The 144,179-nt window shown below is 42.5% G+C and overlaps 1 protein-coding gene, 1 long non-coding RNA gene and 1 pseudogene across 7 annotated transcripts; 1 reads left to right on the forward strand and 2 right to left on the reverse strand.

The window, feature by feature from the left end:
* Positions 1–408: 408 nt before the first annotated feature.
* On the reverse strand, positions 409–11,416 carry LOC140532513 (actin, cytoplasmic 2-like; annotated as a pseudogene).
* A 42-nt stretch (positions 11,417–11,458) lies between these two features.
* Positions 11,459–37,263, forward strand: MTURN (maturin, neural progenitor differentiation regulator homolog). Its single transcript, XM_072651050.1, has 3 exons — positions 11,459–12,146; positions 28,730–28,852; positions 37,010–37,263. Exons 1-3 carry the CDS (start codon positions 11,985–11,987, stop codon positions 37,118–37,120), a joined length of 396 nt encoding a protein of 131 aa, XP_072507151.1. The 5' UTR covers positions 11,459–11,984; the 3' UTR covers positions 37,121–37,263.
* A 4,941-nt stretch (positions 37,264–42,204) lies between these two features.
* LOC140532512 (uncharacterized) lies at positions 42,205–54,149 on the reverse strand. 6 transcript variants are annotated; one of them, XR_011976555.1, is made up of 4 exons: positions 52,379–54,149; positions 45,569–45,710; positions 44,115–44,172; positions 42,205–43,418 (listed from the first exon to the last, which is right to left on the reverse strand). It is a non-coding gene; the product is annotated as an uncharacterized lncRNA (long non-coding RNA). The 6 variants fall into 6 exon arrangements; XR_011976552.1 differs by having other exon boundaries at positions 42,205–44,172; positions 45,605–45,710; XR_011976551.1 differs by having other exon boundaries at positions 42,205–44,172.
* Positions 54,150–144,179: the final 90,030 nt, after the last annotated feature.

Consider the following 144,179-nt stretch of genomic DNA (forward strand, 5'->3'; position numbering starts at 1 on the left):
CAGACCACTGGACTAGGCTTTGAGGATGATACAGAGGCCTCGTAAGACTAGGCTCTGACACAGAATAGCTATAATGTTCATAGGGGATGTTTAGCCTTCTGGAGAGAATTACCTGTGATGATAGAATATAACCTTGAGTTCAGGAGCTGTTTCATTTTTGTCTTGGTATCCATGGGTCTCAGTACAGTGACTTAGACATAGTAGGTGCTTAATCACAATAGTATTCTTTGGGGTCATAATAAATATTTACTGAATGTTGAGTCAATGAAGAAATAAATGTGTTGTATCCCTCCCTATACAGAATTTAAATCCCTTAGAGGAGCAAAAACTCTTACCTTTTTTTAAATTTTTGAATTCTCAGCTCCTAGGATAGTTCCTAGTACACAGTAGGCACTTAATAAATTAATGTTAATTTGTTGACTGTATTTATTTTGTACTTATTATATACATGTCATCTCCCTACCCTTCAAATATAAGGAGAGCTTTGAGAGCAGGAATTGCTTCACTTTCTGTCTTCATAAACCTCGACCTGGCCCAGTGCCCGACATATCATGGCCATTTAATATGTCCTAGTTGATTCATTGGGAATTAATTGACTGATGATCTTGGCACCTGACAAGTACCTCAGGAGAGGCAGACCAAGGATTGAGGTGGTGTCTGGTGGAGAAGGTCATTCCCAATGGCAGGGATCAGGTGAGGATGACTCGCTGATGACTCAACATTTCCTACAGTATTTCTTTGATAATTGACGGTGACACATGAGAGATGTGTTTACACAGGAGTCCTGTGGGCAGAGCCAGAGGCCTGATGTCTAAGGACCGAAGCATCTCTTCAAGCTCTCCCCTGGGAGTCAGCTAGATCTGAATTCTCATTTTGGCCTCACTCACTTATAGAATCCATCCACTTAGGCAAAAAGAAGAGGAAATTTGAGGAAATGACCTGAATTCTTCAGGTTAAGGAAACAAAACTCAGCTCAAAAAAAAAAAAAGCTCTAGCCCTTCCTTGAGGAGGAATGGGTTTGAGAAGAGATTTGGCTGGTGATGCAGATTTCACATCCATCTTGATCGCTAGATCACTGTGGAAAGGACCACAAAGATCATCTAGTCCAACTCCTCACCCCCATCCATGTTTTATGATTAGGAAACTGAGGCCATAAAGGGAAATGATTTGCCCAACCAAAGTCACACAGCCAAGGAGTGACAGGGATGCAGTTAGCTAACTGCTCAGCCCTCACACCTCAGTTTATGGAGAGGGGCAGAGAAGTGTTCCGGGCTACCCCTCCCCATCGGTACTGGTTCCCCTGCTGAAGAGTTCTGTTCCTCCTTCTCAGGCTCATCTTTCTGAGATCACTGCCCATTATCTGTCCAAACTCTCTGGAAGGAATTGATTAAATAAACATAAAACAGGTAAGTCAATTAATTTCTCTAGACCTCAGTTTCTTCATCTGTAAAATGAGGGGGTCAGAATAGATGACCTAGAAGCTTATTCAAGCTCTAAATCAGTGATTTTTTTTCCTTTAACATGTACACTTTTATTTAAACTGGTCTTAAGGCAGTGTACAGGTAAAGCTCCTCCCCTCCCTCAAATACTGGCATCAAAACTTGCAGGGAGACTGTAAAGTCTTCATTCATATCTATGTTGAGGCCACGGAGGTAATTTAGGGGGCCACTTAATATGGCTGACAATTTTTAAAAAGGAATCAGTATTAAGGCAGAAGATACAAAAAGTTTTTTTTTTTTAAAGATTACATAATTTGCATGTGAAGCAATACTAGTACCTTCCCGGATGCTTGCAACTCTGTAACAATGCATTATACAATATATGGAACGACTATTTAAAAAAATGTACAATCAAAGTCCTGAAGACCCACTGTAGAACTTTGGGGATGTTTGCCTCCAACATACTTAGACTGCTCATCACCTTCACCATTCCAGTTTTTAAATCCTGAGTCAAGTGCCAAACAAAACAGAACAACAACAAAAAAAAAACCAAAACCAAATAAAGTCATATCAATCTCTTCTCTTTTTTGGAGCAATTATCATGTCACACCTTTCTGACAAAAATTAAAAACCCACGAACAGTCCACTTAGAAGCATTTGTGGTGAACAACGGAGGGCCCTGATTCATCATACTACTGATCACTGATCCACATCTGCTGGAAGGTGGAAAGAGACGCCAGGATGGAGCCTCCAATCCAGACAGAGTATTAGTGCTCAGGTGGGGCAATGATCTTGATTTTCATCATGCTGGGAGCTAGGGCTGTAATCTCCTTCTGCATCCTGTCAGCAATGCCTGGGTGGTAGATGGTGGTACCATAAGACAATGTGGTATTGGCATACAAATCCTTACAGATGTCAACATCACAGTTCATGATTGAGTTAAAGGTAGTTTCATGGATTCCACAGAATTCCATACCTAAGAAAGATGGTTGGAAGAGAGCTTCTGGGCATTGGAACCTCTCATTGCCCATGGTGATAACCTGACCATCAGGGAGCTCATAGCACTTTTACAGAGAAGAGCTAGAAGCAACAGTGGCCATCTCCTGCTCAAAGTCTAGGGCGACATAACACAGCTTCTTCTTGACATCACACACGATTTCCCTCTCAGTTCTGGTAGTGAAACTGTACCCTCTCTCAGTCAGGATCTTCATGAGGTAGTCCGTCAGATCATGGCCAGCCAGATCCAGACAGAGGATGCCATGGGGAAGGGCATAACCTTCATAGATGGGCACAGTGTGGGTCACACCATCACCGGAGTCCATCTCAATACCAGTGGTATGACCAGAGACATACAGGGACAGCATAGCCTGGATGGCAACATACATGGCCGGGGTGTTGATGGTCTCAAACATAATCTGAGTTCTCTTTTTCTCTGTTGGCTTTGAGGTGCTGGGGGGGCTTCTGAGAGCATCACAGGGTACTCTTCAGGGGCCAAGTGGAGCTCACTGTAGAAAGTATGATGCCTGATCTTCTCCATGTCTTCCCAGTTGGCGACAATACCATATTCAATGGAGTACTTCAGGGTCAGAATACCTGTCTTGCTCTAGGCCTCATCCCCCACATAGCTGTCTTTCTGGCCCATATCCACCATCACACCCTGATGTCTGGGGTGCCCAACAATGGAAAGAAAGATGGCAGAAGGGGCATTGTCTTCTCCAAAGCCAGCTTTGCACATTCCAGAACCACTATGAGAGCAGCAATATCATTGTCAATGGTGAACTTTGAAGGTGAACCCTTGAGAGAGAGGGGATGGAGTCACACCTGGAGGCAGGGGGGAGGCACGCTGGGTGGAAGAGCCCACAGCTCTAAATTGGTGATCTTAAGGAAGGTTTATAGTAGTATTGTTTCTCTTTCTAGATGGATGTTTTCCCTAGAGGAAATCCCAAATCCTACAGGGACAAGGGAATAGTTCTCTTGGGAAACCTCTCTAGAGAGGGACCTAACATCACTGGGTGCTACACCACCTTCCTTTATACCTCCGTCCTTCCCCCCACCAAAAGAAACAAAATAGGAGCAATTAAAAAAAAGAGGAAAAAGGTTAAGTGACAATTCTCGATGAATTCTGCATATGAGGCTCCCTTCTCGCCACTGCTGGTGTTCTCTAATAAAGGAAAGTAGTGACTATACAGTTGGATATAGGTAATGTACAAAATGCCTTTATCTTGGAAAAAAGGGACAAGAAGGGGCCTGATTGAGTAACGTTCCTGATAAAAATGTTTAAGTGGAAACAGCAACGACTTCCCTTTCCCAACTCCAAGTAGATGTTCCTTTTTATTTCTCCTCTGGTCTCTCTCCATCAGAGCCCATCCACCACATAGCTGCCAAAGTCATTTTCCTCTAAGCCTGAATCTGACTATGTCAATCGTCTGCTCAATAAACTCCATTGCTTCCTTTCCACCCTATGGGATCCAATTGGGATTTCTCTGTTGGATATTTCAAGCCCTTTCCACCTACATTTCTAGTCCTATGGTACATGACTCCCCTTCATACACTCAATGGCACAGCCAAACTGACCTGTTTGCTCTTAATCAGACAGGACATTCTCCATCCCATCTCTGAGTCTCTACACAGGCTGTTCCCAAAGCTTAGGTTGTGCTCCATCCTCCTCTGTCTCTTAGAAGCCTGATTCCTTCAGTTAAAGTGTGACTGTCTACATGAAATCTCTTCTGATCCTCCAAGCTGCTATTGATTCCCTCTTTCTCTCTCAATTACCTTGTCTCTATTTTGTAGATTTGTGAGTTTGGGGTAATAGATGGAAAGTTGGGTTTAGAGCCAGAAATATCTGAATTCAATCAAGCTCTGCCTCAGATGCCTGCTGATTGTGAGATCCTGGGTAAGTTCCTTCACCTCTCACTGCTTTGGGTGATTTTCTAAGACTAAGTAACAGAGAAGGCACCAACCTGCACTGCTGGAGGGAGTCCTCAGCCAGGACCAGTGCTCTTCCAGTTTTTGTCTGTTTCATTTTCAGGCTCTCTGAGTGGAGTCTAATGTAAATGTCAGGCTTAAACCGGGTTGCTCTTAGCAAATGCTTCCTCAGTGATAGGTGGTTAATTGATTAATTTCTTGTGATTATAAAATGAAAAGAAAACCTAGAGAAAATACTCTGATGAAAGAAGCAGACCTGTTTTTAACTGACTGAGGGAAGAGCAGTAATCAGAGGGAGATGGGGAAGGAAAAAGGACTTTCCCAGGTTGGATTCTCCCAGCCTCAGCAGCTTCAGGAAAGTCAGAAGACTCCAGACCTTCCTGAGGGAAGCAGCCCATGGGATGTGGCTACCAGGCTCCTTCCCGTGATCAGAGAATCTGGGTCAGTTCTGAATCCTTTTCATCTTCTTCCTGTCTTTTCGATGTACTCTCCTTTCCTTTCCCCATTCAAACTTTCACTGGGATGAAATGAACACTTTTCCATTAAGAAAACTGGGCTCCAACATGCAGGCTTTCAAAGTATTTCTGTTAGAGGCTCTTGAGGCCAAGTCCAAGGTCGTTTTACATGCATGCCATTCCTATTAGTCAACAAGAGTGCTGAAACATAACTGGTGAAAAAGTTTTCCCAGATCCTAGGATTTTACAGAATCACTGACTTGGCAGGACCTCAGCAACCAGCTAAGGTAGCTTGTACAAAGGGTCCCTTCCACAATGCTCCCCAAACTGGGCACCTGGCCCCAGCTTCAGGCTGACTGGTGCTGCTTCCTTCTGAGACAAACTGTTTCACTTTCGAAAAGTTCTAACTACTAAGAATTTTCCCCTTATACTCAATGAGCTGTGATCTCATCCATTCTGGAGTTCTGCAGTCTACAGATAGCAGTCCATCCATCCAGACTCTTATCCACATCCTCCTGAATTTCACAACAGGAGACCTACTTTTTCACCTTCCTAGTAATCCCATAATGGGCAAGCTCCCTCCCAGCAACATCTTGCAAAACTGTGATGCCCAGAATAGGTTTCTCCATGTAATTTGCCCAGAACAGAGGACCCCAGGATTGTCTTTTCTCTCATCTGGATACTATGATTCTCTAAATCTCAATGTTGCCATCATCTCCCTCCCCCAATCAAATGTAAGCTCTTTGAGAGGAGGAACGGTTTCACCCTGATTTTTGATTCTCCAACCCCTGGCACATAGCAGTAGGCATAAGAAATGTTTGTTGATTGATTAAAGCAGTGTCAGGCACTGTGCTAAGCACTGGGGATATAGGTACAAAAGAATAAAACAATCCTTATTTACAGTGAGCTTATAGTCTAATGAAGAGACAAATTCTTGTGACATATAGGTATATATAATATGTATTTATAGAGGTAATAGAAAGGATAAAAGAAGGGAGGGAAGAAAGAAAAGAAGGAAGAGAGGGAGGAAGAAATGAATGAAGAGGAGAAGGGATGAGGAAGAAATGAAGGAAGGAAGAAGGGAAGGGAGTATGAGGAATGGAAGGGATGGAGAAAGGGGGAGAGGGAAGAAAGGAAGAAGAGAAAGACTAAGGGAAGAGAGGGAGAAAAGGACAGAAGGAAGGAGAGAAGGAAATGTGTGTGTGAGAGAGAGAAAGCGAGAGAGAGGAAGAGAGAGAGAAAGGGGCAGGGGAAGAATCTGGTTCTATGAGAGGAAGGGGGATTAGCAAGTAAAAGGATTAAGAAAAGCTCCTCACAGAGAAGAGTGTCCAAGTGGCATCTTAAAGGAAGAAAGGGTTAGAGGTCGAGGTAAAGAGAGTGTATTCTAAGAATGGGAGCTGGCTAGCGTGAAGGCATAGCTACAGGAGTGTTTTGGGGTCCGCCAGGTTGTCTGCATAGCAAAGTGCAGAAAGTAACATCCATTGAGTTTGGAAAGATGGGTTGGGTTCAAGACTTACTGGGCTTTAAAAGCAAAGCAGAGGAGCTTGTGTTTTATTCTAAAGGAAATAAGAGAAGTCACAAGAGGGCATTGCACATTCAGATCTCTGGTTAAGGAAAACCACTTTTGCAGCAATCTGTAAAGAGTTGCTTGAGGCAGGGAGACAAATTGGGAGGTGTTTGCAATAATCTGGGTGAGAGGAGAGAAGTAAGGAAGACCTGAACTTAGGTGACAGCTAAATGCTCAGATGGACTCAGATGCTTGAGATGTTGGGAAAGCAGAAATGGCAAGATCTGGCCACTGAATGGCCATGTTGGAGTGAAGGAGACTGAGAAGTCAAGGCTAAGGCCAAGATTATCAACCTGAGGCACTGGAAAGGATAGTAAATCAGTGTAGATGACTTTTTTGCAGGGGGAGGGGAAGCACAACCATGAAGTATTATTACACTGGTCCCAAAACAACGCTTCTTAAACTGTGGGTTTAACCCGGGCCAAAAATTTGGCAACAGTAAAAGGTTTCTGAAAAAGAATCACAATTGGAAAAAGTTTAGTAAGTAAGCCCTGCTCTAAAATTACTGACCCAGTCTGGTCCTCTAAAAATTCCAGATCTTTTCTAGCTAGAAGAAATCACAGACATCATCCAATCCAACCATTCCATTTTACTGATGAGGAAACTGAGGCTCATCATTTGTTAAAGGTCCCATAGTGGCAAAGATGGGATTCAGACTTAGGTCTTCTGATTCCAAAATGCCTTGCTCTTTCCAGGACACTGTGCTGTAAATCGGAAAGTATTATCAGTTGAAGATCATCAGCTGAAATCAGCACCCAGTGAGCCATCCATTATGTCACAAGTACATTTGACTCCCTTGCCCCCCACCCCCATCTATATCTGCTGACTCCCTGTCCTAGCAAGCAGAGCAAAATCTAGGCAGCCCAAAGAATGATTCTTCCAGGGCAGGGAGCAATGTTTTTGTAGCCAGATTCCCATTTTTGATGTTCAGTTTGATGCTTTTAGTTAGAGAACATTCTCTTCTGACAAATATTTACACCCAAACCTTAACATACCTGAAACAGGTGACTTCCTCAGAGGGGCACTCCCTCTACAGACACAGATTATAAACCCCCAGGACCTTAATGGCTGATCTTCATGAATTGCTGTGCCTAAAAAAATGTCCCTATCTCTGGTGAGGGGCATATAGTAGTCTGGCTCCCCAAAATAGACATAGGCACTAGAAGGTACCCAAGGTCCTTCCATGGTGACAGGATTTCTACAGGTATAGAACATTGAAAACTTAGAGTCCGGAAGACTGAATCCCACCTCTGACACTTAATATCTGTGTGACTGGACATATCACTTATCCTCCCTAAACCTTAGTTTGCTTATCTGTAAAGTGGGGATGATGCCGTTGTTTGTCCTTCATTTTCAAAAAAGACCAACAGCATCACCCAGTGATATCTTGACTTTCCAGTGAATTGGATTTAAGAGAGGCAGAGTTTCACAAAGTTGTCAGCTTTACTCTCTCTTCTGAGTAACTGAAGTCCAGTGGCAGGACAAAGGTCAACCTGACTGGGATGCAATGGATGACCTAGGCATCTTCCATGTCTGATCAAACTCTAAGCTCTCCATAAGTGCCTGCTTCAGCCACCTTCATGGTCACTGGGACATATGGCTCTCATCCATCCATTCCATTGGGAAAATCTTCCCAGGCTTGAGGCATACTTTGCCCTAACTCACTAACAGGTTCCCATGGATTATCTTGAGATTGATCTCACAACTGTTCTTTTGCACTGGCTTTTCCCTCTACTTGGAATATACTTTCTCCTCATTTGCCTCTCAGAATCTCTGGTTTCCTCAAGTTCCATCTTCTTCATGGAAATTTCCTGATGCCCACCTGCTAGCGCCCTACAGTCCTTATTTTCCGTGTACCTACATGCATACCCTCGATAGAATGTGAGCACTTTGAGGGCAGGGATTAATTACTTCCCTTTAGTCTTTACATCCGCAGTACCTAGTCCAGTGTCTGGCACACAGCAGCATTTAATAAAGTCTTGCTGATTAACTGAAATGAGATGATGTATTAAAGAGCTTTGTAGACTTTAAAGCACTATTTAAGTGTCAGTTTTTACTGTTATTGCCTTGGTGATCCTAGCATCCCCTCTAAGAGGGGATATCTCTAGGAGGCGTCAGAATACGACCTTAGCACACAATTTTTGCTTATGAAATCAATTTTTTGGTCCACACCTATGATTTCATTAGTGTAGGAAAAGTCCCTTCCACCAATGTGAACCCACATCCTGCAACTCTTTTGAAAGAGAGCTGCCTGGGGTACTGAGAAGTCACTTGTCCAGTGTCACATGACCAGTATGCATATTAAAGGGAAAACGTGAACCCAGGTCAGGGTGGGGGACTGGAGGAGCCATGACAAAAGCAACTGACCAGTGGTTAATGGGAAACAGGAGATTGTGGTACAGAAAAAGGTGAAAGGGGTCCTTCCACTCGAGGAAGATTAGGATGTGCTTTAATGCAGGTCAGCAGGTGCCAGGATCCGCCACAAGCCCAGTGCCTTCCTCTCCCCAAACTCTTAATTCAGGGTTTTCTCCATTTGGAATTCAGTTTGAAAGTCAACAGAAAAATTTAATTTACTTTACTAAAATTTGCTTTGTAGCTAACTTGGCTGAACCCTATTTTAAAAAGCAAGAGATACTTAAAAGTTTTCCTGTAGATTACTGTTCTGCTGATTCAGTTTAATTCAAGAAGCATTTATTAAATGTCAACTCTTTTGCGGGAGGGATGGCAAAGAAAAAAACTGTCTCTCTTCTCAGGGAGTTTACTATTCTACTAGGCAGCTACAACAAGTTTCCAGTTCAATATAAATATACTTCTAAAGGTAGTAGGTGCAATGGAGAGCAATACAATTGAGGTGGGGGGTGTGGAAAGAAGAGGGGGTTGGGGATTCCAAGAGGTAGAAATCATAAGATCATAGATTTAGAGCTGAAAAGGAGCTTAGGGGCCATGAAGTCCAACCAAGTAACAACCCATGGTACAGGTAAAGAAACTAAGGCTGAGTGTGACTGCACAGAGTGATACAGCCAATAAGGCAAGATTTTCAGATCTTTGTAATTCCAAGCTCTGTACTCTATCTACTGAACCACCTAGGAGGGGGGAACTTTCTAAGTACAGGAGGGTAGCCTGTGCAGGCTCGGAGATTGCGTTCTGCATTGAAGCAGCAGCAAAGTGGGCCAATTTGGCTGGGATACAGAAGGCTACAATGAGGAGGTGTAATTTGCGATAAATGGGGAAAGATGGGCTGGAGCCAAGTTGTGAAGGCTCTAATGCCAAACTGAAGAGTTTCAACTTTTTCCTGGAGCAGAGAGAGCCCCAGGAGCTTTCTGAACAGAGAAGTGACACCATCAAAACCATGCTTTAGGAAAGTCACTTTGATGGCTCTATGGAGGAGAGGTGGGAGAGAAGAGAGACTTATAACAGAGACATCAATGAGGAGGCTGTTGAGGTAGTCCCCAGGGAAAGGTGATGAGAGCTTGAGGTTGTGTTGAACAGTTGATCAATGGGAAATTCGGTGAAGATCAAATTAACATGACTTGGCAACTTATTGAATATGTGGGGAGAAGTGAGGGGTCAAGCAGAATGCCAAGGTTACAAACCTGGCTGACCAGAAGGTACCTTGATCCCCTCAACAGAAGGAGGGAAAGGTAAGAAGACCTGGAGAAAAAGATGAGCTCTATTTGAGACCTTTGGAGAATATTCAGGTGGAGCTATCAAGTACAGTGGACAATTTCTTAAAGGCAAGAAATTTCGTTCTTCTCTGCAAGGTTATAATACCCAGGGCAATGCATGTCCTAAGTGGGCTTTCAATAAATAAACCCCTTGGAACTTTATTCCTGTTTTAAATTGTGTTCTGTGGCTTACAATGCTATTACTAAACTATACCTGGACAATAGGCAGCTTCTACTGTTTCCATGCTCTTTCTAAGAAGGATTCACTTCTATTTTCTCAAGTGAAGTATTTATTCTATGGCACTTCATCTCCGTAAAGGATCCTGGAACTTTCAAGTTGAAAGGGACCTTAGCAACTGCAGCCCAACCCACTGTCCTGATGAGGAAACTGAGGCCTAGAGAGGGAAAGAGTTGTTCAATTTTACACAGTTAGAGATAAAGCTAAGACTCTATGTGATCCAGGTATACTGAGTCTTCTTCCAGTGTTTTCCCCACTATATCAGTGTTGGGAAAGGATCCTGGTATATGAGAATTGTTTTAAATTAATCTGATATTCACTTCTTCTTGGACAGAGCTTTATTATAGAGAAAGAAAATGGAAAGTCGAAGAAAGGAAGGAAGGGAAGGAAGGAGAGAGAGAGCGAGCAAAGAAGTAATGTATTACAACGGAGAAACACTGGATTTGAAACCAGAGGACCTGGGTTCCAGTCCTGACTCTACTACTTACTACCTGTAGGGCCTTGGGTAAGCCACAGCTTCTCTGGGCCTCAGTTTCTTCATCTGTAAAATGAGGGAGTTGGACTCTGTCTTCTTTAATAGGGTTCCTTCCAAATCTCATCCTAAGATAAAAGAAGCTCCCACACAGGTGAGCACAAAGTTAATACTTAATAAATGTTGAATTGTTTAACTGAAATGAAGGAGGGTGGGGAGAGAGAGACAAAGAGAGACAGAGACAGACAGGCAGAGAGAGACAGAGAGAACGCTTATCTACCTGGGTCCTACTACGTGCCCATCAAGAAAACCCCAAAAGGAGTCACAAAGAGTAGGACACTGCGAAAAAAAGATTGAACCACCACAAAAATGACCTGCCCAAGGTACCTTTTTCCCTGTACCTTCTCTAAGGTTAAAAAAATATGCTTGTCCGTGAAAGGCTGTGATCTTTCTGGCTAGGTCCCCGGAAACATGACCCCTGCCTCCAAATCCAAGGCAGTCGGGCAGGTTCACTTCGCACAGGCGAGAGTAGTGTAGCTGCCTCCCAAAGGGCTCCCATTGTGACATCAGCGGTTCGAGGATCCGGACCCAAGTAGCCTTTTCCGAACGTTCCAAGTGCAACCGATTGGCTCCCCAGCATTATGACGTCACGGGCCGAGCAGGCTCCGCTCTCCGGAGGCGCGGCAGGAAGGTTTTGTTCGGTGACTAGGAGGAGCCGAGGGAGGCGATCGCGTCCAGTCCTCTCCTTGGAGCCAGTGCAGCGTCCGCCCCCGCTCCCCCTTACTCCAGCCAGCCGCTGGCCACGCTGCCCGCTCAGCCCAACTGTCCGCGGAGCGGGAGGGAGGAGGAAGAGGAGGGGGAGGAGGAGGAAGGGGAGGAGGGGCAGAGCCCGGCGCAGCCCGCCCCCAGCCAGCCCGCCGCCTGCTTTTTACCCACAACATGTAAACAGTCCCCGCTAAGAGTTCTCCAGGGAGCCGGAGCGGGCGAGTTGGTCGTTCCCGCAGGTCCGCGAGGAGCCCCCTGGTCCCGCGCATTCCCCGGGAGGGATCGCCGACGTGCGGAGGAGGGAGGCTGAGCCGAGCCGAGGGGAGCGCGGCGCTCGCGGAGGGCAGAGGCCGAGAGCAGCGCCCCGAGGGCCGAAGAGCTAGAGCGGGGCAGCCCAGGGGAGAGGAGCCAGCTAGCCGGGCCGTGGAGAGGGGGGCGAGGCGGAGGCTACCGACGGCATGGATTTCCAGCAGCTGGCTGACGTTGCGGACAAATGGTGCTCCAACACCCCCTTCGACCTCATCGCCACGGAGGAGACGGAGAGGAGGATGGATTTTTACGCCGACCCAGGGGTCTCCTTCTATGTGCTGTGTCCGGACAACGGCTGCGGGGACAATTTTGTAAGTGCCTGGGGAGGGAGGTGCCTCTGGCGCGGACTCTTGGCTAGGAAGGGCAGGATGGACGGGCCGAAGGTGTGGGCGGGTGGGAGTAAAGGGGGACTTCCCCTTTGCCCTGCGCCTCAGCCCGCCTGGAGGGGCTTGGTGGAGGGGGGTCTGGGCTGCCGCCCTCGGGAGGGGCTGCCGACTTGCAGGGGGGCGGACCCAGTGGCCTGAGCGCACTTGGGGAGGATCCCGGGTGGCGCCGCTCTTCGGTTCAGATCCTACGGGCCGGCCTAGCCCCGATTCGGGGAGAGTTGCGCAGGGGCCCGGGAGAGCCAGCCCAGGGGTTGGGGTGAGAGCATCCCGTGGGGCCATCTCTGGCCCGAGGCCCCGCCCAGGCGGGTGCCGGGTCCTAGGCTTGCAGCTAGCTGTCACTCCCCGCCCCTTGTCTGGATTACCCCTCTACAGCCCTCTGCTCCGGCCGACAGCAGGCTCCCTCTCCGTCCCCTCCCCTCTCGCACACTGCACAACTCCTCGGCTTTCCCCAACCCAGGTGAAACACGCTCTCCCCCCCGCCAACACCCCATGGCGATACCCTGCTCCTGGAAATGGGCACAAAGCCGCGGTTCCCTGGGCCGTGCCTGGGCTCCGGGACCTTCTGCGGAATCTCCACCCTGATCCTAAAAACGGACTCACATTGACACACACCACACAACACACACACACCCACAGCAACATACACACAAGCTCACAGAAGAGCTTGGGCGCGCCTATACTAAAGCACCCGCCTTGCTTCCGTGTTCTAAGCGGCTAGCGGATTGTGTGTGTATGTGTGAGTGTGTGTGAGTGTGTGTGGACGGATAACTGACTGGGAGGGTGGGGTCTGCAGCCTTTTCGGCCACAGTCTTTGGGGGCTGGAGCGAGGAATTGGAAACGTGCTCCCTAGCCACAGAATCCTTGGGAAGTCTCCAGTTACCAGGGCCCGGAACCCACTCTCTTGCCCCTCCCCTACTGGGGAGGAGTCCAGGGAGATCTTGGCACCCCCTGCGTTCAGATGGACTAGGGCCTGGAGCTGCAGGAGCCGCCCCACTCCCTCAAGCCCTTCTTCCTTCACTCCTGCTCGGGATGGGGAAGGGGGTAGGAGGATCAGATTGGAGGGGGTCAGCCTGGAGGGAGGGATGCCCCACCATGCTGGGCTTGCCCAGTGGAGGCAAAGAGAGGATCCCCTTCAGGCAATGACTCCTGAACACGAGAAACCTAAACGGCCCCCAAAGTCAAATGGCAGCTGCTCCGGCTGCTCTGTGGTCCTGGAAGCTTAGAGCTGGCAGTGCTACCTTCCTAGGGAAGACACTCTAAAGGGGGAAGTGGGATTTGGAGGAGCCCAAGTCCAGGTTCAGCCCAGCCTTAGACCTTCTGGTGGGTCTGAGACTAAACTCTCCTGGACCTGGGCTTCAGACCCTATACTCTCCTCTCCCCATCCCCAACTATGATCTCAGACAGCCCATAAATTCAACCCGACTAATCTCCTCCCCCCTTTAACTGTCTTCCTCCACACCCTAGCCACTGTGTTCAAGGCTGCCTCCAGGAAGCCTTCCTGACTCCTTGCTAAAATTGACTTTTCCCTCCAGGTTCTTCCAACACTTGGACAATTCCTGCGAACTTGCCATGGCCTTCCTTGTATCACCATTGTGTATCAGGATTTCCACCTCCCCACTCCCATTAGAGTAAGCCTTAATGAGCACGGATTGCTCTCTGCCTTCCTGAACATAATATACCTTAAACCTAGAGTCAGTTGTGTGATGCAGTGTATAGAGCACTGGGCCTGGAATCAGGAATCCTTCTGAGTTCAAATCTAGCTTCAGACACTTACTAGCTGTGTGACTCTGGTCAAATCACTTATCTCTGTCTGCCTCAGTTTCCTCATCTGTAAAATGAGCTGGAGAAGGAAATGGCAAACCTTTCCAGTATCTCTGCCAAGAAAACCCCAAATGGGGTCACAGAGAGTCCCACAGACTGAGCAGCAACATTATACCTCATTTGTGCTATTGAATTGAATGAATGTAAGTGATAAGAAATGGGAATTGTCTTCTCTTGTGAGGGAAGTGAGGGTTGGCATGGTGAATGGGACTGAGCAGAATCCCAAGCTAGTCTCTGACACATGCAAATGGAGCGATCATGAACAGTCACCTCCTCTCTCCCCTTTTCAGTCTATGTAATAAAGATGGAAGGGACCTCAGACACAATCCAGTCCAACCCCTTCGTTTTACAGATAGGAAAACTGAGGCTCAGAGGAGATGAGATGACTTCCTCAGAGTCATATGGACATAAGTGTCTGAGGCAGGATTCAACGTTGGGTCTTCTGAGTCCCCCCCACCTCCTCAATACACTACACCACATAGGCATGGGAAACCATCTACACCCATCTGTATTTTTCAATTGGTGTGTCCTTGATTATTGTAAAGAATACTTAGGAATTTTATAGTATTTTGTAAAGAAGACTGCACTGGAAGTCCACAAAGTGATGGATGTGGAGTCTAAAAGATCTGGGTTCAAATTCTGCCCTGATACTATCTATGTGTTCATGGGCAAGTTTCATCTTTTGGGGTCTCCTTTTCCTCATCTAGAAAATGAAGGCACCTCTGACATATACTGACTACATGACCCTGTGCTTACCCTTAGTTAAGTTAATTCATGCCTCAATTAGGTACCTCGGTAGTCTTGTCTCAGACTGCACTATAAGCTTCTCTGGGGAGAGGACGTTAATCTGCTCAAATGAAATAGATAAGTAAAAGAAACATTTGTTAAAGCTTACCATATGTTAATCTAAGTTGTGGAGATACAAATACAAAATCAAAGAGGGTGCCTGCTTTCTGAAAGTTTACATTCTAATGAAGGAAACCATGTATCTAAGGAAGTAGTAGCCAGGGAGAGGTACTTTTTTGAAGGGAAGTTTTTTGGAATGTTTAGTGGACCTTGAGGGAAAAAAGTGCCACATCCTATCCAGGGACAGTGGCAGAGTTGATATGATCATAGGTCACATTTCCAGAATGCTATCTCAGAAATCTTAGGAAGATCATTGCTGACAAGTAATTAGGGATAGCTTTCTGGAAGTGACCACTTAACTCAATTCAACAAATCTTTATTAAGCATCTGCTGTATGCCAGGCACTTTCTACAAAAAATAAGAAATTGCCCTCGAAAGAGCAGGAGTCATAGGATATGTGGAGCCAAAGAGAATCAACCATCATGATCTTTCTAATGGCACTGGTAATAGAAAGTTGATTATTATTCCTGAGCAAGACATTTAAAATGTGGGGGTTGAGGTAGGGAGTCATCATGGGTGATAGCAGGTAAAATAGCAAGATTCCCTTCGAGGCCTGAATTTCCTGCTGGATAGACTTGAATCCACATCTCCTTAGAGCTAGTCAGTGTCTTCTTCCTAGTCCAGAGGATGCCAGATTTAAAGTTGGAAAGGACTTTATGAACCATCCCACCTCACCTCATTTACAGATGAAACCAAAGAGAGAAAATAACTCAGTCAAGTTCAACTAGGTAATAAGTAACAGTCATGATTTGAACCCATATCATCTGACTTCAAATCCATTGATTATTCTGTGATACCACATTACCTCCAAGGACCCTACTCTTGTCATATTACCTTTCTAGGATAGTTCCCAAAGTTAATAATTTCCAGGACCTTTTATGCTTGCTTAGTGCGCCCCCCTTTCTGTCTCTCTCCTTTTGTCCTTCTGATTGATTTATATGTGTATATACATACATATATATATACAGATAATATTTTTATATTAATACATATAATTACATATATAATTATATGTATTAATATATAATAATTATATATAATTACAATATATAAATACATGTATAATCATTTATATGCATGTATTTATATGTAAATTATAAATATATTTATGTGTATATGTGTATATATATGTATATATATTCTTATACAGAGCTAGGTGGTACAGTGGATAGAGATCTGGACCTGGAATTAGGAAGACCTGAGTTCAAATCGTGCCTCAGACGTTTACTAGCTGTGTGACTCTGGGCAAGTCACTGAACCTCTGTTTGCCTCAGTTTTCCCATTTGTAAAATGAGGATAATAATGAAACTCACCTCTCAGGGTTGTTTTGAGAATAAAATCAGGTAATATTTGTAAAGTACGTTGCCAACATTAAAGTTCTACATAATTGTTGCTACTATGAATGTTATATATTGGCATGTGCTGAAGGTATGCACTTAGCAAATTCACTTCATAATTACCATAATTTGTAATAATAAACAAAAGTAACATTTTGTGGGACTAGTTTTGAATGTTCTTTCCTGTGTGCTAAGCTATAAAGTGTTTTTGTTTCTGCCCTGACAATTTAACGATTCAGATAATGAAAGAAAGTGGAAAAGGTTGTCATTTGATAGGCTAGAATGTTGTCTAAGCTGCTTCTGCAGGGTGCATTCAACAAGAACATGACTGTTTTCTTCATTAGGTTTTCTTGTAACTCACTGTCAAGTCGTCCCTTTACTCTTCTGTCTGTAGTACAAGGGGTTAAATTGAGAAGATACAGAGAAATTTTGAGAAAACTTGTTTCAGTGCAATCAGTTAAACAACAACAGAAAAAATTTTTAAAAATGGAAGCTTGTCTTGGAATAGCTGGAATTGGTGGGACAGTGGACTGGAAGGTCCTTGAAGGCTGGGACTGAACTGTTTGGTGTTTCTTTGTAGTCTCAGTTCTGTGCTGTGGCCTGGCCTAGCATATAGCAAGCACTTAATATATGCTTTTTGACTGACTGACTGATTGACAGAAGTGTCCCTGAGTATTCAGTAGAAACTGCTCCAAGACTAACCAAAAATCAAATGTGTGGGGACTTCCTCCTGGTTTCTTTTTAGTTGAACTATATAAGCTCTTCTGTTGGGCTAATCTGGACATTCCCTTCTCCCTCCAATCCTTGTCCCATCCCCCCAACTTTCCAGCTCTCCTTTATAGATTGGCTTCCTTCCCTCTTAGAATACAAGCTTGTTGAAGATAGAGATTGTCCTTCTTTCTACTTGTGTGTGTATACCCAGTGCATAGCACAGTTCTTGGCACATAGTAAACACTCATTAAATGCTCTTTCTATCTATGCATCTGTTTGTTGGTCAGGCATTTTTCAGTCATGTTCAACCCATGGTAACCCTGTTTGGGGTTTTCTTGGCCAAGATACTGGAGTAATTCGCCATTTTCTTCTCCAGTTCATTTTATAAATGAAGAAACTGAGGCAAATTAGGGTTAAGTGACTTGCCCAGGGTCACACAGCTAGAGAATATCTGAGGCCAGATGTAAACTTGGGAAAATTAGTCTTCCAGACTCCAAGTCCAGCACTTTTCATCTCCAAGCTGCCCATATCCATCCATCCATTCATCCTTCTATTATCTATTATATCTGTTCATCTATCTGACCATCTGTCCACTCATCCATCCCTTTTATCTGTTTAAACCCATCCTCTCCTCTATGTTAATAAAGATGTATTTGCTATAAAATTGAATAAGAATAAATGCAAAGTCTTACATTTGGGCTTTAAAAATTCAACTTCATAAGTATAAGATAGCCAGACAGAATTCCCACAGAAAAGATCTGCCAAATATGGAAACAAAGAAAGTTAATATGGCCTTAGACTGCATTAAAAAGAGCATGGTATCTAGGATTGGGCAGGTGATAGATCTGCTCTCACTTACCCTGGTCCAAGCACACCTGGAGTGCTGTGCTCAGTTCTGGGTACATTTTAAGAAAGGACATTGATACAGTGGACGGCCTCCAGAAGAAGTAAGTGGCCTGAACATTATAGCCATAGGAGGATCAGGCAAAGGAACTTGGGGCATTTAGCCTGGAGAGCAGAAGAATTTAGGGGAGACTTGATAGCTCTCTTTTTGAAGCACCGTCTCCCACAATACAGACTAGACTTATTCTGCTTGACTTTGGAAGGTAGAACTAGGAGCTATAAGTGGAAGATGCAGAGAAAAAAAAATCTGGGCTTGATATCAAGAAGAGCTTTTGACCAATGCCAAAGTGGACTGAACATCCTGGAAGGAAGTGGCTGTTCCTCGTTGGGGGTGGGATCTGGATGATGACTCTTTGTAAAGCGTGTTATGGGAGGGATTCTCATTAATGCATGAAATTGGCCCTTCCAGCTCCTAAAGTCCTTAATTTGAATGAGTGAGTGAATACATGTCAGCCCCTGGCTTCTGTTCATCATTTGTCCCTCCTTGGGTTACCTCCCCTTGGCTTGAACCCTTCCAGGATTCATTCTTTGGCACCTAGTCTGTGCAGAGTTCCAGTGATAGTGGCTGGTCCACCTTCCCCTCTGGAGACATCATTCTGGTACAAGGAGAGATGAGTTTACTACAGGAACCAGCAGAAGGGTGGCCAATGGGCACCCTGACTGACGTGTCTGCCAGTTTCCCTTTCCTGCCAACCCTGAGCTACCGAGGGTTCTATTAGACTCCAGACCAGTGGAAGTGACTCCTTTAACCCCAGAGCACTACTTGACTTGAGCCTTGAGCTCATCCTGGGACTTTAACAGTGTAGGAGAGAAAAAGTGGGTAGGCCATGTATTGTACATGTTATAGAACCTTCTCTCTATAGCCATCCCAGAAGGTGTAAGAACTGATATGTTTGTTTCATTTTATCCTTAAGGAACACTGAAATACAGAAAGGGTTGATACAGACCATTTGCATTCTATTTAAGGAAAAATGTAGGGATATAGGAAGTGTAGGGATGTTAAAGGAAATGATGGGAACAGAGGTACGCATGGCTTTTACCATCATATCATTTGTGGTCTAGGAGTAAAGGATATTAGCGTAAATAGAACGAGAAGACAATCTGGCCACATGGCAGGAGTGAGGGGTGACAGGTAATGGGTGGATCCAAATAGATCCACCAGTACCCAACATGACTCCAGCTCATTGGGTAGACCTACACATGAATTTTGGGGAGGCATTTTGCAGGATACGTAGGCATGGATGGATTACAACCTTCATCATTGGAAGGAGCATCCTTGAATTGATGAGATAACATTCATTTGAATGTGATCCAGGGCATTTGCCTACCTTTTTGGTCAGTGGTGAAGAGTAAAGGTAATCTATTCAAATGACATTTAAACACGAGGATACTACTAGATGTCCCATTGCTCATAAGGAAATTAGGAAAAGGAAGAAATATAAGTATGAATGTTTTATTTGGCCCCTGAGGGCAAACTCAGAGCTATCTAGGGAAAGTTGCAAAAATGCAACTAGGCCAATGATGTCAGGAGATACAAACTCTCTGAGAGCAGAGCAGTCTTGGGAGATCATGAGATTCCTTTCACTGAATGTCTTCAAGCCAAGGCTTCTTGGTGTGTATGAGGTGGAGGAGATTCTTACATGTTCAGGCCTGTTGGACTTGAGGGGTCTCTTCTGATCTCCAGAGATCCTATGCATTTACCATAATTGTGGGATGCTTTCAATGATGTGGGTCGAGGGCAAGCAGGACTGATGTACTTTGAATTCAGCCCCAGAAAGGGAGGCCTGAAAGTTTACTGTTGCTGAGAACCAAGGTGAAATTTAGCTACTTGCTCTTCAGTTGGGCATACTTAATGGGCACACTGGGCCTTAGTTTCTTTATGGGTAAAATGATCAGGTTGATTCTCTAAAGATCCTTCCAATTCCAGTGGTTATCTCTACTTATTAAGCGCTATGTGCCAAACACTGTTTGGTGATCCTGAGATAAATCTATGGCAAGAAGCCCTTATGCTTTGTGGTTAACTAGGTCAGGGTTGTTAATGGGAGAGGAGCAAATACGGAAGTCCTTAACCTGGGGTTCTGTCTCCCAGTGACAGGGGCTCCATAGTCAGTCCCTTATAGGGTGGAAGTGGTGACAGGTTTCTCTTTGACACTCACCACAAGTTGGATCTGGTCCCAGAACACAGAGGCTCTCTGCCTTCTGGATCTCTGATCATTAGCCAGCACCAAAGATTCTACCTCAAGGGTGGAAGAGATGCAATAACCCTTCTCTCTGCACCATGGGAAAGGCAGGAGTCCCTGTAAATAGACAGCATGGCTCACTGTGGCAAGCAAGGGATGAAATAGTCTGGCCTGAGTCCCACCAACATGGAATTTCCATAACCACACCAAGTGCCACTCATCTTGGCTTTACAGCCATCATGAGATGATGAGTGAGGGGAGCTGAGGTCAAGGGAGAAAAAGAATGACTAAAATAACTGAATTTGTGTCTGTGTCTGTGTCTGTGTGTGTGTGTGTGTGTGTGTGTGAGAGAGAGAGAGAGAGAGAGAGAGAGAGAGAGAAATGGGGACAGAGGGAAGAAGGGAAAGAGAAGAGAGGGGAGAGAGGAAGAAGGGAGGAGAGGGAGGGAGAGTGGGAGAGACAGAGAGAGAGAAAGGGGAAGAGAGGGAAGAAGGAAAAGAGGAGAGAGGAGAGAGGAACAAGGGAGGGGAAGAGGAGAGAGAGATTTATTGATTTGGAGGTCATATTTATTTGTTGTAAATAGAGAATGTTTGTTAGACCTGTTCTAATCCTGTTCTACTAAATTCTGTTACAATCCTGTTACAACTCCCCCAAAAAACATGTTTTAAAAAATATTTTAATAACTCCATTTCAGTATAATTGGTTTCCTTTGTAATCTTGTGGATTTCATTTGATGCACTTTAAAACTCAGTTGTGAGAAGGATTCCACAGGTCTCATCAGCCTGGCAAAGGCATCTATGACCAAAAAAAAAAAAAAATGTTAAGAATCTCTGGGCAAAAGAAGGAAGAAATAACCACTGTCCAAGGAACTGTTTTCAAATCCTGCCTCCCTCTCTTACTGCCTGTGTGTCTCTTAACCTCTCTTGGCCTTAGTTGTAAAGTGAGGGGCTTGGACAGGAAGCTGATGGGGGCCCTTCCAGCTCTGAAAAGATGATTGGGGTGGGGGGGGCAGGGCAGGAATGTGGAACTGAAAAAACATGAACTCGAAAGAAACAAATCAATAAAGATGGGATCCTGGCTCTGGCATTTCAGGAAGCACAGGCAAACAACACATGAATGCAGGGGCCATGAAAGAACACTGAGTTTAGAGTTAGGAGCTCTAGGTTCAGGTTCTTCTTCTTTGACCCTGGAAAAGTCATTTTCCTTCTGGGCCTCGGTTTCCTCATCTTACAGAATATAAATAACATCTGGTAGGTATATAATAAATACTAATTGGTTAAAATGATGTGGTTGGCTTTATGGCTCGTTAATGCCTCCAAGGCATAGCCTGGTTATGTTTAATTCCAGCTATGTTCATTGCAACTTTTTTTCAGTCATTTTTCAGTCATGTCTCACTCTTTATAGCCCTATATTGGGTTTTCTTGGTGGAGATACTAGAGTGGTTCATCATTTCCTTCTCCAACTCATTTTACACATGAGGAAACTGAGGCCAACAGGGTGGAATGACTTGCCCAGGGTCACACAGCTAGTATCAGATTTGAACTCTGGAAGATGAGTCTTCCTGACTCCAGGTCTAGTGCTCTATTCAGTCTCTGTTCTTTGCAACAGAAGGTGTTTAATAAATGCTTCTTGGATTGGCCAAGGTCACTTTCATCTCTAAGTCAAGGAAAGAGCATGGCACAGTGGAAGGAGCCCTGGACTGGGGGTCTGAATCCCTAGTCTTTCGTTTATTACCCTTTACCCTGAGTGTGGTATTTTGCATCCTTTGCCCCTTCCGTCCAATGAGGAGATTGGACCAGATGACTCCAAAGTTAGCTCTCTTTCCTTGTTGTCTTTGAATCCCTAACACCTGGCACACAGTAGGTTCATTAATAAATGTTTGCTGATTGACTGATGATCCTAGAATCCCAAAGCCTCCATAAATACATGTGACTGACTAAAAATATTGCCCGAGCTGGTCTAGTGGAGAATGTTGTTTTCTGGAACTTTCTGCCACTGGGAAATTCCCATCTGTTTGTCTGCCTATCTGGTTGTCCGCGTGGGAGTGAGTTCCCCCAGTGGGAGTGGGTTCTGTTGCATCAGCTTTTCATTGCATGAACTAGATGTGAAACTGTGGTATTGTGGACACAGAGCTGGGGAAGGCTTTCCCGGCTATTTGGAGGGAGTACGTTTCCCCCCATGTTCTTCTGGAAGTCTGTGAGCAGGGCCATTCGTTTATTTAATTTCTAGAGCGCCGTCTTCTCTGGGGGAGGACCCTGTTTGTGGAGCAGCCTGTAATTCTTCATCAGCATTCCTGGTGACAGGTGGCAGGTGGCATTATTTTCTTTCCTTCCTGGCAGAGGCCAGTCTCAGCCCCTGTCAGACTTCAGTGGGATGTGAGGTTTGGAGGAAGGCATTGAATCCCATCTCTGGCACTAACTGTGGGAGGACCTTGGGTCATCAGACAAGCCCCCACAAGCATTTCATGTATGCCTACTCTGTGCCAGGCACTGGACTACAACATAAGAAGCATATGTTCTGGTGGAAGAAGACAGACACATATATAATTATATACAAAATAAATATGAAAATGAATGTAGAAAGATATTTACAAAGCAGTTAAAAATGAGGTGATTTGGGAGAGAAGATGCCAGCATTTGGGAAGGGCTGCATGACTAAATTTTCTGTGCCTCAGTTTCTGTTTTGTAAAATAAGGGAGTTAGATTAGATGTCCTCCAAGCCCCTTCTAGCCCTGGTTCTGTGGTCTTAGAAACATCAGCCAATCTATCCATTCAGCCCTAGCCTTGCTACACACTGCTTAAGATACCTATTTATTGCCTTCCGCCACTTATTTTTCTGTGTTACCAACAAATAATTTGCAAACTTCTTTTTCTCATGTGTCAGACCTGAGCCACTGCTAATTGATGCAAGATTTGGAACTTTGCTCATCAGCAGAGAAAAATGCATTTCAAACAGATCTGGAAAGTAGATACTTGAGCTTATGGAAATGGACAATGGAGTGAGTCAGTGTTAGGCAGGTCTCAGCCTCACCAGAGCCTCATTAGACAAGAGTATGGATGTGAGGAGTCATCCAGCTGCTGCACCCCTGGGCAGAGTGGGCTCATTCTTTGAAATGTGCAAGAATGAATTCCCTCCATTGGATAGATTTCAAAATAGGCCGACACGGAAACCATTTATTTGTTTAGTCATTTCAGTTGTGTCTGACTGTTCATGACTCCCTTTGGGGTTTTCTTAGTAAGTGATACTGGAGTGGTTTGCCATTTCCTTCTTCAGTTCATTTTGCAGATGAGGAAACTGAGACAAACAGGGTTAAGTGACTTGTCCAGGGTCACACAGATAGTGGTAAGTATCTGAGGTTAGATTTGAATTTATGAAGATGAGTCTTCTGATTCCAAAGCCAGTGCTCTCTCTACTGTGCCAGATGACACTGATAATTATACAATAATTATGTTTCAGTAGGAACAACTCTGGGTTAGTAATCAGAAGACAAGTTCAAATCCCAGCTTTTAGCGCTTACTACCTGTGTGACTTTGGGCCAGTCACTTACTGCCTGGTTTCCTCATCAGTGAAAAGAGGATTGTGTAGGACTTAGCTTCAAGCCCTTTCTGTGCCACTGACTCCCTGTGTGACCTCAGGCAAGTTCCTTCCTTTCCTGCCCTCAGTTTCCTTATCTGTCAAGTGAAGGAGGTTGTTCTTAGCTCCTTCAGCCTCTACGTCATCTTGGATCCCAGGTCCGGCCTCCTACTGGCTTATGGCATCCTTATCTCTAAAATGAGGAGGTTCATATTCCTTATCTCTCAAATGAGATGATCCCTTTTGTCTCAAAAAGCGATGGTTTCCGGGAATACTTTCTCCACTCCCAATTTTTAAAAATGTTACAAGTTATCTTTAATTAGAACATCTAACTCTAAGGTATATGCTGTTTTGGTCTAGCAATATAGTGACTCAAAGGAAAGAGGAAGATACTTTCAAAACTGGATGCATGGCTTCATGCATGTAGGAAACTCCCAGTGAAGAAGCACCTTCCGTGGATACAGATTAGCAGCTGTTGCAACTTAGAGTCATAAAAGTTCAGTAAAAGTTGTGTGACTCACCCAGGAGCACAGAGTCAGGAGTCAGAAGCAGAACTGGAGTGAACTAAGGTCTGAAACACTACTAAGCAATAACAAACAACAACAGGTCTTCCCAGTCCTCCACAACCTGCCCTCAACTTACCTTTCCAGCCTTGTTATGTGTATTTCCCTTCCTACATTCTGTGATCCATCCAGAACCTTTTGCTGTGTGAATACAAAACTGTATCTCTAGTTTCTGTGCCTTTTCATGGGCTGTGCCCTATGCCTGGAATGCCCTCCCTCCTCATTTCTGCCTCTTAGCATACTTCATGATCATTCCACTCAAGGGCCACATTCTACGTGAAACCTTTCCACTGCTAATGCCTTTTCCAGCCTCCCTCCATTATCATGTAAAATTTGCATATACTTACATATTCATGTGGCCTCTCCAGATGAAAGGTAATCTTATGGGGGACAGGGACTGTATTCTCTTTCTTTGTGTTCCCAGCACCAGTGCCCGACATATAGTAAGTTCTTAAAAAATGCTTGTTGATTGATTGGTCATTTACTACTCTCTCACATTGATGAAGCATAGTAGTGTAATAAAGTTGATAAAAATAACAAAAATAGCGCATTTGAAAGGTTTGCAAACCACTTCCCATATTTTATCTCATTTGATCTTCTTAATAACCCTGTGAGGGAAGTGCTTTTATCTCCATCTGAAAGATGGGAAAACTGAGACTCAGTGAGGTCCCACAGATGGCATCTAGTGCCAGATGGAAAGCCAAACACTCCCATCTCTAGGTCCAGTACTCCGGCCATTACTGTATGTTTGTTGTTCAGTTGTTTTCAGTTGAGTTCAACTGTCTCTGACCCCATCTGGGGTTTTCTTGGCAGAGATATTGAAGTGGTTTGCCATCTCCTACTCCAGCTCATTTTACAGGTGAGGAAACTGAGGCCAACAGAGTGAAGTGACTTGCCCAGGGTCACACAACTAGTAAGTGTCTGAGGCCAGATTTGAACTCAGGAAGATGAGTCTTCCTGACTCCAGGCCCAGTGCTCTTATCTACTGTATCACCTCGCTGCCTTTTATCCTATATTGCTTTGTATAAATAGTTGGGGTAGAGAAGTGGAATTGGATATATATTTTCAGCCAGTGTGGGGATTTGTTCTTCATGACTATACTTATTTATTACAAAGAAAGGCATTGGGGGGAGGAGGGGTGGCAGGTTCCTGGAGATATATAGTGATACCAAAAAAAAAAAAAAGTGAAAAACAGAAAGAAAAGATCTTTAATCAGTCACTTAAAGTAAAATCCACAGAAGAGAATTAGAGACAGGGCTATTTTGGAACTGGCACGTTAAAATTTCAGTATCCTTGTAAAAGCCATATGTAACGGAGATGTATGGTTTCACACATAGTCCTCTTTTTCTCTTTGTATAGGAAAATGGAAAGCAGGCAATAACAACAAGCATTTATTAAGCTCCGTCTGTTTGCCAAACCCTGTGTTAAAAGTGGATGCAAATAGAAGTAAAAAGGCAGTCATTGCCTGCCCTCGTGCAGCTTCTGTTCTAATGGGGGGGGAGCACACCTAAAAGGAGAGGGGGCAGGGGTGAAGGCTGGAGAGAGAGGGGAGCACAGTGGGGAGCATAGCCAGGAGGCAGATGGAGCACGGCTGACCTGGACCAACCTTCCAGATGGAGACTCTCCTGGAAGGGACTCACGAGAGGGAGGAGGGCTTCATTACTGCTTTTTGTCAACTTCGCATAAAGGGGGCCTTTTTAAAAAAAAAAAAAAGTCCCTGTAAGAGGAGAGCTCCCTGACATCTCTGGTCAGTTCGGGCCATCTCCTTTGGATCTCCCAAGGCCCTTTGCTTTTTGGGCTCTCCAGCCATTCTTTCCATAATCTCTGTAACAGCCACCTTTGCTGGGGTCTTCTGGAGTCTCTTAGATGCTGGAGCCTCGATCTGGCGCCTACACTTCTCGCTGATGTGCATCTCCTCTCAAACTACGTAGACAGTAGGCACTTAATCATTGTTTCCTAAGCATATATTGGAGTACTTGTTGGTGCCCAGCATTGAGTGCTCTTTACCTGTGTCAGGGAGCAATTCCAGCTCCCTGAGAAGTCCTTCCTTGTATATCTGGGAGAGAAATGACTTGGGCACTAGCCCAAGTCTCGATAACAGATGCATTTCAAAAGCCTTTTTCCTTTCCTTATATTACCCTTGCTTGGGGCAGTAAGTAAGGGTATCCCCATTCCCATTTTGCAAATGAGAAAAATGAGACTCCGGGAGGAAGTAACTTGCCCAAGGGCAAATAGGTTATTATTATGCAGGGGTGAGACTTGAACTCAGGCCTTCCTAACTCCCAATCCACCACTCTGGAGTCCCAGCCCAGTCTTCTTTCCAATACAAGGCAAAATTATCCTTTATAACGTCCAAGCTCTCCCCTTTTTCACTGGCACCAAAGACACATGGCTCAAGAATGTCATGTACAAGGGGGATGAAATGTGTTGTCTTTGGGCCCAAGGGGCTCAGGGAGGCAGAACCAGGAGGAGGGAAAGAGGCTACAAGGAAGTGAATTGAGGCTTAGCAGCTCTAAGATGTTCATGGCCTTAAGAGCCATCCCACAGGGCATGGGCCGCTCCACATGGTGGACTTGGTTTCCTCTCTTTGGAGTCATTTAAGCAAAGGCTAGTTGGATGCTTATTGAGCCTTCAGGAGGAAGAGGGTTCTTCTGGGGGATGACTTGGGCAAGACAGTCTCTGAAGTCCCTTCTGCCTCTGAGGTTCCTGATGCTCTGACTCCAAGCCCAGAGCTCTTACCAAGCACACTGAAGCCTGTGTGGCTTCATGATGCCGCATCCCATCCTAATAACAGAAGGAAAGAATGCTTGTTGCTTGGGACACACATACACACACACACACACACACACACACACACACACACACACACACACACACACACACACACACACACACACACACACACCCTTCCTCCCATCCCCACCCCAGGCTGATCAGTTTCCTCAGACCTTTCCTAAAAGCAGTTCTTGGCCCTAACCCAATGTCCTGCCCATAATCTTGGGCGCGGGCTGATGCCCCTCCCTGGTGCAGATATGAAGACCAGGGTTTCTGAATTTAGAAAGGTCCAGCCCTTTCCAGGGGCATACTCTAGATGCTTGAACACATAGAGGAAGGCTTGCCTTGTACTTAAAAAATGTGCTGAAATGGATAGCCTCATATGGAAAAGACTGTGCTGTCCTTAAAAAATATGCCAGTACTGACAGCCTTAGCGCATACCACTTGGTGCTAGAGAGAAAGGTACTGAAGTGGATGTGTGGGGGCATGGGTGGGGAAGAACAGGACCTATGGGGCAGGGGACAATTCCAAGTTTCAAATCCTGACTGAGACACGTGTGGCCGGGGCAGGCCAACTTAACCCCACTGAGCCTTTGCCTTCACCTGTGTGTGAACAGGGAAGATAGCTTCACTCTCAGCATCCCCAGGGAGCTGTGAGAAAAGCACTTTATAAAACTCTAAAAGCTCCAGGAATGTGGAGGAGGAGGAGAGGAAGGGGGAGGAGGAGGTTACTATTATTAATTCTAGATTACTATCCCACTTCTGACCTTGTCCTATTTGTGTTAATTGAGGCAAGTCACTGTAACTCCCTGGGCCTCAGTTTCCCTTTCTGTAAAACAAGGATGTTTGAGATAGACATAAACTGGAGCTGGAAGTGACCTTGGAGGCCATCCAACCTACCCCCCATTTCACAGATGGGAAAACTGAGGTCACTAAAGTAGTGGGTAGCTTAGTAGGAATTCCAGCTCTGACCCCCAGTGGAGCACTCTTTCTAAGGCATGAGCAGGGGAAAATGACATATCTTCCTCCCCCTCCTCCTTTCCCCCCAAGTATTTTTTTTTTAAAGTAAAGACCAACCAGCCTGAATGCCTTTGCTTAGGAATGGAAAAGCATTGATTAGGTGTTTACTCTGTGCCAAAGTGCTCAAGGTGCAAATTGAAAATCGAGCTAGTCCCTATTTCCTAAGAGCTCATCTTCTGATTAGGGGAGCCACCACTCATCTAATAACAGGATAAGATCATTTTTGTTTAAGTGGATCTTTGCCCTTCTCCCTCACCCCATTAGCTCCACAGAGCTACAATGAGGAAAGACCAGGTTAGGGGCTGGAGTGTCTCCAGTGATCCAGGAGCTGATTCTTCCAGACCCTCAACGTCTTTATAGCCCACCCTTCCTGACACCAGGACCACAGGCTTGAGCAACGTGAGGGAACTGAAGAAGGGTGCTTACAACTCAGAACCTGCTGCCAGTTAGCAAATTTGATCCAAGTGATACAGAGCTTCAGAGACAGAGCCTATTGGCTAAAATCGGGTTTGAGGATTATCCCAGGATCATCCTCTCTAAAATGGTTTCTCTGTTCAGTAGCTGTGCCCTTGCATCCTATACTCTGCTGTGATATAGAAGCCTGCTTTCAGCTAGGAGAATTTTTAAGGAAGAAAGAAAAGCAGGTGACTTTCTGTCCCAGTCAGTCTAATGACGAGTGTATATTTGTCTTTTTTTTTTCTTCCTCCGGTGGGGGCTCAGCACGTCTGGAGCGAGAGTGAAGACTGTTTACCTTTCCTGCAGCTGGCGCAGGATTACATCTCCTCTTGTGGCAAGAAGACCCTCCATGAAGTGTTGGAAAAAGTCTTCAAGTCTTTCAGACCTGTAGGTGCTCACTTGGCTTCCCAAAGAAGGGCTCTTTGATAAGCATGTTGGGAATCCGGGGAGGGTGTGGGGAGAGCAGGAGGAAGCCAAGCTGACTAATTAGTATTGTTCTGTTGGCTTTCTGGCTTAAAGATAGCACTGGGTGTTATGGAAGACTGAGTTTATTGGGGGTGGAAAATAATTCTTCTGAAACAGCTGGTTGTTGAAATGAGAGTGATTATTTCAAGTACTATGTTCGTTGAGTCAGGAATCCCAATTATGGGGTGGGGGGAAATGGATCCTTTGGTGGATGATTAGTTAACTATTTTTTGGACTCAGTATATCTAAGACTTTAATATTTACTGAGCTCTGGTCCTTTTTATTGCACCCTGGATTTGGGACCGAGTTCTTCCTGAAGTCTGAATAAAAGTAGCTTTGTATGTTTAGGAGAGAGATTTCCTTCCACTTAGAATCTGTTCCCTACACCCTTCTTTTCTTAATCCAATTTCCCAACGCCCAACAGGATTCTGAGAGGTGATACTCCTCTCCCTCCCCTCATCACCACCAGTTTTGTTTAGGTGTTTGTCACAGACACACAGATTCAATGGAGCTTCTTCAGGTTTCGCAGGTCTGTCTGTGAAGTGGAAACATTAATGACTCTCCTGTCTGGCATGATGGCTGTCACTGTAAGATTTCTGCAGTCTGGAGACCCTCAGATGAGCCCCTCCTTCCCTCCTCTCTCAGTCTGACTCTGGTGACAGGAATGTCCAGAGGGTTCGTGCACATGATGCATTTAAAGGGCTCTGAGCCTCTGAGAGTGAGGACATGCCCCAGATTGGATGACTAGGAGTGTTATAAACGTGAATAAAGGAGGATTGTCTGAGTTCTGTGGGTGAAGCTTTCAGCCTCTCCATCTGAAACATTGTCCATCTTCCAAATTATGCTCTTTCTAATAACTTTCATTCCTTTCCTGTTTCTCTGCCTCCTTCCCTTCTCATTCCTTCCTCCCCTCTGTTCTTTCTTCATTCCCCCCTCCCCTCCTTTTCTCTCTTTCTTCTCCTTTTCCTTCCTTCCCTTTCTCTGGGATAGTTTTTGATGTAACAAACTGATAAACACCTAGATATATTCTCATTTTTAAAATAATACCTGTCAATACCTTTTGTTTTTATATCATAGTAATGTCTGTCTATACCATCCCTCCCCTCCCTGATACACATACCAGAATTGAAACAAGTGAAAACAACTAGTGTCTGACAATGTATGCGATGTATTCTGTCCCTGTAGCCCCCCAGCCTTCTGCTAGCGGGAGGAAAGAATGTTGCATTATGTCTTCTCTGGTGCTGCTTCCAGTGACTCCAATCCTCCCAAGTTTGCCTTCCTTGGAGTATTCTTTTACTTTCTTTTGTAGCCACATATCTCTCTTTGTCCTGATTCTGCTTACTTCATTCGAGGTCATTTGGGGCCCAGCACGTGTTCAGCCTCACCCTCTCTATGCTGGGCACTGGGCACTGTTCAAGGCCTGGGGAGATAGAAACAAAGTGTGAACCAACCCCTGATCCCTAGGAGCTTTCAGCCCACTCATCAAGTCAAAGATAATGATGGCATTTCCTTTCACAAAGTAGATATCTTATTGAACATGAAGAAAATTAATTGATACTTGGGCAAAGACGTACTTTCAAGGCAATGAGTGAGGGAAAGCTTTCACCTACAGTTTTTGTGATACGCTGCTTCAGAGAATTCATACCGGACAAATACCTTTTGAACGATGGATGTAGAGAATCCTTTATCTGCCTTAAACAACTTACTAAACTTACTAAGTCTCCCAGTGCACCCTGGGTCATCTCCAGTTATCCTGATGAATATCTGGTCACTGGATTCAGATGATTCTGGAGGAGAAGTGAGGCTGGTGACCTGCACAGCCCTCCCTCACTCCAAACAAAGTCAAGTGCAAGTCATGTCATCATTTCTCTGATGGCATGGTCTTCTTTGGCAATGAAGGACGAACACAAAAAAAGTTTGAGAGACATGAGCAAACCCCACAAGGTTGCCAGGAGAGTAAAATATAGCATCCTTTGCCTTCAAATTTTGGGAAATTTGATCAATTCATACAGCTGTTTGGGGGGGAGGGGGAGTTCAAGGAAAAGTGACTTTACACGTTCCAGCACTGTGTTCAGCATTGACTTGGAAGTGTCTGTTCCCTGCCCCACCTCCCTTTGCTCATTCCTCCCCTATGTGTTCCCTCCTGGGAGTTATGTTAGATTTGCATGTTTCCATCCTGAAAAGAAACTTATTGTCAAAAAAGGAATGCTTGAGCTGGACTTGGGGTTCATCAGTCAGGCATGTGCTCTGTGTGTGTGTGTGTTTGTGTGTCCCTCTGAACAGAGAAACTTTCCACCCCAAAGTTTTTCTTGCTTTCCCTTTCTTTCCTGCCTTCCTCTGCTCCAGCCAAATGGGAAAGATTGATGCTGGAGGAAATTAGAGTACCCAGGACTGAAAAGAAAGCTGGCTGGGACTCTGATCAAAAGGGAATAAACTTAACTTCCTGATTTTCTGAATCCAATCTGTGTTCTGCCTAGACCTTCCACTAGTTATTTTTGCACCTGGGACATGAGAGGCCTGGGAAATGGATGGCACAGGAAGGGGTGATGGGCTCACCTGGGGTGTGACTACACATGGGTGGGTGAGAATGCAAGGCATACTGGGATACCATGAGTAAGCTGCTAAAGGGGAAGGAAGTCAGCCCTGGGATAAGGCCACAGCCTCTGCCGCCCTATGAGTGGGGCCAGGCAGGGGGGAAAACATGCTTCAAGTAGTCAGAGACTGCCCTCCTCAGTGAGGATGACTCTCGGTCTTCTCCCTCTGTGGACCATCATCTGAAAGCATGCCTTTAAAGGCCTCTTCTTCAGTGCTAAACGAAGCAAGATCAATGAACTCAGACCCTCTCAGGTAGCCCCCCAGTGAGGTTTTCTCATGGGCAGCTGTATTACAGAGGAACTTTGTATGGCTGACAACAAGGGCAGTTTTTGTTCCAACTCCAAATCTCTGATTCTGTGATCCTGTAATTTAAGAACAGAGAGGGGAATCTCCAGTGGAGATATAGATATCTGTTCTTAAGAGTGCCAGGATCTAAGAAGATCTTAACTGGCTAGAACAATGAACTGAATTGATTAAGACAGAAACAAAGAGGGGTAAATATGCAGTCCTATATTGGGTTAAACCATGAATGGCCTAAGTACAGACTAGAAAAGAGTTTGTGTAGAAAAAGACCTGGAAGTTTAGTGGACCACAGCTAAGAAATGCTATCATGACCTTAGGCTAGACTGTAAGAGTCTTGGTATCCAGAACAAGGGAGGGGATCCTGTCATGGTGCTGTTCCTCTATAGCTACAATGTTGCATTCAGTTTGAGGCACTGCATTTTTGGAAGGACATGGATAGGTTGGCCCATATCCAGAGGAACAAACTCGAGATTACCAAGAGACCTTGAAGGAACTGCAGATATTTAACCTGGAGAAAGGCGAAAGCAAGGGTGTGGGGCAGGGGGACAAGAGCATAACTTGAAGTCTTCTAAGTGGAAGAGGGAGCAAGGGGCAGCCAAGAACTGAGTTTAGATTCTAACGCTTAGATCTGTCTCAGAGTTGGGCAGGGATGCCCGGGGAGGTGGTGAAGCCTCCCTATTGCAGATCTCCATGACTATTTGTTGGATGCTTTGTAGAGAAAGATTCTTGTTCAAGACAGAAACTGAGGCCTAGAGAAATAAAATGACAGCTCAGTTTGGGAAACATTTACTAAATGTGACTAAATGCCAGGCAGCTGTTATTGTTACTATTACAGCAAAACCTCCAAAATGAAACAGTTCCTGCCCTCAAGTTGCTTACTGGGGGAAGACGACATATACACAATGTATATTCAGAGTAAATACAAAGTAACCATTTTGTTTCCAGGCTGCTGCTTGACTTGTTTTATTCTGCACAGAGGTGAGTGCGGCCCCCTTCATTCATGTGTACACATTCTTTCGATTCTTTTTTTTTAAGGCATTCATTGATTAAGTTGTTATCTTTATTCATCAAGGAAAAAAAACTTGAAACTGAACCAAATACTACCTTAGAAATGTGACACAGAATGCCATTTAAAAATGTTAAAGTCTCGTATAAATGTTGGCTATTGTTGTAATGTGCTTGGGGTTTAGATTGTGCCTTGGCCTGTGTCCTGAATGTGTGTGCCTAGGCCTCTGGATAGTTTTCTCACTGTTACTTTTAATATCATTTTTATCCTGTTAGGCGGCACAGTGAACAGAGCGTTGAGCCTGGAGCTAGGAAGGTCTGAATTCAAATCCAGTCTCAGACGTATTAGCTGTGTGATCCTGGGCAAATCACTTAATTTTCATCTGCCTCAGTTTTGTCATCTGTAAAATAGAGATAATAATAGCACCTGCTTCCAGGGTTGCTGAGGATCAAATGAGATAATAAATAAGTGTAAAGTGCTGAGCACGATGCCTGGCAAGTAGTAAGCATTATGTAATGTTATCATTATCCTCATAGTCAGGGTGTAGCTTGCTTTGCTTCTGTTGTCTTTGTTCTGAGTTACTCCATGTGACTCCTCTAGTATTTCTTTGTGTTCTTCATAGTCAAGAGTTTCTTCTGGGGCACTTCCGTACTCCTATCAGCTCCTCCTTTCTCAGTGTGGAGAAACTCTTTGTTTTACAGATGAGGAAACTTGCCTCACAGAAACTCTACAAAGTAGGTGTCTTGAAACTGAGGCCTGAAGAGGGATAGGGGCTTGCTAACACTCACATGGGCAGTTACAGAGGCAGCCTGGGGGCACCTCCACTTCCAAAGAAGGCGTCTGACTCAGTGCTGGAGGTGACCTCGGTGCAGCCTAGTCCTAATAACATGAACAGAAACTCTGTTTCTGAATCACTTTCTTCTATCTAGTTGAATGGAAGGAATGCAGGACCTTAGTGTGAATCATTACCTGAGGGACCTTGGGCAGATCATCCTTAGTTTCCTCATGTCAAAGGAGCTGGGGATGGCGTCCTTCAGGACAGCCTCCAAGGCTCCTCCCAGCTCTTGATCTGGGATCCTTCCTGTAAGTTATTTTCCTTCTTTGATTGTCAGTTTCCTTACCTGCCAAATGAGGAATAATCTGTGCAAAAGCTTGTGGGAAATAGAATGGGGGATGGGAGATGGGAGAAAGGATGGGGGATGGGAGGTGGGAGATAGAGTGGAGGGGGGGGTGGGAGAAAGGATGGGGATTGGGAGGTGAGAGAGAGGATGGGGAATGGGTTGGGAGTGAGAATGCCACCTGTGGGAAATAGCAAGGTGGCCAGTCGACTGGAATGTAGAATATAAGTAATCAGCCTATAAAGATGGATTGAAACCCCAGAAGGATAAGAGAGAGGAGAGACTCGAGGTAGGGAGGCCACTGGAAAGCTGTCTGAGTAAGTCGTGCTAAAGACCTGACCTAGGGAGGTACATTTGTAAGTGGAGAAAAGGGACTGGATACAGAGGAAGTGTTAGAGACTGACTTGATCAGATCTTCAGCTTCTGGTTAGATATAGGGAACCAGGGAGAGAAGAGTCAATGGAGGTATTCTTGGAGTAGGCTTTCTAAGACAAAGTCATACCGACAGGACCTGATACTTCTCAGTCTTCTGGGAGCCTGTGATCTTCCCTTCCCCCAAATCACCAAGGGCTCTGTGATCTCACTGACATGAGCACTGATACAGATTGCAGCCCATTCATACCAGTCAGCCCATCCTCCATCATTCCTACTGGACAAGAAATAGATCATAAGGAAGGGAAAGTAGAACCCTCTCCTCATTTTAGTGGGGTGTTTGGCAGCACAGCAAATGTGCTGAGTTATGTCGATGACAGCTTATGTCAATTGCATGAGTTAATGCATCCCATTTTGGGATTTTGGGGGGTTTTGTTGTGGTGGGAAGGTCAGGCCTTTTATTCACAAGCTGTTTAATTCTGATTAGTAGATATTTGTCTCAGTCGTGCTGGGTAACCAGGCAGAAGTTCATAGAGACTCAGAGAGTAACCCAAAGATGATGTGTTTACGTTATTCATTCCCGCTTCCTCTACTTAAAAGGAAAACCTATCCCCCACTGCAATAACTTTAATTCCTAGATGTCCGTGGATGGAATTTCCAAACCTACCATGGAAGACAGGGATGCTCATGAATAGACCAAACCCTTGTGTTGGAATTTTACCCCTAAGAGATGTACTCTAGTGTTAACGAGTTAACACCCTTTGGCTTCCTCTCTCTGTGCCATTACTGGGGCTAACATTTCTTTTTTCTCTTTGGTGACAGTAGTTGTATCATATCAAACCGGAAAGAAAAAGAGAGTTGCTGCTGCTCTCATGACCTTGGCAGTCTCAATCACAGGATCGCCAATGATGCCCAGTGGAGCACTCTGTCTTGGCTTTATGCTAATAGCTACCAAGGCAGGCCAGATCAGAGTTGCAAAGTATTAAGTCTTTGAAAGTGCATCTGTCTTACTTTCTTGAGCATGGAGTCATACTGTCTTCTCTTTAGGAGGAGAGACAGTAAATAGCACCAAGGATGCCATTTTCTCCTGAATGCCTTGAGAAAGTGTTGGTGCTCACATCTGACTTCACAAATCACTGCTTGGCATTGACTGGCTCTAGTCTTGGAGGCCCTGCTTGCTGCTGGTTATTTGTAAATCAGAAACCTGGGACAGCTACCATTAACTTATTCCCAGTCCAAGTTTGTTTGATTCCCATTCAAATAGCCTTCCTTTCACTTCAAGATCAAAGGAGATAAACAAAAAAATCTGGCCTTGAAGACAGCTGTGTTTACTAATACAATTCAGCAGGTCTTTATTAAGCCTTTAATGCAGGGCACTGCACTAGGCACAAGATGGAACTAGTTGTAACTAGGGTGGGGTAAATGGGATTTTGTCCCAGGGTGTCAAATTTAGAGGGTACTGACTGTACTAGTAGTTGTTTAGCAACTGGAAACAACAGAGCATAGCACTTAGCCTGCAGAGTAAATTAAAACAGAAAGCCACATCACAACATGACTAAGATGGAAATATGTTTTGCATGATTACACATGTATAATCTGTATCAAATTGCTTACTATCTCAGGGAGAAGAGAGGGAAGGGAGAGAATTTGAAACTCAAAATTTAAAAAACACAAATGTTGAAAATTTTTTTACATGCAATTGGAAAAAATAAAATATTCTTTAAAAAAAACAAGAAGCTACCAGATGGCAGGTGGGAGGGGTGAAGTCCTCCTTTATTCCTCTCTCCTCCCCCCTCACCTTCCCTAGCAGTGACTTCCTGCTGGCTTTCTAGGGTCCCCTAGGCATGGCAATGTCCTACTCCCTTCACTCCCCTCTCCTCCTTCTATCCCAAGCTGGTCAGCTGAGGGTTTTAGGCTACTTACCCTGAATGCAAAGAAAGGGCCCCTGTGTTCAAGATGCTATGTTGAATTGAGCACAGATGCAGAGAAACAGAATAATGTATTTCGTTGGTGGAGTTGGTGGATTTTAGACAGCACATTCCCTTCTTGATATGAGCAGCCAATGGATACCATTCATCATTTTGTAGACTTTACATGGAATCAGTTAAATGTCTGTGTTGCTACATCATATTTTAACATTTAAAATCTAAGTAATCTATAGGCCCCAGAGTTAAGGCTTCTATCTTCCGGCCACTATCCCCTAGAAAGACTGACATGCCAAATATATTAGAAAACAGGACCATCAGGTCACAGATACAAAGATGGAGAGGCCATCTAGCCCCCTTTTGCAGAGAAAGACACTGAGGGCAGAGGAGTTCCATCAGTTGCCCGTGATCATACAGTTAACATGTCATTGCCTAGATTTGAACCTAGGGACTTGTGAGCTCCAGTGGAAACCGCCAATGGGCTTTATCAAAGGTCTTTTTTGGGAGGGGGGCGGAGCAAGGCAATCAGGGTTAAGTGACTTGTCCAGCTAGTAAGTGTCAAGTGTCTGAGGCCGGATTTGAATTCAGATCTTCCTGACTCCAGGGTCAGTACTCCACCCACTGCCCCTTCACAGGGCCATCTGAATGAATTCTGTGCCCTGTTGTTTGATTAGGACCAGTGCTTTTTCATAGGCTTCCTTCCTGAAGTCCACTGGCATCTCACTCACTGATGCTTCTTCTGCCCTTTCTTTCTGAACAGTTGCTGGGGCTCCCCGATGTAGATGATGACGCATTCGAGGAGTACAGCGCCGATGTGGAAGAGGAGGAGGCCGAGGCTGACCACCAACAGATGGGCGTCAGTCAGCAGTAAACTTTGGAGGGTTGTGAGCAGGACAGATGTTAACTTCCTGGTGCCAGGTGGGGTCATGGGTCCTGTGTTTGCCTTTTGCATTCACTCATCACCACAGGAGGTCTGACTCCCGGCATCCAAATTAAAATGAAATAGAATTTTAACCACCATGAAATATCTGTGATAAGCTTTGCTACGGGGTGACCTGACTTCCCCAGCCCCTGCCCCATCTGCAGCTCCCAGCAGGCATCTAGGGGGCGTCTTGGTTGCCTTGTGCCATTTGGAATCTAGAATCTGTTTTCGTAGCCAGCTTCATTTTCTCTTTTGTTCACGGTAAATGATTCGCATCCGCTGACTTGAATGTCCAGTTTGAGGAATGTATCAGATCTGGATCTGGCCAAGGGAGAGCCATGTGGGAGGTAAAAGTCACCTACATTTTTTCATTGATTTTATGACCTTTTAACTACTAGTTAGAGATCCTGCTTCTCTACATAGTTTGTTAAATGCAAAAGAACAGCTTTAAAAAACAAGAACGGGAATTCCTCAGATTGGTTTAGGAGGAGTATGAGATAAATACAAACCTCTGATAAAGATTTTTTTAAAATTTCACTTCAACATTTATTAAGCACCTACTGTATGTGAGTCCTGTTATCCAAATATTTTTAAATGACACCATCCCTGCCCTCAGGGAACTCAGTTTCCATTAGGAGGTTGGCTGAAGTGTATTAGACATTCTTAACCTAGACAAATCATTACAGCATATTAGATGACTTTGAAAACTTCTGAAGTCTAAATGACAAGGATCATGTCATGGATCTAGAACCCTCAAAGAGTTGTTTGCAGTGACTAAACCAGGGTCACACAGATATGAGAGGCCACATTTAAACCTCGGTCTCTTTTATTCAAGGGTCAGAGATCTAAAAGGAATATTAGTCCAATGCCCTCATTTTACAAATGAGGAAACTGAGGCATAGAGCAGCATAGTGACTTACCTAAGGTCACACAAGTGGTAAGTAGCAGAACTGGAATCTGAACCCTCTGCCTCTAAATCCCTTGTTCTTTCTACTGCACCAGGCTGCCAGGTCTAGGACTTGGTCACCTCCTTCCACGCTGCCTCTGAAATCCAAAGCCACTTTGTAATAGAAAGATGAAAAAAATCAATGAGCTACATTGGGTGATTTTGTAAAAGTGTCTCTAAGATATCATGCAAGAGATGAAACTTTCAACTTCTTGCTTTTCTGGTGAGTTGACAACTTGTTAATATCCTGATGTCATTCAGAATTCAAGTGCCATGTCAGCCTTGAAGCCATACATTTGTAAGGGGAGTCAACTCAACCACAATCAGAATTTTTAAAAAATATCTGATGGAATCTTTCATTACTTTCCCTATCTGCCTTTTAGTCTTCAAAGAAAATAAGGAGGAAAGAATCCCATTCTGTAATCTACTACACTTTTAAAGAATCAAATGCTTCTAAGTGTCTGATTTGAGCTAATTTTTGACGTGATGTGAAAAGTCTCAGTCCTTTCATACAGGATTAGGCTCACTAAAAGTTGGTGATTAAAGCAACAGAACCACATCGATAACTCCCAGAAGCACCCACTGCCTCACTTATCATTCATTCCACAAACATTTGGGGAGAACATTTTGGGCAGCAGGATCCATTCAGGGTGTGTTTTCTTAGCCCCTCCCCTTGGTTGGCACTTTGGATGACTTGGGACAGGGAATGCTTCCATAGCTCAATATGGGGTTACAGATCAGTTTCAAGGGTGGGAGAATGCTTGAGCATGCATGGGTTGGTGAGTCAGTATGGCCACACATTTGGCATTCCAAAGGCCTCCAAAATATATTTGCCATGTGGCCAAAGTGTTGAATTAAAAATATATATATATGTACATATATACACATATACATGTGTATATGTATAAGCTTCTATGCTTATTGGGTTTTGCATAATCTTTTAGGACGTAGGCACAAACCTGATAGCTCCAATTTTTTTGGGTGAGAATGTAAGAAGATGGATTAATAGTAGGAGATCATTGACTGCTTATCATATAACACTTTACAAGAGACATAGGTATTTCATTTTCTCAAATCAAATGCAGTTTTTGTGGTTTCCATCACTACTTTGGTACCCAACTTTTTATTTTCTCTCTATTAAAATAGATTATAGTCCTAAGAAAAGCCAAGTTTTCTTCCTAGTAACTTATTTAAAGAAAGAAACGACTTAATATATTCCAGTAGCATCCAGTGGAGTTATGATATATGCTGCCCTTTACTGCTTTCTCCAAAGATGAGCTGCAAAGCATGGGTATGGTTAAAAAGCCACTCAGAGCTGTAAATTGTAGAGATATAACTAACTTCCTGTCCTGCCATGATTCATTTACACACAGTAGGACCATGAGAATGAGCTCCTTCCATAAGGCTTCTGAAGCTCATATGCTCAAAACATGGTGACCTGGCATTACCCACTCCATTTCAAGGTAAACTGGAATTTTATCTGTTGAAGATTAAACCACAAATTTACATGTATATTAACTTGGAATGGACATTAATATGGAATGGATTTTATCAAAAAGTGGGGTAGACTTTGATCAAATACATTTCTGTATTATTATGTTCATACTCTTTATAAAATGAATTGAAAGAAACAACTCTAGCCTATTGCTCAAGATTCCATTCTCTGTGTCTTGCTTCAGGGGTATGGATTGAAATTGCTTCATGTTATACCTCATGACATCACCCCAAAAGATGTTAGTCAGTTGGTCAATTAGCAAACATTTATCAGTGCCTATTATGTGTCAGGCGCTGTGTTAGATACTGGGGTTACAAAGACAAAGAAAGGAACACCCTTGCCTTCAAGGAGCTTATATTCTAACGAGGAGACGTACATATATAAGTATATACAAAATGTATACATATGTTTAAGATAATTTGTCTTGATAATCAAGATGGTTCCCCAAGAACTTTTAGTTCTTGGATTATAGAGTCCCCCATGCAGACTAAGAGCTAAGTTGGTCTTGGAGGGCTTTCTGGAGCACAAAGTTTTACCTGAAACTGTTGAAATGGTTGTGGAAATGGAGACATGACAGGGAAAGTCAGTGGGCCTTCAATGAATGTTCAAACGTAGACTTATTTATTGCCTACAAGGCAAACATAAGGTTTGACCCTAGAGTATTATTATACCTAGTCTGGAGAATTATAAGGGCCTAGAGTTGAGTTGTTTTTGTCTAGTCGTGTCCAACTCTTCATGACCCCATGTGGGGTTTTCTTGGCAAAGATCCTGGAGTGGTTTGCTGCTTTCTTCTCTAGTTCATTTTACAGGTGAGGAAACTGAGGCAAACAGGGTGAAGTACCTTGCCCAGGGTCACACAGCTACTAAGTGTCTGAGGCTGGATTTGAACTCAGAAGGATGAATCTGGTTCCAAGTCCAGCACTCTGTGCCATCTAACTGCAATAGAGTTGAGTGAAACTAATTCAAGAAAAGTACTTTGACTCTTCTTCTACTTTGCTCTTGCTCTCTGTTACTTGTTTTATTTTGTTGTTGGTTATTGGAATCTCTCTCCGATGTTCCATCATGGCATAAGGGGAACCTGGCTTTTGGGAAGCTACACCAGCAGATCATCAGTCCTGGCAGGACCTGCCAGACTGGACCAGCTTCAAGCTTAGGCCACAGGAGGAATGATGGGTCTGTTGTCCAAGCACTTGCCTAGAGAAGGAATCGTAGCCATGGTTGGCCATAAGGTGGGGGGTACTTCTGGTCACAGTCATTCTCAAAGACCATCTCAGTACCAAATTACATGATGTTTGTGGGCTGTTGAAACCAAAGATCCCCGATTTGCTGTGTGTGTGTATTTGTGTGTATATGTGTGTTTGTGTATGTGTGAGGAAGGGAGAGAGACAGAACCAGAAACAGAGATAGGGACAGAGAGAGAGATGTGGTGTGATGCAATGGATCAGACCTCTCCTTGGAACCAAGAACTGGGTTGAATCCCAAATTTGCTACATGCTGGCTGAGACCCTGGGCAGCTCTACAAGACTGTAAGGGGCCAATTTACATTGGTAGAGGGAGTTTCCTCACCTGGGAGTTGCCAACACTAATGAACCACAAATCATAGATCAGAGTCCCGGTTCTCACATATTGGTATATATATTACATATAAATAATAATAATAGCTAACATTTATATACTGCCTACTGTGTACTAGGTACTATGCTAAGCACTTTACAAATATTACCTCCTATGATCCTTAACCCGGGGAGGTAGATGCTCTTATTCTATTTTATGTTTGAGGAAGTGGAAGCAAACCAAGGTGAAGTGATTTGCTCTGAGTCATATAGCCAGATGTCTGAGATTAGATTCGAACTCTGGTCTTAGGGACTCCAAGCTTGCCTTTTATCCATATATATATGTGTGTGTGTGTGTGTGTGTGTGTGTGTGTGTGTGTGTGTGTGTGTGTATACATATATATATAGACACATCTCTCTCTCTCTCTCTCTCTCTCTCTCTCTCTCTCTCTCTCTCTCTCTCTCTCTCTCTATATATATATATATATATATATATATATATATATATATATATATATATATATATATATATATATATAAAACCGTTGTAGAATCCAAAGAACCAATGGGTTGAAATATATATGCCATGTTGCATATAGTCTATAAATTAATCACTGTGCTATGTGACCAAGGCAGCTGATGGCACAGTGGTTAGAGCGCCAGACCTGGACTCAGGAAGATCGCAACCTCAGATGCCAGCTACGTGACCCTGGGAAAGTCACTTCACCCTGTTTGCCTCTGTTTTCTCATCTGTAAAATAAGTTGGAGAAGGAAATGGCAATTCATTCTAGTATCTTTGCCCAGGAAACCCCAAAGGGGTCATGAAGAGGTAGACATGATTGAAATGACTCAACGACAACTGATCAAAAATTTCCTTACTGATAAGTTGGGTCTCCCCAGAGTTTTTAGGCTCCCTGTGTCTGTGTGGCTGGTTCTGTTCAGTAAACAAAGCAGCTCAGAGGTATGCTGGATAGCACTGTCTGGCCTTGGAGTCAGGAGGACCTGGGTTCATGTCCTGTTTCAGATACTTAACTAGCTGTGGTACCCTGGACAAATTCCTCGTTCTGTAAAATGGGGATAATAATTGGACTCATCTCACAGGGTTGTTGTGGAGAGCAAATGAGATGTACAGGTAGTGATTCACAGACCTTGAAGTGTTATATGAGTGCTAGCAATGATTATTCATCACAGGTTTGGGGCAATCTGAAATCTAGGACATTCTATAAAAATCCAATCTCACTGCAACCCAAAGAATAGGACCCAGAGAAGTTGGAGTGTTGGCCCAAAGTCGCTTGATGGTGGCCTCCATTTCACAAGTAGAACATAAGATTCTTACATTGGAGAGTTTAGGTGGGAAAATGTCAGACCCTCCTGGTCTTTGACTGCCTTCAGTATGAAGTTGGCACCACAACAGCATTTTCTTGGGAATCCTAGGAAAAGAAAAGCTTAACAAAGATTCATTTTCCTGAGTAAGTGAGTAAGAGGATGAATGAATGGACATTTATGATGCACTTGCTGTATACTAAGACACTGTGCTAAGCCCAAGGATACAAATGCAAAAAAACAAAACAAAGCAAAAAAACCCCACAACAATGGGTTAGTCCCTACCTTTGAAGAATTAATAGTTTAATAGGCGAAGACTACATATAGGGGAGTGGTTTTGGTCTGGGAAGTCACAGGGATGGGAAGTAGAATCAGGGCAATCCATTGACCTGTCCTTTCCAGGAATGGGGGTGTCGTTTGAATGACTATTTCAAGACTAAGAGGTAGAAAACTGTGCATATTGTGGGGTAAGGGTGGGGAGCAGGGCTTTGGATAAAGCAGTATAGCAGGAATTCCATGACTGGGATGTGGTGTGGTTAGGGCTGGGACCAGACAGATATGCTGAATTGTCCCCAATCAGGAGAGCCCAGATGGAGAGTTTGGGGGAAGACAACTGGCATAGAGGAAGGATTCCAGACTTGGCGTCAGGAAGGCCTGGCTTCATATTCCAACCCAGACCCATAAAAGTGTGTGATGGGATATGCCACTTAACCTCTGTGCCTCTGGCGTCTCTCTCAGACTTAGCTAGTAATTCTAGATGGGTTGTGATCTGCTTGGAGGATAGGATTCTCAAGGACTTCTCCCATCCATGATGAGATAGAAGGATTTCCCCATACCTAAGACTTGTTGTCCTCTAATTTACCTACCTGTGACAGGCTCCTTGTAATGGGTTGGGATTTAATGTTGGTGCCCTCCATGTAATTTTGGTAGCTGTGAGGAAGAGGGATGGAGATATTCTTTGGATACTGAGAGAATGCATGAAGTGGGGGAGGGGTGGGGAAGACCTGGAAGCAGTTGTAGGTTTGAACATGCTATTTTTTAGAATCTAGAATAGAGGGAAGCCTTTGGATGCTGACTTTATTGGTTCCCAGTTTCCACAAAAGGGATGCTGAATGCAGAAGCAGCAGCCCTCTGCTACAGAGAGTGTGTGGAAATCCTCCATCCTCCAGCTACAGGCTGAGCTATTCTTTCTGAAAATCTGGTGGTGACCTCTTCCTCAAAAAAATACAGTTGCCTGCCAGGGGAACTTTTTGAGGAATGGCCTACTGAATGTTAATAACCCTTAGGCTTACCTCTAACATCTGTCTAGGCGCAGGTCAACCAAACCCCACTTTAGTCTTGTCAGTGACTAGAAGAGAGACCAGGCACATCCCTATTGACTTGTGGTCAAACACTAGTGGCAGAGGGGATGCTGGGACCTATAGACACCTCCCACTTGGTTCAGTTAAAAAGATGCCTTTGGGATACTGTTGACTTCCAGGATGGAGGGTTATTGCTGTGTGCTCATGATCTGCTCTTTAGAGAGGGATCTCAAATGACTAAAAATCTTAAACCAAAACCAGCAGAAAACAAGTCAATCCTTGGTACAGGGTATGGCATGAAGATTAAAGTTTTCTTAGTTTTTACCTGGAATTATTCTGAAGCAGGCCAGCCTGTTGGGTTATGTCCATCACAAAGGCCATACCTAAAATAAAGGGATGAGGAGAGGGACCAGACCTGGGATTTCGTTGGTAGAAGGACCTCAACCAGTTCAGCTGGCTACTATCACTGCCATGTAGTGACTCAGAGAGGTGGCTGCCCTCTGAAGGTAAAACTGCCAAGGAAGCCAGAACTAGATTTAAATGAAACTGGGAAATATTTAACAATACAAGAATAGACACACAATACAATACACAGTACAAAAGATAGAATACAGAAATACAATGCAACATAGATAATGTTAATGTGGGGTTTTCTAAGTCAATATGTGGCAACGGGGATCCATTTCTATTAGAGTTTGAATCCACTGGCCTAGAAATCTGAAAGGTAAGTGACTTGGCCGGGATCAAGGAGCTAGTATGGGTTCCAGGTCACCTTGGCTTCTATGATATATCATCGGTGGTCCAAGGTAAAACCTGTTTTTGTGACATGCTTATTGTGACTAATTGTTAGATGATGTGTTAAGCCTCCTACACTTTTGTTTTAATTTAGGCTGTGATGCTATTCCAGCGTTATAAATCATAAGTAAAATGCACCCATCAGAAATGATGCAGGCAGTGCGGACCAGACGTGGACCAGGAGTGCTATTCATTCAGTTCAGGTGTGCTCTTGAGTTTGCCAAAACTGGATGAAGCGCTGCCATCTATTCTTTTAAAAACAAACAAAAACCCCTTCAGACCCCCCCAAAAACACATTTTTCCACGTGTTTTTAGATTTCCATTTCTGCCACGACATTCTCTTAGCAAGATGGGCAAAAACTCTTGAATGACTTTCTACTTTCATCTTTTAGAAGAAAAAAATTCCATCCATCTTTAAGATCTAGAGAATCTAGAAACCTTTGTTAGCCAGTCTTAATTTATGCATGCAACATTTACCAGCCCTGGGAGAAACGGAAGTAAGAAAGCCACTTCTTGCTCAGGCAACACCATGTTTCCCATATGCCACGTTTGTTTTCTTTGCCTTTTCTTTCTTTTCTTTTTTAAATTTGCTCTTTCAGGAATTTGTCTCTTGTCATCTTTATAAAGCTTTGAAATGGGTTTGCGCAAAGCATCCCCCTTTGTTATAGGCATTAACAACTGTAGTCTGCCTCTGGGCCCTGGTCCAGACCTTTCCTGCTCCCCTGTCTACACTCCTCACTGGAAACAGGAGGATTATATCCAACCCTGTCACCACTGACCCCACAGCTTCCTATTAAAGAGCCTACCAAACTTTGCTGGCTAATGGATTTCTCTTTCCCCTCCCTAGTACTTGGTGCTTATTTTGTTTTATTGTTTATAATTAAAAATTATTTTACTAATAAGAAGAAGGAATACCATGGGTCAGAGTCCTCAAAGTATCCTTTCCCTGAGGGCTGATAAGTTGTTTTTTTTTCAAAAGCTAACCTTGGTATCAGGCTAACGGTTCTCATAAGACAGTACCATGATCCTTTTTTGTCGTTTTCCATTCTATGGCTTCAGGAATCCATTGCAGCCAAGACGATAGGGTCCTTTGCCTGTGTCACTTTTCCTCCCAGTTGTTGTAATTCTGCCAATTAATTGAGAACTAAGCTGATTCACACTAAAGCAGAGCTTTTAATTTGGAAATTATTGCTCATCGTTTGGCTAATGACATTGTTTTTTCCTCCAAATCAAAGTGGCTTCATAGACTATGGCCAAGCGAAGCTTGGTATCTGTGTGGTGAGATATTCGGGGTGTGCACTTTATCCCTTTAGCAGAGCTGAGTGGTGTGGTGGAGAAACACTTGGTTTGGGCTCAGAGAGAGCCCTCATTTCAATCCTGTCTCTGATGGGAACTGGCTGTACAGACAAGTCACTTTACAGACAAGTCACTTAACCTCTTCTGGAAAAGGTGACCAACAGGACCTGAAGGACTTCTCTCACTGTGTGGTTTGGAGGATCAAATGAGATGAATAGAACCCGCATTTAAGCCTTAATGCATTTTATAAGCATCAGTATTAGCATAATTATCAACTAGTTGATTTTCTACCTTTGTCTACAAAGATGGTGCTAAAATCATCTGGGCCTCTGTATATAAGCGTTCCCAGATGTGTTGCTTCCTCACCTGAGTTCCACATGGAAGTGGAGTCACCACAGAATGACAGAAGTTGATTTGAAAGGGACCTCAGAGGCCGTGAAATCTGACTTGTACATGAAAGGAATCATCACTATAGCTTTGTGTGTGCCTCTTCGTATGGGAAGGTGGCTTTTAAAAGTAATATTGTAGGTTCCCCAGAAAAGCCACCCCAGCTCTGAGGCCCTTGCGGGGCAATACCTATTCAAAATCATAGCTCATGAGTCTCCACCAATATGTTTACTTTTACCAGTCAGCCAAAGGACACATTAATTTAAAGCAAAAAGGATGTCTTCAAAGCATAGCATGCAAGTGACAAGAACAGATCTGTCTCTGCACATATGGGGCTACCACTGGGGTGAGGGCGGTAGGTTGAAGCCCTCAAGGAGAAGCCTGTGAAGGGCCATGTGCCAGAAACTTGTGTGACTAGGGCACACATCATGAATTCATTCTATTGGCTATGCTTACTAGCTGTGTGACCCTGGGCAAGTCACTTCACCGTGTTTGCCTCCATTTCCTCATCTGTAAAATGAGAGAAGAAGAAATGGCAGAACACTCCGTATCTTTGCCAAGAATGCCCCAGATGGCATCAGGAAGAATTAGACTTGACCGAAAATGACTAAACAACAAAAACAAGTATTTCTGATTGAGATCCTGTGTCACAAAATCTAGTTTGGGAACAGGGCCACCACCACCACCACCACCGCCATAAAAGATCATGAGAATTATGTGGAGGCTGAGCTTTGTTCTCAAAATACTCCTTGGTTAGTGCATAAGTGAATTGAGGTAGTGGACTGAGAACTAAGTGCCCTCTACCCCTGATCATATTTGTGCTTTTGTTATGGATAGCTGTCAGCAATCAAAAATCTGACTCCTCTGTTCTGTTTTGGCTGGTGTAAGACCTCACCATTGCCCTACATTAAAAAGACCCTACACTATGTGCCAAGCCTTTTTTGGAGGAGTGGGCAATCAGGGCAGAAAATGGCTCCTTGTCTCCAAACATAAGGAGTGATGTTGGAAATTCCCATATTTTACCACATTAGGCTCTATGAGTTCTGACTGGAAAATTCCTCCTTATCTTTGGGTATTGGAGCTGGTAGAGTTTGACTGGGAAACAGAGATCCCTGAAAGAAACTGGCATGCAGGATAATGACAGGATGATTTGGGATTTTTCTAAGCCAAAATAGATCTTCCCTCCATTCCCCACTCCCTTAGAAATTAGTGGAAAGGCCCCTCCTGATACCTCAAAGGATTGTACATTTAGAGCTGGACGGGTCCTGAGAGTCCAATTATCCTATCCTACAGATGTGTAAATTGAGCCTTGTGCAGGATCACCTAGGCGCCAAGTGTCTGGAGCAGAATGTGAGCCCAGGGCTATCCCTGAGGCACTGTTTCTTTTCAGTAACCAAGAAAGATAGAACAAAATTGGAAAAACCGTTGTGGTTTTCTTGTTTAGAGATCTAACTTCAGGTCTCAAGCTCTGAGCACATCTGACTTAGTGTGCTCTTATTTTGTGTACTGTTTATAAGGGGCAGTAGCATAGGGGATAGAGTGCTGGTCTTGAGTCTTGAAGACCCACATTCAAATCCCACCTTTGAAACTTGATAGCTTGGGTGACTCTGGATAGGTGACAACCTCCCTGAGCCTGTTTCTTCATCTGTGAAATAAGGTGGACTTCATGGCCTGGAAGTTCCCTCCCAGCTCCAAATCTTTGATCACAGGCTCTCTTTAACATGGTAAGGTCCTTTCAGGCCAAAGTAAGGGCACCTCCAGGCTTTCTTTTTTTTTTGGTGCTCAAGCTGCAAAGGTAGCTTGCTCAAGGTCTTACAGAATATAAGTAGTTAAGCCAAAATTTGAACCCAGGCCCTTGTACCCCAGAGTCTTTGTCTTTCCCCATGATATCATTCTGACCTCCCAGGGGAGCACTTATTGTTTATCTACCTGTCACTATCATTTCTTTCTCCTGAAAGAAGAAATAAAATTGATAGAAATTAGTAGACAACTGAAGCCCAAGGGAATACTTCATGTAAGAAAACCTTTCATTAGAATCACTAAACTTAGAGGAAGAAGAAACCTCCGAGCTTAGCGAGGCCATACTTCTCAGAAAACTAAGGCCCTGAGAGTGACTTGGCCAAGGTCTTGCTGCTGGACTTGAGAGCCAGAAGGGACCTCAGAATGTCACTCAGGCATTTTACAAGTGAGGAAACTGAGGCCCTGGGAGGGAAATAAATTTACCCAACATCATATGTTGCAGAGCCCAGATTCAGCTCATGTCTCTGGACCCTAGATCTAATGCTCTTTCCATCATGACATGAACAGAGAAATGTTTCTATTGATTTTACAACTTCTAAATGGTGGCCCAAGGCTTTCCCCCATAGAAAGTAAACACAGCCGCTGCAGCCTAGTCTCCAGGGTGATTTTTCACTGGTGGCCTCTAGAGGTCAGCACAACATAAGGAATGGAAGTGCGTCCTTCAGGTGAATCGCATTCCCTTCAGGTTAGCCAGACCTGCCCATTTCGGGTTTTTTCGCAAGGTTTCATCCAAGAGCTGCCCAACAGCGTCTCAAAAGTGGCCTCATGATAACAGGCGTAAGAAGGAAAGACTGGAGGAGAATCGCAAGGCAGGAAGTTGAGCTAGACCTGGGAAGCTCTTGATATTTAAAGACTACAGTCTTAGACTTCACTCTCAGAACCTCAGTCTCTTCATCTATAAAGTGAAAGGGAAAGCCTTCAGAGGTTCCTTCCAGCTTGAGACTAAGGGATCATGTACCCAAAGGATGTTTGCTTTGCTTTTCTCCTTAAAGACTGTCAGCTACAACTACTCCTCCCCCTTCTTCGCCCCCACCTCCACGTTGTATCTCTCTACAGGGACGGCTACTCAGTGGGCAGTCAAAATCATTAATTGACTGGGCAATCATAAAATCTAATCTGTTCAAATATAATGGAAATAAATGTGAAGTCCCATACCTGGGTTCAAAAGTCAACTGTATAGGAACATGAGAGACACAGACGAAACTTCATATTGGAAAGGATCCAGAGATGTTACTGCACTTAATGTAAAAAGTTTAACATAGCAGCCAAGAAAGCAAATGTAATCCTAGGTTACTTTAATGGAACCATGAATTCCAAATGAGGGCAATAAGGATGCCCAAAGATGGAAGTGGGCAGCTAGGTGGCACAGTGACTTCACATCTGGCCTCAGACACTGACTAGCTATATGACCCTGGGCAAGTCACTTCACCCTGTTTGCCTCAGTTTCCTCATCTGTCAAATGAACTGGAGAAGGAAATGTACATCCCTCCAGTATCTTTGCCAAGAAAACTCTAAATGGGGTCATGAAGACTTGGACATGACTGAAAAACAATAAACAAGTGATGTAAGCATCTTAAGTTTTTGCTTCTTAGTGCTAAAATGTAGAGCGCCCTGGCAATGTATTTATATTCCAATAGGAGGAAAAAATTTAGCTTATCACCTAATTAGCAAGAATAAGGAGTTAGAATGAAGCCAACTTGTGGATGACACTTCTCCCAACCCTAACCCCAAACACCAAGAAATATTCCCCAGCTTTCTTACCTCTCCTCTCTAACAACTGACCTCAAGAATATTTTTTTAAAAAATCAATAGTATCAGTGCCTTAAATTATTTCCCCATGCCCTTTAAAATTCAAATCATAATATTCTTAAAAGATCAATGTAAATGATTATGGAAGGATATAAGCAAGATTCTTATAGGGATGTTATTGGAGGCGATACCTCATCCACATGGATGAGATTCCATTACATTGTTAAAAGAAATATGAATTATGGTATAGAGTTTTAAAAAAACACAAAGCAAGGCATTCTTTAAACTGAAAAAAACAAGTTGGAATAGTACAAACAACTTCGTCATCAATTTAACAAATAAATGTGTGCTTGTACATGTATGTAAAATTCAAGGTATTGAGACCAATAAGCATTTATTAAGCACCTACTATTAAGACAAGACTGTGCCTTTTACGTATCTTTCTACTCTGTACTTTATAAGCTCTCCAAACTTCAAGGCAGCTTTGGGGATTCCCTAGCGCTTGGGAAAATTGGTTCTTCTAGATCTTTCTCTTGGTCAACTTGTAGATTGTTCTTTAAGAATTATGGAACCTTCACTGACTGCACAAATGATCTTAGGAGTTGTCTGGGGAGAGACTCAGCCCAGGTTTTAAGAGGATCCTTCTGGAGTGTCCCCATGTTTCAAGATGAAGACCATCCCTGAGTACTAAAATAAGATTTAGACCTTAGAGGTCACTGTAGTGAGTTTGACCCACTCACTTTATGGGCAGGAACAGTGCCCAAGGCAGGACACGAAGCAGAGTATGCTTGAACCTAATTCCTCTAATTCCTTAAGACTTTCTTTTTTTCTAATTTAAAATGTTTATTTATTTATTTTCAGTTTTCAACATTCATTTCCACAAAATTTTGGGTTCCAAATTTTCTCCCCATCTCTCCCCTCTCACACCTTGTAATGCCTTGCATTCTGATTACCCTTTCTCTTCTATCACACCGCTCCCTTTTCTTACTCCCATCTTCTCTCCTTTCTTGTAGGTCAAAATAGATTTCTGTACCCCATTACCTGTATTTCTTATTTCCCAGATGTATGCAAAAACGTTTCTCAACCTTCGTTCCTAAAACTTTGAGTTCCAACTTCTCTCTCTCCCTCCCCACCCATCCCCACTGAGAAGGCAAACAATTCAATATAGGCTGTATAAGTGTAGCTATGCAAAAGACTTCCCTAACAGTCATGTTGTGTAAGACTAACCATATTTCCCTCCATCCTATCCTGCCCCCCATTTATTCTATTCTCTCTCTTCTGACCTTGTCCCTAAGACTTTCTTTTAAAAAAAAAATGGGCAGATTGGTGGTGGTGGTGGTGATGATGGGGGCAATCAGAGTGCTTGGTGTTTTGGGGTGGGGGAGGGGAGAAATGGGGAGAAAACTTGGAACCCAAAATTTTGTGAAAATGAATGTTAAAAGTTAAATAAAGAAATTTTAAAAACTAAAAAAATAAAAAGAACTATAGAAATGGCCAAAAAAAAAATGGAAATTTCTTAGTCTCCACTTTGGAACAAATGAGGCGTTTTCACAAGTTCCCAGGGCAGCCTGAGGGTTTTAGAGGGAGTTTCATGGAGGCTGCTCTCCTGGAAAGAGTGTTGAAGTGAGGTAAAGATAGTTCCTACTTGTTCTAGACAGCAAAGTACACCCCTATGGATGGAATGAGAGGGAATGGAAAGGACTTCAGGGAAAATAAACTGACAGGAACTTCCCAGCCCTGCTGAATTTATTATTCTTATCAAGGAAAAGATACTGAATAAGAGAGAAAAAAAATGATACGGAGACAGAGAAACACAGACATAGAAACATAGAGAGACACAGAGTCCAGGAAAAGAATAGAAAATGACACTTGGTTTTAAAGATGAAGAAGTTGATACAGAGGGGAAGTGACTTGCCCAAGGTCACACAGCTAGATAAGTAGCAGAACTGAAATGTGACTCAGAATTTAGGGCCCTTTCCACAATACCAAGCTACACAGCTCAGATCCAAATATGCAACAGGCAAGTAATTTCGCCTGTCTGGGCCTCATTTTCCCCATCTGTAAAATAAAGACTGAACTAGATAAATAAAAATGGCAGAAGTCTATAAAGGTCAGCCTTCACACAGAAAGACTTATCCATAATATACAGGTCACTTCAAAATCCAAGAAGGCAGGAGTGTAGGAATTTGTGTGGGCATGTATGGGTGTGTATGTTTAAATGGAAACTTGGATTCTTTTCGATAAGCATCTCCCAGCCATGGCCCAGAGCTCACACTGGAGAACTCCATTCTGAAGAAAGTCCAGCCATGTGTGGCTGGCTGGCCATGCACCATTTCTTTATCTGAGGGCCATACACATGGGGCATTTTCCTTCTCCACTTTGCCTGAAGCCAAATCAGCCAGATCTGCTGGACCCACGGAGACGATAAGGGATAGGCTTTTTTTAGACCTGCCTGACTTCTGTCCTGGGATATTGCAAAGCTATGGGAGGAACTGGGCTGACAGGTTTGCTGAATTACTGAGTGGCTACTAACTCAATGAAAGTCTTTGACTATGGACTCACCTGACCCAGTGCTTGGATCCAATGACTCCCAGTGTCTGTGTGGCCACATGCTCTCTTCCTCCTTGCTGAGTGCTTCTCTGAGGCTGCTTAATCAGACTTTCTGTCCCCAGGAAGATGACTCAGTGGCTGCTGGCTTATTCACCCAAGGCTTAGGGGTCACTGTGGAAGGTTCCAAGTGTAGAGCAGACTTTTACTTCCAAATTTGCAGAGTACAGTAAGAGAAATGTATTGGAAGGAAGGCCAAGGGGATTGCTGAAGCACCAGCTAGGTCAGCTGCCCTCCCCACTAGGCCTTGGGGAGCCCCAGAGCCTGAGAATAGGGACCCAACACTTCGGCTTCCTCCCAGGTGCCCTCACTGCCACCAACTCCAGAATCACCGTGGCCTGTCTTCCTATATGACGTAGTGGAAAATATGCTGCACTTGGACCTGAATTGGAATTCTGCACCAGACCTTGGCTATGTGACTACGTATAAGTCATTCAACTACTCCAAGCCTGTTTCTTCATATAAAATGGGTATTGCCTAACACATGGGAGTAACGTAAATGACCTTTTAGAAGTGCCTTGAAAGCCTTAAGATGCCACAGGAATAGCAATTATTATTATAGTTATCATCATTATTGGAGGGAGCTAGGTGGCTTAATGGATAGAGTGCTAAGCCTGGAGTCAGGGAGACCTGAATTCAAATCTGGCCTCAGAGACTCACCAGCTGTGTGACCCTGGGCAAGTCACTTAACCTCTGTTTGTCTTAATCCACTGGAGAAGGAAATGGCCAACCATTCTAGTATCTGTGCCAAGAAAACCTCACATGGGGTCACAAAGACTTGGACGTGACCCAACAACAATTTCTTGTTGCCATGAATTGGACTTTCCTCCCAAATATTCTCAATGACCTATCTTTATTCAAGGCAAAGTCCTAGGGAACTAGAGGACCTTGGTTCAGATTGTCACAGGGCAGTATCAGTGGATAGAATGTTGTATTTGGAATCAGGAAGACCTGTCTTTAATCATGCCTCAGACACTCACTAGCTGTGTCTCAGTTTCCTCATTATTAAATGAAAAGTTCAGATTAAATGGTCTCTGACTCCCAACTCTAGGTCTGTGATCCCTAAAGGGTCCTTCCAACCCTAAATCCAGTGAACGCACAAGTATCCACTGTGCAGATTGTCTCATCCTTCCAGTCTTCCTCCCATAGGTCATCATGGCATGGCTTTTAATGAAAATTAGAAATGTGCCAAGAGACTGAAAATGCATCTATGGTCTGAGAATCACCCTAATTGGACTTAGAGAGACTCCTCTCCAAAATGCTGACTGCCAGGGAATGATGATTTTGACTAGGAAGCCATTTGTCAGTGGGTGGAGGGGAAGCCATCTTTATCAGTGGAAGGATTCCATGGCAATGGAATGCTGAATCTTTGAGATTAAGAAAGAAAGTGGTTTGGGAGCCAGCTACAGTTGTGCCTGAACAAGTCACAAGGCCCCCAGTGCTCCAAGACAACTCTCTCAGACCATAAATTCCAGAGCAGATGCCAGTCTGCACTGGGAGAAGGGTCCTTATCAATGAAGTCAGAGGTCTAATTCAAAAAGGGAAAGAAGAAAGAAATGAATTGCCTTCCCTGCGCCCAGCACATATCCAGACCACCTTCCAGCTGTCCCTTGGATCCCTTGCTCCTTGTCAGGGATCTCTTTAGGTAAAAGAAGATTTATGGTGGGGTTGGTCTAAAACATATTTGAGAAGCTCAATCTGTTGGGGAAAGAGACCCAGAAGATGCTTGAGTGTGTATGTGTGTGTGTGTATGTGTGACTTCATAATCAGCTGGTTTGGAATTGCCACACCCTTTCTCTGCTCCATTACTAGGGCAGGTGACTGGAAGCACCCATTTCATGGATATCTAGTTACAAATGGTGTTGGTGGCTCCTCTCTTCATCTTTTCCCTCATGGAATTCTTGGAGTATTCATCATACAACTTCCCAAATGTCCTGAGGATGCTGTGGCACATGAGGTTTGAGGGGACTTCTAGTTCTGTAGTGTAGTGTAGCTAGGAAGGCAGATATGCACTGGGGAGTGAGGGGAAAGGAGAAAATGGAAAGAATCTCAGATCAGGAGCTTCTTTTATTCCCTTTTCTTCTCCCTCCCTCCCATGCCCATAGGCAATAATATGGAGGTCTGTCCGTGGTGCTGCTCTGTGTGTGTGTGTGTGTGTGTGTGTGTGTGTCTCCTCTCTCCTTTTGTGACTTTATTCATTCCCATGGCTCTCTCTCACTTCCCATAATCTTCCCCATTTGCCTAGAGTACATATCTATCCAAATATCCTATGGGCACCTAAATCTCAAGAATTACACTCTTGCGGCCTCTGTTTTCTCATCTGCAAAAAAAAAAAAAAAAAAAGTGAGAAGGCTTGGACTCTATGAGGCCATATGGTCCAAGGAAAAGAGCCCAAGACCTGTAGTTAAAGAATCTGAGCTCACCTTACCTCTCCTACTTACTACCTGTGTGACCTCTGACAAGGGATTCTGGACTCTTGTTTTCTCACCCATAAAAAAATTGATGAGACTATATTAGGCCGTAAGGTATATCAGAAAGGACACTAGACAGAGTCAAAGATCCTGAGTTCAAATCCTGGACTCATTGCATGTGTAACCTTGAAAAAATGATTTCCTCTCCCTATGCCTCACGTTCTTTATCTGAAAAATTAGAAAATTGGACTAGATGACCTCCATGTACATTTTAGTCTTGCCCCAAATAGCCATAAATATTACATATTATCTCAAGCATCTCACCCATAGAATGAGCATTTCATTGCTTAAAAGTTATGGTGTGAATAAACTATCCTTTTTCACTGGATGAGGCTTTCATTTGTGGTCAATCAATAAGCATTTATGAAGTTCCTACTGTGTGCCAGGCATTGTACTAGGTACTGGGGATACACAGATAAAAACTGAGGCAGCCCCTGCTCACAGGGAGATCTCATTCCAAGGTTGCGATAAAATGTCTGCTATTTCTTGGTGCATTCTATGCCTTCATGAAAGGATCCTGGACTTCTTTTCTTTTTTTAAAAAATAGCATTTTATTTTTTTTGTGCTACATGTAAAGACAATTTTTAACATTCATTTAAATTAAATTTTGAATTCCAAATTTTTCTCCCTCCCCTCCCCCTTTTCTAAAACGGTAAGCAATTTGATCTAGGTTATATATGTGCAATCATGTAAAACACATTTCCATATTAGTCATGTTGTGAAAAAAGAAACAGACCAAAAAAGAAAAAACACAAAAAAATAAAGAAAGCCAAAATGGTATGCTTCAATCTGCATTCATCATTCCTTTCTCTGGGTGTGGATAGCATGAACTTAATTTTCTACATGCAGTTATCTTGTACTAATCCCAGAATTAAAACCTTACAGTTATTTAAGCCATACCTGTACGCAATCAGACACAAGAGCAACCACTTGTTAGCAAAGGCTGGAAGACATAAGAAGCATAGATACAACATCTCCTTCTTTGCATGTAATTAGGATTCCCATCTTGTCCATTAGTGAGGCAGAACCTTGAACAAGCTGAGGGTGGGGATGCTAAAATCACCAGACAGGGTATCTGTGGACTCTCTAGGGCTTTGTGAAAGCTTCTTCCCCTGGTGCTCTGTCCATCTGTTCAGGGAGCTGGAGGAATATCTTCTCTGGCTGCCATGTTTGTTACCATCTGAGCTTCTTCTACTCTACTCCCTGACCTCTGGGGAGAGCTGCTCAAAAGGGCCAGCTTGGACTCTTCTGTTACAGGACCCCCTACTGCCATCCCTCCTGACCTTCTTTTCCCAAGTCAGTGAGGGGAAACTCCTGATTAGGGAAGAGGTAGAGGCAGGTTTGTTGATGAAGGCAGACCTGAGGCAGTTCAGATGGGGAAGGGGGATTGCCAGGCCTTAAGACATGAGGTCCTGTGACAGGAGGGGCCATAAGACACTGCCCCTTCTCAGGGAAGGGAGACAAATATCAAGCTACTTTGGACAAGTCACTTAACCTTTTAAACCTCAGTTTCTTCATCTGTAAAATGAAGGATTGAGCTCAATGGACCCAGGTTCCCTTGCACTTCTAAAGGGATGATCTATGAGCCTAGTACTGAGTACATAGTGTATGCCTGTTGGGCTGAAGGGAGTGCCCTGTTAGTGGAAGTGAACCATTCAATTCAAAAAGTATTTATAAAGTACCTACTATGTGGCAGATATTGTACTAGGCACTGGGGAGAGGGACTGGATTTGTGATGTCACTGAGAGAGGGAACTCGCAGATGAGGAAACGCCCTCTACCAATGGAGGTTGACACCTTGCCTGTAACTTAACATTTTAGTGTGCTGAGAAATGGTCTATTCAGGGTCACATAGCCAGTGTGTCAGAGGCTAGTCTCAGCTTCCTCACCTGTAAAATGGTTCAGATGGGTATTGGCCCTCCTTTCCAGCTCTAGACCTAAGATCCTGATTCTGTTATTCCTGTTGCTTAAAGGTGGTCACAAACTCTCTCTCTGCTCTGCTTCTGGCCATGGCCAACTCTCATACCATTTCTACTATCGCCATCATCAGCACCATAGAGGGGACAAATGGGTGAGTGAGTGTGGATGGTAGAATTGTTGGACACAAACTCATCTCCACTACTGGGAAAATAACACCCTTAGTGCACACACCTTCCTGAAAAGGAAAGGAAGAAGCCTTGTTGGGTTGGCTGGCACCACTCTCAAATCCACCCCCATGTGCCAGTTTCCATAAAACTGGAACCAACTCCCCTATGCTTAGCACACCCAGGAAAGCCTATTCCGGGGGAAGTTTTTTAAACCTAGCTTTCAGAGGAGCTGGGGGAGGGCCCCTGCCAGAGGGAGCCTGAAGCCCTGATGAGGGGCTGCTATTGCTTGGGATTCTGGTCAGGACTGGCAGCAAGGTGGGGCTGCCTGTCACTAAGCCCAAGGGGACTGAGGAAGAGCCTACAGACTTGAAACTCAAGCTGCAGGAAAAGACAATGCTCTCAATTTATTGTTTTTGGGTGAGAAAAAAAGGCCCTTTTGTCTTTTTTCAATAGCATGCTTTCCACTTTACTCTCAGTGAGTGCCACACAGTGTGTGGGGAAGCTGGGAAGAACTAAATCAGTGAAGGATAGAAGGGACAGCTGCTTAGCCTTTACCTTCAGCCCTTTTCTAACTGCATTGGGAGAAGGGAGATCTTTCCCTGGGATGGTCCTATCAATCAATCAACTAGGATTGACTAAGTGCCTACTGTGTATTAGACACTGCACAAAATGCCAGGGATACAAAGAAAAATGAAATGTTTCTTGCCCTCAAGAAGATCACCTATCAGTGGAAAAATATAAACAAAATTTTAACTAAATACAAGGTAATTTCAGGGGGAAATCAGGAGGAGAGATGGCCAAATGGTTACTTAATTATTATCTTCAAATAAAGACAGAGTTTTCATGAAGAAGTTACCAACCCCACTGCCTTCTTATTTAAAGTGAACCCAATAAGAGGACATAGAATTCAATGAGACCCACAAGAAATCTGAATTGGCCATTAGGAAGTATTTCTTGATCATTGGGTGATAAAACATGAATTGGGATGCCCTCCAGAGGGCTTCCATGAGATGCTTTCTCAAGTCACTTAACCTGTATTTGCCTCAATTTCCTCAACTGTAAAATGGGGATAATAATAGCAGGGTTTTTAGGAACATCAAATAAGATCATATTTGTAAAGTGTCAAGTGCCTGGCACATAGCTGGTACCATATAAACACTAATTTCCTCCTCCTGTCACCTGAAGACATAGAAGTCTCATCCTGAAATTATTTTACCTGGGAAAGAGAAGCTTTTCAAACCTTGTTCTGCCAGGAGGCAGACCCACAAGGAAGTAATCCTGAGGTAAGGGACTGGTCATTAGGTGTAGGCCAAATAAGCATACTTTGGGTAGGGGTGGAGGTGAGCTCAGGATGTTGTTACAGCTAAAAAATGCCTTTGGAGGAGGTCAGTTGGTTATTGACCTCAGGTTGGGCCTCCTTAATGGGATCTTTTTTGTGGGATCACAACAGATAGTAACACCTGGAATCACTCTCATACCTGCACATGGGCACCCTGGATAAGCTGCTCTAGGTTTAAAGTACTTTGTCAATTCACATCCTCTCAATACTAGAGTTCATGAGCCCCCACCAATGTGTTTACCCTTGCCAGTCAGAGGGCATAATTAGTTCAAAGCAAAGAACTAGTGGAAGAGCTCAAAAAAGGAGCTTTCAAATCAGATAAGAGAAGTAGAAGAAAAACTGGTAAAAGAAATGAGAGCAATGCAAGGGAATTATGAAAAAAAGAGTCAACAGCTTGGAAAAAGAAAACAACTGCTTAAAAGATAGAATCAGGCAAATGCAAAACAGGGTACAAAAATCCACTGAAGAAAACAACTCCCTAAAAAGTACAACTGGACAAATAGAAAAGACAGTGCAAATTGAGGAAAACAACTTAAAAGTTAGAACTGGACAAGTGAAAGCTAATGACACTATGAAACATCAAGAATGAATCCAACAAATTAAAAGAATGAAAAGAATTCACAAAAAAATTTACGTTTTCTTTTAAATATAAAATGCCTCATGAGAAAAACAACTGACCTGGAAAATGGCAATGTCAGAATCATCGAATTACCTGAAAGCCATAATCAGAAGGAGGGCCTGGACAGCATCTTTCAAGAAATTGTCAAAGAAAAGTACAATGATGTCCTGGCACCAGAGGGCAAAACCGGAATTAAAAGAATCCACTATTCACCTCAGGAAAGAGATCCCCAAATAAAAACTCCAAGGAACATGATAGCCAAATTTCAGAACTATCAGGTCAAGGAAAAAATACTACAGGTGAAAAAGAAACAATTCAAATATTAGGGAGCCACAATCAGGATTACACAGAGTTTAGCAGCTGCAACATTACAAGATTAAAGGTCATAGAACATGATTCCTGGAAGGCAAAGGTGCTAGGACTAAAACCAAGAAGTACTTACCCAATGAAATTAAGCATGATACATCAAAAGAAAAAATGATCATGCAATGAAATAAAAGGATTTCAAACTTTCATAAGGAGAAGACCAGAATTAAACCAAAAATTTGATCTTCATTATAAGGACCCAAGAAAAGCATAAGCAGATAAAAAGGGAAAATAGAATAGAATGGATTCAACAGAGCTAAACTGTATACATCTATACATGGGGAGATGATATTTGTAATTCTTAAAAATTGTACCACTAACAGTACAGCTAGAAGGAATATACATAGGCAGAGGGTACAGGTATAAGGTGAATTTGAGGGAGTGACATAAAAAAATAATTAAGAAATGAGAAAGAGAAGCATACTGGGTGCAGAAGGAAGAGAGAGATAGAATGGGGTAAATTATTTCACATGAAGAGGCATGAAAGACCTATTACAATGGAGGGGAACATGGAAGGATGGGCAATAGGCATCACTTAAATAAAAACCTTTTCCATAAACATGGGACATATACCACAAATACATACACCATCAGTGAGGAGATTGGGACACTCCTATACCTCTGAGACATATCATGTAAGGAACATTTATGGTCAGAACACATGCTTCTAAGGGCAACCCATACCTCCCATACTTTGGAGCTGCCACCTACACATTTCATAGGAACAGAGATTTCCAGTAGGGACCTTAGAGAGCATTTAGTTCAAGTCCCTCATTCTGCAAGTAAGAAAACTGAGATCCTATCAACAGGTAGAATTATTTGCTAATGGTCATATAGCTAGTTAGTGGCAGAGACAGATGTAGCACCTGGGACTAGACTATCTGACCAGTGCTCTTTCCCATCACATTGCCCCTTGATGATCATGCTCAGTCATTATGCAGCTGGTTTTCTATCTGACCTCTGGGATGAATTTTAACACTGTAGGAGCTGTTGTCTCACTATGGAGAAATCCTGAATATGCCTTCTATTATCATGAAAAGTTCTACCAACAGGCGCTTCCAGACACACAACTAGGATGGGCCCCTGCCAGACACTGGAGGGCATTGTTCCAAGCGCTGTCCCTGCCCCCTTTCCAAAGCACCCCTATTGTTCTTACACAAACAATGCTTGTCCAGTCCTGACATGATGTCAGAATCACTTTGCTGCAGCTGCTGGCAGCTTTCTCCCTCTTTAATGCTGAAATCAGTCCATTAGTCAGTTTAAAAATTCAGTGAATGCCCAAGAGGCATTCTATGGTTCTATGAATTAATTTTGCCTAAAGACAAAAATTGCCTTGCTCCAATTTGCTTAATTAGGAGGTGAGAAGCAGAGAGGGAGATCTGAATGCTGGATGACAGTCAGGATCCACAAGGATCTTGACAGGTCCTAGGGAACTGAGCTGAATCTGTAAGATAAACCTTATCAGAAACAAATGTAAAGCCTTACATTTGAGTTTAAGAAATCAATTTCTCAAATACAAGATGGGACTAGTGTGGCGATGTGCCTCTTTTTCTGAAAGAAATCATCTCAAAGATTCCACTTGAACTGCTTGGCCCCAGATGGAAATACCAGGAGCAATGGGTAGGGGACCCAGAGCCAAATCTGACCCCTCTAGAAGGGCCCCCCATGGATGGCATAGGCTGCCACAGGAAGCAGTGGGTTCTCCCTTCTTGGAAGTCTCCAAGCAGAGTCTGAATGGCCAATTGTTAAGTGTGTTCTAGTGAGGGTGGTGGAATAGATGGCAGTGGAGGTCCCTTCCATCTCTAAATTCTGTGGGGAAGACCTCAGGCCTTGGACCATCTGTTCTATTTGACCTAACTCTCCACTGTGAGGAAGAAACAAAATCTAGTGTGTAGCAGAGGCAGTCTGGTGTTTCCCTTGATCCCTTCCAATTCAATAGAATCCAACAAGCATTTAGTAAGCTCTGAGTATATTCAAGGCTCTATACTAGGCACTGGGTATGCAAAGGCTAAAGTAGTCAAGAGTTCCTGCCTTAGAAGCTTCCATTCTACTGGGAATGAGTAGGATCCACCGTGTGAGCAGGTAAATATCCACAAAATGATCTGAAGAAAGAAAGACTGCTGACCACTGGGGGAATGCAGAAGGGCCATCCCCTCCCTCTGCCCCCTGTACCCCAGCTGCATCTTAGGGACCCTGTGGAGGGCGAGGATGGGATGGACAGGACAGAACCATGGCAATCTGGTCATACCACTCATTCTTCCTGTACTAGCCCGTCCTCAATTACCTCCCCAGGCAAGTGCCCCAGAAACATGGACCCAGAAGAGGTTGTGTGATGAAGCAGAAAGACCCTTGGACTTGGAATCTGAGCATCAGAGCTTGAGTCCCAGACTTGCTTCCTGTGTGACCCTCTCTTCTCTGGGCCTCAGTTTACTCATCTGTAAAATCAATCAACAAACATTTATTCAGTGCGTACTGTGAGCTTATCATGAGGCCAGGTCCTAAAAACAAAGCCACCATTGCCCTCAAAGTGATTGCATTTTATCAGTGGAGACACACACATACATGTACATGCATGTTACATGTGTAGGTTTAGGTTACGTTTATATATGTCACGTGTGTTATGTGTTACGTTTACGTGTGTGTGTAAAACAATGAGGGAGTTGGACTATATAATCTTAAGAGGCTACTTCTAGTTCTAACACATATGACCTACCATGGCACTATGCAGTGATAACTGGATTCCCAAAGAGCCTGGGAGAGAGCTACGGAAGCTATTACTATGTCCATTTTGTAAACAGAGGAAACCGAGGCTTGCCCATGGTCATGTACCTAGTACATGACTGAGGTAGCATTTAAGTCCAGTCTTATTCTTTGCCTTTGCTACCCAACTAGGAGTCAAGAAGGGACAGATGTCCTGGAGTCACCATTCAAAAGTCACCAAGCTCTCCCAACTCCCAAAAGAATGGGTTGAATATGATCTGTTAACAGTCCAGCTGAGAGAAAAGACAGAGCTTGACCCATCCCCAATCCACTCCCTCAGCCAGTTATGAGGTTGCCACTTTCAATTGTCTAGTATCCACAGTGGAATGACCTCTGGCCACAGCCTTCTCTGGGACCTTGGGAACCCACCATGCTATGGTCAGCTTAGCAAACAGCCCTGAACAGCCCTCTTTCCAAACAAGGCAAACACAACTGAACTTGGGGGCCACGATGCCGCTGAACCCCAAGTGGAAAGAACTCTCTCCCATTGAGTGCATTCTGACACTGTCTGCTCTTCTGCCCCTGTCCCTGTTTGGGACAGGGGCTCATAAAGGTGTCCAGAGCTGTCACTCAGCAACCTGTTTTCCCCGCTCATGCCCCGAGAGGCCAGGAGCATTGTTCCCATCATTCTCCACATCTTTCCACCATCTCTCTGAGTGAAAGTTTTGCAGAGACCCCTGAGGTGAACCTTGAATGATAAAGAAGTATTCTACACTCTGAGCGTGTGGGATAACCTTGGATAAACGTGCAGTGGCCAGAAACAGACTGGCTGCAGAAAACATGTCTTTTTCAGGAACTGCCAGGAGTCCAGGGGACTGGAATGCAAAGTGTATAAAAGGAAACAAGGTGAAATTAAGCTATTTTAGCTTGAACCAAAGTGTGAAGGGCTTTGGATTCCAAGCAACAGAACTTTCCTTGTGTCCTAAAGGCAATGGGGAGTCTCAGAGTTTTTGCTTGGGAAAATAGTGTGGTCCTTTGTCTTTGGAGTGACTTTTAGCAACAGTTGGACTCTAGGGGCAGGAAGAGATTAGAGGCAGGGACACAAATAGGAGGCTTTTAGAGCAGTGCAGATGAGAGATAACAGAAGTCAGAACTAGGGTAGGGGCCATATGAGTGGAGTGATACATGTATACATACATACATATATACATACATATATATGTGTGTGTATGTGTATATATATAAACATACATATACATGTATATGCCAATGTCTCTATACATTAATGTATTAGAGATTCTTTAATTAATCCATTTATTCAATTAATAATATTGATTAATTTCAAATTATAGCAGACATGGCTGCAAAGTTTGGAATCGTTCCTCCACCACTTTAAAAACACCTGCTCTACCCTTGCATCTCGCCCAATTATTGCTAAGCTTCTTGAATGATGCACCCTGGTTTTCTTGTGAAAACGTTCTTCCTATCTCTAGCCTGTGCTGCCCTCTGCCCTAATAATAACACAGTATGTATAGCAAGTTGGAAAATGAAGTGATGGCTCCTGGCATCTTTCTCTACAATAGAGTGTGACCTTTTTCTTATTTATTCCCTCTACAAGTCATCCTGAAAGAAGGCACTGCTGGTCTCGGGAGTCAAGGGGTACAACAAATAGAGGAATGAATTTTTTTGAAAATAGACTTGAAAGTAAGGGCTTGGCTGCAATCTCAAAGCAAGGAAAAGAGGAAAGTCACACAGAGGCCCAAGAGAGATGTCTGGTTTTTTATTGGGTGTGTTAGGGCAATATCTTTTTTGTTTGTTTCCCTAAAAATCTGTTAGCATGTATTTAGTAATGCAGAAAGTGTCTCTCAGTTCCTCAAAGCTCATTTACCACAGGCTGCCTCTGTTCTAGACATACTCATCCTTCTCTAGACTCCTCCATTTCTGGGAACTCCCTTGCCCCGTGCTGGGGGTGCCAAAAGACCCAGGAATTCCCCATTCTAAACTAGAAGTAACAGGATCTTGATATAATCTAGGCAGTCTCAAGGGAGATTTTCCTTCTGGAGAATCCAGAAAACCTCTCTAAAAGAGACTTCTCTGAAGATCTCTCTTCAAGAGACTTCTCCTGGACATCTCTACTTCCTGGAGAAGCTCCTGCAAGAGGCTCTCCCTTTAGGTTGACATCAATTTATTAATCAGTTCATTAACCAATGGAGCTGTGAATTGGTCTAGTCATTCTGGAACGCTGTTTGGAACTATGCTCCCACAAGTTACTAAACTGTGTCTGTCCTTTCTCCCGGCAAGATTATTACTAGGCGTGTGCCTCCAGTGAGAACAAATAGAGGACCCATATGTACAAAAATATAACAGCTTTTTTTGAGGATGTAAAGAAAGGGGAATGATCAGAAAATGATGATCTATAAATATAATGGAATACTACTGTGTTGTAAGAAGTCAGGAGTACCATCTCGGGGAGGGAGGGAGTAGAGAGGGGGAGAAAATCTAAGACTTATGGACGTGATTGTAGAAAACTGAAAACAAAGAAATTAATATTAATAAAAAAGAAGTCATGAAGAGAAACTTGGGGAGACTTGTATGCAAAGTGAGGTGAGCAGAACCAGGAAAACAATTTATTCTATAATCATATCATAAAGACAAACAGCTTTGAAAGATTCAGGAACTCTGATCATCCCAATAACCAGCCATGATTCCAAAGGACTAATGAAAAAGAATGGTACTCCCCTCCTGAAGGAGAGGTGATGGATGGCCTCTGTATGAGGAATCAGACATGACTTTGTGGACATAGCTTAACTAGGCATGTTTGTTACAAAAGTTGGCTTTCTTTTTCTCTTTTCCCTTCAAGATGGAGAGATGGGAAGCAGAAAAAAAATTTTTCATTCATTGAAAAAGTAAGGTTGAATTTTAGTAATTCATTAATCAGCAGTTTCTTTGTGGAACTAGAAGTAAAACCAATAGTCTTAGAAACATGACATTGCATGGTCTCTTTTACCAGATTTAGAGACAGTATTAACCAAATCCCACAAGTGCAGAACAAGCTTTCCCTGGTGACCATTGACTCAAGGTTGAGCTTCAATGTAGCCCTTTTTCAAAAAATGCAGCCACTCAACAAAGTAATTTAATGTGTACAATAGGTACTATACCAAGGCCTGGGAGAGATGAAAATATAGGCAAGCCAAAATTAGGCTTCCAGGGACTCCCATTCTAAGAGTCCTCAGTCAGATATATATGGAAAAAGCCAAGGAGCTTTATGAAGGTTCTTGGGAGTCTTGGGAGTCTCTGCACTGTGAGAGTATCCCAATTAACTTTGGAATCACAGAATTTCAATTAGGGAGGGACCAACAGTTAAGGCAAGTAGGTGTTCCAGTGCATAGAGAGCTGGACCTGGAATTAGGAAGACTTGAGTTCAAATCTAGTCTCAGTTACTTACTAAGAAGGTTACTTAGCCTCTGTTTGCCTGTGAAAGGGGGATAACAAGAGCACCTACCTCTGGTGTAAATGGGAGCTATTATTATTATTTTCATTACCTATCAGGCCAGCTGGCCCAAACTCTACCATGTATCTGACAGATGTTCCTCCAGTCTTGGCTTGGAGATTTCTAGTAAACTAGAACTCACTATCGTCCAAAACCAGCTGTTTGTTTTTGGTTTTGCCTTTTTAAAGGCAAACTCCTGGAAAGGCTAAGTCCCAAATTGAAGAGAGGGAGAACAGCCATGAGACACCCAGTCCCAATTCTTGAATTATACAAATATTGAGCAAGCATTTATTAAGCACCTACTGTGTGCCAGGCACTGTGACTACAAAGAAAGGCAAAAACACAGACCCTGCTCTCCAGGTGAGACAATACCCAACAACTTTGTATAAACAAGATATGTGCAGCATGAATTGGAGACAATTGTCTCCCATTGAGAGGCTGGGGTTGGGAAAGCTGGAAGAGACCTTGGAGATTCATGTATGGATGTTTTGGGATGGAGTCTGGTTCTGAATCTCACCTCTACTATTGTGAGTGAAACTTCATGAGCTGTACATGAAGAAAAAAAGTTACACTCTCCAGTTTAGTGTAGTGCATAGCATTGGGAATACCTGGGTTCCTATCCTGCCTCAGAGTAATGACTGGCTGGGTGATCTTGAGCAGGTAACAACTGCCCCAACCCTCTTTTCCTCATCTGTCAAATGGGGCTAATGATAACATATGTAGTAACCACCTTGCAGGAGGCTCAGATTTCGAGGCTCAGGTGAAATAATGGATGTACAGCACTGGGCAAACCTCAGACTAAAATATATAGGTCAGTTATTATGGTTACCATTGCTGACGTCATTGATAATAACACCAATACTTGTATTCAGTTACAGAAAAGCCATCTTCTGATCTTTCCCAAAGGGTAGCCAGGTGAGCCAGTGGATAGAGCGCTGTGCCTGGACTCAGGAAGATCTGAGTTCAAATCTGACCTCAAACACTTACTAGCTGTGTGACCCTGGGAAGTTTGCCTCTGTTTCCTTATCTGTTAAATGAGCTGGAGAAGAAATGGCAAACCACTCTAGCATCTCTGCCAAGAAAGCCCCAAATGGGGCCCAACAAAGAGTTGAACACAATTGAACCAAAGTCTTTCCCAACCCCTCTTAATTCTAGCCTCTTCCCTCTGGTAATTATTTCTATTTATTCTGTATATAGCTCATTTGTACATATTTCTTTGTTTATTAACCCATTGGATTATGAGCTTCTTGAGGGCAGGGACTGTCTTTTGCTTCTCTTGTATCCCTGGCACTTAATAGATGCCTGGAACATAGTAGGTGCTTGTTAGCTATTTATCAGTTGCTTGAATCATCTTACCTCCCTTTACATTAAAGATAAAAGTATTCTTCCACAACAGCTTCTTCCAAGACTGTTTCTCTCTGACCTCCGTCAGAAAAAGATGAGAAGAGTGAGGTGATAAGAGGAGCAGTCATAATGGCTGAATATTTTCGAGAACAGGAACTCTGTGGTTGGAGGATTTGGTGGGAAGGGGAAGAAGAAGTTTTCTTCGAAGCCTCAGCTCTTAACACAATGCTTGGCACACAGTGGGTGCTTACTAAATGCTTGTTGATGGACTAATAAAACCACTTTTACAGACTTGGAAAGTCCAAGTTGCCTTACCCCCCTGGAGGCTAACTTTTGATGATAGGGTCTCTGTGGAAGCTGGGTTTTCCAAGCAAAGGAAATGACAAATTATGAGATTACTTTTCTCATTTGACGCCTCTTAAAAGTTGTCCTTTGGCCAGACACTGATGTGGTTTGTACCCAAGAGGGAAATTGTAATCATAAAATAAAGAGCTTTTCTCGTAAAGAAAAGCAGCTGGAGATGAGGCACTGGAGACAAGATCGCTGAGATGTGGGGGAGGGATAGAGGAGAAGCTGAGAGTTCATAGTTCTAGGTTTTTCTGCTCCAAGGCTCCGGAGGTAATCAGGGGAAAGTCCAGAGAACCTCTCTGGTATTTTGGATCCAATCTCTCCAGCTTTCTCTCTATGCTTTTCTGAAAACATCTAGAAACTTCTAGATCACATGAGAGAAATGGCCAAGCCAGCTTTTGTAACCAGCTAACATCAAATGTCTCCTTCTCTGTGATGGGGGAGATGAGACACCATTCAGATATGTCCAAATGAGACTCCAGTCACCTTCTGATAAAAGTCATCACCCTTGGCCAGCCTCATCTCAAGTTTAGAGCCAAACTCTTTGATTTAGGGACAGGTTAGTGACCCTCTAGAGTGCCTAGAGTCAGGAAGACCTGAGTTCAAATCCAGCCTCAGACACTTCCTAACTGTATGACCCTGGGCAAGTCACTTCACCCTATTTGCCTCAGTTTCCTCATCTGTCAAATGAGTTGGAGAAGGAAATGGCAAAACACTCCAGCATCTTTGCCAACACAACCCCAAATAGGGTTATGAAATGTCAGACACTACTGAACAACAACATTGATGAAGAAAAGGTATCAAGCAGTCCAATTCCCTCATTTTGCAAAGAAACAATCAGAGGTTCAGAGAGGCTGTGACTTACCCAAGGTCACACAGCTAGTGTTAGAGGTAGGTTTGGAACTCAGGTCCTGTGACTCCAAGTCCAACATTCTTGCTTCCTCTCAGGTCTGGAGGTATGTACAGCTGTATAGCTGCCAGCATGATCTAGTGGGAAAAACACTGGATTTGAAATCAGAAGAACTACATTCTGTCGCTTACTCCTAGAAGTCACTAGGACCTAGTCAAGTCACTTGGCCACCAAATAGGATGGGCCTTACCTTCCTGATTTATAAGATGAAGGGGTTGGTTTCTAAAGCCCTGGCCAGCTCTAGATTCAGGCTCCTGGGACCTATGAGGAGGAACAGATGGTTGATGATGTCGGATGTGCCAAATCCAAAGGTTCACCTCTCCTAAATACCCCCATTGACTTGTTTTCTTCTCTCTGCTCTGGACTGAAGACTGAGGCATTCTTGACATTCTAGTGACATCTTTCCCTTGTTGGGCCTAACCCCAAGGCCCTGACTCTGTTGTCTCATGTAGCCTCCCTTTCTGTCAATTAAAATAGACTTACTACTTTAAGCATTGGAGGCCTCCTTTTAAGCAGTGGAGTTGAGCATGTCAATCGTTTTGGGCATCATTGTCACCATGTTCCATGGGGATGTGGACACTGAGGCCCAGAGAGGGTCACATAGCTGATCAGTGTCCAGGCCAAGGTGTGACCCTCCACTACAAGGCCTTCGATGGACTTTCCCAGTGCTCTGATGTTTACAAATAGACCTGATGAATGTCAACTTTAGGGGCTGCATTCTATCCCTTTCGCACCATTTGTGAATAATCCTTCCTTACATAGCAAAAGAAAACAGCTTTTATTTCAAGTCCCCATTCTGGAAGGAGGGAGGGCAGATAAGTGGAACTAGACACAGAAACCACGAGTCTGATGGAGCTTTAAGGCTGGCAGGATCCCAGCTTCCCCCATCTGTGGTGTCCTCAAGCCCCCCTGGACAGCTCTGGCCTGCCTTGGTCGGCAAGGGTCTATTCGGGGAATGAGGCTATGAAACAGAAGCACAGGGATCTTCCGTCTGCCAGTGACAGCTGAGCACAGGCATTACTCTCCCATTCTGTCTCCCTTTGTCTCACTGTCTCTTCTTTCTTCCTACTTCTTTCCTTCCCTCCTTCCTTTTTCCTTTCCTCCCTTCTTCCCTTCCTTTCTTCCTTCTTTCCCTTCTTTCTCTTGGCCTTTCACATTCTCTCCCTCCCCTTCTCTTCCCCCACTACCCCCCCCCCCCAAGCTTCCTACAGTGACAGGCTTCCCAGAGCTTTGTTGTCTTGGCAGCGACAGTGACAGCAGCAGGCATCCCTTAGTTTGACTGTCTGTTCCTCAGGCTGCTGTCTGCTTAGACTTCACTCCCAACCCACCACCTTCCTCCCCAGAATTGGCAGCTTTACTCATTTAACCAGCATTTCCATAGCTATCTGAGTACTTTCCCCACAGAAACCACAAGAGAGGAAGGAGCAGCAGAATCTCCATTTTACAGATGACTAAATTGAGGCTCAGAGAAGTGATATCACACAACGAGATGAATCAGCCACAGTAATACATTTCATATTTTATTGCAGGTGGGTATAAGAAACTAAGTGGGCATTTGAGGGGAGTGTTATGGAGACCACAGATGACAATGCAAAGGCCATCACATGATACCGAAAAAGGTAGAAACTCAGAAATACATAAACTATATGGGTAGTATTGCATAATACAGCCCATGACCAAATACTTAGCCCAAATTTTACAATAGGGTATTGTAAACACCCCATAAGAGAAAAGCAAATTCAGAACCAAAAATTCTATGCAGATTTTTTCAGATCTCAGGGGCATGACACCCCTAATCCCCCACAATTTGGAAGGAATACCTATACGTTGTGCCTTAAGGTCCGCAAAACACATTCATATGGGCAGGTTGGAGCCCCAAAAGGTGACTGACTACTGCTCCCCTAAGAGGAGAACCCCAAGGAGCTGAGTTCCTATAACTCATAAACTTTCACTCAGTGAGCTCCTCCAATGCCAATGAGCCAGTTGATATCCATTAGCTTTTAATAAGTGATATTTAGTAAAAAGGTATAGCAAGGATGGGGCTCACTCTGCCATTTGCATACACTAAATCCTTGTGGAGAGCAGCTCCAACTTCAAGTAACTCGTCCAAAAAAAGCCCAGTTAGCATTCGAACCCAGATGTCCTTATTTCCAAGAATCTTGAGGATGTAATCAGAAAAGAAGGGAAGTGAATGAATGAATGAAAATGCATCGATTAAACACTCACATTATGCCAAACACTAATCGGAGCACTGGGAAAACAACAAAAAGAGAGTCCTTGCCCTCAGGGGTCTTTCTAATGTTAATTAGAATTAATTCCAATAAAGGGAAATAATTGAAATAATAATGACAACTAATATTTATGTAGCCCTTTAAAGTTGATTCAAGACCAGTAACTATTTTAGAAGGCAGGTACTCCAAGAGATACTGCATCCACTAGGAAGCAAAGCCACACACTCACCAGGTGCGGACACTGAGAGATAGCTGGCCTGGATCTGGAGCAGTTTCTGGGAGAGTGTCATCTCACAGCAGAGAAGACAACCGGATATGGGATCAGCAAAGGAGCAGATCCTGGAAACTTAGACAAGTGGCCTGCCTGCCAGAGTGGCTACATAAGGCTAAATAAAGATATGAGGAGTTGTGAGCTACCTTTGTCACACATGTATTGCTTCCTGCCTGTTGGATTCCATGTGTGCCTCCCTGTATCTAAGCTGAAGTCCATGCTTCCTATAGAAACTATGAGTATTTGTGGGAGAATGTACCCCAAGTTTATAGCTGGGATGTGTTTAGCAAATATGGTTCTTCCCTCACCATCTTAGTAAATGGTTTTTCTAAGAGCTAATTGAGTATACTAGCTGATTGTTAATGGGAAGTTCACTGCTGAGGGCTCATGAGCTATAGTAGTCCAAGTAGCCACCTACAGAGTTACCCTGAGGGTCAAATGTAGTAGCCAATCCCTGGGGATTCAGCCTGTGAGGATGAGTGCAAGTTGGGATAGTACCCCAAAAGGGATACTACTCTGTTACACTGTTAAGGTAACATCTTAAAATGCCTGCATTTATGCACACAGTATTAATTTAGTTCATCAAATTTGTTAGCCAATAAACTCAAGAGTCCCTGAGACAATGGGGCACCGGACAGTGCTTAGGGTATAGCAAATAAATGCTTGTTGAACGAGTGATTGAAGGATTGGCAAGAGAAGGAGTCCAGAAAGAAGGCTGCCAAGAACATTTGTAGAGACAATTTTATAGCAGCAAAAACCTGGAAAAATAAGTGGTATCCATTGTTTGGAGAATGGCTGATCAAAACTATGGTGTATAAATGCACAATGAGAAATGATGAATTTGAAGAATTCAGAGAAACATGGAAAGATCTGTAGAAAAACAATCCTGAGAAACATCCAGACTGAAGTGGATATGGTTACCGGTGGAATTCGGAGGACTAGATTCCGTTCTACTCTGTGGGATAGAGAAGTGGTGGACTACAGGTACATAGTGTGCCATACACTATCAAACATGGTGTGTTGGTTTGGGTTTTTTGTTTGTTTTGCTTAACTGTTTTTGGTTACATGGGGGGGGGGCAGGCGGAGGGAGAAATTGAGACATGACAGCCTTGTCTTTAAAAGGCAGCTATAATATTTTTAAAGCTCACAAAAAGTGTGGGGTACAGTGTCAGGGAGGACAAACTTTATTCATTAAACAATCTGGCTTAGAATCAGACTTCAATGATAGAGCACTGGCCCTGAAGTCAGGAGGACCTGAGTTCTAATCCAGCCTCAGACATGTACTAGCTGTGTGACTGTGGGCAAGTCACTTAACCCTGATTGCCTAAAGAAAAGAAAAGAAAAAAAAAGAAAAGAAAAGAAAAGAAAAGAAAAGAAAAGAAAGAAAGATAAATAGAAAAGAAAAAAGAGAAAGTATTATAAGAAAAAAAGAATTGGCCCTCACGATTCAAGAAACTCAGCTATCTTAGCATCTCTCTCATCAACCTCAAGTCCAGATTTCCTTCTTAAAGGTCTCTTACACTGTAAATCCTAGTGACTTGAACTCTATCTATTTAGCCTACATCTAACAGGATCAAGGAAGCCTAGGTCTTCAGCTATTTTCTTGTGCTTTGATTTAAGAAAGAATCTATCTGGCTTTTGATGGCCTTGTGACTTACACATAGATTGAAGTTTTCAAATTGTTCTGCCTCTGTGATCTGATTCATTACTCCTCATCTAATGAGCCAAAGTAGCTGATACGTGGATGTGGTATCTTCTTGAATGATACAATGATTGGATCCGAAATATTCCCCTCCAGGCTATGCTCCTGACTTTCAACACTATGCCTCAGCCCTAGTCTTATCTGGGTCCTTCTCACCCTGGAATGTTACCTGTCTTCCACATCTGCTTCTTTCTCCCACTGGTGAGTTCCTTCTAGTGCATTTTAGGGAGAGACCTGGGCTGGCCAAATTTGGTTCTGCTATCACCTGTGCTTCTGACTGAATGGATTTCAATAGTACACCCCCACGCATGTGCTCCCAACCATCTCTACTTTCCCCTTTCCAGCTCCTTTTGGTGTGATTTTTCTCCTATTAGAAGGTGGGATCCTCGGGGACAGGGACTGGCTTTCTTTTTGGTTGTATTTGTATCACCAATGTGTAGCATGAGCTTGGCACATAGTGAACACTTAGTAAGTGAATGTGTTGCCTTCCTGCCTACCTCTGATTTACTGGAACTGGGAACAACATAGATGTGTCTTCTGTAGTTCAGCCCATCTCAACTTCAATTCAGAGAAGGAGGAATGTGATCCTGGAAATCGAATGGACTGCGTGGAACTTTTCTGATGCAACAGAATTTCCCCTGAAGTCCTTGGTTTCAAGTTGATGAAAAACCTGTGTATTAATGCTCCCTGAGTTGGGGAAAATCCAGGCTAAACCTAAATCCTGGAATCATAGCTACATAGAGAACCTTAGGCTAGAATGTTAGAGCTGGGGAAACAGAAACAGTGTGATCCAACCCATTTAACAGATGAAGAGACTGAAGGTCAGAGAAACCAAAGATGTTCCCCAAGGTCACATGCCTAGTTTGACAGAGCTGAAACTGGACTCCAAGTTGCCCTGATTCCAGGCCAATTTTCTTTCCATTATATTTTGTGAAACTCCCACATATGGTTACAGGCATTCTAATAGTATTAGGTATGTAAAGATATGTGCACATATATATTTATATGGAAACGTATATATTTACTTGATATTTATTATATACACATATACACATATACCCATATATACATATAGTCTGTACAAATGTAGGTAGGAATCATATACAAAGGACAGCAGGAAGGCCAATTTGGCTAGACCATAGAGTACGTGAGATAGAGAAGGATATGATAAAACTGGGAAAGAAGTTTGGAACCTAGTCATAAAAGCCTGTAAATACCAAACAGAAGAGTTGCATTGATCCTTGGGATACGAGGAAAACACTAGAGTCTATTGAGCAGGGCATTGACCTGGTTACATCCATGCTTTAGGAATATTGCATAGGTAGGTGAGTTGAGGATGGATTGGTGAGGAAAGATGATTCTATTGCATTAGTTCAGATTAGTGATGATGAAGCCAAACAAGCGTAGTCAAGAGAAACTGAGGTAGACCAGAGATATTTTAGAGGTAGCATCCCCAAGAGTTGGCAACTTATTAGATATGTTGGATGAATGAGAGTCAAGGAGGACTCCAAGATAGAAACTTGGGTGACTAGGCAGTGGGGCCTCGATAGAATGATCAATTATCAAATGTTTATTGAAAGAATGAAAGTCACTTCTGGCCCTCTGTTTCCTCATTTGTAAAACAAAGGGCCAAAGGACCTTGCAACCTATCTTTTAGGTCCTTTTCAGCTCTAAACATTATGAATCCATGAACCTTTAACAGGATGGAACAAAGGAGGAAAAATGTGGTAAGAAATGCTCGAATGATGAGACAGAGAGAATGTCAGGAGAAGCTAAAGAAAACTCCCCAGCTGTCTCTTTCGATTCCTCCCTGTTCAGTCTGCAGAGCTGTGAGCAAAAGAGGAACACCGAAGTTGAAGCTTTCAAAGTAAAAATTCCACCTCGGGTGCAAACATATGGGCCATTTAATCTACATGAGTGACAACAGCCAGAATCTTCCCCTATTTTGGCTCCCAGGGAGGGCTTGGTGCCCAGGCTGCAAAACTTACTGTCATTTAGGACAAAAAGGAGAAATGGACAGATCTCTTCTGAAGGAGAGAGAGAAGCCACAGAAATATCACAGAAGTCAGTCATATTCTCTTCTGTTGGTTGACATCTAATCCAGCCCATTGTCTCTGAAAGACACCCGCCAATGAGCTCTCTCTTGTGTGGGCACCACCAGGGGGAAAGTGTCTGGCAGTGGGAAAGTGGACAGAGGGAGGGATCCCCTTAGAAAAGACATGGACCTTTCTTCTGTCAAAAAGGGCCAAAGATAACCCAGTCCCTTCACTTTACCAGCACATTTTGCTTTGCTTACTTTACAGGTCCAGTGAGAAAAGATTCCCCAACTCAGCTTCCATTCTATCATCCTGTTTTGGAGTAGTCATGGAGAGACTCCAAGTCAGGAGACCTCAGGTTCAAAGTGAAATGAACAGAAGCAGAACAGGGTACCCAGGAACAGCGACGTTGTATGATGATCAGCTGTGAATGGCTTAGCTCCTCTGAGCAGTGCAGCGATCCAAGTCAAGGATGGACTGATGATGAAAAATGCTCTCCATCTCCAGAGAAAGAACTGATGGAGTCTAAATGTAGATCAAAGCAGATTAATTTTTACTTCATTTTTTCATGTTTTTTTTCTTTTGGTCTATCTTCTTTCGCAACACGAATAATATGGAAATAAGTTTTGCATGATTGGACACGTATAACCTACATAAAATTTCTTACCATCTCAGGGAGGGAGGGATGGAAGAGAGTGAGAGAGAAAATGTAGATCTCAAAAATTGTTTTAAATGAATGTTTAAAAATGTCTTTACATGTCATTGGGAGGAAATAGAATATTTTTTAAAAAGGAGACCTTGTGTTTGAATCCACTTTAGCTGTGCGACCCAGAGGAAGTCACTGAACCTCAGTTCCTCATCTGAAAAATGGGAGGGTGACATTTTCACTGTTTATCTCCCAAGATTGTTATGAGGAAAGCATCCTCAGGGTAGGACCAGTCATGGGATGGTCTGAGGGAGACAGAAAGCTTGTTCCAGGTCAAAAGTTGCAACCAGAGGTAAGGACAGACAAGGGAAGAATCAGGGAGGGGAGTCATGCCCTGTGGATGATTCTGTTAGAAGCCTTATACTTTTCTGGCCTAGATCCTTTCTCTTTGGGGCATGATACTGTCATTCATTCTACAGGAAAGGGCCAGTGGCACACAGGGCACAGCTACTCTCTACTTTATATTAAAGGTGAGGCAAAAAATTAAGAATTCATGAGGCATAAACAAGGTGTGTTTTTTCCTCAAAATATCAGCAATATCAGTCAATAAACATTTATTAAAAGTTTGCTGTGTGCCAGAAGTGGTCCTTATACTTGTGACTCTACTGAACATATTTGAGGCTTAATAAATGCTTGTTGACTTGTCTCCACATCGTGCTAAGCACCAGCAGTACAAGGCAAAGCAAAAGCACAGTCTTTCCCCTCAAGAAGCCTGAATTCTAATGGGAGACACATTACACAAAATCTATGTATATGCAAATATATCCAGCCAGTAAGGTGGAGGTGGATAGAGTCCTAGCTAGACTTGAAGTCAGGAAATCTGAGTTCAAATCTAGATTCAGATACTGATCAGCTGGGCAAGACACTTCACCTCTGTTTGCCACAATCTCTTCAGCTGTAAAATAGGGATAATAATAGCACTTACCTCCAGGAACTATTGTGAGGATAAAATGAAATGAAGTTTGTAAAGTGCTTTACAAATCTGAAAGTGCTGTACAAACACTAGTTATTAATAATAATAATATTATACAGTAAAAATGAAAGAGAACCTCAGAAGGAAATCTCAAGCAATTAGGGAGGGAGGGGAAGCAGGGGAATAAGAAAGGCTTCCAGAAGGTGGTCTGGAAGGAGGCAGAGGAGAGGAGGGAGGGGAGGGCATGCAGAGTGGGGGGGGGGGGCAGCCAGGGAAAATGCCAGGAGATGGAAAATGGGCTGGCATGGGTGAGGAGCAGGAGACAGGACAGTGTCACTGGATCAGGAGTGTGCGGAGGGGAGTGATGACATGGAAGAAGGCTGGAAAGCTAGAAGAGGCCAGGCTACGATGACTTTTAAAAGCCAGAGGATTTCACATTTGATCCAGACAGTAATAGGGAGTGTGTGTTGAATAGAAAAGTGACTTGGTCAGACCTGACACTTAGGAAAGTCACTTTGGAGACTGAGCAGGGAGGATTGATTAGAAGAGGAGAGACCTGAGATGGGGAGACAAAGGACAAGGCTATTATTGCAATAGCCCAGGCAACAGTTGAGGAGAACCTGAATTAAGGTGCTGACTGTGTGAATAGAAAGAAGTCAGTCAACAAATAGGCATAAGCACCTGTTATGTGCCAGGCAATTTTGGAATGCTTGACTAATATAAATAATGTCACAGATTAAATTTCATTGCTACAGACAGTGATAACCACAAGATTCGATGTGGTCAAACAAGGCAGTGTGGTGTGCTGTATAGAGCACTAGATCTGAAATCAAGAAGATCAGAGTTCGAATCCCATTTGTGTCCCTTACAGTGAAAGTCCAGGAAAGTAGGCCTTTCTAGGCCTTGGTTTCCTCATCCATAAGATGGGACTGGGCTAGGGAGGGGGGAGTTGGACTATGTGACTCCTGAGATTCTTTTCACCTCTAAATCTGTGGGGAAAGAAAGAAGAGTGCCAGTATTTCTAATTTCCAATTTTTTCAAGCAATATTTGGTGTTTCATAAATCCACTGTAGGAAAAAAATGCTGCTTGAGGGCAGGAGAGACTGTTTTCCTTTTTGCTCCTGGTGCCTAGAGCAGTGACTGATGCCTTTATTGTTTGTCTTTTTTATTCATTATCATGGCAGAAAAGGTAGAAGAGGGATCACGGAGAACAGGTGATATAGCAATTAGTGGAACCCAACAAGCCGGGGAATATTTCTCAGATCTTGACTGATTGAGGAAAAACATAAAGTCAACCAGCATTTATTAAGCACCTACTATGTGCCTAGGTAAAAATAAAAACAGTCCCTACCCTTAAGAAGCTCACAATCTAACTTCCCAACACCCTGAGCTCCTCAACGTAGTAATAGTGAGAATCAATGCCAAAGAAACACACACAAAACGAAAGGAGGAGAAGGTACGTCTACACTTCATTTCCAAGACAGCAGAAAGCTATCCTATTGGTAGCTTTGGCAACTTAATTAAGATGCCTGTGAGGGATGATCCGGTTAATGAGGCTGGCACATTTTCCATTTCTTTTGGCTCTACCCAAGATAAAGACATGAATGATGTTTGTTCAGTAATACTAAGATATGTCACAGACACTGTGAGAAAATGTCTGTTATCTACAGTGAGTTTTAAGTCAAGTCTGAAGAAAGGATGTTCCAGATTGCTGCAAATAAGAGGATCCTGATGTAGACCTGAAAAGGACCTCTGAGGCCTTCTACCCCAACATTCTAATTTTACAGATGAAGAAAATGAGGCCCAGAGAGGCTAAAAGACTTTATCAATCTTCAGCTGGAAAGAATCTCAGAAGCCATCAGGTCCAAAAATTTTCCTTTTTTAGTTGAAGAAATTGAGGTTAAGTTTCCAAGTCTGAAACTCACCTTTCCCAAAGTCATGAGAGAGTATGAAGATTTAAAGTATTAGGATTGAAAGTAATTTTGTGGGAAACTCAATGGGCATGAGTGTGACTGAATATGACAGAGTAGCATGGGAAGAATTATATGAACTGATGCAAAATAGAAGATGTCTCTCCCAGCTCTAAGAGTAGGAAAAGGGAGCAGAACCAAGAAAAGAATCTATGTGATAACCCTGACAATGAGAATGGAAACAATAAGAACAAAACAACTGAAATTGGATACTCTGAAATGATAATGACCAAGAGAAATGAGAAGGTCCTTCCCTGTTCTTCTTTTCCAAGGTAGGAGACTTGGGGAGTGAGTTGCTACATACTGTTTTGCTACATTTACTAGTTTTATTGAACTGGGTTTTTCCTTTTTTGTAAGGGGACAACATTCTGGGGAGGGGAGAAGGGAGCGATATATTGGGAATTGTAGGTGATGTAAAAACAAAAGATACCAACAAAAGTGCATCTTTAAAAAAAGAAAAAAATAGGTGGAAGAGTTCAGCTGTTTAGTTTGTATCCCTTAATGAAATAACTTGAATCCCCAGATATTGAATTGGAAAGGTCTTTAGAATTTATCTAGTTCCATTTTTTCTTTTACAAATGAAGAAACTGATGTCTGGAGGGGTCAAGTGACTTGTTCCAAAACATACAGTGAGTTGCTGACAAAACCTAGATGAAAGAGAGGCAGAACCAAGATGGCGGGGTAGAAAGACGTACATACACTAGCTCTTCTTCCACAGCCCATAAAATACCTGTAAAGAAAGACTCTCAAAAAATTCTAGAGCAGCAGAAGCCACAGAACAATAGAGTGAATGAGATTTCCAGCCCAGGGTGACCTGAAAGGCTGACAGGAAAGGTCTGTAGTCACAGGGCACAGAGCAGAGCCCAACCCAGCCTTGGCCTCAAAGAATGGGCGCTTGGAGGAGGACCCAAGTAGGCCTTGAGGGAAGAATCCCCAGCAGCAGTAGCCATTTGCAGATCCCTCAATCCACAGATGCCAAAGGTCAGTGAGAGGGTTTTTTTAGCTGTCCCAGAAGGGATCAGGTCTTCCCATAGCTCCAGCCTCAGGTAGCAGCAGAGGCCACATCAGGCTGCAGCAGCTCCCACAGTAGGCCACATCAATTGTTGGATTATAAGATCCCTGGGGGAACTGAGCAGCTGATTCTTACCTCAGCTCTGTGTGGCAGCCCTGCCCCTGCCTAAAGCCCATGGGGGAATTGAGTAGCTTATCTGAATCTCAGCCTTTGGTAGCTTGGTGGAACTGGAGGCCAGGTGATTGTGGAGAGGAATCTTCTACTCACAGATTCTATGCACAAAAGGTTCTTGTTGCTCTCAGACCAGTGTACACACTTGTTTGTGCCACCTTGGAGAAACTGAGATCTTACAGATCCCCAGCATATACCCTACTCTTGACAAAGGACCCAAAAGTCAAGTAACTGGTGGGGAAAATGCTCAAAAAAGGGAAAGAAATAAGACTGTAGAAGGTCACTTTCTTGGTGAGCAAATACCTTCTCCCATCCTTTCAGATGAGGAAAAACAATGCTTACTATCAGGGAAAGACATAAAAGTCAAGGCTTCTATATCCCACACAATCAAAGTAAATATACCATGAGCTCAGGCCATGGAAGAGGTCAAAAAGGATTTTGAAAATCAAGTAAGAGAGGTGGAGGAAAAACTGGGAAGAGAAATGAGAGAGATGAAAGAAAAGCATGAAAATCAGGTCAACACCTTGCTAAAGGAGACCTAAAAAAATGCTGAAGAAAATAACACCTTGAAAAATAGGCTAACTCAGTTGGCAAAAGAGGTTCAAAAAGCCAATGAGGAGAAGAATGCTTTCAAAAGCAGAATTAAACAAATGGAAAAGGAGATTCAAAAGCTCACTGAATAAAATTGTTCTTTCAAAATTAGAATGGAACAGATGGAGGCTAATGACTTTATGAGAAACCAAGAAATCGCAAAACAAAACCAAAAAAATGAAAAAATGGAAGATAATGTGAACTATCTCTTTGGAAAAACAACTGACCTGGAAAACAGATCCAGGAGAGACAATTTAAAAATTATGGGACTACCTGAAAGCCATGATCAAAAAAAGAGCCTAGACATCATCTTTCATGAAATTATCAAGGAAAACTGCCCTGAGATTCTAGAACCAGAGGGCAAAATAAGTATTCAAGGAATCCACCGATCACCACCTGAAAGAGATCCAAAAAGAGAAACTCCTAGGAACATTGTGGCCAAATTCCAGAGTTCCCTGGTCAAGGAGAAAATATTGCAAGCAGCTAGAAAGAAACAATTCAAGTATTGTGGGAATACAATCAGGATAACACAAGATCTAGCAGCTTCTACATTAAGGGATCAAAGGGCATGGAATATCATATTCCAGAAGTCAAAGGAACTAGGACTAAAACCAAGAATCACCTACCCAGCAAAACTGAGTACAATACTTCAGGGGGAAAAAAATGATCTTTCAATGAAATAGAGGACTTTCAAGCATTCTTGATGAAAAGACCAGAGCTGAAAAGAAAATTTGACTTTCAAACACAAGGATGAAGAGAAGCATGAAAAGGAAAACAGCAAAGAGAAGTGATAAAGGACTTACTAAAGTTGAACTGTTTACATTCCTACATGGAAAGACAATATTTGTAACTCTTGAAACTTTTCAGTATCTGGGTAGTGGGTGGGATTACACACACACACACACACACACACACACACACACACACAGCACAGCACAGAGTGAATTGAATAGGATGGGATCATATCTTTAAAAAAATAAAATTAAGCGGTGAGAGAGAAATATACTGGGAGGAGAAAGGGAGAAATGGAATGGGCAAATTATCTCTCATAAAAGAGGCAAGCAAAAGACTTTTTAGTGGAGGGAAAAAGAGGGGAGGTGAGAGAAAAACATGAAGTTTACTCTCATTACATTCCACTAAAGGAAGGAATAAAATGCATACTCATTTTGGTATGAAAACCTATCTTACAATACAGGAAAGTGGGGGAGAAGGGGATAAACAGGGTGGGGGGGATGATGGAAGAGAGAGCAGTGGAAGGAGGGAGCAATTTGAAGTCAACACTCTTGGGGAGGGACAGGATCAAAAGAGAGAATAGAAGCAATGGGGGGCAGGATAGGATGGAGGAAAATATAGTTAGTCTTACACAACATGACTATTATGGAAGTCATTTGCAAAACTACACAGACATGACCTGTATTGAATTGCTTGCCCTCCAAAGGGAATGGGTGGGGAGGGAGGGATGAAGAGAAGTTGGAACTCAAAGTTATAGGAACAACTGTCGAGTACTGTTCTTGCTACTAGGAAATTAGAAATACAGGTAAAGGGGTATAGAAAGTTATCTGGCCCTACAGGAAAAAAGAGAAGTTGGAGACAAGGGAAGGGAGGGATGATAGAAGAGAGGGCAGATTGGTGATAGGGGCAATTAGAATGCTCGGTGTTTGGGGGTGGGGGGAGGGGACATATGGGGAGAAAAATTGAAACTCAAAATTTTGTGGAAATGAATGTTAAAAGTTAAACAAATAAATTTTAAAAAAAGATAAAAGCTTTCTTTGCATCTATTTACACGATCATGTGATTTTTGTTGTTTGTCATTAATACATTCTATTATGTGTATAGTCTGTTAATATTAAACAAACTGCATTCATTCCTGGTGTAAATCCATCATTCTTAGAAGCAAACTATGACACTAGTATTTTAAACCATGTTGCTGTAGCCTCTTTGCCAATATTTTATTCAATATACTTGCATCAATATCCATTAGAGATATTGGTGTATAGTTTTCCCCCTCTCCTTCACCTTCCACTGGTTTAAGTATCAGGATCATATTTGTCTCATAGAAGAAATTTGATGGGCTCTCTTCTTTATCCATTTTTGCAACAATTTATGTAATGTTAGAATTATTTTTCTTTGAATATTTGATAAAATTCACTTGAAGATACATCTGATTCTGTTTTCTTCCTTTGGAGAATTTTGTTGTGATTTTTCCAATTTATTTTCCTGAGGTTAGGTTATTTAAAATTTGTATTTCTTATTCTGTTAATCTGAGTATTTTATATTTTTACAAATAGTTATCCATTTTACTTAAATGTATTTACCTGACATAAAATTGTGCAAAATAATTTTGATTTCTTGTTTTTCTTTTTCATTTATTGTGAATTCTCCTCTTTCATTTTTTTTATATCAACAATTTGGTTTCCCTCTTTTCAAAATCAAATTATTAGTTTTTCTTTATAAACCAACCTCTACTTTTGCTTGCCAATTCAGTAGTCTTCCATTTTTAATTTTAATTGTTTCTTTTTTATTTACAGAATTCATATTTTTATGTTTAATTGAAGTTTTCCAATTTGTTACTTTTCTAGGGTTTTTTTTTGTTTGCTTCATACATAATTCATCAATCTATTCTATCTTCCTCTTGTTGATTAAAATGTGTAAAGATGTAAAGTTCTGCCCAAGATCTGCTTTGGCTGTGTCCCAACAATTTTGATATGCTGTCTAATTCTTGTTACATTCTTTAATGAAATGATCTATCACTTCTATAATTTGTTCTTTGGCCCACTAGTCTTTTAGGGTTAATGTAGTTAGACTCTATTTTAATTTGAAATCACCTGCCAATCATCTGCCACTGACAAGACAGGCAAGCGAGCCTAGCTGAATCATTGAGACATCCTGATAGAAACACTTTTTCTTCCTCCCTCCCTCTCTTCCTCTCTCCCTTCCTTCCTTCCTTCCTCTCTCTTTCTCTTTTTTCTTTCTTCCTTTCTCTCTCTCTTTCTCTTTCTTTTTTCTTTCTTTCTGTCCCTTCTTTATGACCCACCTTCTGACATTAAAGTTTATTTGGCTTAGAACTATTTTTTTCTTGAATCTTCCCTTTTTCTCAAATTTCCCCTCCACTTTTGCCCGCCCATGTGTGTGTGTGAACTTCTAAACTGTAGTTCTCAGAGCTGCACACAATATTCCAGGTAAGGTCAGATAAGGGCAAATCACCTCCTCATTCCAGGAAGCTATGCCCTCTTAACGCAGCCCAGGTTACCTCAGTTTTTTTGACTGCTGACTCAAATTGAGCTTGCACACCATTGAAATCCCAAAATCTTATTCGGAAAAATTGCTTCCAAACCATGTACTACCTCTACCTTCCCTCATTTTGTACTTGTGAAATTGACTTTTTAGATCCAACCGTAATTCTTTACATTTATTCCTATAAAACTTCATCTTATTAGTTTCAGTCCAATGCTAATATCTATAAAGACCTTTTGGAATTCTGAATCTCTGACAAAATGTTAGTTATCCCTTCTGGCTCTATGTTATCTACTAATTTGATAAGTATTCCATCAACGTCTTTGTCCAAGTGTTTGATATAAATGTCCAATATCACAGGACCAAGTACAGATCCCTGGAAAATTCCAGTAGAGACCTCTTGCCATAATAATACAATCATGAACAGCTGTTCTTGGAATGGATTGATTCCAAATACACCTAACTGTTTTATTATCTAACCCAGAGGTGTCAAATACTCAACCTGGTTAGACCAGATTAAAATTTCTTTGGGAAATATATAATAAACCAAAAAAAAATTAAATAGAACATAAATAATGTTAATGTGCTATTTTCTAAGTCAATATGTGGCCCATCGGGATCTTCACGTAAGATTAAATGGCCTCTGTTTGTATTTGAATTTGACACCACTAATCTAACCCACATCTACCTACATTTTCCCAAAAATAATAATAATAATACGAGATCCCCAACTGATCAATAGACAAAGGAAATGAGCAGGCATGTCTCAAAGAAAGACATACAAATGACTGATTGTAATGTGAAAAAAAGTCCCAAAGCATTAATAATTAGAGTAATACCAATTAAAACAACATTGAGACTTGACCTCCCATCTATCATATTGACAAAGCTGACAAGAAAGGAAAATGACCATTGTTAAGGGGATGTGAGAGAACACTGATGCACTGTGGGTGGAGCTGTGGGTTGGTACAGTCATCACACAAAGCAATTTAAATCTGTTCCTCAAAAGTCACTTCATGGTGCTTAAACCTTGATCTAGCAATGCCTCTACTAGGTCTATATCTCAAAGAGATCAGAAAAAGGTGGGGAAGACCACTATGTTTTATACGTATATAAATATATAATAGACATACACACATACATATATACATACATACATACACATTCTTTTCATGGTTGCAAAGAACTGGAAAGTAACGGAGTGATCTAAGTTAGGGAATAGCTGAACAGATTATGGCATATGGATATAATATAATATTATTATATGATAATAAATTATGAAAGGGACCAGCTAGGATTCTAGAGGACTAACAATGACCTGTTACCCACCTCCTGTCAGAGAAGCAGTGGGCTCAAGACGCCCGATGGGATAGCCATTTTTGGACCCAGTCAATGAGGAAATTGGTTTTACTTTACTATGCACGTTTGTTGCATGAGTTTTCTTTTTCTTTTTTCAGGGAGGGGGAGATAAAAGGAAGAGAAAATGCCTGTTAAAGTGAAAAATAATCATTTGAAAATGAATGGTATGAGACTTTTTTTCACATGCTTTGCTAAAATCTAGATAAACTCTTGTCTACAGCATGCCTCTGAGCTTGGAATAAGGAAATGAAATCAGTCTGGCATGACCCACCGTGATGATGCCAGGTTGGCTCATCTCTTTAGTGATCTGTTCTAGAATTTTTCCAGGAATTGAAGTCAAGTTCATTAGCCTCTCTATTCCCTTCTCCCCCTCCTTATTTCTTTTTTATTTTTTTGGAGAATCAAAATAATATTTTTCCTTCTCTAGCTCTGCAGTACCTTTCCTGTCTTTCACAATTCAGATGTCACTGACATGAGGACAGCCATGGCCTCAGTCAGCTCTTTTCAGCACATAGGAATGTAGATCATCTGATTTTCTAAAAGCAGAGATGTGCTTTTACTGGTTTCTTACTTATCTTGGTTATCTACTCTCTGTTAACTATTTTTGTTCTATCATCCCCAGTGCAAAGGTTGCTCTCTTTGGTACAGAAATCAGAATCAAATGAAGAATCCATTGCCTTCTCTCTGCCGTAAGTTACAACACTCAAATTCACTCTGTCCCTTCTTTGATCCTCCTCTTTCCTCCAACTCAGCTTTCAAAATTGACCTCTTGTTTCCCTTGCCCCTCTCCAAGACCTCAGGTCATTCTAAGTTCTACCTCTCTTGATGCATCCATTGTTAGTTCCACTGCTCTCATCTTTTTAAGATTCTAAGTTGACTACTGAGCCTTATGCATATACATCACTCTCTTCAGATGACTTTTGGTTTTCTTTGTCACTGGAGCTGCATGCTTTTGTGTCTACAGAATTTCATTCTTAAGATATGACGTTGTATAGATGTGGCTCACAGGTGACTTGGGTAGCTTTCTCTGGATTCTGGTCTACCTCCTTTCAAAGTAGACTATGAGTTCCACCTTGATGGGAAGAGGAGAAAGACATTGACTGGGACATTGCTCCTTCCTTCCCAATATGCAAAAGTTGTATTGGGGCAGATTTAAATCTATCTGTCCTCCTTAAATACTGCTGTTCTAGGGGTACAATAGGTTCAGAACAAAATCTGCTTCTCTGGTGACTCTTAACGGAGAGTAGCTTAGGCTGATCAACTTAGTCCTTTCTCACCAAAATCTAATTACACAGAAGACCATCTCAAATACTGAATAACAATCCCATTTATCTAAGCAAATGGCAAACAAAAATTGAAGAAATTCTATAAACTCGAATATGCCAGAAAATAAACAAGATCTCCTACTGGAAGCCAGATAAGCTATTACTGTGCATTAGAGCAGTCAAGGATTTTTCTTCTTCTTCTGCAGACACATGAGAGGTAGATTGGCATTGTAGATTGATCATTACACTTATGGTAACACCTGAGTTTCAGTACCATCTCTGATCCTTACCAGCTGGATGAGACACAGCTTCTCTGTGACTCAGTTTCCTCATCTGCAAAATGAGGGGGTTGGGCTAGATGATTTCTGATGTCCCTTTCAGCTCTAAACCTACAATTCAACAATTTGGCATTTGTAGAGGAAGTTTCCACATCAGGTCTCCACATTGACAAAATTGTAGCTTTTGAATTTTTGTGTGTGGTAAAGTGGACAGATGAGACAAAGAAAAAAATAATTCAGTCATCAGCACTTCAAACACAGAGCAGGTCCCCAGCATTGAAATGTCCTTGAAGCTCTGCTCAGTAGTCAACACCATGATCTGAGGTTGGTTTTTCCTGAAGACAGGAGCCAGGGGAGCCAGGCTGAATTAGAAACAAGGAAGTATTTTATCTTCCAGACATCTGCTTCCCCTTGGGTGTGATTCAGGAACAGGCCACTCAATAGGAGGAATTGAAAGCCCTCTTCTATCATAGTAGAAGGAACCATGTTTCCCAATCTATCCAAACCACAGATGAGCCAAACACTCCTGGAAAGCTGACTTGAGTCAGTGTTAGTTCTCAGAGAGCACTGAAGGAGAAGAGCCTGTCTTCTCACCATGGGAGGCACACTGGAGGAGCCAAAGCAAGTTCATGAGTCATTTTGGTTGTTAGGACAACAGAGAGACATACTTGTATGGGCAAGGTTCTGTGCTAGGAGCTCTAAATGCCTTCTCTGGTAGAAGGACATGAAGAAGTATGGCCCCATGGGATCTGCTAAGTTCCCTCAGCCTCTTGGAAGCTTCTTGAATATTTCTCCTATATTTGATGAAAGAAAAGAAAAACCACTAGTCACAATGACTGAGTAAATTAATGAATTGTCACTGCCAAGCAGGATTTTTGAACACAACTAAATATGCATAAAGGCAATTGTTTCTTGGGTTTGTGTTTCCTGGTGGGAACATTAAAGTAGTTGCTATCACAATCTGTTCTAGATACCAAAGCCTAAAATCAGAGGGCAGATTATGAACCACACCCCAGGAGCTTCCATTAGTACACCAACCACCTGTTCATTATAAAATCTATCGACCCTTTCCTCTGTCTGATCAGCCAGGCAGTAATTTACCCATCCAACTGGCCTGCCAGCCAACCTTCATTTCTCCATCCATCTCAGTTAGCCATCCATCTATCCATCCATCCATCCACCCATCCATCCATCCATCCATCCATCCACCCATCCATCCATCCATCCATCCATCCATCCACAAAATCATCCATTTATCCAGGAAACTAGCCATTTGCCCATCCAATTTAGCAATGTTGAGTAGTGAAAATTGTATTGGATTTGGAATTAGGAGATGCAGGCTCAAGTCTTGACCCTGACACTTACTAACTGTGGGACCCTAGAAAAATCACTTAACCTCTACCTCAGTTTCCTCATCTGTAAAATGGAGGTAATGATAGCACTTACAACAGAGTGGAGGAGATTTCCTTGGCCAAGGTTAGGCTAGGCTCCACTCCACATCAGGTGTGACAGACATTTCCTGTCGGCCTTTCAGGTCCTCCTGGGCTGGAAATCTCCTCCACTATGTTGTCCTGTGACTTCTGCTGCTCTAGAATCCATTGAAAGTCTTTCTTTACAGATATTTTATAGGCTGTGGGGGAAGAGCTAGTATATGTGCTTCTTTCTACTCCACCATCATGGCTCCATGCTAAAACAATTTTTAACATTCATTATCAAAGCTTTGAGTTCCATATTCTCTCTCTTCCTCCCCAACCACCCTCATTAAGAAAACAAGCAATTCAATATAGGTCATACGTATGGAACAATGCAAAGCACTTCGATAATATTTGTGTTGTAAAAGACTAGCCACATTTCCATCTGTCTTATCCTGCCCTCAATTTATTCTATTCTCTCCCTTGACCTGTCCTCCCACATAGTGTTTGCTTCTAATTATCCCTTTCCCCAATTTGCTGTCCCTTCTATTATGCTCCCTCTCCTATTTCCTTCCCTCCTGCCTTCCTGCAGAGTAAAATAGATTTCCATACTCAATTGAGTGTGTTATTCCTCCTTAAGCCAAATCCCATGAGAGCAAGGCTCACTTATTTCCTTTCATCTCCCCCCTCTTTCCTTCCATTGTACAAGCTCTTTCTTCCCTCTTTTAAGTGAGATGATTTGCTACAATCTACCTCTCCCTTTCTCTTACTCCTAGTACATTCCATTCAATGGTAAATGTTATTTTTTTTAGGTATTCTAGGTATTTTGGGTATTCTCCCTTCATATTCAACTCTCCCTGTGCCCTCTGTCTATGTGTATGTATGTACATATATATGTATATGTACACATGTATATACATATATACATGCATACACATAGACAAATATATACACATATATACACACACATACATATACATACCTACACATATATGATATACTCATATATACTTACCTATATATAATAATATTAGATAGATAGATAGATAGACATTCTTTCTAACTACCCTGATACTAGAAAAGGCCTCATGAGTTACAAATATCATCTTTCCATGTATGAATGTAAACAGTTCACCTTTGATGAGTTCCTCAAGGACTCTCTTTCCTGTTTACCTTTTCATGTTTCTCTTGATTCTTGTATTTGAAAGTCAAATTTTTGATTCAGTTCTGATCTTTTCAATAAGAAAGATTGGAAGTCCTCTATGTCATTGAAATCCCATTTTTTCCCCAAAGTATTATACTCAGTTTTGCTGGGTAGGTGATTCTTGATTTTAATCCTATCTCCTCTGACCTCTGGAATATCATATTCCAAGCCCTTCAATCCCTTAGTGTAGAAGCTGCTAAATCCTGTCTTATCCTGATTGTATTTCCACAGTACTTGAATTATTTCTTTCTGGCTGCTTGTAATATTTTCTCCTTGACATGGGAACTCTGGAATTTGGCTACAATATTTCTAGGAGTTTTCCTTTGGGGATCTCTTTCAGGAGGTGATTGGTGAATTCTTTCCATTTCTGTTTTACCCTCTGGTTCTAGAATATCAGGGCAGTTTTCCTTGATAATTTCTTGGAAGATGATGTCTGGGTTCTTTTTTTGATCATGGTTTTCAGGTAGGCCAATAATTTTTAAGTTATCTCTCCTGGATCTATTTTCCAGATTAGTTGTTTTTCCAATGAGATATTTCACATTGTCTTCTATTTTTTCATTCTTTTGGTTTTGTTTTATAATTTCTTGGTTTCTCATAAAATCATTAGCTTCTATCTACTCCATTCTAATTTTTAAAGAATTATTTTCTTGATCTCATTGGAAAAACAGCTGACCTGGAAAATAGATCCAGGAGAGACAATTTAAAAATTATGAGACTACCTGAAAGCCTTGATCAAAAAAAAGAGCCTAGACATCATCTTTAATGAAATTATCAAGGAAAACTGCCCTGAGATTCTAGAACCAGAGGGTAAAATAGAAATGGAAAGAATTCACCAATCACCTCCTGAAAGAGATCCCAAAAGGAAAACTCCTAGGAATATTGTAGCCAAATTCCAGAGTTCCCTGGTCAAGGAGAAAATATTGCAAGCAGCTAGAAAGAAGCAATTCAAGTATTGTGAAAATACAATCAGGATAACACAAGATCTAGCAGCTTCTACATTAAGGGATTGAAGGGCGTGGAATAGGATATTCCAGAAGTCAAAGGAACTAGGACTAAAACCAAGAATCACCTACCCAGCAAAACTGAGTATAATACTTCAGGGGGAAAAAATGATCTTTCAATGAAATAGAGGACTTTCAAGCATTCTTGATGAAAAGACCAGAGCTGAAAAGAAAATTTGACTTTCAAACACAAGAATGAAGAGAAGCATGAAAAGGTAAACAGCAAAGAGAAGTGATAAAGGACTTACTAAAATTGAACTGTTTACATTCCTACATGGAAAGACAATATTTGTAACTCTTGAAATTTTTCAGTATCTGGGTAGTGGGTGGGATTACACACACACACACACACACACACACACACACACACACACACACACACACAGAGAGACAGAGAGCACAGGGTAAATTGAATAGGATGGGACCATATCTTTAAAAAATGAAATTAAGCTGTAAGAGAGAAACATATTGGGAGGAGAAAGGGAGAAATGGAATGGAACAGGTTATCTCTCATAAAAGAGGCAAATAAAAGACTTTTCAGTGAAGGGAAAAAGAGGGGAGGTGAGAGAAAAAACATGAAGCTTACTCTCATCACATTTGACTAAGGGAAGGAATAAAATGTACACTCATTTTGGTATGAAATCCTGTCTTACAATACAGGAAAGTGGGGGAGAAGGGGATAAACAGGGTGGGGGGGATGATGGAAGAGAGAGCAGTGGAAGGAGGGAGCAATTTGAAGTCAACACTCTTGGGGAGGGACAGGATCAAAAGAGAGAATAGAAGCAATGGGGGGCAGGATAGGATGGAGGAAAATGTAGTTAGTCTTACACAACATGACTATTATGGAAGTCATTTCCAAAACTACACAGATATAGCTTATATTTAATTGCCTGCCCTCCCAAAGGGAATGGGTGGGGAGGGAGTGATGGGGAGAAGTTGAAACTCAAAGTTTTAGGAACACCTGTTGAGTATTGTTCTTGCAACTAGGAAATAGAAATACAGATAATGGGGTATAGAAAGTTATCTTGCCCTACAGGACAAAAGAGAAGATGGGGATAAGAGAAGGGAGGGATGTTAGAAAAGAGGGCAGATTGGTGATAGAGGCAATTAGAATGTTTGGCGTTTTGGGATAGGGGGAGGGGAGAAATGGGGAGAAAATTTGGAACTCAAAATTTTGTGAAAATGAATGTTAAAAGTTAAATAAATAAATTTAAAATCATAAAAAAAATAAAAATAAAGAATTATTTTCTTCAATGAGCTTTTGAACCTTCTTTCCCATTTGGCCAATTATGCTTTTTAAAGCACTCTTCTCCTCATTTGCTTTTTGGACCTCTTTTGCCATTTGGGTTATTCTATTTTTAAAGGTGTTATTTTCTTCAGCATTTCTTTGAGTCTCCTTTAGAAAGCTGTTGACTCACTTTCATGATTTTCTTGCATCACTCTCATTTCTCTTCCTAATTTTTCCTCCACTTCTGTTATTTGATTTTCAAAATCCTTTTTGAGCTCTTCCATGGTCTGAGATCATTACATATTTTTTTGGAGGCTTTTGATGCAGAAGCCTTGACTTTTAGGTCTTCCTCTGATGGTAAGCTTTGTTCTTCCTCATCTGAAAGGTTGGAAGAAAATACCTTTTCACCCAGAAAGTAACCTTCTATAGTCTGATTTTTTTCCTTTTTTGGACATTTTCCCAGACAGTTATTTGACTTTTGAATCCTTTGTCAAGTGAAGGATATACTCCCTAGGCTTCAGAGGTTTTGTGCAGCTGTTCTCCGAGCTATCTCTAGGGGCCTATAAGCTCTCAGTTCCTCAGAAGATATGTTCTGACAAATGCAAACAAAACAAATACAAACCTCTAACAGTGCATGTTCTAATACAGATATCACTGACTTGTTCATGAACTGAAGCCAACAAACATGCAACCTAACCTGGCACAATCAAAAGAGAAGAGTTTACTCCTCTCCTGGCCTATGCTCTGGTCTGTGAGCAACCACAAGCACTCTTTTCTGCCCTGGAAGTAGGATTCCCTCTCCACAGCCACTACTAGCTCCACCATACCAGCACTCTTCCTCACCCCAGGACTGCCACTCGGGACTGAAAGTCAGATCAGGTACTCAATTCCCCCAAAGTCTGTAGACCAGGGCTCCAAAAATGGAAGCTGCTGTCACAGTGGCTGCCACTCTGGGGCCAGGGCTGGGGCCAGACCAAGCTCCCCTCTCACCCAGGTGACAGAGCTTTCTTACTGACCTTTGAAGCTGTCTTTGTAGTTTGTGGATTGAGAAATCTGGGAATCACAGCTGCTACCAGTGATTTTGCGCCCTGAAGCCTGTTCCAGTCCTGTCCATGCCATGTGCCCAAGGCTGGGTTGTGCCCTACTCTGAGCCCAGAGTGAAAGGCCCTTCCTTTCAGCCTTCTAGGCTGTCTTAGGCTGGAAATCTGTTTCACTCTGTCATTTTGTGGCTTCCCCTGCTCTAGAATTTGTTTAGAGTCATTTTTTACAGGTATTTTATGGGTTATGGGGGGAGAGCTAGAACAGGTTGGTCCTTCTACTCCACTATCTTGGCTCTACCTCCTATTATTCATTCAATATTCCTTTACTGAGTTCCTCTTACATGTGAAAATGTACAAGAAGATATGGTCCCATTTCTTCTATGTCAAGTGTGATACAATTGAAATGAACAAGCATTTATTAAGCACCTACTATATGTCTGGCATATTCTGAGTGCTGTTAGGTACAAAGAGAAAAATGAAAAATGATCTCTTCCCTTGAGGAAGATATGTTCTGACAAATGCAAACAAAACAAATACGAACCTCTAACAGTGCATGTTCTAATACAGATATCACTGACTTGTTCATGAACTGAAGCCAACAAACATGCAACCTAACTCAGGGAAAACTTAGGGGTCAGAAGCCCTGGCTTCCAAGCCCACCTCTGCCCCTTACTGGTCACTTGTATGACTTTGAGCCTGTAGCCTTACCTGTCTAGTCTTTGCTTTCCTTACCCACAAAATGAGCTGGTTGGATGTCTACATTGATTGTTAAGGTGACTTCCAATTTTAAACCTCATGATCCTGGAGATACAGCCACAGGAGACACCATGACCAAAGCTGAGAGGCTCCCAGGCCAAGGGGTTGGTGGTGAAAGTTGAACAGAGGAACGATTGTATATTGGGATCTGGAAAGAGGAAAGAAAAGGGAAATTTACTTTTGTGAGCTCCAGGTGAGCTCTTCAGGAGAGGAAAATTTCAGGGGAAAGGGGAACACATCAGAGAAAATGGCATGGTGTAAAGGAAAGAACCCTGAATTTAAAACCAGGAAAGAAGCCAGGTTCAAATGCTGCCTTTGCTATTAAATGTCAGTGACTGAGAAAGTCAAGTATGTCCTCTCTGGATATTCCTTCCTTCATCCATAAAATGAGAAGTTTGAATCAGTAGAATGGAAGCTCCTTGAGGGCAGTCTTTGTCTTTGTATCTCTAGCATCTAATACAATGCCTGGCACATAGCAGATGATTAATAAATACTTGTTGATTTGAATCAGATGATTTCTAAACCCTAAGAAGTGAGCCTAGTGGTCCAGTGGGGGAAAAAAAGGATTGGCAATTAAAGGACCAAGTTTCAAATCCTGATTTTGCCACTTCCTACCTATATGATCCTGGGTAAGTCTCTTCACCATTCTATGCCTCATGAATACAGTGAAGAGGTTGACCTTTAAAGCCCCTTACAGGGCAGCCAGATGGCACAGTAAATAGAATGTTGGGCTTGGAATCAGGAAAATTCATCTTCTCGAGTTCAAATCTGTGTGAGCCTGGGCAAGTCACTTAATTTTGCTTGCCTCAGTTTTCGCATCTATAAAATGATCTGGACAAGGAAATGGTAAACCACTTCAGTATCTTTGCCAAGAAAACCCCAAATGGGGTCACAGAGAGTCGGACAGGTCTGAATAACAGCAACCACAAACTCCCTACCTGCTCTAAATCTATGATCCTGTCTTTGAGAAGAACATAGAGCCTAGACTTGGCAATGTAAGTGGACCAGGCTTCACAGAGGGAAGAGGAGTGTGCACACCATGCTTGGAGCTTATATGCTCTGTACTTCTTTGTTCATCCCTAAAACCAACATGGCCCAGGGTTCTGGTTCTCACCTTGGGAGCTATTCAGTCAGTACCCTTTTGTCCATGTTTACTGGGCACTTCAAAGTACTTTCCCATTCCAAGTAGGATAGAATGTACTCAAGGAATAATCAAACCTGCCAGTCCATAGAGATGACTCTGGACTCTCGAAGGTGATGCCAATGAAGGGGACAGTTCCTTCAAAGACACAGAGATGGGCCAGCCAAGGTGAGCAAGAGAAGTTCAACAAGAGGTTAGCTACAGGATACCGAACTGGGGCCAGAGGAAGGCAATCATCTTGAAGTGTTAAAAAGAATCTGAATTAGTGGACATGGTACCTAACCTGACCAAATCAATGGTCCTTGGAATTCTGAGGCATAACTCAAAAGCTAAACTGCAAGTGGGTACAAGGGAACCTCTGCAAGGTACAAGGAATCATAATAACTACTGACATTTCCTAAGCACTTTCAGGTTTGTGAAAAACTTTATATACTTCATCTGATTGGAGTCTCAAGACCACCTTTCGAAGGAGATCATAGTATTATAGATTCAGAGCTTGAAGGGAACTTTGAAGCCAGCTAACTCTGATGCTCTTAACCTAACTCCAGAACCTAACGGCTTTGGCAACCTGGTGAAATCTATGAACCCCTTCTCAGAATCTTAATTTTACATGCATAAAACAAAATACATAGGATTACAAATGAAACTAATCACATTGAAATACAATCATAAAAAATATGTTCGTTTAAGAAAAAACAGGTTTACAACTCTAGGGTAAAAACCTTTGACTGGTCCAACCTCTTCAGTCTACAGATGAGGAAACCAAGGCTCAATGACGTTGTCACTTTCCTAGAATTACATGACTGGTATGTATCACATTTGAGATTTGAACTCAGATTCTACAGCTATTAACTTCACTTTGCAGATGAAAAAACTGAGGCTCAGAGGTGTAGTTACTTGTTCAGGGTCACACAGTAAACATCTGAGGCAAGATTTGAACCTAGTTCTTCCTTACTGCAAATCCAGCACTCTACCCATTTTACCATCCTGCCTCTCTGGGCCCTGAATGACTTATCTGTCAGACAGTATAATGCTGTTTCAGAGAGTCTTGCCCTGAATAACCTGGACACCCATCTTTCTGTGCTGGTGAGTGACTGAGGTGAGCTGTTGGAGGAAGAGGAGGAGAAAATGGATAATCTGGTTGGCATGTTCTTCCTTCCTCTCCTCCCTACCCCATCCTTTAAATCCTCAGTTGTGATATATCCAGTGTAAGGGAAGATGGCAGGACAGGGGCAAAAATGAACCTGACCTTAGATTCCTTTGGTGGCAACTACGGCAGGGTCCTGGAAGGCCAGCCAAACAGACAAGGTCCCACACCTGGGCAGTCCACAAATCATCAGTCCTAAAGAACTAACACTCTTTGCTGTTGTTGTTCTGGGGTAAAGATCCCTGGGAGCAAAAGGTGGGGGTTTTCTCTCCCTTGAAACTAACAAAAGGTACATTCATCCATGGTCAGTTGTGACCTCATTATTTGAAAATATTTGTTCAACTGTTAAGTAAAGTGTGGAGTCAGCTGCTAAGAGCTGGTATTGCCTTTTTGCAACATCCATAGGAAACAAGAAGAGGATATGAAATAACAGGAGAGACAAAAAAAAAAACTTGGATTAATATCCTTACTTTTATAGGTTCCAGAAAACATGCCAGGTCAATTGAATAATCTCTGCCCAGGACCCTGGCATATCCCATTTATGGGCCAAACCTAAAGGCTGCCACACAGTAGGCACTTAATAAATGTTTGCTGATTGATTTATCGATTGTGTTCTCTGAGGTAATATTCCAAGGATCTATCTCTTTCTCTTGGTCCCTCCAGACCTTGCTCTTGGGCCATTCTCACATCCTGTTGTGAATCATTGAATTCAGGGAGTCACTCTACCTTCTTGATCAAGTCCATTACAGCTGCTTTTCAAGAACCAGATGTTTCCAGAAAAGAAACAACCTGGCCAATAAATGCTAAGAGTAGTTGGCTGTTGGCATGCTTTGACTCACACAAATAAAGAGTTGTGACTCACCCAGACTCCCTCTGGACCTACTTTCCTAACTTCCACTTGCCTTGGTGGGCTGAATCCCACTAGTGAGGAGGAACTCACTACTCCTACCCAGAGTTCTAGGGATAAATGTCACAGTCTGGGTTTCTAGTATAGATACTTGGGAGTCCCATTAGTGTGCCTCTTGTTAACAATTAGACAACATGTTCAAGTACTTAAAATACAACATACTTAATTACTTGAAATGAATTAATTTTAGCAAAGATATTTACTAGGATGACTTAACAAGAGCATTTTTCACAAAATATTTCCTGCAAAAGCCCAGAGTACCTTCTCCTGCAAATATGCCAGTCCATAGGAAGATAAGACTCGAACTTCGAATAAAATGGTAGTTGGCACTTTTCCTCCTCCTCCCATCCCCCACAGAGTGATTCTCTTTCAGCCTCGCTCCAACTCTTGGAATCCTCCACTGCCAGACTGCTTTAACACTTGAATGGCTGACAACTGCTACCCTTATAAATAGGATCTAAAGTGTGTTGGATTCTTTTAGTCAATCGTGAGATGTTTCCTGTGTCACATCATCTGTGCTCCTACTGGTCCAAAGTCCCAGAATCCTTCCTAATTGATTACATTGATAAGTGCTCATAAAAATCATCATTATTATAGCTAGCATTTGCATAGTAATTTAAGATTCATCGAATGCTTTACCAACGTTATCTCATTTTATTCTCACAATAACTTTGGAGAGCAGACGCTGTTGTTATCATCCCCATTTTACTGATGAGGAAACTGAAGTTGTGAGAGGTTAAATGATTTGCCCAAGGTGGCATAGCTAGTAAGTGTCTGAGACGGAATTTGAACCCAAGTCTTCCTGATTTGAGATCTAGCAGTCCATTCACTATTCCACATAGCTGACCCCACATATTTATTATCAAACATCATAATTATTCACATATTGGTAGGAAAATTCCTTTACATCAAGTATGGTTCAATGGATTGATTGAATTGATTCTGGGATTACATTTACCTTGAGATATTAAGGGCATTCTGGATCATAGGAGGGAAACAAAGATAGGTCCATGGTGCTGAACTTAGCTAGACTGGTCCTTTAACAATGGAATCACAGAACTTTGGCTTCAGAAAAGACTTCGGTAGCCCATCTAGCCCAGCCTGTACCTGAATAAGAATTCCTTCTGCAACATGCCTAACAGAGTCGTCTAGGCATTGCTTGAAGAGGCCCAGTGAAGGCCCCATTGTCCAGGGTGGTTTCCATAATAAAGCTTCTATAGGACTCTTGTACTTCAACTGTTCTTTTAGAAGGTGGAGGAAAGGGTGAGGACTACTACGATTTTGGACTTGATTCTGATGTCATGGGAATTTGGTATATGCCCAGATCACCTAAAGTGGTATCACTGACATGAAAACTATGGACCTGGTTCTGGAAAACAGGAGAACTGGTGCATGGGTAGACATTCTGTGTTGGCCTGCCATGTAGTTAGGAACAGTCTGGCTTACTAGCCAAGACTGTTTACATTTTAAAAACTGACTGTCAGAGAAAAATCTGAGGTTTTTCTATACTTGAGTCTCAGAGTAAAGGCCTGTTTCACTCACAGCCCATGAGACCATGTGTTAACAAGACAAAGCCTGAGGACTGCCTCTCTCTCTCCCCTCACCTTGGGCCTTGTAACCCTAAGAAATGGACCTGGTATTGGCCTTTTCTTCATCCTTTTCAGTTTTAGGTGCAGAGAGTAGGATCTCTGACTAAGGAGCTCAAGCCATGTATATTCTGGAATCTAGGAAATCCTCATACTTGAAAGCTACAAAAAGTCCAGGCTGTGGACTTATAAATATATGGACTGTTCTAATTATGTAACCAACAGGAAAAAAAGACTGCTCCCAACCACAAGGTAGGCTAACACAGAATGGCATTGCATGTGCACAGGTCTCCTGTCTTCTAAGAGCCAGGTACCTAGCATTTTCTGCATGGGTGATGCCACTTAAGGTGATCTGGGCATACACCAAATCCTCACTGATTTGGAGAAAATTGTTGCTTAGTTAGAAATGTGGGGGACCAATGAAAGCAATAATTGTGTCATCTTAGAGTTCTTGATAAAGACAACACCACTGGGAACAGTTTGATCCTCAATCTAGGGACAGTGGATTTCAAAGAATTGAAATATAGGACCACAGATTTAGAACTGGAAAGAACCTTTGTGATCTTTAAGTCCAGTCTGCTCATTTTATAAATGAAGAAAGTGAGGTGACAGGACTTGCCCATAGTCAAGCAAGTGGCAAGTAGTAGAGCCAGGACTTAAATGTAGATCCTCTGGCCCCAAAACCAGAATCTTTTCCATTGCACCATGCTACCTCTGGTAAGATCAAATGCCTGGAGACTTTAAAAAGGAAGTTAGCATAAGAGGGATTAGAAATTGTCAAGGAAAAACTAAGGAAACAGCTGCCACTGATCCTGATTAGAAAGGAAAGGGGGAAGTTTCTAAGGAGAACAGTGTAGCCGCATAGGGAGCTCATCAGTGGATTCAGGTTTTAAAAAAATGTGTTGGAAGATGGAAGTAAGAGGAAGTAACAGGACATATACAAATGAATGGTAAGGTGATGGAGTAAGGGCATCAGGATGACTAAGTCTTAGTCTGAATGAAAGTTTTTGAGAAAGACTAAGGATTTTGGTGACTTTTTAAAAAAGCTATTCTGGATGCAAAAGGAAGATAGGGATTGGGATTTGAATTTATCCAGCATTTTCAAGTTTACAAAATTCTTTACCTCATTGTTATCTCAAAACAAGCCTGAGTGAGGTACCATAGGTATCGTCAGAGCCCCTCAGTGTCATACCCTTTCTCTCATTTATTCTTGACTGGAAGGAGAGGTGGTCTTCCTGCTTACCTTTCATGCCATCCCTTTCCATTCCTTTCAGGAGTTTAACCCTCAGTCTTTACATTCACTACTCCTATAAACATGCCCAACGCCGCCCTTATTTCTTCACTTGACTCTTCCATCCCCTCAAGTTGTCCTTCTATATCTCTTTTCCCTTTCTCATTTCCTCCTTTCATTTCTAGGATCTATTCCAGAATGCTCACATTTGCTTTTGGCAGCATAGCACTGTGGGCCACTGGCACACACTAAAGTAGGTTTGTATTTCTACTCCATCATTAACAGCTGGTGCTCAACTAGTTTTTCATCTATCCAAGCCATATACACTAGTTGCTTCCATTTCCTTACTTCTCATTCAGTCCATGGCAATTTAGCTGCCAACTTTGTCACTCAACTGAAACTGGACTCTCCAAGGTCACCAACTATCCCTTAATGCTCAATACATGGCCTTTTCTCTGATGTAAGATCATAAATTGAGTTCTGGGTCTCAGAGATTATGTAGTTTAACTCCCTCATTTTTCAGATTAAGAAAATGAGCCCCAGAGAGATTTGATGACTTGCATGACTTGCTTGAGATTACATAGATAGAAGAGAGAGAGAGAGAGAGAGAGAGAGAGAGAGAGAGAGAGAGAGAGAGATACAGATAGACAGGTAGGTATATAGATGGATGGATGGATAGATGAGAGAGAGAGAAAGAGAGACAGTAACTCAGGTCCTCTCATGAAGGGCAGCTAGGTAGTACAATGGATAGAGTACCAGGTCTAGAGTCAGAAAAACTTCTCTTTGTGAGTTCAAATCCAGCCTCAGACACTTGCCACGTTACCATGGGCAAGTCACTACTTATCGTCTGTTTCTGTAAAATGTGGTAGAGAAGGTAATGGCAAACCACTTCAGTATCTTTGCCAAGAAAACCCCAAAGGGGATCACAAAGAGTTGGACACAACTAAAACCAACTGAATCACAACAACTTCTAAGTTCAGACCTTCTTACAGTGCCTGACATTACTGTCCCATCCCCATCTCCTGCTATATATTCTCTCCTCCTTGTTCCAATACATTTCTCTAAGTGTTCTCCTAACACTGTCCTCTCCTAGTTCTTCTCCTACCTATTTGACCAGGAGAACTGGTGAAGGAGGCAGCCATCCAGGAGCATGGTGGAGAGGAGCTGAGGGGGCTGGGTCATAGAGAAGTCCACCTGGGATATAGCAACTTTTGAGACAAAAGGCCATCTGACTGCATCCAAGTTAACTAATTATTCTTACTAACAAGGTCAAGCTCCTGCTCTATTGCTCAAAAGATAAGTGTTATTAGGTCCCCTCAATTTCAGTCCCCCAAGGCAGGTCTGCTCACCCTAGTTAAGGTTCTTCTGTCTTGTCCACCATTTTAGCGGTAAGACTAGAATACAGACCCTCCCCTCCCCAGTTTGTAATCCTCTGTGACTCCTCCATCTTCTTTTCATGGGAGTTACTCTCAGTTGTGCCTTCTACCTAACCTCACTACCTGGTCCCTCAGCATCTCTCATCTAGTCATTGAAGAAGGCAGCAGAATAGCTAGGTCATAGTATCTGGCCCCTACCCAATAAAGCTGTGGTTCACTAACTCCCCCTGCTTAGATCTGGCTATTTTAGGCCTGTCTCTAATAAAATCCCCATGAGGCCAGACCTTCCTTTGAAGAGCTGAGTATCTACTAAAGACTTTCCCTCTGTGCCACCCCCTTCCAACAGGGTCCCCTTGCTCTTTCTGAGCCATTGTTGTTAATGGTGTTCAAGAAGGCTGCTCTGACTGAGGCAAGGAGATGAATATGCAAATACAAATTAATGGGCTGCAATTGATTAGAACAAAAATATTTAGAAGCTGAGATGGACACAATCCTTTGGGCAAAGCAGGTTTACATGGAAGAATGATCCTGCTTAGGTCCGTTAACAAATTCCAAGAAAATCAACAATCCTAGAAAAGTTGAGGATATTCGTGTAAATAATCTACAGGGTTAGGGTTAGGGACTTAGGAGGCAGATAGGTGACTCAGAGGATAGACCACTCAGCCTGGAGTTAGAAATCCAGCCTCAGACACTTGCTAGCTGTATGGCCCTGGACAAGTCACTTAACCTCTGTTTGCCTTAATCCACTGGAGGAGGAAATAACCAACCACTCCAGTATCTTTGCTGAGAAAGCCTCTTGGATAGGGGATCACAAAGAGCTGAACAAGACTGAAAAACAAAGGCCAGACATTGGGCCTGAGATTTCACTGGTCTAATGAAACTCCCCAGTATTGAAACTTCCCTTCCAAAAGCACATCAGTACCTTCTCTGCAATTTATAACTTTTGAGCTCAGAGTGGTTAAGTCACTTACCCAGAGTCACATAGCCAGGTGAGCATGCCAGGAGGGGCCCAGGTACTTCAGGGGATTTTCTCACTATCTTGGCTCAGAGACTCCAGCCAGAAAACCTGAGCAAACATTTACAATATTCTAAGACCCCACTGGCTGGGAGCATAAGAAAACCAAACACTTCCTGAGCTTTTGGGTGCATCCCCAAAACTGTACCCAACTTGTGTGAGTGCAGAGGTTGGGGTGGGTCCAGGGGGTGTCCCAGACCATGGGTTGCATGAAAAAGTAGAAAAACAAAACAGAAACTTTTGAGTTAACAACCAGGAGTCCAGAATGTATGGAAGTCTCCAGAGTTACAGCCCTGGGAAGAAAGGCTCCTCAGGTAGATAGCTTCTCTCTACAAAATTCTGTCTTGGCCACAGCTTCCTGGGAAACAAAATGAAGGAAGGGAGGAAGGTCCATCATCATTCTCTTTCTCCAGCCTTGTCCCGCTCTCAGAGTGCCCCCTTTTCTGTACTACCCCCTTGATCAAGACAAGGGCAACTCTCCCCCTCCTCTTTTCCCTCTTTGCCACCATTGTCTTCCCTCCCTCTTTTCTTGGTTCCTCTCTGTGACTTTTGTACCACCCTCAACCATCATGTGCATAAGTTGGTGTGGGCACATTTTCTATTCTCTAGTTCTTTAAAATAGAAAGAGATAGGGAAGGTCATGTGTGTGTGCGTACATATATACATAAACATACACGTGTGTGTGTATCTTGTATGTGTCGTCCTCAGGGACAAGTACCATCTTTCATCCTCCACTTGAAACCTCTACACTTAAGTGGAACCAAATGCTAGCTCTGTGGTTTAGCCTGTAAAGCCTTTTACAAAATGGCTCTCACCTACCCTTCCTGACTTGTTCCTGAGGTGGGAGAGGAAAAAGAAGTTCCCTCACCCCTTTTCTGGAAGTCTAAGGGAGAAGTAGCAGGATACCAAGGTTATATGCCCAAAGAAAAGAAAAGAGAGGCCAAACCTTTCTCCTTTCCTTTTAATAGACTACTGAGTGGGCTTGGCCACTTTGACCTCCCACCCTCCAGACATAGAACCCAACAGGGGATTGCACATCATCCCAAAGAGAAAACTCTAGGGCTCTGAGGCAGAGCCCATGTCAGTCCCCATAGAACCTCAGTCTAGAAAATAAGGGGGATACCCCTTACCCATAGATCTGGCTCGGTTATGCCTCTGCTCAATGACATTTAAGGGTTCTTTCTTGCCCCCTAAGTTCAAAACTCTTCTGCTTGGCATCGAAGGCCCATCGTAGTGTGGTGCCACCCTACATTTCCTGATGCCTATCTCCCATACGCCCATGAACTCTGGGCTTCATGGTGTCTTTTCCTCTTGTTAAATTATAAGCTATGTGAGGGCAGGAACCATTCACTGGGCTACTATAGCCAACCCTGATAGTGTGTTCTCCAAGCTGGAGATGCTTAACAAATGTTTGTCAAAATCCAGGTTAGGTTACCTTTCATTCCTCTCCTTAAGTAGCAGCCAACAAAACAGCCCTTCTGAGTCTTATTCATATGAATGCATTATGAATTCCTTTATTACTGAGGAAGTGAATGAATGGAGTGAATAAATGAATGAATGAGTGAATGAATGAATGAATGAATAAATGAATGAAAAAGTATTCATTAAGCACTTACTATGTGTCAGGCACTATCTTGTAGCCGACTTTTAGAAGGGGGAGCATTTTGTCCTGGGCCACTAAAGAAATGAGAGAAGCCCAGTTTGCTGAGCTCTAAGATTCTCAAGGAAAAGAGACCCTGATGGCCACATCCTACCCACACTTTCCTTCCCACTCTCACCCCATTATAGTGTATGCTTGATACTGGAGGACTTGATAAGGGTTAACTTAGGCTTTTTATACTCTTAAATCTGAGCTATTCTAAGATTATCTCCTGCATGAATTTAGAAGAGTATTTATTTTATTTTGTGTTTTTTCCCAAACAATATTTAATAAAATAAAAGAGAGAGTGAAAGAGGAGGAGGAGAGGAAGAAGCTAAGAATAGTATATTAACATTGGTCTGGGGAATTCCTCCTGGCATTTCTCTCTTGAAGCCAGCCTATATATGGGCAAAGAAAACAGAAGGACACTTATCTCATCTCGAGAACGTCACTGCTTTGGTTTTTCTCCATGGATCTCATAGCATACAATCATTTAGAGGAAATTTTGCTGCCCATCTCTTAGCCATATAGATCACAGGAAAGTTGACAGAGTATTCTAATAGACCCTATTAGCTGGGAGGGGACTAGACATCCTATAAAAGCAGAAGTTCAAACCAAATTTTCCAATGATCCCATTCACCAAAAGAACAGAACTGGTATGATGTTGTATTGTTAGTATAGAGGGTATTTCAATTCGATAATTTTTTAAAGTTTTGCCAATGACTTCTTTTTAATTCCACAGTCCTTTGTAACACAACCCAACCCCTCATTGAGCTCTCCCTTGCAAAAAAATAAAGAAAAAGCAAAATTGATCAATGAAACAACCATGTCTGAGGGTATAGAAATGGATAAAGAGAGAAAAAGTCTTGGGTTCAAATTCCACCTCATTTGCTTGCTACCTTTGTGACCTGGGCAAATCACAACCTCTCTGGGTCTCAGTTCCTCATCTGTAAAATGAGGGGATTGAATTGGGGAAGGGATTGGGTCTCTATGGTCCCTTTTGGCTCCCTGATCTTCTCTGGGCTTCTTTTTCCTCACCTGTAAAAGGAAGGGATTGGATTAGATGATCCCTGAGGTCCCTTCCTTCTCTCAATCTACCATCCAATGAACCAGTCAAACTCAGCAGAGTTTGTAATGGTAATGGAGAACCCAACCACCTCGTGTTTCTAGTCTAGGCAAACAAACTAGGTCATGTTTGGTAACTTGTATTTACTTTCATTGCCCCCAAAATGTGAACTATACAAATATTTACATGATCTGAGGGTTTCATCACCATGACTTATGATTTCATCAGAGAGAGGAACTCCAGGCATGGGAACTCTCCTCCACCAGTGCAGGTTGCAAACTGTCTAGGACATAGTAGACCCAACCTAAGGAGTCCTCTCAAGTCAGTCAGTCAACTAGCATTGAGTAAGCACCTAATGAGTGTCAGGAGCAGTGCTAAGTGCTGGGTTTGCCAAGAAAGAGAGAAAAAATAAACATTCTCTGCTCTCAAGCAGTTCAGTGTCTAATGAGGTAGACAGAGGCAATCACTAGTTAGTGGTCACATGACTAGTATCAGAGGCAGGATTTGAACCCAGGTCTTCCTGATGCCCAATCAGGGGACCCACTTAGTATCCCTTTTACCAATGCTTGTTGCCTTCACCCACCACAGTCCTCATGATCATCTCTAATGAGTATGGAACAGACCTTGTCAGGTCCTCTCATCCTGTGGCTGTGTCTATTCTGAAATTTCTGCCTCTTCTTAGCATTAGCTGAATCCCATGATGTGTGTGTTGCTTCAGCCCTTCTGGCTCTTCATCTGTCATCTCCAGGCCCCTCCAGGGCTCCAATCCTTGTCTCTTTAACCATGTGCCGGGTTCCACACCCTCTCTCTCCCTTTCCTCCCCTCCCCAGTAATCAAGCATTTGCATTACATTAAAATGCAAACCAAACTTGCATGAACTGCTCCATGTTCAATATAGAATTCACAGTTCAAGAGCTGGGGGTGGACTGGTTTTTTAATAGACTTTCTAACACCAAACCCTGTGTGCTATATCACACTGCAACCCCAGACATTTTTGTGTGTTGTTGGGTTTTGAAAATCTGGTTTGTCTTTCTGTGAACTCAAAGGATTCACACTGATTGGGCTATCTGATAACCAGGCAATGATGTTGGGCCATCTGTAGACCTGGAAGTCAGACCCAGCACATGGATGAATGTTTCTGGAGAGCACCAAATTAGCCTGGGAGAGAAACTGGACCATAGCCAATACATCTGGTGGCTGCTCCAAGTGACAGGGTGACTGTCACCTAGTTCAAGCCTCTCATTTTACAGAGGAGGAAACTGAGGCCCAGGGAGGTAAAGGGTCTTGCCCAACATTCCAGAGAGGATGAAAGGAACATCAGACACCACATAGTCCTAAACCTATGTGTTATATATGAGGAGTTTCCTCATCACTTTGAGTGTTGTAAAGACATGAATTCAAAACCTAGCCCACCTTACTAGCAGCCCTGGAAAGGGGCCCTCCAGCTGCACTGTTGGCACAATGTAGCTTGTCCCACCTCCTCCTCCATCACATCCCTTGTGTGGAGCCTCCACATGTGGCTCTAGGGTTGCTGAAGAGAGGTGCTCCAAAGCTGGGATGCTGAGGACGTCAGCTACGCTCGGGAGAATTAGCACTTAAAACCTCTTTCCTACAGAATAATTGCAATGTTGATGGTAATGATGGAAATAAGGACTGTGCCTGTGATTTCAGTGGTATTGGGAATTTCCAGATGAGAAAACCCTCTGTCCTGCAGGTCAGTACCTTCTCTGTACCTCATAGTCTTAAAGAGTTGGTTGGACCTCTGAGCGGTTAAGTGATATGCCCAGGGTCACACAGCCAATATATGTCAAAGGTGACACTTGAACTCAGATCTTCTGGCTCCAAGGCCAATTCTCTATCCACCATGAAACACTGTCTCTTGATGATGGTGGTGGTGGTGGTAAAGATGTCATAACTCTGTGGTGCTTTAAAATTTCCAAAGCTCTTTCCTCATAACAACCCTGAGAGGTAGTTAGAGGTAGGTTGTTTGTCTTTAATCCATTTCCTAAATGAGATAACTGAGGCTCAGGGGAGAAGTGACTTATTCAAGGTCACACAGCTATTTAGTGTGAGAAAACCAAATTCAGTGGCCTTTCCCCTACCTTCTTGTCAATACATCAATAGGCTTCTTAACACACCCAATCATCTCAAAGTTTCTCCATACATCCAATCCGGGCACAGTGGAAAGCATCCCAGACTCAGAATCAAGAGAGCTGGATTCAAATCTTACCTCCAAACACTTCCTAGCTGTGACCCTGGAAGAGTCACGCTGCTCCTCTGAACCTCCCTTTCTTCATCTGTTAAATAGATGCAATCATTCCTATGGTACTTAGCTCACAGGCATGCTGTGGGACTCCATCAAACAGTATCTGCCATTTTGGAAGCTTCAAAATCTTGTATCAAGGTTGACTATTATTCTCATTATTTTTCCATTTTCCGCCCAAAAGGAACAAAGTCATAGAGTGCTGATCCCAAATAGTGGATGATTCAAAAATAATTAGGTTCTCTGCTTTGTTATTTTTTTTGTTGTCTGAGTTGGAAGAGATGACAGATAGGGACAGGTGAAAACCTGACTCATCAACAGACAGTGACTAGTCTGGAAAAAAAAATCCCTCATGCAAAACAAAGAAATAAAACTATTCAGGCAGATTCCCCTGGCTCAGTGTTGAAATCAGAGCCAGAGTCAGGGTCCTGAGCAGAGGACATTTGAGTCAGCTGAAGTCATCTTTTTTGTTGGCTCCAGCCATACATTGAGCACTGGTCATTGGCAACAGACTGGGGACACTGGAAACTCTGGAAAAAGTATCTCTCCTCATGCAACCTTTTTTCCTGTGAACTATAGAATGTAAGCTACAGCTAGATATAGTAGACTGATAACTCTATACGCATGCTGGGGCTGAAGTCACATAATTTTGTTGCTTAATCAATCGATCACATCTGACTCTTTGTGACCTCATTTGGGGTTTTCTTGGCAAAAATACTGGAGTGGTTTGCCATTTCCTGAGTTCAAATCTGGCCTCAGACACTTCTACCTGTGTGACTCCAGGCATGTCACTTCACCCTGTTTGCCTTACTTTCCTCATCTGTAAAATGAGCTGGAGAAGGAAACAACAAACCACTCCAGGATCTTCACCAAGAAAACCCCAAATGGGGTCATGGAGAGTCAGACATAACTGAAAAACTCAACAAGTAGAATGTAAAGACACCTTTTTTTGTCTTTCTAGCTGAAGAGCCTAGCAGAGTGCCTTGTATATGGTAGGCACTTAATTTAATGCCTGTTGAATGGATGTTTGTTGACCTTTGGACTAGAAGTCAGGAGCCTTGAGTTCTGGTATTGATTCTGCTACCAACTTACTACTTGTGTGCCTTGAGCCAGTAACAGCCTCTCTGTGCTTCAGGTTGCTATATAGAAAGTAAGGTAGGGCAGCATTTAAGATCCCTTTAAGTCAAAGGTCCTTAACCTGGACATAGGAAGGGAACTTGTTTTCTATGTGGGGAGAGAGAGAGAGGAGAGAGAGAGAGAGAGAGAGAGAGAGAGATGGGTGGATGGATGGAGCATAGATAGGCAGAGATATAGATATATAATTGTATTTCAGTATATTTGGTTTTCTTTGCAATCTTATTTTGGACATTTAAAAACATGATTCTCAAAAAGAAATCCATAGGCCTCATCAGGCTGCCCAAAGCCAGAAAAGGTGAGGAGCCCCTTCTTTAAGGTTTAGAATTCTTAAAGTTGATATAGCAACCCTCAAATTCTCTCCAGCTTTATCATCGGGTCCCTTTCAAGGCTTCAAAGCTGGAACAAAGAACAGTGCTTCTACCTTGTTGTGGTCCTGCTAAAATTTTATGCTAGGGAAAATCAGGTGAAAATAAAATCTGTGGATACTCAGATGGGGAAGACATCGCACAAATAATGGGCGGCTATTAGATTAGGCTTTAAGGTTTAGAGAGTATTTGATACTTGTTATCTCTCTCAGGTAGATAAGACTTGGTATTACTGCCACCATCTTTCAGAGGAGGAAATTAGGACTAAGAGAGTTAAAAATCACTTTTGCTTGTGATCACCCAGCTAGCAAGGTTGGAGGCAGCATTTGAACCCCTGACTCCAACTTCAGAGGTAACTGGTAAGGGCCAATCCTCTCCCTTTGTTTTTGAGACTGGATTTGGGGGAGGGCAAGCAGTGGAATGAATCCCTGATTTCCTATAAGGCTCAGCTCAAATATTACCTTTTCAATGAGGCTTTTCCTAATTATCCCTGCTGCTTGTGCCCTCCTCCCAATTCTACTAGAGAGATAGATAAATAGACCAGTGTGTGTGTGTGTGTGTGTGTGTGTGTGTGTGTGTGTGTGTGTGTATGAAAGAGAGAGAGAGAGAAAATAAATATCTACCTCTAGAATAGAGGTAGGTTTATATTATCTCTAGTCATTCATCTGTTTATCTATCTCTGTCAATATATGTTTTAGACACGTATCTAAACATGTTGACTCCCTTGTTAGAATATAAGTTTCATGAAGGCAGTCATTTTTATATTTTTTCTCCTGGGATGTAGTAGGTGTTTAATAAATGCTTATTAATTGATTGATTATAGGCAAGCTTAGGTCTTTCTCAGTACTATTTGAAAGAGCTATCTCCTTTCCCTTCTGGGCCACATTTTCCTCCTTGGTAAAGAGAGGGGGTTGGATTAGAAAATCTCTCAAGGACCTTCAAGTCCTTAATCCTCTGATCTTTTCCCTCTTATTGCTACCACAACCATTTGCCACAACCCAGCAGGGAAGGGGAGCTCAGAAAGCATCACTACACTCTGAAGATGGCTCTGCTCCTCCCATGTTATTAAGAAAAAACTGCCAACTCTTATCTGCCCACAACCTCAGTAAGATAAAGCCGTAACTCAAGGGGAAAACTGATAGGAACAGACCATGCTTTTCTGAAGGAAGGCAGCCTAACCAGGAAGAAAAAAAACCAGTAGATTGTTAATCAAGACACTTGAATTCTAGTGCAGACTCAGTCACTAACTGCTAGTATGCCCTTTGAACCCCTCTGTAAAATGAAAAAAGTAGCTTTGCAGTTTTATTAAATTTATAAAGAGGATGAATGAAGGAAGAAGTAAGTACAAAAGCATTGAGTAAGCCCTGAAGACAGGACACTCTCCCATATTCACTGATGGCAAGGCTGTGGAAAAAACATGCCTATTATTGTGGGTCAAGTAAACAGACAATTGGTGTCATCTTTTTCAAAAACAGTATGTCAATATACTTTAAAAAGTCACAAAACTGGTGATGCCCTTTGGTCCCTCTACTAGAACTATATCCTAAGTAAAAAAAACAACAAACCAATCATCTGTACAGAAATATTATTCATAATGGCCAGAAATTGGAAACAACCCTTTTGTTCAGTGATAGAGAAAGGCTCAAGTAAGGTGTGCTATCTTAATATAAATCATTACCATTATAACCCAAGAAATTACAAATGAAGAGCTCAAGGAATATTTTTATTATACTATGTTATGGAAGCACTTGTTTTATTCCACAAGTTTTAAAAAACTAAAAAGAAGTCTTCTCTGAAGTGGTTCAGAGAGAAGCAAGCAGAATCCAACTACAACTACATAAAAGAATGATAACAGCACAAAATCCAGGGGAAAATAAACAAAAGAAAAAGATATCTAATAAGAACATGGAACCAAATAGAACATTTTTATTGTTGTTTTATTAAAGTTCATGATTATGTACATTTTAAATCAAACTTTAAATACTGGAGGATATGGTTTTATGCAAGATGATCTTTTATTGTGTTTATATAACTGTTGTTGAAAATATACTAAGTTTAGAATAATTGAAATAAAAAGAAATCCAATAAAATGTTCGAGTTGCTCTCGATGATCTTTGACATCCCTTCCAGTTTTGAACATTCTGCGGCATAAACGTTTTGCCAAGAACATAAATTAAGAAACATTCTGTCATTAAGACAATAAACACATACTCTGGTTCCACTTTTTCTGACTTTTTTATGGGAATTTGGATTAAGAGAGAAGTTTGTGATTTCTTTCTTGCCAGTAACAATAGTCCCCTCAACCTGGAGGGTCAGCCTACAGAAGGCCATCGATGAGTGGTACCAATGCGGGTTTTCACTTCTTTCCATCTGTTGGGTTGTTTTCAGGAAAGCTTTGGTTAGGCTGGGGAAAAGCTCTCTGGTTACTCATTGATGCGGCCCCTTCCTTCTTCCTCTCCTCTACTTCATGCTCTTACTCCCTACACACATTTTGGAAGTTCTAGGGATTTCTGAAATGATGTTCACTCTGGATCAGTCAACATCGCTCAAGTAAATACCGTTCAGTTTTAACTACAATCATTTCCATTAAACTGAAACCAAGGCAAGAGGACATGAGGATGCTTGATGTCAGCTGTCCCTGTGGTTCTCAGGCATCTTTCCCCCAAGACACATTTTTACCTGTAGTAGTAGCACGATGAATGGATGTGTTTCCATGGCAAACATCTCCTTGGTAGCTATCACCAGGGTACTAGGCATTTCCTTCCATGGCCAGAGGTAGGGATCATGATTATCTTTGAACTTTGTCCTACTTACTCTTCCCTAACCTGTTTCTCAGGTTGGCTCATTACCAATCATGGTGCTGAGAAGTGAAAGGAAAGAAAAGAAAAAAATGAAACAATCCCTGTTTTTAAGCATTTACGTTCTATCAAGGATAAACCATTTACATATATGAGCATATAGAAAATACAAACCAGTTACAAATTAGTTGAGGGGGAGGGCATAGATCAGGAGAAGGAGAGTTTGTGGGGAAGGTGTGGCTTAAGCTACACTCTGCCCAAAGCTATGAGATGAAAGTGAGGACGAAGTGCATTCCAGGCCCAGAGGACAGTTTGGCTAAATTACAGGGCAAGAAGGCAGCTGATATAAAATAGGCTGGAGAGAAAAACTATGAAGAGCTTGAAAAGTCAAAGAGGACTTTCCCCAACCCCACTTAATTCTGCTGCACTCCTTCTTTCAATTATTTATTATTCTAAACATATAATAATAAGTGTGTGTGTGTGTGTGTGTGTGTGTGCTCGTCCTTCGTTGCCGAAAAAGACCATGCCATCAGAGAAATGATGCACTTGACTTTGTTTTGAGTAAGGGAGGGCTGTGCAGCTCACCAGCCTCACTTCTCCTCCAGAGCCATCTGAATCCAGTGACCTGATATTGATCAGGATGACAGGAGATGACCCAGGATGAGGCAATTGGGGTTAAGTGACTTGCCCAAGGTCACACAGCTAGTGAGTGTCAAGTGCCTGAGGTGAGATTTGAACTCAGGTCCTCCTGGCTCCTACACTGGTGCTGTATCCACTGCACCACCTAGCTGCCCAAATATATAATAATAGTTATATATTATAAGTATATGATAATTAAGAATTTTCCATTTATCTTATATAGAGCTTGCTTTGTATATACATTTATACAAACACATTTACATATGGGATATAAGTAGAAATAATGAAACAAACCCTGATTTCAAGGAGTTTACACTGTAATGTAAGAGGCGTGCACGTGTAAGTATGTGTGGCATGTTGAGCTAAGTGTTTTACAAGAGTCATTTCATTTGGTTTTCACAACACCCCTTCAAGGTAAATGTTGTCATTTTCCTCGTTTTACTGTTGTGGAAACAGAGGCAAACAGAGGTTAAGTGACTTGCCCAAGGTCACCTCGCTTAAGTATCTGAGACCATATCTGAAGTCAGGTCCGATGCTCTCTCCACTGAGCCACCTGAATAAACACAAATGTTTACAGTTAAATACCCAGACATCTCATTTCCCACTCTACTGTACTCCTTTTGGAGTTCTTTGACCATTCCCCCACCAAGGTGACCTCCTCCCCCATCCATTTTCTGCTTTCTACTTTTTTTATGTACGTTATCTTCTCCCATTAGACCCTAAACTCCTTGAGGCCAAGGACTATATTGCTTTTTAAAATTTGTACCCCCAGAATTTAGCACAATGCCTGACACATAGTAGGTGCTTAATAGATGTAGACTGATTAAAATATAGGATAGTTTAGAGGGAAATCACTATCAGTTGGGGGATGGGTCAAGAAAGACATTCTGCAGAGGGTAGGGCTTGAGCTACCTCTTAAAGAAAGAGAGAGACTCAGTGTAGAAGGGAGTGCATTTTAGGCATGCAGCATGGCCAAAGCAAAGGCAGGGGAGCTGGAATATTTTATTTTAAAAAGTATAAGGTCAAGCCCTAGAGGCATTTCATTGTAGACCTTGGAGGGGGTAATATGATGGAGATGGTTTCAGCTCCCCAACTGAGCCTGATTGGCTAAGAGTAGACAAGATGGTTGCCATTTTCATTCAATCCAATCTTTCTGTTGGATTGTCTATTGTGTGGATCCATCCTTAGAGGGTTCAACTCAAAGATGCCATTGGTTGCATTGCACATATGTACCCCACTGAGACTTCTCATTACTACCTGTGTGACCTTAGACAGGGTACAAATTCTCACAGAGCCTCAGTATCCTTGTCTGTAAAATGAGGTGGTGGAATAGTTGGACCTCTGAATTCCTTTCAGTGTGGGACCCTACAATCCCATGGCTCCCATGGGAGACAGTTGGCCATGGACTCAGGAGGACCTAGTACTAATCCCACCTCAAATACTTAATAACTGCCTGACCTTTGTCAAGTCACTTAACTTCTCTGTGCCTCAGTTTCCTCACCTGTAAAATGAAGGGGGCAAACTCAATGCTTCAGAAGTCCCTTCCAGTTTCCAGTCTCAGATCTCTGATCCCACAACCACTTTATAGGAGGTCCTAAGCTTAGGAAGGGATTGCGTTCCCAAAACTCAAGTATAAATTACTTGTTTTGAACTTGGAATGTATTTTTATTCCGACAGAAATCATGTTATTCTTGTAGTTTGGTCCCTGGGCCAGCCTCGATAACTTGAATTCACCTGAACATAGTATCACTTGGGCATCAGTACATAGGAGCGGGAAGTTCCCAGTGCATGGAATCAAGAGAGAACTGGGTGCAAATCCTGCCATGACTTCCTTCTTTCTCTAACTGTCTTCTTACCTAAAGCTCTTTATAAATGGCAGCTTCTTCTTGACCCCAGGGCCAGGCATCAAGTCCTCAGTTTGACATTTAAGTGATTCACAGGCTGGTCCCATCCTGCCTTCCAATTACTCCCCTGTGTCCAACTCCAGGGTCTAGAAATAATGGCCTAGTTGCTGCTACTCCAGCCCCTCCATCTCCCATCTCCATGTTTTTGTCTAGCCTGTGCCCCACACCTGACACACTTGCCTTCCTCACTTCCAGCTCTCAGTTCTCCTGACTTCTTTCAAGACCCACCTCAAAAGATACCTTGTTGGGGACCTTTTTTGGATTCCACCACCTTCCCTCAGAGCTCACTTTCCATGGACTCTGTTTATGTACGTGTTGTGTGCCCCAGTAGAACAGAACTTAAGCTCTTTGGGGGCAGGAGCTATTTGGAGGTTGTTACCCTCCTTTGCATCCCAAGCTGTATCACAATGTCTGATACACGTAATATATGCTCAGTACATGAAGGCTGATGGACTGACTGACTAAGAATACCTGGAATGATGCCACCAATCACCCCCTTCTAGTCCCCATCCCAATATCAGCTTTGTCCAGCCCATGTCTGGGTGATTAACCGGCCTCCCAAACCCACTCCTTGGCCCACCGTTTAAGCTTCCCTGAGCCATCCCCTCTTGCTCCCCCACCATTCTGTTCTGTCTCCCTTTCATCCAATGCTCGTCTTTGACTGAGTCTCTGCTTAGCAGAATGTCTGCCAGGCTGGCTGCTTGGGCTGACCACCCACTGTGTGACAAGGACCAGATGAGACAGTTTCAGGAACCAATGATCCCGAAAGGCTGAGCTTCTGGAGAAGTATGTAGAAAGTCAAGACGACCGTGGACAGTCAGACAACAGGAGAGCCAGCCAAAAGGATGGGAGTTCAGAAGCACAGACTGGCTTTAATTCCTATTCCTGACACTGACTCTCTCTGTGACCTGGGCAGTTCTCTAGGCCTCAGTTTCTAGGAGGGAAGATGGGAGAAAAGAGTGTGTGTGTGTGTGTGCATGTACACTTAAGCACCTAGGCGGCACAGTAGATAAAGTGCTGGGCCTGGAGTCAAGGAGACTCATCATCATGAGTCAGATGTGGCCTCAAACACTTAATAGCTGTGTGACCCTGGGCAAGTCACTTAAGCTTGTTTGCTTCAGTTTCCTCATCTGAGTTGGAGAAGGAAATGCAAACCACTCCAAACAGGGTCAATGAATGGACATGACTGAAACAACTGAGCAACAATACACATACACACGGGTGCGCAAGCATGTCTAAGTGCGTACATTTTTCTGTCTAGGTGTATTGTGTTTAAGTTACATGTGTGCATGTACATATACATATATGTAGTATTTCCCCTTGTTACCTTCCCAGTCCTTTCACTCCCCTCGACCCACTCCCACTCAATACATTATATGAATGTGCATATATGTGTGTATGTACATACACATATTACATTATACATACATGTGCATACATACCATATAATACAGGACTGTCAGTTTACACTTGTGTGCTTATGCTTATGTTTATGGTGTGTGTGTCTATATATGATCATGTGTTTGTATAATTCTACATGTATGTGTATGGTATAATGTATCTGTGTGTGCATACATCTGTATTAAACCCCACTGTCACATGGAGAAGCACATTGTCATCAGTTTTCTATTCAGCGCCCAGTCCAAAAGGCAATTTTCCAAGGAGCCGGGCCTCGCAGGTCAATAACCAACAGAAGAAGGAAAGGAAGAGTAGTGGTTTCTTCATTAATCCTGCCCTTGGCTCTGTGAGCCTGATTTCACCTGCTGGGGGGGAGATCCCAATCTGTTTCAGGTCATTCTTACTTGGCAAGACAGCACCACATTTGCAGGCCTGAGGACAGCAGGTCGTCGCTGGTCGTCTGTCTCCTGCACCAGCCTATGAAGTCCATGTCCCAGCATGATGACTGGGCAGCAGGCCAGTCCTAGAGTCCTGGAAGGCCCCAGTGCTGGCTTCTCAGAGGCCTCCTGCTCAGTGGAAAGGGACCAGGGCAGGCCATTGTGGTGACTGGTTTTGTAGCCAGGATCCTGTCTCCAAATAGACCCTTCACTGATACTAGACAGGTAGTCAGGGGTCTATGAAGCTGCTGCCTCCTCTCAGCAGCCTCTCTGTGAGTGACTGACTGAAGCTCAGACAGCGGCTGAGCCATCGGACTGGCTTGGTTTTCAGGTTGGCCTTGAGTTCTGAGCTCTGAAGAGCCTGTCGGCTTCCAGCTGGCCCGGCACAGGCCGCTCCTCAGGCCATAGAGGCTCGAGTTTGCTGAGGGCCAGGCCTTTGCCTTTCTGGTACCTGCTCTGTGGCACCCTGGGTCCTGTGGTCTCAGTGGTGTCTGTTTCTTCATCTTCAAACAGAACTCCAAAATCCATCTTATCTCCCTCACCTGCTCCCTTTTTCTTCCCAGCTGTGACATTTTCTCTGCCTCCAAGACTTCCTCTTTGACTACTTTAATTTACCCTTTTGCACAAAGCTGTTTGGAGGGAGTTTGTTATGTACATAATGTTTGCATTTGCCCGCAAATGAAATCTCAAATCAGACCAAACAGTCCTTAAATCAAGAGGATCGCAGAATTTAGAGCCAGAAAGAACTCAACAATCATCTGTTCTAGCAGACTCACAAGATGAGGAAACTGGGGCCCCGAGAGAAAGAAGTAGGTGTTGTTATTTTCACCATTTTACAGTTAAGGAAACTGAGGCCAATAGAGATTAAATGACTTGACCAGGGTCATATAGCTAGTCAGCATGTGAGGCATTATTCAAACTCAGTTTCTCCTGCCCCAAACCCAGTATTCTATCCACAATGGTAGGTGAATAAGCTTGCCCAAGGTCATATAACTGGTTGAAGGGAGAATGAGGATTTAAATCCACTTCTTTCCATCTAAATCTATTACTTTTTAGTGTCATCTGTACAAGTATTGGGGTAGCTAGGTGGCATCATAGTGCACAGAGCTCCAGATCTGGAGTCAGGAAGACTCCTCTTCCTGAGTTTGAATCCAGCCTCAGATACTTATGAGCTGTGTGACCCTGGGCAAGTCATTTAACACAGACTGCCTCAGTTGAGCTGGAAAAGGAAATGGCAAATGACTCCAGTATCTTTGCCAAAAAAACCCCAGATGGGATTGTGAAGAGTTAGAATAATCTGACCTAGGCCTAGAGGTGGGAAGACCTTGCCTCCCACTAGAGGGAGAACGGGCTAAGCCATTGTTGTACTTAGCCTAAATCACCAAGGCTCCCCACTCTAGTGACTTCCCTGACAGATTACCATCCAATTGTCTTGTATATCTCTTGCATATGCAATTACTTGATTGTTGTCTGCCTAATTAGAATGTAAAATTTTAGGGCCCATTTTTTGTTCTTTTTTGTATTTCCAGCATTTAGTACAATGCCTATCATATCGTGATCATCTAATAAGTATTTATTAACTAACTGCTCCAGTGGTTTTAGAAAAGCAAAAACCTAACGCACGCATTCAGTAGACTAGAGAAAAGTTTTCCATGACTTCTTCCCATACGGGAGTTCAATTTGTTTCTATAAGCCTTGGCCAGAAGGAGAATTTGTTTCTTTACCCTCCGCACCAAGGTCTCTGAAACACAGAGCTGCCCCCAGTTAACTAGAACCCTCAGCCTTAAATCTATTTTTCACCTCTACTTTGTAGTCACCAAGGACTTTGCTTCTAGCAGAAACCTCACTGACTTAGGATCAGAAAGTCCATGTGATTGACTGTTTCATTTGCTCATAAGGATCCTCTGTGCTCACAACACTTAGGGTAAAGGAAGCTCTGCCAATGAAACTCCCTCAGGGTTGTGTGGGTCTCTCATTCTGCTATCTTTGAAGGAGAACTCAAATGATTCATGTTTGCATGAAAATGAAATTGTCTTCCCCCTGCTTAGCTGAATTCCTGAATGTTCATGTGTATTTGTGCCCAACAAGAATTTTCCTTACAGGATTAATCAAATAAACTCTGTCTGTCACTCACTGGATGTTCAAAGTTAGGCAAGTCTCTTTCCTCTGTGCACCTTAGTTTCCTCACTGTAGAATGAGCAGGTTGGGCTAGTGATCTCTAACACTAACCTTCTCTGATTCTGAGATTTTCAAGTAATATTATGGTTGTCATGGATACAGCTCTCTCATCCTCTCTCTAATTCACATGTACAGGCATATAAATATAGCACTTAAGGTCTTCTGCTCTGAGCTCATGGTTTTTCATAATAAAAACCCTCTCACTTCAATTTTATCAAATGTTTCAAAATAGTGGAATAAAAATGATCAAGGAAAGGACTTGAATGATTTAAAATTCTATCTATGCTTCTTCAAGGGACTTATTTCATTAAAAGAAACTGAAGAACTCCATTTAAATTTCTATCTCCAGAACATTTTTTTTCATTTTTGCAAGGCATTTTCAAAGGAATTTTAAAATCTCTCATAATTAAAAATTCTTAGTTTGTATTATTCTATGTTTCTATCTTTTTAGCTAATGCTGATATGGGCATGCAAGGTTTTAGAGTTGATCTTTTTTTTGCAGATAGACAAACTAAGGGACAGAGAAATAATGTTTTGGTTTGTTCCTCCCTACACATACCAAAAAAAGAAATAGTATTACAGTCCAGAATGGGACTGTAGTTTTATGTTGAATTACCTAGTTTGTGCCCTGGACTGGGACCTACCACAAGCTCCATACTAGTAATTGATACTCTCTGGGTTTAGAGTGGGGCAAGGATTCTCCTCTAGACAGAAAGTAGTTAGAACAGAAGTGTGTGTGTGTGTGTGTGTGTGTGTGTGTGTGTGTGTATGTGTGTGTGTGTGTGTGTGTGTGACATAGAGACAGAGAAAGATACAGAGAGAGAGATAGACAGAGACAAAGAGAGACAGACAGAGACAGAGAGAGAGAGACAGAGGGGGAGGTGGGAGGGGGGAGGGAGGGTTCTAACACAGTTGGGAGAGCCAGGTGACCATTGAGAGCTAAGTCCTGGGTTTGGGAAACCCTCTTGTGGTCCAGGGGCTCTTCTGCTGCCTCCACACCAATACCCCCCATCACAACAGCCCACACTAAGCAATGGTAAGGCCTTGGAATTTATGGAGATTGGGTTTGCTTGGTTGGCAATTTGTCTTTATCCTAATTTTTTAAATTGGTTCTAACCTTTCTTCTCAAAGGTTTCAAGGATTCTATAAAAGTAGAATAGCAGGTCCACTAAATTGGAACAAAAATAACTCACATTTTAATGAATCCTGACCTGTGATTTCATCCATCATGAGAACTCCCTGGGAGGAAACTTCCTCCACCAATGCTGACCAGCTCTTCTGTAATTTAGAGAGTTCCCAGAGGAACCTAGAGTTTAACTGACTTGTCCAGAGTCGCACAGCTAGCACGTGTTCAAGACAGAATTTGAACCCAGATCTTTCTAAGTCTAAGGAAGCCCTCTATTTCCTATGCCTTGCTACCACTAATTCACACTTAGAAAGGAGTGCTTTAAGATTTATGAGGTGCTTTTTTCTAAATTATTCTGGATGATTTGAGTATCAGTACTTTACCTACCTGTGAGAGGTAGGTAGGTAGTGAAAATATTGTAATGCCTAGCCTACAGATGAGGAAACTGAGGTTCCAACAGGGTAGAGTGACTGTCTCTGGATCACACAGCTAGTAAGTGGCTTCTATATCCCAATTCTACTGACTAAATCCTGTTCTAGACAAAATGCCTTCAGTAAAGAGAAACAGACAAAGTAGACATTTGGTTTTCCCTGCAGAGCTACAATTTTCACAGATGAAATCTATTTCTGAGGATTTGAGGAACTGCAAATGGATGAAGTGATATTGGTAGAATTTCAGAGTTTTAACCCTCCTAGAGAATAGCTGTTTGAAACCAAGGAAAAGAAAGCTTGCTCAAGTCAACTCGTTCTTCCCAGAGGCATCATTCAGTTGGCCATGATTGAGACCTTGGTGTTATCTAGGACTTTCCCTTCTCCTTTACCTTACAAAGCCCTCTGGATTCTCCCTTGGCATGGGATACCCTTCTCTCTTGTTCCTGCTCTCTCTTTAATCTTTAATCACTTGCCTGAATGAATACAACAGCTTCCTAACAGGTCTACCCGCCTCCAATCTCACTGCAATACCTTGTTTGGAATAATCTTCCTGTAATCACTCTGCTATTACAATTTGGACTCTGCAGAGCAGGGATGGCCCTTTGTACCCTGTCCTATCCACCGAGTATCAAAGTTAGGAATGGAAATAGGTAGAAAAGTAACATTTGATCTCCCACTCTTTGAAAAAATGCTGCCCCATGACTCGAATGCACTCTTCTCACCTAATAGAACCCTGAACTTCATTCAAAGGGACCAGCTTGTACAAGAGGGCTTTGCTGATCTCTCCCTCTTGAAATTACTTTGTAGTATTTTATATGGAGTTCATGTCTGGGCAACTGGGTAGCCTTGTAGATAGAGACCCGGACCTGGAGTCAGGAAAACCTGAGTTTAAATCCAGCCTTAAATATTTACTAGCTGTGTGATCATGGGCAAGTCACTTAAACCCCTCTCTGCCTCAGTTTCCTCATCTGTAAAATGGAATAACACAATACTTACCTTCCAGGATTGTTGCGAGAATAAAATGAAATATTGGTAAAGTATTTTGCAAACATTAAAGTGTGTTTATAGTCATATGTTTATATATGCTAGCTATTATAATTTTCATTATTATTTTTATTATCTGTGTATGTGTTAAATCTCCCCAGGAGAACTGCTGCATCGTGCCTGGCATACAGTAGATTTTTAATAGATGTTTGTTAAATTGAATATATATGTATACGTGTGTGTGCATGTGTATAAATATACATATATGATAAGCATGAGTACAAATATATATATACTGATATATATGTATGTACGTGTGCACACACACACACTCACACATGTACACGCGCGCACACACACACACACACACACACACACACATACATAGTCACTGATTTCATTGATGTTGGTCAGTTCTATTGTGGAAACTGTACACTGATTCATCCTGTCAGTTTATACTCTTAGATAGCTGCTGGAAGTTGGGTGGCTTGCCTGAGGTCACACAGCCGGCCAAGTCAACATGTATTTATTTGATTAAGCAACCACTACATGCCAGGCTAAAGACTGGTCTGTGTCAGAGGCAGGACAGACCTTGCAGACTGTTGGACAGGTTCTCTCTTCACAAGGCTACACTATCCCTGCAATTTATATACAGATGCAGGCCTAGATCAAGATCTAGATTTCCACTGATGTCAGATACGTATTTATATGTATATTAGCCTAGCAGTGAGACTCATAGATTCGTAGAATCCCAAAGGTCTTCAGATCACCTCTTTGGACAGATAAGGAGCCTGAAGCTCTGAAAGGTGAGAAGCAGGAAGATCTATGTGAAGACCTGGTGTTTGCCATTGTCCCTGGATGACAAGACCAACCTCGCCAAGGCCAACAGTTCTACCATGCATGGGGAAATCCTCCTAGGACAAGATGCACCCTTGGGAGACAGGCTCCCAGACTAAACAGGGCATCATCTTGGCACCTCTTCTTTCCAACAAAGCTGCCCAGCCCTATTTGAAAGCTCGAGTGGGCCCTCAGGGCTGTCATCTACCTAGCCATCTCCCAATCAGCACCAGCTGACTAGTCTCTCAGAGAAGGGCTCCTTTGGGTAGGAAAGCCAAAAAGAAAACCTTCCTGCTCAAATGAAAGCGCAAGTTACTCCAGCACTTCAGTTTGGCTGGGCTATGTTGTCTTCATGCTTTGACAAGGAATCTATTATTTAAATGCAAAAAAAAATAAATAAATTCAGAAGAATGAGGATGAATTTAGTTCCCGATTATTTAAATATTGATGGTGATTGATTGCCTTTTAGCCTTCCTTGCTGAAGAAACATTGTCAAGGTAAAGGAGAGGCCTTTGGCAGGCTTGGAATTCTTGAAGAGAAAGACTCCAATAATCGATTAAATATGTCACTTAACTGCTCCCTACCTTGGTTTCCTTAATGCTAGAATGAGCGAGAAGCAGTCTGTCAGCAGAGGGAAGGATGAGAGAGGTCGAGTCCAACTCCTTCCTTATAGGAGTGAGGACTCAGCTCACTACTGAGGTTGCTACTAGGTGATCTCTGAAGGGCCATCCAACTCTGGATCGATATAACCCAGCAAGGAAGTGGGCCCACAGGACCATAGAGTTAGGGCTGGAAAGGATTCCAAAAAGTCACCTAGACCAACCCCTTCATTTTACAGATGAAGAAACTGAGGTGCATGGAGAGAAGGCCACTTGCCCAATGTCACACAGGGAGTAAGTGACAGTGCTGAGATGTGAGCACAGGTGTTCAGTTTCTGAGGATGGTCCCTTCCTGCTATGCCCAACAGTGTGAAGTAGCCAGCCTGGGAGATCTCTTGCAGTGCCCACATTGGGAGGACTTTGGAATCTATGACGCCATCATTATCCCTGCTCTATTATGTAATTTTCCCCCAGGCCTCCTTTCTCAAACATTAGATGTGAATAACCAGATAGGGAGGTGATAGACTCAGAGGGCAGTCTCAGGAGCATATTTTTTAGACATGACTAATGAGAGAATTTGTTTTTGCTTGACTAGACATGTTTGTAATACGTTTTGATTTTTCTTGCTTTCTGGGAGAGGGAAGAGGCAAATAGAGAGATGAGAGGGAGGGAATTGGGAATTGAAAATTAAATTAAATTGAATTTGAAAAAAAGATATTAGTGCCTTGACTTGATTCAACACAGGTGCACAAATATTCCTTAAGTGTCTAGGAGGCACCCAGGTGGTACAGTGGATAGAGCATAAGGTTTAGTCAAGGTAGACTTGAGTTCAAATCCAGCCTCAGACATTTACTAACTGTATGGCTTTGGACAAGTCAGCTAACCTCTGTCTGCCTCAATTTCATCATCTGTAAGATGAGAATAATAAAATAGCAATCTCCCAAGGTTGTTGTAAGTATAAAATGAGATGGTATTTATAATTCTTGTTGTTTCAGGTGTGTCTGACTCTTTGTCCTCCCCATTTGGGGTTTTCTTGGCAAAGATACTGGAGGGGTTTGCTATTTCCTTCTTCAGCTCATTTTACATATGGGGAAACTGAGGCAAACAGGGTTAAGTGATTTGCCCAGGGTCACACAGCTAGTAAGTGTCTAAGGTCAGATTTGAACTCAGGAAGATGATTGTTCCTGATTCCAGGCCTAGTGCTCTGTGCACTGTGGCACCACCTACCCTCCCCAAAATAACCTATACAGATAGCTTGGATGGGATAGGAAGCAAAGTCTCGTTTGAATGATTCAGGCTCACTCACCCGAGCTCACTTTGTCACCAATGAAGATAGCTCAGACTGGAGGTTGTTGTTGCTACAAAGTTACCAAGAGGCCAGTTTAGGCTTGACTTCAGGAAAAGCTTCCTGATAATCCAAGCTATCCAACAGAGCAGTGGACATCCTGGAGTGGTGGAGGTCTCCAAGCCAAGGCTGGATAATCCCTTGTCAGGCGTGTATGTCAGGGTGGACATTTCTTTCTGAAGGGCTGGACTAGATGAGATCTCTTCTGACTCTCAGGTTCTGGGATTTGGGGGTCAGTTTTCTTCAGGGATACCAAGGGCTTTTGTGAGCTGCATGTGAACAAATTCTTGACTTCTAGCTGGAAAGAGGTATCCACAGAAACACCTGAGGACTCTTCAAAGACAGTAGAGTAACCCAACAATTCCATCTCCTTCAAAGTTAAAAGAAGGAATCAATTTCCCACATTAGTGTCGAGACCAAGGGTCTCTTGAGACTAAGAACTCTTTGCCAAATGAAACTTATCTGATACTGAAAGGACTTCCTGACATGAGAGACAGAGGTGAAGGTATGTGGCATCTTCCATACAGGGGAGGTGTTTAAAGTAGCTTAGAGACTGACTGTCCCATTAAGCCCTAATTCCCTGTTGTCCTGCTTGGATGGAGAGACATGGACCAGACCACCCTCATAGCCCCTTTTAGTTCTGTGAGATTTTTACTACCCAGTAGTGCATAATTGATCAAGTATTTATTAAGCACCTACTAAAGATCAGGGACTAGTTACAAATATAAAATGAAAAAATAGCCCTCGCCTTGACTCAACCAACAAACATTTTAAGCACCTAGCTACTTACTGACATGTGGTCTCCCCTGGTAAGAATGGGGGCTTCTTGAGGTCAGGGACTGTATTTTTGCTTTTCTTTGTATCCCCATTGCTTAGCATCATATCTGTCTGGCACACAGTAAGCACTCAGAACATTGTTTGTTGATTGACTGAGTGCCTGACTGGGAACATACACAGAAATGAAACAGTTCCTGCTCTCAGGAAACTTGAATTCTCCAGGAATTTACTTAAATATCTTACTGGGGAAGAAAGTTGGATAGAGAGTCAGATATCTTGACCTAAATTTGATTCCCAGCTTACCTATTTACTATTTCTGTGACCTCCTGCCTCTGGATCTCAGTTTCACCATCTGTATAATGGGGTAGTTGTACTAAATTCTCAAGTTCCCTTTGACCTTGGATGCTAGGTCATTTCCACACACTTGAAAATACTAGGTGGAGGAGTACTTAATGCTGGGCTTGGAATCAGAAAGACCTGAAGTCAAATACACCTACTAGCTGTGTGACCCTGGGCAAGTCACTTAACTTGTTTGCCTCAGTTTCCTCATCTGTAAAATGACAATAATAAAAACAACTACCTTGCAGAGGTTGGGAGGATTAAATGAGATAACATATTTAAAAGCAATTTGAAAACTTTAAAGATTAAATAGATATGCATATAGATGTTGTTGTGTTGGCACTTGGAGTGACTTGCAGTTGACTGACTGGAATGAGGCAGGGCTGTGCAAGGTCACCAGCCTCATCTTCTCCTGCGCAGCCATCTGGGTCTGGAGGCCAGATATTCATCAGGATGACTGCAGATGGCCCAGGATGCAAGCTATATATGCATATAGATATATAATTATTGTTGATGTTTTTGTTAATGCCCTTTGGGCAGGAAGTTTGTTTTTGTTTTGTCTGTGTATCTCCGGCACCCAGCATGGTACCTGGAACAGAATAAATACTTCATAAATGCTTGTTGCATTGGAACTGGGTGAAACAAGCTACATGTGGGACCTGCAGACGCTGTTAGCTGCCTTCCAGAAGCATTTCCATATGACAGATTGGGCCTCTGTATCCACAGAATTAAAAATTCATAAAAATCATTTTATTTTAAAATGCAGTTTGGATCTGAATTTCCAAAGACTAACAGCCCAGACTCAGAAACAGTTAGTCAACAAGCATTTATCAGGAGCCTACTGTGTGCCAAGGTTAAGTGGGGGGTGAGGACAAAAATACAACCCCTGCCAATCTCCCAAGAGTTCACATTCTAATGCGTGAGACATCTCCCTCATGAATAGCTGCATTGGAGAGTCATAGAGAAGGGAAGGATGATTAAACACAGTCAGCAGAAGAGAGATCAGGCCACTCAGTGTGTCTGCCCACACGTTGAAAGAGTAGATTTTCCATACTTTATTTTCTGGATATTTTCTGGCTCAGAATCCAGCCCCTGGGAGAGTATTTCACAGTTAAATGGATCTTGCAATTAGTGAGAGAAAAGCTTTTCAAAGCCAATCCTTGGCTGGTGGGCATCAGAGCCTGTTAAAACTCTAACAGCAAAGGCTGCCAGCCAAATGTTCACAGGGGGAGGAAGTTCAGAGTCAAGACTGGGAAAATAACAAGAGCTCACATTTCTCTCCCGCTTGGTCTACACATTCCTCACATCAGCCTGCTGGGCTAGACAGCCTATGCCCTCAGAGACTGAGTCTCGGGTCATTTATTCCATTTGACTCAGCTTAATTCTATGTCATGTTGGCTGTGTGACCCTAGGTAAGTCATGTAACCTCTTAGTGAGTGGCCCAGGAAATTTTGTAAGGCTACAAGTTGTAGAACAGTTCATTAAATCTGTATTGGTAGAGGGAATTTCCTCCCCAGGAGTGCTCTATAGCAATGAGAAATCAGAGGTCCCTATAAAAAAAAAAAAATGCTCAGCAGCAGAGTATAGTAAGGATATTTAGAACTAGAATCAGAAGAAACAAATGAAAAGGCATTTGTTAATATTAATAGTTAACATCTATATGGTGATTATGACCTGCCAGGTACTGGGCTAAGCCTCTTCCAATTATTATCTCACTTGATCCTTTATAACAACCTTGGGAGTTAGGTTATTGTTATCTCTATCTTACAGATGAAGAAACTGAGGCAAAACATAGGTTAAATGTTTTTCCCAGGATCACACGGCTAGTGTCTGAGTCTGATCTCCAGTGTTCCTGACTGCAGGTCCCGCACTTGGTGCACTGCCCCACCTGGCTGCTACCAAGCATCCACAAACAGATAAGGAAGTCTTCATTCTGAGGGAGTTCTCATTGCAATTGGGACCTTGGAGAACACATATTCTCACTTCTTCATTTTAGAGCTGAGATCCAATCCCAACTTTGCTATTTATTAGTCCTGTGACTTTGGGCAAGCTTTGGTGAACTTCATTTCCTGCATTTAATTCAGCAAACATGCATCAGGTCTCCACTATGGGTATAGCAGGGAGCAGAGTGGAGGCCTTATCTGCCATATCTGTAATTGCAATGGGATTTGATGCTTCCCCACCTCTAGGCAGGTGAGCGATAGGCCCAGTGAGTTGGAGTATCCAGAAAGCCCAAGGTGTGGAGTATTCAGGAGACCAAGTATGAGAGAGTTGGGACTGACCCAGGGCAGACGTGATGCCCGATACATTGGATGCAGAGCTCTCTTTAAGGGGCAGGAAGTGAGAGAAGGTGAAACTGGCATGGAGGAAGCTAGAGTTGACTTCCTAAGATCGCTATAATAGTAGAGCTTTAATTGAGAGCAGGCAGGAACAAGCTCCAAAACCAGGGGGTGAATATATCCAAAGAGGCTAGAGGAGTGGCCAGAGCAGAGAGGCAGCTGGGTAGAGGACATGGAATCAGATGCAGAAGAAATTGGCATTTGATTCAAATTGCCACTGGAAACCAGAGACCCAAGCTGCTCTTAAGGAGATTGGAATCTCGGCTCCCAATGCCATTTCTTGAAATTCTTTGATTTTCTTTGTCTGTGAACCATGGGGAAGTTGGCCATTCCAACAAAATCACAGAGCCTTGAAATGATGAAGTGTAACTATTCTTATCAGCAACGAAGGAGAGAGAGGGCCAGTCTTGGAACGGCTGACTCACTTTCGGAAGTTGCGTGGCACCGTGAATACAGCACTGGGCTCAGAATCTATAAGAGTTGAGTTCCTGTCTCAGACAGTTGGCCAAGTCACTGAACCTCTCTGCCTCAGTTTCTACATCTGTAAAATGGAGAGAAAAAAGGTCACGGTTTTGCATAGGCAGCACCCATTCATCAGGTACTTAGGAAGATACTTCAAATCCCATTCCAATTATGGATATGGCAGATTTGGCCTCCAGATAGGAGTAGGATTAAACCACCTCTCCTAAGGGGTTTTATCAGTCCTGCTACACCAAGTGTTAGCCATGGAGTCTGAAGGGAAGCTCCAAGTCATCTACAAGTAAGTGACAAGTCCCCGTGTAAATAAGAATGGGCATCAACACACACTGACCCCAAAGAGCTGACAGACAATTGGAGGGTATCATCATAAGAATAATTACCATTTATATACAGCTTTAAGGCTTGCAAAACATTTTACAAATACTGTCCTGCTCCATTTTACATAGGAGGAAACTGAAGTCAAGGAGGCTAAGTGACCTGCCTCGCAACGCACTGCTAGGAAGCATCTGAGGAAAAGTTTAAATTCAGGAAAGCAGTGAGGATTGTCTCTACTGCCCTTGCTAAAGCAAAGAGGACTGATGCTGGATGCCCAGTTCAACTGGGAGGATTGGAGGATAAAGGGAAGAGGATGCCTGGACAAAGGAATGGTCAGAGCAGATGGCACGTCAAAACCAAAGAAGAGCTGATGGTCTAATTCAGCTGAAACATAGGAAAGCATGTGAGATGAAGCTGCCAAGGTAGGTGAGAGTTAGATAACAGAGTGTAAACCTTCCTAGTCTGGGACTCAAATTCTGATCTTTCAAGATCAGCGCCTTCCTTCTGTTAGTTTTTCCTGTTTATCCTGTATATAGCTTGCATGTGGTCTTCCCTCATTAGATGATAAGTTCCCTGAAGATAAGGACTGTTTTTTGCCTTTTTGTATCTTCAGCTTAGCAGCTAATGCCTGACACATAGTAGGTGCTTAATAAATGTTTGTTGATCGATGGATTGATTCTGACTTATTCAGCTCTCCCATCTTGGCTTCATTTGCAAATTTGAAAAGCATACCATCTGTGTCTTTATCAAAGCCACTGTTAAAAATGTTAAACATTCAAAGACCAAATGTGGCTCCTTGAGGCACTCCATTTGGGACTTTCTTCCAAAATGATGTAGAACTTTTATGCTAGCTCTGGCTCCAGCCTTTCAACCGTTCTTTTTTTTTTTAAATTATTTTATTTGTTTTCAGTGTTCTACAATCACTTCCATATATCTTAGATTTTTTTCCCCTCCCTCTCCCTCCTTCTCCCCTACCTCCCCACTGCCTCCCTGAGACAACACACAATTTTATATAGGTTCTACACATACATTCCTATTAAATACATTTTCACCTTAGTCACGTTGCACAGAAGAATTAAAATGAATGGGAGAAATCATAAAACAAAACATAATACAAAAGAAAATGGTCTGCTTCATTCTGTGATTGAATTCCATAGTTCTCTCTCTGGATGTGGAAGGCATTTTGCCTCAAGAGACCACTGGCGTTTTTAAATTATTTCTATCTGTTCATCCTTTCATGAGAATAGCATGAAAGACTGTTGTCAACTGATTTTCTAAAAAATCTAGGTAAATTGTATTTCGAATCTTCTTCTGGTCTCCCAGCCTAGATTCCCCAACAAAGAAAGAAACAAAGTGAGTCAGACATGACCATTTCTAGATGACTCCACCATGGCGGCCCTTTGTGATCACTTTGCTTTTCTGAATGTTCATTACCCATCATCTTTTTCATCTTTACCAGTGAATAACATTCTCCATTTCTACCAGTGGTTTTGTTGTTCATGTTCAGTTGTGTCTAACTCTTCATGACCCCATGGACCACAGGACACTAGGCCCTTCTATCCTCCACTATCTCCACTATGTCCAAGTTCATATTAGTTGCTTCCATGACAGTATCTATCCATCTTTACCTCTGTCATCCTCTTTTACTTTTGCCTTCAATCTTTCCCAATATAAGGGTCTTTCTCAATAAGTCCCATCTTCTCATGTGGCCAAAGTATTTAAGCTTCAGCTTCAGTATTTGACCTTCCAGTGAACAGTCTGAATTAATTTCTTTAAGTATTGACTAATTTGGTTTCTTTAATGTCCAAGGGATTCTCAAAAGTCTTCTCCAGCACTATAATTTGAAAGCATCTATTTTGTGGCATTCAGCTTTCTTTATAGTTCAATTCTAACAGCCATCTACTAATATTGGAAAAACCATACCTTCTACTATATGGACTTTTGTAAGCAAGGTGATGTCTCTGCTTTTTAGCTTGCAGTCCAGATAGCTTTGCTTCCAAGGAGCAAGTGTGTTTTAATTTCATGTCTGCTGTCACTGTCTGCAATGATCTTTGAACCCAACATTATAATTTCTGACACTACTTCCATTTCTTCTCCTTCTATATGCCAGGAAGTCATGGGACCAATTATGAAGATCTTAGTATTTTTGATGCTAATCTTCAAGCCAGCCTTAACACTCTTCTTTTTTATTCTCATCAAGAGATTTCTTAATTCCTTTTCACTTTCTACCATCAGAGTTGTATTGTCTACATATCTGAGACTGTCAATATTTCTCCCAGCAACTTTAATTCTAGCTTTTGATTCATCCATCTGGACATTTTGCCTGATGTATTCTGCATAAAAGTTAAATAAAGTGACAATATTACACCCTTGTCATACTCCTTTTCCAATCTTAAACCAATCAGTTGTTATCTGTTCAGTTCTAACTGTTGCTTTTTAATCTGCATACAGCTTTCTTAGGAGATGAGCTGGTATTCCCTTCTCTTTGAGGACTTAGCACATTTTATTGTGATTCACAGAGTTAAAGACTTTAGTGGAATCAACAAAGCAGAAGTAGATGTTGTTGGGGTTTTTTTTTCCTAGAACTCCCTTGCTTTCTCCATAATCTACTGACTGTTGGCAATTTGGTCTCTAGTTCCTCTGCCTCTTCAAAAATCAGCCTGCTCTTTTGGTAATTGTCAAGTGACATATTGCTAGAGCCTAATATGCAGAATCTTAAGTATAACCTTGCTGGCATGTGGAATGGGCACAATTGTTTAATAATTTAAGCATTCTTTGTCATTACCCTTCTTTAAGACTGGAATATAACCAGATCTTTTCCAATCCAGGGGCTACTGTCATGTTTTCCAAATTTGCTGGTATATGGGTACAACACTTCAACAGCATCATTTTTTAGGATTTTGAAAAGCTTGGCTGAAATCCCATCACTTCCACTAGCCTAAATGTTAGCATTTCCTAAGGCCCTCTTGACCTCATTCTCCAGGATGTCTGGCTCTAGATCAGTAACCACATCATCATGGTTATCAGTTTGTTAAGATTATAGTGGAGAGTTCAGACAAAAGGTGATCCACTGGAGAAGGAAATGGAAACCACTCCAGTATCTTTGCCCCCAAAAATCCATGGATAGTATTAAAATGATAAAAGAGATGACAGCGGAAGACAGCAGCAAGTAGCGCTAGAAAGAATGAAGCAGCTGGGCCAAAGCCAAAAGGAAGCTCAACTGTGGACACGTCTGGTGATAAAAGGAAAGGAGGTTGCTGCAAAGATCAATAGGCATAGAAACCTGGAATTTAAAATCTATGTACCAAGATAAGCTGGATGTGGTCAAACAGGAGGTGGAAATTTTAAACATCAACACCTTGGGTGTCAGTGAATATAAATGGATGGGAATAGGCGAATTTCCTTCAGGTAATCACTACCTGATTACCTTAGAGAAAATGAAGTAGCCCTCAGAGTCAATAAAAGAGTGAGAAAAGCAGCACTATGGTAGAATCTCAAAAACAATGTTATCTGTTTGAATCCAAAGCAAATCATTCAACATCATGACAATACAACTCTGTGTTCTAACTACCAATACTGAAAAGGCCATGATTTAAAACTTCTAGAAATAATAACCCCCAAAAGACATCACATTCATCACAAAGGATTGGAAGGCTAACGTAGGAAATTAAAAGATAATTGGAATAACTGGCAAGTTTGGCCTTGAAGTACAAAATGAAACAGGGCATGAACTAATAGAAGTTTGTCAAGATAACTCGATGATCAATAGTAAGCACTTTTTTCAACCAACCCAAAGGCGACTCTACACATGGACATCACCGATGGTCAAAATTGAAATCAGACTGATTATTTATTTTGCAGCCAAAGGTGGAAAAGCTCTGTACAATCCATTAAAACAAGACCAGAAGCTAACTCTGCCTCATATCGTGAACTTCTAATTGTAAAATTATTGCTGCTAGCAGGTGAGACAATGTATCACATCTCCAAACAGGGAAGATAACTCCTTTTTGAAAAGAGAAATTAATTAAATTCAATAAGTATACCTTAAGTGCCTACCAAGTATCAGGCATTGTTGTTGGGAGACACAAAGTAAAAAAAATGAAACATTCCTTCCCTCAGGGAGCTTATGTTCCGTTGAGCTGATACAATATGAGCACAGCTAAACAAAGGGTGTAACTTACCACGTAATTTGAGGAAGTAGAAAACACAAATAAGTGTTCGGACCTCTCAGGAGATACTGAGGACGATGCCACAACTTCAAACTGGACACACCACCAAATTAACTCTCTCTTTCCCTCTCCCCAAACAGAATACTCTTTCTCAACTTCTCCTTTTCTTTTAGAAGCATCTTAGTCTTCTGGGCTAACAGCTTTAAGGCTTTAGTGGTATCTTTGATTTTTTTCTCATCCATCACTGACATCTAATTAGTCATCAAACAGTATCAATGTTCCCTTCACAGTTTCCTTTGGATTTGTATCTTCCTTCCCATTCTTGTTGCCACTGCACTCATCTAGAGTCTATTAATCAACCAATACACATTTATTAAATGCCTACTATGTGCCAAGGGCTGTGCTGTGTGCTGGATACAAAAAGAGGCAAAAGACAGATCCTGCCCTCAAGAAGCTTATAATCTAATAGAGGAGCTTACAGTCTAGCTCTAGACTCTTATGACTTCACATCTAAATTATAGATATGCCCTCCTAGCTGGTCACAAGTCCAACCTCCATGAAGTCTTTCTCAAAGATGCCATCCTATGCCGATTACTTCTTTTCTAACTTCTTTTGTAATTGTTGTCCACACTGTGTAAATAGATTATTTTAGGTGTAATACTCAGAGTATTCCCCAGTTGCATGTGGAGCTTCCAGAACAGCTGCTCCAGATCCTGGGTACTCTGTGAGCTAGCATCCACTCAATGGCATAGCTCATGAGCCCCCATCAAATGTTTCCCTTTTTTCTACTCAGCCAGAGAATACAAACAGTTTAAAGTAAAGGTATTTAATGAAATATCATGATAAGAAAATTAGCAATAATATATCTTCCCCATCCTCTTCCCTGCCATAAATCTTGGGCACTCTTTCCTATACACCATTAATCAACCAGCCAACATTTTTGAGTTCCTGCTGTGCTAATGCACTAATCAGAGCACATTTAGAGTTAGTAAGCACTAGGGATACAAAAAGAGGCAAAAAGACAGTCCCTGCCCTCAAGAAGTTCATAATCTAATGGATTCTTCCCACCATCAATGGAAACAGTAAACATACAAAGGGATCATATATGATGAGTACATTTGTAGGAAATATGTCTGTCCAAGCCACTTTCATGGAAGGAGAAATCATACCTCCAACACTGCAGAGTTGTAATGCCTTTGGTGATGATATCACGCTAATCTGCGCTTGAATATTACATCACATCTTTATAGCTCTTCACTGGGTGTTGGGTCTCAGCTGTTTCTAGTCTCTTGCTCCCTCTTGGGCTTGTGTGTTCCAACATCACTCTCCTTGTCTACAGATCTCTGCTGTTCAGTGTTCTCTGTTATCAACCTCAGGGTTTCATCTCTTCAAGGCTGATGGCCAGTCCTCTTAGCTCATAGGCTAGGACCGGTGTAGTGGCTAGAGGCCTCACCTTGATAGAGACAGGCCCAGAACTCTTTAGTAATATCCAGATCTTGCTCAGCTCATAAAAACCAGGCAGAGTGCCCACAGTATAGGACAAAGTTTTTTTCTGCTTGACCCTATGTTTGGAGTGATGACTACTATCAAAAAATAATCTGATTTAGGATTAGCAATTCCCCCAAAGTGGCCCTTTTTTCTAATTACATATACCACACAATTGGATACTCGATTTTATCTCCATATCTAAAATTTTAATCATCTGAAGCTAGGATGTGGGACTAGATTCTGCACACCTGACATTATTCCAGCCCTCCTCAAATATTCTTAGAGCACTTGGCCTGAGTCTTTTTTTTCCTCCCATCCTTCCTCAATTTGTATGTTATTTATCTGTGTATGTGCTGTGTCTCCTCACCCCCAAGTAGAATGTAAACTCTTGGAGAGCAGGGATTGTATCATTTTCAGCTTTGTATCCTCAGCTTGTGGCACCATGATGACAGGTCCAGAACTGGCACTTCCAAAGGCATGTTGGATTACACTGAATCATTCTGGGTTTAAAAGCTCCATTTTAAGGAAAGCGTCCAGATCACCTATGTCTTGTTACTTTCTGGGCTCTGTTCCACCATTCCCCATGAAGATACCTTCCCCTCCCCTATTTGAGGGTCCTTTTGCAGATCTCATTCCCCCCATTAAGATGAAAGCCTCTTGACAGCAGAAACTGTCTTTCTTAATGCTTATATTTGTATACTCAGCAGGAAGCTGGGACAGCAATGGAGAGAGCCCTCAAAATCTCTAGATACATTTTGATTGTGCAAGTCCCATAATCTCTGCCAGTCTGTTTCCTCAGCTGTAAAATGGGGATCATAATAGCACTTATCTCACAAATTTATTTTGGGGGTCAAAGGAGATAATCTTTGTAAAGCATTTACCACAGAGCCTGGCACATGGTAGGTACTTAGTAAATGCTTGCTGACTTTTTAACTTGGGAGCAAGACAGAGTCTTTGCTCTCTTCCCTCCTATTGCCCCCTCATTGAAAGGGAATGATCACATGAGATAATGTACTCAACCCTGCCCCCCACACCTGAGTCTGGAATCAATTTTCTTTAGGTGAATTCCTTTTAAAATATTATTACAGTTTTATTAACATACAAACATCAAATAAAAATGATGTAATGTAAGTAGATATTTATGACTTATAAAAATGTTCATAAGAAGAAGATGAATTCTCACAATGATTTGACACAAGCTGAGATCATGCTCCTTTGGCTCCACAGGCACACAGACAAATATGGGTCCCCTGGAATCCTTCACTTCTCCAGAGAGCACACAAACAGGACATGCCATCTGAGGTTAATTTCTAAATCAGGAAATCACAGAGTGAGCTACAGAACTCAGAGCTAAGCTGGAAAGGAAAGCATATCCCATTATGAGCAAGAGTGTAAAAGCTACCACTAGATAGCACTGCCTTGTTTCAACCTGCCTCTGAGCTGAAGTTGAAGAATGATGTCATTGTTCTGACATGTCGAAGATCAACACTACCAGTTGGAAAATTCCCCAGTATTGGTAAGCTTCTGGTGCAGCTTCGAAATGTACACTATATGTCTATAATTATTGCCCGGGGCACAGTGATCAGCATCTGGACCATTCCCATTGCTGGGTGCTTGTACATCCCTGCTCACCCCTGTTACATAGGTCAGCAAGTACAGAAGGTAAAACTAACTTCAATCTCCATGTGGCTCTCCTTACTACTCAGATTAACTGCTCCTAATGGACATGGAGGGAATGGCCAGCTTTGGGCTCAGGAAGGCTCCTTTTATGTGTGCATACAGACATCAGGGAAGAAGTAGCCTGAGCACAAATAAACACAACTGGGGAAAGAACCCTGAGTCTGGAGCCACTTAATTGCCTTTGAGATCTTGAACCTCTCTAGTCCACCATTTTCCTCACTTTATGATGAGGGGGTTAGACTAGATGGTCTCTGAGGTCCCTTTCAACTCTAAAACTATGATCCTCAGTGTGCTGGCCCAGGAGATGGCAGACTTGGGTTCAAATCCTGACTGCCACTTAGTACCTGTTGCCTTGTACAAGTCTTAACTTCTAAGTCTCAGTTTCCTCATCTGTAAAATGAGTGGGTGGTACTATATGACTTCTAGATGTCCTTCCAGAATGCTTCTGATAATACTCAATGTGATTTAATTTGTTGTGTTAGTCCTTTATTTTTGAAGAGGACCATGACATCAGTGAAATGACATGACTTGCACTTGACTTTGTTTTGAGTGAGGGAGGGCTGTACAAGGTCACCAGCCTCACTTTCTCGTCCTGAGCCATCTGGATCCAGTGACCAGATATTCATCAGGATGACTGGAGATGGCTCAGGATGAAATGTGAGACCTTGGCCTTTTAGGCTAAGGTCTTTTCAGGTACTCACTTATAGTGAAGTAATGCCCATTCAGTGAATAGGCCTCTTTAAAAAGTAGTCAGGGGGGATGGCCCCTTTAATAGAAAAGAAAAAATAAATAAATCATGCAGGGAGGGGCAGGAGCTGCAGTTGTACAATGATTCCAAAGGAGTCAGGATGAAAAGTGCTGCCCCACTCCACAGGGAGAATTGAGGAGTTCTGAGTGTAGATTAAAGTACAATTTCTTCACTTTATTTTTCTTGCTATTTTTTTGCCATGCGGCTAATATAAAAATATGTTTTGCATGACTTCACATTCATAATTGATATATTGCTTACTTTCTCCAGGGTTGGGGGAGGAATCGGAGGGAGGAAGAGAGTTTGGAACTCAAAAATGTTTTTAAATGAATGGTAATATAAGTAAATAATAATTTTTAAAGTACTCAAGAATAACTGAAATATGCTCCTGATAGGGATTGTCTCTGTGATCTTGGACAAGTCAGGGACCTCTCTGGGCCATGGACATCTCTCTCAGTCTGTAAGTTACAGAGAGGGAAACAACCTGTGAGAACAGAAGAAGCTTCCTCACACAGGAGTTCCTTGTTCCCTGTACAAGATCACATGTCCAATACCTTTTCTCCATACATTTACTCTCACAAGCCTGTCCTGCCCTCTAAATGAGGGACAAAATTGTATAGCCCTGGCTAAGGCGCAAGATGAGCTAGTCACAGTCTAGACTGATTGACAGTGCAAGCAAGAAGGAGAATGCAGGGATGGCCGATTGGGTCAATAAAAGGCTGGCCTTTTAGTGCCAAAGGCAAGAGATGTACATAGGAGAAGCGACAGGAGATAGAAGGGACAAGGAGAAAAGTTGGAGAGAAGAGGAAAGCCAACAGGAGAGATCAGCAGAGATGGCTGTTAAAAGTGGGGAGAGAGAGAAAGAGAGAGACAGAGACAGACAGAGAGAAGAAGGAGGAGGAGGAGGAGGAGGAGGAGGAGAGAAGAGAGACAGAGAGACAAAGACAGAGACAGAAAGAGGGAGGGAGGGAGACATACAGACACAGACAGAGCCAGCATGGAAGAGATAAAGACTGAATAGCTCCAGAGTAGAGGGGAAGAAATATCTTCAATTATTCATTCAGCAAGCATGTCTAAAGGACGTACTATGTGAAAAGCTCTGTCTGTCAGGTGCTAGAGAGATGAAGATGATACATGTCTCAATCCTTGTTCTCAAGGAATTTCCATTCTTCTGGGAGAAAAGATCAATGATTGTAGAATGCAAAGGGGGCAAAGGAGCGCCCCAAAGCACTTTAGGAAACTGTGAGGAAAAATAACACACTATTGGTTAAGGGGAATCAGGGAAGGCTTCATAGTGAACGTGGCATCAGGGCTGAGGAAAAACACATTGTTTGCTGTGTGCCAAGCACTGGGGACACATACGAACTAGACAGTCTCTTTTCCCAAGGAGTTCACATTCAAACCAGAGGAGACAGCACATTAAAGGAAGTTCAGTTATCCAGTGGATGGGAAAGTGTGGAAGTGCTGATGGTGTTGCAGAAGGGCAGGCAGGTGTCCTCCGCAGGTCAGTAGGTCAAACAAACGTGCCTGTGGGTCTGAAGGGCAGAGAGGCAGGACAGAGGGTAAGGTTTCGTGGTCCTCCATCTCACAAGAAGGAATAGAGGGGTGATTCCAGTCTCATCTAAGCCATGTAAGTGATCAAGCAGACTGGCTTTGAAAAACTGCTTGTGCCCTGTATGTTATCTGTAAAATAGCAAGCCAGTTCTAGAGCAGAGAGTTTTGAGAGAGCCTGAGACAAGTGATGGCAATTCCAACAGAGCCCTTTAGATGGAAGTCCTTGGAGGGGGAGGGGGGAAAAAAAGGAAGGTGGAGAGGAGACTACCGTGGCTTCAGCCTCCCCCTTGGCCAGAGGAGAAACTTGGGAACTTAGAAGGGTCCAGAGAATTCCCACTGACATACTAGCATCATCCCAGTGGATCACAGTGGCTATTGGAAGGGTGTGTATCCCAAGCCCAAGAAAGACTGGGAAGAAAGGCATCTTTAAGGCTCTGCAAGAAGCCCTTCAAAAAAGTCACACTATTCTTAAGGGGAACCTTTGGAGTCCCTTCCAAAGGAGAGGGGAGAGACTCCTCTGAGCTATGATTTACCCCTTTGCCACATTTTTCCTTCTATATATTCATACATGATCATGAGAAAATGTGCCCTGCACTACGGAGATGCTTTTGTACCAATAATATTACCATATTAAATTCTCCTTTCTAAAAAATAATTCATTCTGGCTAACTGATTTCAACTGATAATCATAATAGAAGCATACTGGTGAGAGCTCAGACTATAACACATAAAAGATACTCACAGACCTCTCAGGGTAACTCTAGAGCCCTGAGGGGCTATAGTAAACCATGATCCTCTTGTTCTGGGGACCTGACTCATTAGTGAGAGTGGAAGTTGGGAGATTAGCTCCTGAGCCTGCTATTGAGTCATTCCAAAAGCATTTACCAAACACCTATTAGGCACTTGGGCTACAAAGCCAAAAAAATAGTTCCTGCATGTAAAGAGCTTAAACTGAGGGATAGGAGTTTGGTTAGGGGGAAGAAAGAAAACACTCAAAGTTTAGGAAAAAGAGAGTACTAACTAGAGGGGCAACTAGGCGCTGCCATAGTGCACCAAGCATTGGGCCTGGAGTTAGGAAGACAGAGGTTCAAATCCAGCCTCAGACACTTACTAGTTGTGTGACCCTGGGCAAGTCATTTGACCCTGTTTGCCTCAGTTTCCTCATCTGTAAAATGAGCTGGAGAAGGAAATGATGAACTACTCCAGGAACTTTGCCAAGAAAACCCCAAATGGGGTCATGGAAAGTCAGAAGTGACTCTTCAATAACCAACCACTAAAGGGAACAGGAAAGATTGTAGGTATCAGTCCAACAAGCATTTATTAAGTGCTTATTATGTTCTACCCACTGTAAAAATAGGAATGCAAATAAAAGCAAAAAGACAGACAGTCCCTGCTCTCAAGAACTTTACTCTCTAATGGGGAAGATAACAAAGAGAAGGAAATTGAAAATGACGAGGTGAGCAGAAAGGCACCGGGGGGCCTGATCAAGTCCAGATTGTAGCCTGGTGTGAAATGAGGAGCTTGGTGTCCTGGGCATGCTCCTTAAATGGAAATTCTGAGAGGGAGCCAGAGGGCACTTTGGAGATAAGAATCTAGGACTGAAATCATAAGGATGAAGAGATTTCCAGAGCTATAAATGCTAGATGATAATCTTTATCATATCCTGGAAGGGCGGAGCTTGTTTCATTTTTTTGTTTTTGAATCCTGTGCTGAACACAAAGCAGGGGATAAATAAATAAATGCTCATTGATAGATTGAGCCCAAATCTGATGCTTTCTATCGCCCTGACCTTGGAGTCACTGCCTCCTCAGACCTCAGTCTTCTCTGCGAAAGTCCCTTTCTGCTGGACACCTAGATTCCTATAATGCTCTGATTGACTGAGCTTGGCTTTCTGCTGTAAGAGACCAGAGCTATGAAATGCCAACAGATTTTGTTTACTAAGTTACATGTTTTTCTTGAAGACTAAAAATGGATATCTTGAAAATCTTGGCAATTCATGAATCCCTAATTCTAACATTTTTTCTCTCCTCATGAGCCATTTGGGGGCCATGTTAATGTGCCTTTTATGAGTGTCTCTTTTTTCTATTAATGTTTAAGTCAAATCCTCATGATAAAATAGGTGAGCACAAATGAATTGAGTTGAATCGTATAAGCATTTATTAAGTACCTACTAGGTACTTTGGTGACATTAAGAGAAAAATAAAATCCTTCCTGCCCCCAAGGAACAGACATTTGACTGGATACAAACATGTCAAAACCTGCATTCCCTTGACCCCCATGAGCTTCACATTCACTGCCAGACTGCCCTTTATCTTTCTCCATCTGTTTTGTCTATATTTTATTCACTCATTTCTGTGCTTTGCCAGAAGGTCTAATCTGAGAACTGGCTCTTCCCCTTAGAATATTTGCCCTAAAATACTATTTTGAGGAGGCAGGTGAAATCAGGAACCTGCCTAAAATCAGAGCATGTTCCATACGCAAAGACCTAAGAGAGGGTCTAGTCTAGTACAAGTGGGGATTTGGAGATGCTGATGGGCTTGGGGTGGAAAGAGTGAGCACAGATATTGCCAATGTAGATTTAGGCTAGAGTTCCCTGCACTCCTCATTCTTGGGGGAAATAACTGATGCTGGGAAGGGTTGATTGATCTTAATTGTTGGAAGGGGACTACTTAAAGGCTGCCCATGAGCCTCAGTGAGTAGTTCGGTGGAGGTCAATCAACAGCATTTGGGAAAGTTGTAGCTACAGTGATTGCACCCCCCAGAGAAGCTTCCCTGGACTGTAAGTTTGTGTTTATCTTTTGGTGTGTTGTGTGTGTGCGTGTTAATTTCCTCCCTACAAGAATCTAATGTGTTATGGCTGTCCCTGGTTCCTCAAGGGCTAAGGTCTGTTTCCCAATAGAGTGGATAAGCCCATCTTGGTACAACCTGGGGGGAAATTCTGGTAATCACCTAACTCCACTCCATCCTCCTAGGGGAAGGTTTTAGAGCCGCAGGTGAAATTATGTCCCCCAGCAGCCTGGCCCCAGGTCTTTCTCCTCCTGATATATCAGATGCTCTGGGGACCCGTTGGTCAAGATTTAGGGATGCTGGACTATGAGGGTGATATCAGAGTAGTGGCTTTGTGGCTGCAGCCCTAAGGCCTCCCTACTGTCCTAAGTTCTCTTTTTATTTACTAGGTAGAGAGAGCAAACACCCTGGCCCAGGAGCTTTTAAAGCATAGCCTCTATGATGCATTAGATCAGGCCTTGAGTAGGTTTTGTCTTTAGAAGATTAGGAGGGACTAACTCTCAGTGGACCTGATTAAAGAAAGGAGCCAAGCACCAAAATACAACTGCCTTACTAATGTTGGTCATTATACTAGAATTATGATGTAGTAACCATGATAGAAAGGTAGATCAGTGGAACAGAGCAGACATATAACACACAGCAGCAAATGATCACAATAATCTTCAGTTTGACAAGTGTAAAAATTTAAGCTCTGGGGATAAGAATTCATTATCTGGTGAAAATTGTTGGGAAAGCTGGAAAGCAGTCTGGCAGAAATTAGGCATAGACCAACATCTTACACCATTTGCCAAGATAAGGTCAAAATGGGTATGTGACAAATATAAAGAGAGATATCATATGAAAATTAGAATATGGAACATGTTATCTAGCAGATTTATGGATAAGTGAATATTTTGTGAATAAACAAGATAACAGAGCAGTGTGAGGTATAAAATGGTTATAATTTTGATTACATTAAGTTAAAAAGGTTTTATACAAATAAAATCAATATCAGAATGAAAGCAGAAAATTGGTAGGATAATTTTATAGACAGTTTCTCAGATAAAGTCATATCTCAAATAGATAAAGAACTTTGTCAGATCTATAAGAACATGAATCATTCTCCAATTGATAAATGGTCAAAGTACATGAGCAGGTAGTTTTCCAATGAAGAAACCAAAACTGTTTATAATCCTAAGAAAAATGCTCTAAGTCATTATTGATTAGAGAAATGAAAATTCAAACAATGTTGAGATAACTTTACACCTATCAGGTTGGCTAAAATGATTGAAGGGGAAAGCGAAAAATGTAGAAGAAGATATGGAAAAATTGGGACAATAATGCATTGTTGGTGGAGTTGTTAAACTGATCCAGCCACTTTGGAAAGCAATCTGGAAATATGCCCAAAGAGTTATAACACTGCCTATACCATTTGACCCCACAATGCCACTAGTAGATCTGTTTCCCAAGATGATTAGGGAAAAAGGAAAAGAACTTATATGTTCTAAAATATTTATAGCAGCTGTCTTTGGGGTGACAAAGAACTGGAAGTTGCAGGAAGGCAGCCTATCAACTGGGAAATCACTAAATAAGTTGTGGTGCGTGATCATGAAGGAATATTACTGTGCTATAAAAAATGATAAGCTTTTTGATTTTAGGAAAACATAGAAAGACTTGCATGAAATAATTAAGAGTGAAATGATCAGAAGCAAGAGAACACTGTATACAATAACAGCAGTATTGTTCTAAGAACAATTTTGAGCCAAGTCATTTTGAATATTATACTCAATCAACTACAAAGCACCTATGAAGGAAGACACTGTCTGCCTCCAGAGAAAGAACTGATAAACAGAAGTATGTACAGTACAGTTCTATACACACACACACACACACACACACGTACGTGTGTGTGTGTCTAATGGCAGCCTTCTTTAGGGCAGGGCAGGTAGCGAAAAATTATAAAAAGTGCACAGTAGAGAATAAAAGAAAACTTGAAAGGAAACATGAAGCAGAGTAGCTTTGGAAACAATGTATAATACTTATATAGTTTTTCAAACAAAAGTAGAGTACAAAATGTAAATTCATGGTTTTATATTTAATCCTCTTCTCATATTGTGTTATGTACATGCAAATGATTTTTTTTCTATAATCTCAAAATTCATTTAAAAATTTGGTAATTAAGAAATCATTTTTCATTTTGGAGAAAGTAGTTTCAGTTGGCTGATGAGGTTAGAAGCCAGGCTGTAAAGAATTCAAAAGAAAAGACAATTAAGACATTGTAATAGATGACCTCAAGGAGCTTGGCCACAAAGTGTAGGAGAAATATAGGAGAATGATAGCTCAAGTGGTGAATGAATCAAGGGAGGGTTTTTGTTTGTTTTTTGAGGATAAGGGAGAGATGGATATGCTGGTAGGCAGTAGAGAAATAGTCAGTAGAAAGAGATTGAAGACAAGTGAGTAAAGGGATGATATATAATGGCAACCTACTAGAAAGAATGGGATCACTTGTGCACGTTGAAGGGTTTGCTTTGGGAAGAAATACCTCATCACATGAGATAGAGGTAAAGGCAAAGATAGTGGCAGAAGTCATCTGTGTGATGTGACATGAGAAGGGGAGAAGAGGGAGCTCTTGGTGAGTGACCTCAAATTTTCAATGAAATCTGAAGCAAGGCTTTCAACTGAGAATGTGGGAAGAAGGAGAACCATGGGAGGGTTGAGGAAAGATAAAGCTGCTGTGATGAGTGGGTTAGTGAGTCAGGGAGGTATAAAAGGATTGCTTTGTAGTAGTGAGGGCCCAGTTGCCCATTGTTACATAGTAAGTAAATATCTGGGGTGGAATTTGAACCCCAGTCTTCCAGACTCCATGTCCAACATCTAATACTTAAACCACTATACTATTGACTTAACCTTCAAGTGAATACTTGAAAAACTTTATTCAGCTTTGCTAGTTATCATCAGAAACATTTTCTGTTTGTTTCCAAGCAGGAAGATGAGCCATATCTAATCAATGCCTGAAGGACATCCACCATAAACACTGCCCATGGACAAAGGTGTGGGAACTTGCTGCCTAAAGCCAAATGACCATGGATCTGTGATAATCTAGGCTCAAAGGGGATATGGCCTTCTTAGAATGAGGGGAGAGGACAAATAGATTCACCTACAGACTGGACATAGCTAACACATAATTATGCCTTTAGCATTAACAAATAATACTTCCGTGGGTCCCTTAGATCTGAAGGTATCCAAAACCTTGATGGGGATCTGGTGGAGTACAGACGGGCTTGGCATGCTATGGTTCATGGGGTCGTGAATACAACTGAACAACAACAGTAGACTTTTGATCTATCTGCATTTGGTTAGTGACATGTTGGTGGATTTTCTCCATCAAAGATCATGGCTGACTTGAATAACATTTTTATTTTCCCCAGCATGAGCAAGAACATAGCACTCTTCTGTAAGAAGTATAAATATGGTTATTCTGCCTCAGTTTGTTATCATGAGAAGGGGATCCCCTGCCATAACCAGGCAGACCTTCCCTAAAATTCATCCTAGATCTAGAAGAATTACAAATGTAGGTGGGCCGTAAAAGACTGGACTCCGCCAGCAGTATCTCTGACCCTGCAATCAAGGAAGCAGATGCTTCTACATGGATAACTCATTCCAGAGTACCAACAGTTGATGACAAACCCTCATGATGCTCTAGAAAAGGGATGATATTCAAATAGGGTTCTTCCTAGCATTGAAGAGAGCCTTTGTGATTATGCCATTATTGTGATGTCAAAATCCAGGCTGTCTCCCCCCCCCTTTTTTTTTTCTGGAGACAGATACTATCCAAATAAATAAAACCTCATTTTTAAAAAAAATCTCCAGACAGAGACAGCACCCTGACAAAACACTTCAGTGTTACATCCATCAGCTTCTATGATGGGGTGCTCAGACCCCAGCCCAGGATCATATATCTCTCCCCAGTCCAAATACCCTGTCTTTGGCAATCACTCATGAGTGGGCCCCAGTGAGGCAAACTATCTCTCCCTGTTACAAGAACAAACTTCCTTCTGTAGAATCTCCCTTGTATGAACAGGATTATCTTGTAGCAGCAGAACTATCGTGTACTGGTCCCTGAAGTTACTGTATACAAATCCAGAGGTCAAGCTATAGATGTCAGCTCCTGAGACCATCTTTTTGCAGATGTAACAGATTCAAAACACACCCCTTAGAAGCCCTCCACCTGCCATGTCAGTAGCGAATGACACCTGCACACAAGGTACACGTTTCCTATGTAAGCTTTAGCATCACCCCCATTAAGTGGCAAGTTCCCCAAAGAGCTCTTCCATATTTGCATTCCAATAAACGTTTTGCCCTTCACTGGAAGACTGATTGAGCTCGTGATTTCTTTCCAGACAACTCCTGACTGAACCTTGGCATCCTGGGGTCCCTTGCACCCCTAAACAGCATGAATGCTCTTCCTGCCCAATGGGCCCAAATAGCCTCTCCCCGAGTTCTGATCCTTTCTTTCTGAAGTCTTTAAGGGTGCTTTGCTGAAAAAGTTCTTCTACCCTCCCATAGGGAGGTCAGCAAGGGCAGCTAGGTGGTGCAGTGGATAAAGCACCAGTGCAAGAGGACCTGAGTTCAAATCTCACCTCAGACACTTGACACTCACTAGCTGTGTGACCTTGGGCAAGTCACTTAACCCCAATTGCCTCATCCTGGGTCATCTCCTGTCATCCTGATCAATATCAGGTCACTGGATTCAGATGGCTCTGGAGGAGAAGTGAGGCTGGTGAGCTGCACAGCCCTCCCTCACTCAAAACAAAGTCAAGTGCAAGTCATGTCATCATTTCTCTGATGGCATGGTCTGCATGGTCTTCTTCGGGAAAGGATGAACACACATATATATAGGGAGGTCAGCATGTTGGTCATAATTCTATTCTTGGTGTAAACTTTTCCTCATTAATTAAGTCTTAATGTTTCAAAACCTTTTTGTTGAATCATTGAAAAAAATAAAAAACTGCCTCTATCTTTCAGATTGTCACTTTCCTTGATCACAGTGGGATAGAGAACTTGGTTATCTGAGTTCCCTTTTTTAAGAGTCAGGCAGAAATGAATACAATGTTTAGCTTGAACTTTCAGCTTTTTAGGAAGTTTAGGTGCAAATGAGCTTTCTATGCCCTCCAGGATCCCTCCTAGCTCTGTACCCCTGGGCAAGACTCTCGTGGGGATGTGCTAGGTTCCAGCCTTTAGAGATTTCTGTCTCACACAGCCTCCCTCAATTTCAGAGGACAGATGGGACAGTAGGCTTAGAGTGACCTGGGACTCCTAAGGCTATGCAGTCCATTCGTTTTACTGAGGAGATATCAGAGACTTGGAGGTGAAATGACTTTTCCCTAAGTTGTACCCATCCTTGGAGCCCACTGACCCAGGAGGTAGGGCTGCCTGGACCTCTTTTAAAGAGCCTCTCATTTTCTATGCTTTGTAACTCACACTGGTATGATCCAAATT

The sequence above is a fragment of the Notamacropus eugenii genome, chromosome 3 (assembly GCF_028372415.1).
Source record: "Notamacropus eugenii isolate mMacEug1 chromosome 3, mMacEug1.pri_v2, whole genome shotgun sequence".
Taxonomy (NCBI): domain Eukaryota; kingdom Metazoa; phylum Chordata; class Mammalia; order Diprotodontia; family Macropodidae; genus Notamacropus; species Notamacropus eugenii.

Bases quoted from the DNA above. Each gene is read 5' to 3' on its own strand.
- MTURN (XM_072651050.1), top strand. From the start codon at position 11,985: ATGGATTTCCAGCAGCTGGCTGACGTTGCGGACAAATGGTGCTCCAAC. The intron at 12,147-28,729 runs GTAAGTGCCTGG...GTGGGGGCTCAG, and splicing joins ACGGCTGCGGGGACAATTTT to CACGTCTGGAGCGAGAGTGA. The intron at 28,853-37,009 runs GTAGGTGCTCAC...CTTTCTGAACAG, and splicing joins TCTTCAAGTCTTTCAGACCT to TTGCTGGGGCTCCCCGATGT.